The following is a 144,179-nucleotide window of genomic DNA, read 5'->3' as shown; positions in this document are numbered from 1 at the left end:
CTCGGACTCGACCCCCGCAACCTCAACTAGGTGAGTACACACACACACACACACACACACACACACACACACACACACACACACACACACACACACACATACGCACGTCGCTAGCAATTTCAGCCAGACTGGAAAAGAAAAAAAAAACTGAATATATCCAATACTTCTGCCAAAAGTGAAGCAAGTAGCTTGAACAAAAATATCTGAGAGCATTTTATTTCAGCGTGAAGTGAAGCTCATTTTGGTTTCCATGACAACCATCAAATAGTATTTAATATTTAACGTGTGACTATACCTAATAACCAGCAACTTGCACCTTACATCTCGTTCCGCAAAATACTCATCAAACTGAACAAGTAATTTTCCCATTTATATTAAATCATTTAACTGCCTCGCCTCTCTAGTGGAAAAAAAATCTATTTCAACTGAATCGTTAAAATAAATAAATATAATGGTAGAACAAATCAAGTGTTTTTCTTTATATGCGTTTTCTGATCACACATACAGAGGAGCTATGAATCAACCCCTGCAACCAAAAACAAGCGAGTAGACGCACACATACACACTACGAGCTACAACTCGACCCCTGCAACCACAAACAAGCGAGTACACGCACGCATACACACTACGAGCTACAACTCGACCCCTGCAACCAAAAAATTAGCGAGTACACGCACACATACACACTACGAGCTACAACTCGACCCTTGCAACCACAAACAAGCGAGTACACGCACACATACACACTACGAGCTACAACTCAACCCCTGCAACCAAAAACAAGCGAGTACACGCACACACACACACTACGAGCTACAACTCAACCCCTGCAACCAAAAACAAGCGAGTACACGCACACATACACACTACGAGCTACAACTCAACCCCTGCAACCAAAAACAAGCGAGTACACGCACACACACACACTACGAGCTACAACTCAACCCCTGCAACCACAAACAAGCGAGTACTATCGTCGCTCAGTTGTCACAGCAAGGAAAAAAATATCCAATCAAAATTTTAATGAAGTGTGTGTGTGTGAACCCTCACTTCTGTACTCCATTAACACTTCTTTCCATCTTCAGTGTACACTTAGATTGTCTGAAATATATGATTTTCAGTTCCCCTGTTTAGACGCAAATACATTGAGGTGGTGCTACAGTACAATAGTAGGAGTAGAAGAAGTAATATTACAATCAGAACGAAGCGTTAACTCTCATAAGGTTACAGTATTAGTATCATTGGGAAGCGCTAAAGTCGTGAAGGTCAAAACAGCACTTGGGTAATGGAAGGCACTCGGGTTTGATTCGAGAAAGGAAACGGTAGCTTTATTTACCTATCAAGGCACATGAAAAACGGTCTACGCAGAGTGAAAAATGGCTTGTTAAAGTTCTACACAGAGTGAAACGTGGCTTCTTAAAGTTCTATACACTCAGACGTGGCTTGTCAAAGCTCTACACAGTAAAACGTGGCTAAGCTCTGCACACAGTGAAAAGTGGCTTGTTAAAGTTCTATATAGTCAAACGTGGCTTGTTAAAGCTCTACACAATGTAAGTTTCCCTATAGAAGCTTCTTTTGCATCTTTGTAATAGGATATAGTCCCTGCATCTGGCCTAGTTCCTGCACCAGGCCTAGTTCCTGCACCTGGCCTAGTTCCTGCACCAGGCCTAGTTCCTGCACCTGGCCTAGTTCCTGCACCTGGCCTAGTTCCTGCACCAGGCCTAGTTCCTGCACCTGGCCTAGTTCCTGCACCTGGCCTAGTTCCTGCACCTGACCTAGTCCCTGCATCTGGCCTAGTTCCTGCACCTGGCCTAGTTCCTGCACCTGGCCTAGTTCCTGCACCTGGCCTAGTTCCTGCACCTGGCCTAGTTCCTGCACCTGGCCTAGTTCCTGCACCTGGCCTAGTTCCTGCACCTGGCCTAGTTCCTGCACCTGGCCTAGTTCCTGCACCTGACCTAGTCCCTGCATCTGGCCTAGTTCCTGCACCTGGCCTAGTTCCTGCACCTGGCCTAGTTCCTGCACCTGACCCAGTTTCCTGCACCTGATCCAGTTTCCAGTAGCTGACCTAGTTCCTGCACATGACCTAGTTCCTGCACCTGGCCTAGTTCCTGCACCTGACCTAGTTTCCTGCACCTGACCTAGTTCCTGCACCTGACCTAGTCCCTTCATCTGGCCTAGTTCCTGCACCTGGCCTAGTTCCTGCACCTGGCCTAGTTCCTGCACCTGGCCTAGTTCCTGCACCTGGCCTAGTTCCTGCACCTGACCCAGTTTCCTGCACCTGATCCAGTTTCCTGTAGCTGACCTAGTTTCTTGTAGCTGACCTAGTTCCTGCACATGACCTACTTTTCTGCACCTGACCTAGTTCCTGCACCTGGCCTAGTCCCTGCACCTGGCCTAGTTCTTGCACCTGATCTAGTTCCTGCACCTGACCTAGTTTCCTTCACCTGACCTAGTTTCCTGCCCCTGACCTAGTTCATGTACCTGACCTAGTTTCCCGCACTTGACCTAATTTCCTGCACCTAACCTAGTTCCTGCACCTGACCTAGTTCCTGCATCTGACCTAGTTCCTGAACCTCAGTTTACTGCACGCGACCTTATTCGTGTGATTTCTGCATATGAGATGCATTCCAGAATCCAGATCCCTTCAGAGGCATTAATTTATTCCCTTGCAGGGCCTTCAATCGTGCACCACAATTATATATCTCAGTCATTCTACTCCCATGAGAATGCAGGTTCACGGCTCTCCCTTCATAGGGATGATTCTTGTTTCAGTCTTTCATCCCTTTTCATGTTTTTATTTGCATTTATACCCTTCAAAATGTAGTTATGTCCTTTCTAACAAATATATGTGCTTTCCAATAAATTTACGTCCTTTCCAATAAAATTGTCATTTTCAATAAATTTGTCCTTTTTTTTCAATAAATTTATGCCGTATCAATAAATTTATGTCCTTTCTCAAATACGGAGATTAGAAGTGTAATGCACAGTTTACAAGAGACCTTATCAACAACATAATAGTATGGTTTTAGGATTTGTGATACTTATACTTCTTGATATAAATGAAAGCAGTCTATTAGCCTAATTACAAACACTCCAGAACTGCTGTCTTGGCCTCACATTCTATCTAACCATGACTCAAGTTATCTTCACTGGGATAAGGCGCTATATTGTCCTGTACAAGAGCTACTGATAACCTAAATTATACATGTAACATTAGCAAAGATACGTGTATTATCGGTGGACGCTTTGCATTAACGGTATATAATATCGACAAGGTGATAAGACACGTGTACAACACCTGGATATCTTTATTGACGTTCCGCCTGCCCAGCAGGCTTCTTGAAACAAATACAGAGGCGACTCTTGAACTGGAGAGAGCGGAACAACTGGAGAGGAACTTTTGAAGTTGTACAGTTCTGAACTGAATACCTGTAATTACTGTATAGGTGCACGGTTTTGAACATCTGAAATTATTGTACAGGTGTACAGTTCTAAACTGAACACATGAAATTTATTGTACAGATGCACAATTCTGAACTGAACATCTGTAATTTTTTTCCACTGTCTGCAGAAATATAGGCTGCTTCTGTACTAGTTTGAAAATGCCTGTTGTGCAGGTGAGACGTCGCCCAGTGAAGATACCCTGCTGTGGCTCAGTGAAGATACCCTGCTGTGGCCCAGTGAAGATATCCTGCTGTGGCCCAGTGAAGATACCCTGCTGTGGCCCAGTGAAGATATCCTGCTGTGGCCCAGTGAAGATACCCTGCTGTCGCCCAGTGAAGATACCCTGATGTGGCCCAGTGAAGATACCCTGCTGTGGCCCAGTGAAGATACCCTGCTGTGGCTCAGTGAAGATATCCTGCTGTGGCCCAGTGAAGATACCCTGCTGTGGCTCAGTGAAGATATCCTGCTGTGGCCCAGTGAAGATACCCTGCTGTGGCTCAGTGAAGATATCCTGCTGTGGCCCAGTGAAGATACCCTGCTGTGGCTCAGTGAAGATATCCTGCTGTGGCCCAGTGAAGATACCCTGCTGTGGCCCAGTGAAGATACCCTGCTGTCGCCCAGTGAAGATACCCTGCTGTGGCCCAGTGAAGATACCCTGCTGTCGCCCAGTGAAGATACCCTGCTGTGGCCCAGTGAAGATACCCTGCTGTCGCCCAGTGAAGATACCCTGCTGTGGCCCAGTGAAGATACCCTGCTGTGGCTCAGTGAAGATACCCAGCTGTGGCCCAGTGAAGATACCCTGCAATGGCCCAGCGAAGATATCCTGCTGTGGTCCAGTGAAGATACCCTGCTGTGGCCCAATGAAGATACCCTGCTGTGCCCCAGTGAAGATACCCTGCTGTGGCCCAGTGAAGATACCCTGCTGTGGCCCAGTGAAGATACCCTGCTGTGGCCCAGCGAAGATACCCTGCTGTGGCCCAGTGAAGATACCCTGCTGTGGCCCAGTGAAGATACCCTGCTGTGGCCCAGTGAAGATACCCTGCTGTGGTCCAGCGAAGATACCCTGCTGTGGCCCAGTGAAGATACCCTGCTGTGGCCCAGTGAAGATACAGTGCTGTGGCCCAGTGAAGATACCTTGCTGTTACCCAGTGAAGATACCCTGCTGTCGCCCAGTGAAGATACCTTGCTGTTACCCAGTGAAGATACCCTGCTGTCGCCCAGTGAAGATACCCTGCTGTTACCCAGTGAAGATACCCTGCTGTCGCCCAGTGAAGATACCCTGCTGTCACCCAGTGAAGATACCCTGCTGTGGCCCAGTGAAGATACCCTGCTGTGACCCAGCGAAGATACCCTGCTGTGGCCCAGTGAAGATACCCTGCTGTGGCCCATTGAAGATACCCTGCTGTGGTCCAGTGAAGATACAGTGCTGTGGCCCAGTGAAAATACCCTGCTGTGACCCAGTGAAGATACCCTGCTGTGGCCCAGTGAAGATACCCTGCTGTCGCCCAGTGAAGATACCCTGCTGTCGCCCAGTGAAGATACCCTGCTGTCGCCCAGTGAAGATACCCTGCTGCTACCCAGTGAAGATACCCTGCTGTGGCCCAGTGAAGATACCCTGCTGTCGCCCAGTGAAGATATCCTGCTGTCGCCCAGTGAAGATACCCTGCTGTGGCCCAGTAAAGATACCCTGCTGTCGCCCAGTGAAGATACCCTTCTGTGGTCCAGTGAAGATACCCTGCTGTTGCCCAGTGAAGATATCCTGCTGCCGCCCAGTGAAGATACCCTGCCGTCGCCCAGTGAAGATACCCTGCCGTCGCCCAGTGAAGATACCCTGCTGTCGTCCAGGACGATACCCTGCTGTCGCCCAGTGAAGATACCCTGCTGTCGCCCAGTGAAGATACCCTGCTGTCGTCCAGGAAGATACCCTGCTGTCACACAGTGAAGATACCCTGCTGTTGCCCAGTGACAGTACCCTGCTGTCACAGTGAAGATACCCAGCTGTCACCCAGTGAAGATACCCAGCTGTCACCCAGTGAAGATACCCAGCTGTCACCCGGTGAAGATACCCAGCTGTCACCCGGTGAAGATACCCAGCTGTCACCCGGTGAAGATACCCAGCTGTCACCCGGTGAAGATACCCAGCTGTCACCCGGTGAAGATACCCAGCTGTCACCCGATGAAGATACCCAGCTGTCACCCAGTGAAGATACCCTGCTGTCACCCGGTGAAGATACCCAGCTGTCGCCCGGTGAAGATACCCTGCTGTCACCCGGTGAAGATACCCTGCTGTCACCCGGTGAAGATACCCAGCTGTCGCCCGGTGAAGATACCCAGCTGTCACCCGGTGAAGATACCCAGCTGTCACCCGGTGAAGATACCCAGCTGTCACCCGGTGAAGATACCCAGCTGTCACCCGGTGAAGATACCCAGCTGTCACCCGGTGAAGATACCCAGCTGTCACCCAGTGAAGATACCCTGCTGTCACCCGGTGAAGATACCCAGCTGTCGCCCGGTGAAGATACCCAGCTGTCACCCAGTGAAGATACCCTGCTGTCACCCGGTGAAGATACCCAGCTGTCGCCCGGTGAAGATAACCTGCTGTCACCCAGTGAAGATACCCAGCTGTCGCCCTGTGCAAACTTATTAATGCATATAAATTCAGGAATAAAATCTCGTTACAAATTAAGCAAAGATTTTCCATTAAATTAATATTACTAAAAATTACGGAATAGACACACTCTCAACTCATTATAGAACTTAAGTACTAATTTTTGCCTTATCGTTTTAATATAATAATATTCAGTGAGTGTGGAGAAATTTAATCTGCTCGGGAGAGCAAAAAAATTGCCTAGTGAAAATAAGAACTAAAATACTCAGCATAACTCAGAATTTTCATTAGTATTTTGCGGATTATGTTTTTTTTTTATCTTCCAAACGCATATGAAATAGTACATATCTGCAAACCTGGAGAAATATTATATGTATATTGCGTTCTACACCATATTAAAAAAAAGGCATAAAAGTTACTTTTTTTAGTTTTAGGAATTCAACAAACCCCCTATTTTCAATTTATAACGCATCAACATGGAATTTTTTGGTCTCTGTTTTACCGCAGACAGATGCGTTTCTTCTGTTACAAGAGCGTACTCTCACAGAGACTGAGCCGTATGAATGCAAAAGTCACGATGAAAGTACTTACGAGGATGTGGAGAAGCGAGCAGTACACCCTAGATCACGGCTGAGCGGTGACTGCCGCCTCTCTCTCTAACACTTACCTACACAACCTTCGCTTTCCCGCCAAAAATTGCGTCTGCGCACCTGAACTTCCGGCAGCGGCATGTACTGAAGAGTAAGTCATGATTAGCTATCCCCTGAGGGATATCTTTAAGTGCTTGCAGGAATTAGGTATCTCCTAAGGGGTACTTGTAAATGCTTGCAATAATTAGATATCTCCAAAGGGTTACCTTCAAGTGCTTGCAAGAATCACGTATCCCCTAAGCCCTAAGGGATATAGATAGCTCCTAAGGGATTCCTTTAAGTTCTTGTAATAATCAGGTATCCCCGAAAGGGTGGGGGCAGCAGACCTTCAAGCGATTGCCAGATTTCTTTTTCCTTCCTCTGCCATAATTTCGTTTTTATTTGGTTCATAATTCGAGAAGGCTTCATCGGCTTTAAATTTTCAGCGCTTACATCCGGTAACCGGGACAAAAAAAAAATCCTTGAACAATTGGCGTGTTCAGGTGTCCTATGGCCAAAGTTGCATAACCCAGTCCAAGATTCCTGCAACAACTCCTATAGCTTCCATTAAAAACTTTGCAGCCTAGCTTCAAACGTTCGGAAACGTTGCTTTTTAATTCGACAACAGCGTCGATCTAGCAGGGTTCCCCGGAGTGGTCAATATCCACACCTAAGAGTCGATGGGACTATCGGAGGGGTCGATCAGTAAGTTTATTTAGGTACACATACAGTTACACAGATTATCATACATAGCAGCATATGTGTAGATTACATAGCATAACCCAAAAAAAGATCAGACAAAATGATTTACGTCCATAGGGGTCCTTGTGATAAGTATTATTTATATATAAAAGTTAAAACAGGTAAGTAATTTAACTGTTTAGTTATAATATAAAAGGTGATATACTAGGGGTAAGGTAAATTAAGTTATTTACATTATTAAAGATAGAATCAGATCACAGTACATGTATGTTATATAAGAAATCACTCTCTTATAAGTGGCAGGGGGTCAAAACGGGTTAGTATTTGGTTGCAGTTGGTTTTAGCCATGCAAATGAGATTCCAATTAAGCAGAGGATTATTATTATTATAATTATCACAGGGAGCGCTAACCCCGTAGGGATTATACAGCGCCTGTGTGGAGGGGGTGGAAGACGTTTTGGCTCAATTCAGGGAACAGGAGCACAGATCCAGAATGAAATGTAAGAGGATGGTGACCTATGACTATAACTCACCAGACATCAACCATATATCAGTGTCCTTGAACATTAAAATGGTATAAAATACAGACAAGTTGTTAGGTAAGACACATATGCAACAGTTAGGTATCTTTATTTCGAAACGTTTCGCCTACACAGTAGGCTTCTTTAGTCGAGTACAGAGAAGTTGATAGAAGCAGAAGAGACTTGAAGACGATGTAATCAGTCCCTCCCCCTTAAAGTTTTGAGGTGGTCAGTCCCTCAGTCTGGAGAAGAGCATTGTTCCAAAGTCATATTGTTTCAGACTTTGGAACAATGCTCTTCTCCAGACTGAGGGACTGACCACCTCAAAACTTTAAGGGTGATGGACTGATTACATCGTCTTCAAGTCTCTTCTGCTTCTATCAACTTTTCTGTACTCGACTAAAGAAGCCTACTGTGTAGGCGAAACGTTTCGAAATAAAGATACCTAACTGTTGCATATGTGTCTTACCTAACATCAGTGTCCTTGTTGACGCTCGTCACATCCTTCCCATGAATAATATCAACAATTTCAGTATTGTAAGAAATTGTGAGGGGATTTTTTACGATTACACAATCTCGAATTAACTTTCCACCCACACACTGGAGTCTACCTGGAGGTTATTCCGGGGGTCAACGCCCCCGCGGCCCGGTCCACGACCAGGCCTCCCTGTGGATCAGGGCCTGATCAACCAGGCTGTTACTGCTGGCCGTACGTAGTCCACTGGGGAGAACTCTCGACACAAAAATTATAACTTATTGATGTTACTGTATCTTGGAGACTAGTGCGACTTTAGGGACACTGGACTTTAGGGACACTGGACTTTAGGGACACTGGACTTTAGGGACACTGGTCGCTAACAACGTCCCTCTTTCAATGCCTACCGTCTCAGCTCCCCAAATTAACATCGGGACCCTGGATTAGGATCATATGATTCCAGTATATTATGAAAATTTACGCCAATAAATATGGCGAATATAGTGGACTGTAATGATAAAGACGTTATTTGGGCTTGATTTCAAGTATTTTTTTAAGCTACTTATTTTCAAATTATTCAAACAATTTCAGATAACAAATTAATACTTACCTATTTAAAACATTGGTTGCATATCCTAACGCCTCCCGACAGAAAGGCAACCTAATACTGGCCAATACCTAACTACCTTACCTGTTGTGTGTGGGGGTTAATACATACTGGGAGGAGTACAGTTGTTATTATTATAATCAAAAAGAGGATTATTATTATAATCAAGGGGGAGTACTAAACCCGTAGGATTGTGTAGCGCCTGTGGGGAATATGTGGAAGGTATTCAGGCTTAATTCAGGGAACTGGAGCACAGATCCAATTCCCTAGATCAAGAGCCCCTCACCAGCATCAAGGAATCTTCTTTGAGGGGAAAAGAGGAGAAGTACAGTAATTATTGGATGATACATGTGGTAGGCAATGTGGCATCTCCAGTTACGCTTCCCGTTTTTTATCCATATCATCCTTTATGATTACTTTTCATTATATATCTGTGCCCTTCCAGATGTAATTCCTCTTTATTTATCTTGTATGGAAATAATTCCGCCGATAATATTTCCATTGGCCATGATTACACTAAAATATTCACTAACTCACCGACCTGTTCTCCCCCTACGCTATCTTTGTTTCTTCTCCGTAACGTTTACTTTGTACATATATATTTATTTAAATTTAGTGATATTTCTAGGTGTGTAATACATTTTCCTTATCAGAATATTATTTTTTCAATGTTGCAATAATTACATTTTAATTAACTGATACAATAAATAAGGAAATATAGGGAACATATTGGTTCCCCCTGCGACTTATCACCTTTCAAAAGTTACATAAACATTGCACACCTTCATAATTACATTACCATCACTTCCCTATCAAATACTACACACACATATCTTTGGAAAATTATCAAAATTTTCAGTTATGTTAAATCTTATATTTGTCATAATTTAAATATCGCATTTTTATGAAATTATCTATTATTTTTATTCGTAGTACCATTAAAATACTATTTATTAAAGTATTTTCATATGTCTGGGGGTCGATGAACAATCTGAAACTTCATGAAGGAGTTGATGGGCTGAAGACTGAGAGTGAGAGTCAAGTATGTGGGAACACATCTGCCTAATTTGTGTGTAAAATACTGACTTTTTCGTTTTATTCCCTTTAAATCACATTTCATACATCTGAACCTATCTCTCCCGAATGATTTCGGTATTTAATGTCCGAGGAATGGTGCAGCCTGGAGAGTACCCAATAAATTTTGTTTGTGCGCAGGTAAGTTTGTCAATATATCAAATTAATTAAAAAAGTTTTGACTTCAAAACTGTTTTTTTTTTTTTAATAAATGGGAGGTTTGAATTAGATTTCGTTTGTGTTTGTCCTAATTTGCCATTTTTCTTAAATTGTGATATTAAGTTGCACCTTGTGAATGTCTCTTCTGATTCACTGTCGCTATCAACTTATGCCGCACTCTGCACTATTCCAATAGCGTGCATTGAGATACAGGAGAATGTGAATGTTATGCAATACAGGTTTAACTTTCTCTGGTCGTACAACGACTGTAACACATCAAGTTCGCTTGTATCTTCCTCTCTGAAAAGAGAGAATAATTAAGTCAAATTTATCCCGTTTTTGGGAGTTTTATCAGAGACCTAGTTCATTAACTGATATGGGCCGCCTTTTTTCAGAATTTTAGTTCTCTCTTCTAGGCAGATGCCTTTCAGATTACCCTTAGATGATAATTATTATTATTATTATTATTATTATTATTATTATTATTATTATTATTATTATTATTATTATTATTATTATTATTATTATTATTATTATTTAGCAGTAATTTTATATTCCGTGTTGCTGTTCCTATGTAATAATGCTTCTGGTCAGCTTTAAGTTTTCACTGGTAAACTGTTCTCGTTTTCATTTTATTAAACAAATTATGGTTTCATAAAATTGGAGAATCATTTATTTTATGAATCATAAGTCAGTGTTTGACTTGGATGGGTTATGCTAGGTTAAAAATCTACAGAAAAATTCCATTATGTATCTGTGATATCCACTATTCCTTCTTGGCGTGCATTGAGGTAGAGCAGGTTGAGCTTGTCAAGTACAGGGATAAGTTTTTCGAATCGCACAGCGACCGTAATACATCTAGAAAAATAAAGAGGCACAATACCTTGAATGGAGCAATACACAAATACACATAGAAACCACGACGTTTCTCCCCGACTTGGGCTATTAATCAGTCACATCGTGTGACTAGCTAATGGTCCATTTCCGACCGTAACGTCGAAATGAATCTAGTTATAACTGTGTTCACACAGTAAGTTCCTATGGTGACAATCAGGTGTACGTTACCTAGAACATCCTGGTTTCTCGTGAATTGTAACAAATGAACCTCTCAGTGTTTCGATGACTTTGTACATTCCTAGGAAAATAAAGAGAGGAAATATTAATAACTGGAATATGTAATCCTTTGGAAAATCAAAATAGACAAAAAAAATAAAAAGATTACTCAAACATAAAATGCACGAATATGAATTATCGCTTAATTGAATCAAATAATGAAAAAAAAGTAAAACAAATTGAAAATGTGAATCAAAGATACGACATAAACAATGCAAAGGTTTCTCCAGGTATGAGGCAGCCCGTGCCACCGTAGTCTGGCTGTGGCCACCTGGGGTCCACCGTAGTCTGGCTGTGGCCACCTGGGGTCCACCGTAGTCTGGCTGTGGCCACCTGGGGTCCACCGTAGTCTGGCTGTGGCCACCTGGGGTCCACCGTAGTCTGGCTGTGGCCACCTGGGGTCCACCGTAGTCTGGCTGTGGCCACCTGGGGTCCACCGTAGTCTGACTGTGGCCACCTGGGGTCCAAAGTGATGGAAGATTTGCTGGAATTTTTAATCCGGAGTGTTAGCCACCCAGGGATAACCCAGAAAAGTCAGTGCATTACTGGAGACTGTCTTGTTTCCATTGGGGTCCTTCAATTTTGTCCCCCAAGATGCACCCCACAATAGTGGTCTAATACCCAGGTATTGATGTAGAGGTGAAGATTGAGGCAGCTCACTCTAAGACTGAGATCGTGACACCGGTGGTAAAATAAGCATGAACCCTAGTGAGGAATGCACATCAACACACTGGGCAGTGTAGTAGAACACTAATGCTGAACTGAGTGAACAGTTATGAGACGGTGAACCCAGCTCGTCAGAGATCCAGGAGATGCAAGGATTCGACGGGCCGACAGAGCAGAAAAGCAAACCTACCAGAATGTCAGACTCACACATGTGGCGTTGATTGTCACAGTTGAACATAAAGTGGGGTAGAATATATCACTCAAGACTTTCTGCCAAAGTTTAAGTAGCCCGTCCAGTCCTTCCAGGTTCCACCGACCCACTGAAAACACTCGACCTGTGGCAGAAAAAATACACACAGCAGCAGTTACCGCCTCGACAGTCTACTTCCCTCACTCAGTAAGCTATTTAAAGACGGATGTGAGAAAATAAATTATAACTTTCTTAAAACTTGGAACACAGAATCAAGACAGGTAACAACTGAAAAAATGAGTAATATAGTAAACAATCATAGGAATGAATACTCACACTCGTCAGAGCCAGGGGAAAAGCTCCATTATGTAAAATGTTATTACCGCTCATTAGAGTTTTCTCGACTTGTTGACAGGAGGAGGGAACGAAAGATACGACTTGACTTGTGTTGGTATGATGGGTGGAGGTGGTGTGATGGGTGGTGGTGGTGTGATGGGTGGAGGTGGTGTGATGGGTGGAGGTGGTGTGATGGGTGGTGGTGGTGTGATGGGTGGTGGTGGTGTGATGGGTGGAGGTGGTGTGATAGGTAGAGGTGGTGTGATGGGTGGTGGTGGTGTGATGGGTGGAGGTGGTGTGATGGGTGGTGGTGGTGTGATGGGTGGAGGTGGTGTGATGGGTGGTGGTGGTGTGATGGGTGGAGGTGGTGTGATGGGTGGTGGTGGTGTGATGGGTGGAGGTGGTGTGATAGGTGGAGGTGGTGTGATGGGTGGTGGTGGTGTGATGGGTGGTGGTGGTGTGATGGGTGGTGGTGGTGTGATGGGTGGTGGTGGTGTGATGGGTGGTGGTGGTGTGATGGGTGGTGGTGGTGTGATAGGTGGTGGTGGTGTGATGGGTGGAGGTGGTGTGATGGGTGGAGGTGGTGTGATGGGTGGTGGTGGTGTGCTGGGTGGTGGTGGTGTGATGGGTGGTGGTGGTGTGATGGGTGGTGGTGGTGTGATGGGTGGTGGTGGTGTGATGGGTGGTGGTGGTGTGATAGGTGGTGGTGGTGTGATGGGTGGAGGTGGTGTGATGGGTGGTGGTGGTGTGATGGGTGGTGGTGGTGTGATGGGTGGAGGTGGTGTGATGGGTGGTGGTGGTGTGATGGGTGGTGGTGGTGTGATGGGTGGTGGTGGTGTGATGGGTGGTGGTGGTGTGATAGGTGGTGGTGGTGTGATGGGTGGAGGTGGTGTGATGGGTGGAGGTGGTGTGATGGGTGGTGGTGGTGTGATGGGTGGTGGTTGTGTGATGGGTGGTGGTGGTGTGATGGGTGGTGGTGGTGTGATGGGTGGTGGTGGTGTGATGGGTGGTGGTGGTGTGATAGGTGGTGGTGGTGTGATGGGTGGAGGTGGTGTGATGGGTGGAGGTGGTGTGATGGGTGGTGGTGGTGTGATGGGTGGTGGTTGTGTGATGGGTGGTGGTGGTGTGATGGGTGGTGGTGGTGTGATGGGTGGTGGTGGTGTGATGGGTGGTGGTGGTGTGATGGGTGGTGGTGGTGTGATGGGTGGTGGTGGTGTGATGGGTGGTGGTGGTGTGATGGGTGGTGGTGGTGTGATGGGTGGTGGTGGTGTGATGGGTGGTGGTGGTGTGATGGGTGGAGGTGGTGTGATGGGTGGTGGTGGTGTGATGGGTGGTGGTGGTGTGATGGGTGGTGGTGGTGTGATGGGTGGTGGTGGTGTGATGGGTGGAGGTGGTGTGATGGGTGGTGGTGGTGTGATGGATGGAGGTGGTGTGATGGGTGGAGGTGGTGTGATGGGTGGAGGTGGTGTGATGGGTGGAGGTGGTGTGATGGGTGGTGGTGGTGTGATGGGTGGTGGTGGTGTGATGGATGGAGGTGGTGTGATGGGTGGAGGTGGTGTGATGAGTGAAGGTGGTGTGATGGGTGGTGGTGGTGTGATGGATGGAGGTGGTGTGATGGGTGGAGGTGGTGTGATGGGTGGAGGTGGTGTGATGGGTGGTGGTGGTGTGATGGGTGGTGGTGGTGTGATGGGTGGTGGTGGTGTGATGGGTGGTGGTGGTGTGATGGGTGGAGGTGGGATTATGGGTGGAGGTGGTGTGATGGGTGGAGGTGGTGTGATGGGTGGAGGTGGTGTGATGGGTGGAGGTGGTGTGATGGGTGGTGGTGGTGTGATGGGTGGAGGTGGGATTATGGGTGGAGGTGGTGTGATGGGTGGAGGTGGTGTGATGGGTGGAGGTGGTGTGATGGGTGGAGGTGGTGTGATGGGTGGTGGTGGTGTGATGGGTGGAGGTGGGATTATGGGTGGAGGTGGTGTGATGGGTGGAGGTGGTGTGATGGGTGGAGGTGGTGTGATGGGTGGAGGTGGTGTGATGGGTGGTGGTGGTGTGATGGGTGGAGGTGGGATTATGTGTGGAGGTGGTGTGATGGGTGGAGGTTGGGTTATGAGTGAAGGTGGTGTGATGGGTGAGGGTGGTGTGAACCAGGTTGCTGGCCAACCTAGTTCACAAGCCATGTTTCTCCCGGTAGTGTAATCGAGTCCTGCTGACTGTGATCTTTATATATATGTCGTGCTGAATAGGTAAAAATTGGTCAGTTAGCAAGAACTCATTTAAAATTAAGTCCTTTCTAAAATTTTCTCATATACGCTTAAAAATATATTTTTTTCATCTTGTTAATGTAAACATTAATAATGTTGTACCAAAATAACCTTAAATAACTTACCTAACCTTATAACAATCGCAATTTAATTTAGCCTGATCCAACTAAATATATTTTAGATAAGCTTACAATAATTTAATAATAAACAAACACAAGGAAATATATTTTTTCGTTAGGTTCAAAATGACTTTTGGGAAATTATTGCATTCACAAATTTTTGCTTGCCTTATTCGGCAAGAAGATCGTTGCTATTTAAGCCCAAATCGCAAGATTTACCTCTTCGACACGACACACACACACGCACACACACACACACACACACACTCATTAGGAGGAAGACAACAGTCAAGGACCAGGTGATAAGGCTGAGGAAAGAAGGTGGAGAACTCACAAGAAACGTTCAAGAGGTATATGAGGAGCTCAACATGAGATTTAAGGAAGTATTTACAGTGGAGACAGGAAGGCCTCTGGAGGGACAGACCAGATGGGGACACCAGCAAGGAATACACCAACAAGTGTTGGACGACATACATACAGATGAGGAGGAGGTGAAGAAACTGCTAAGGGACATCGATACCTCAAAGGCTGTGGAAAATTGCATTTATCTGAATGTAACTCATTATGTACATAACAGTAAATGATAACAAAGATAATTATTACTTATCAGAGCTACATAGACAAGTAGGAATTTGGGACACCTAGGTCACAAAAATGTCCCCCTTCGATACCTACAACTGTCATATCCACAAGTTGCTCTAGACCTATTAATTACAAATGAAATATACATCATCAGGAATTCTGGTAAATATATAAATTTGTGGACTGTATATTAAAATTAATAAATGATTATATATATATATATATATATATATATATATATATATATATATATATATATATATATATATATATATATATATATATATATATATATATATACAATTTACATAACAGAAGGAGAATATATCTTAATATCACTCACCAATTTGACTGGAGATTAATGTGTATCATACTCGGAAAACCTCACTGTCTATCTATGAAAATAACACTGGCCAGAGTTACAACATAAGACTTATCTGAGGTTCCTGGAGCTGTCTTGTCCAGTCGCCTGATATCTCAAGTTATGCAGGAATGCACATCCAACAATTTCGGCTCCTATTTGAGAGGTGTCAGCCCAATTTTAACCTCTAGAGCACGAAAATTCTTCTTATTTCACTACCGTTTATGTTGACCAGTTCAAACACAATGGCGAGTCTCGTCTGCGCAGGCGCAGGCTTCCCATTTTTTATAACATAAATTTTATTAAATACAGTATGGCCATCTATTTACGTATAACTACTGTATTTCTGGAAAATATATACAGTATTTTCCACAAAGGCAATGGGACCAGACAACATCTCCCCGTGGGTCCTTAGAGAGGGAGCGGATATGCTGTGAGTGCCACTTACCACAATCTTCGATATGTCCCTGGAAACTGGGCAACTACCTGAGGTATGGAAGATGGCAAATGTAGTTCCCATTTTTAAAAAAGGAGACAGAAAAGAGGCACTAAACTATACACCCGTGTCATTGACGTATATAGTATGCAAAGTTATGGAGAAGATTATCAGGAGGAGAGTGGTGGAGCACCTGGAACGGAACAGGAGTATAAATGCCAACCAGCACGGATTCACGGAAGGCAAATCCTGTGTCACAAACCTTCTGGAGTTTTATGATAAAATAACAGAAGTAAGACACGAGAGAGAGGGGTGGGTTGATTGCATCTTCTTGGACTGCAAGAAGGCCTTTGACACAGTTCCTCACAAGAGATTAGTGCAGAAGCTAGAGCATCAGGCGCATATAACAGGAAGGGCACTGCAATGGATCAGAGAATACCTGACAGGGAGGCAACAACGAGTCATGGTACGTAATGATGTATCACAGTGGGCACCTGTGACGAGCGGGGTCCCACAGGGGTCGGTCCTAGGACCAGTGCTATTTTTGGTATATGTGAACGACATGACGGAAGGGTTAGACTCAGAAGTGTCCCTGTTTGCAGATGATGTGAAGTTAATGAGGAGAATTAAATCTGATGAGGACCAGGCAGGACTTCAAAGAGACCTGGACAGACTGGACACCTGGTCCAGCAAATGGCTTCTCGAATTTAATCCTGCCAAATGCAAAGTCATGAAGATAGGGGAAGGGCACAGAAGACCACAGACAGAGTATAGGCTAGGTGGCCAAAGACTGCAAACCTCACTCAAGGAGAAAGATCTTGGGGTGAGTATAACACCGAGCATGTCTCCGGAAGCACACATCAATCAGATAACTGCTGCAGCATATGGGCGCCTGGCAAACCTGAGAACAGCATTCCGATACCTTAGTAAGGAATCATTCAAGACACTGTACACCGTGTATGTCAGGCCCATACTGGAGTATGCAGCACCTGTTTGGAACCCGCACTTGATAAAGCACGTCAAGAAAATAGAGAAAGTACAAAGGTTTGCGACAAGGTTAGTTCCAGAGCTAAGGGGAATGTCCTATGAAGAAAGATTAAGGGAAATCGGCCTGACGACACTGGAGGACAGGAGGGTCAGGGGAGACATGATAACGACATATAAAATGCTGCGTGGAATAGACAAGGTGGACAAAGACAGGATGTTCCAGGGAGGGGACACAGAAACAAGAGGCCACAATTGGAAGTTGAAGACACAAATGAGTCAGAGAGATAGTAGGAAGTATTTCTTCAGTCATAGAGTTGTAAGGCAGTGGAATAGCCTAGAAAATGACGTAGTGGAGGCAGGAACCATACACAGTTTTAAGACGAGGTTTGATAAAGCTCATGGAGCGGGGAGAGAGAGGGCCCAGTAGCAACCGGTGAAGAGGCGGGGCCAGGAGCTAGGACTCGACCCCTGCAACCACAAATAGGTGAGTACAAATAGGTGAGTACACACACACACAGTACAGGGGGAGGAGGGGTCGCACTGCTCATAAAAAAACCGATGGGGATTTGAGGAAATGGAAGGCATGAACGTGATTGGAGAAAGAGACTACACAGTAGGTACAATTCAGTCTGGAGAACATAAAGTAGTCATTGGAGTGATGTATAACCCACCACAGAACTGCAGGAGGCCTAGAGAGGAGTACGAAGAAAACAACAGAGCGATGGTGGACACACTGGCTGAGGTGGCAAGAAGAGCTCACTCGAGCAGAGCAAAGTTACTGGTAATGGGCGATTTCAACCACAGGGAGATAGACTGGGAAAACCTGGAGCCACATGGGAGTCCCGAAACATGGAGAGCCAAGATGATGGACGTGGTACTTGAAAACCTCATGCATCAACATGTCAGGGACACTACCAGAGAGAGAGGGGAGGATGAGCCAGCAAGACTGGATCTTGTATTCACCCTGAGCAGTTCAGACATTGAGGACATCACTTACGAGAGGCCCCTTGGAGCTAGCGATCACGTGGTTCTGAGTTTTGATTTTATAGTAGAGTTACAAGTGGAGAAGGTAACAGGAATTGAATGGGAAAAGCCAAACTATAAAAGGTGGAACTACACAGGTATGAGGAACTTCCTGCAAGTGGTTCAGTGGGACAGAAAAATGGTAGGAAAATCAGTAAACCAGATGATAGAATATGTAGCAACAAAGTGCAAGGAGGCAGAGGAAAGGTTTGTTCCCAAGGGAAACAGAAATAATAGGAAGACCAAAGCGAGTCCTTGGTTTACCCGAAAGTGTAGGGAGGCAAAAACTAAGTGCACCAGAGAATAGAAAAGGTACAGGAGGCAAAGGACCCAGGAAAATAAGGAGATTAGTAGAAGAGCCAGAAACGAGTATGCACAGATAAGGAGGGAGGCCCAGCGACAATACGAAAACGACATAGCATCGAAAGTCAATGAGGAGAATTAAATCAGATGAGGATCAGCACGGATTCATAGAAGGCAAATCCTGTGTCACAAACCTTCTGGAGTTTTGTGATAATGTAACAGAAGTAAGACACGAGAGAGAGGGGTGGGTTGATTGCATTTTCTTGGACTGCAAGAAGGCTTTCGACACAGTTCCTCACAAGAGACTAGTGCAGAAACTAGAGGATCAGGCGCGTATAACAGGAAGGGCACTGCAATAGATCAGAGAATATCTGACAGGGAGGCAACAACTAGTCATGGTACGGGATGAGGTATCACAGTGGGCACCTGTGACGAGCGGGGTCCCACAGGGGTCCGTCCCAGGACCAGTGCTATTTCTCGTATATGTGATAAGATAAGATTTCGTTCGGATTTTTAACCCCGGAGGGTTAGCCACCCAGGATAACCCAAGAAAGTCAGTGCGTCATCGAGGACTGTCTAACTTATTATCATTGGGGTCCTTAATCTTGTCCCCCAGGATGCGACCCACACCAGTCGACTAACACCCAGGTACCTATTTGCTGCTAGGTGAACAGGACAACAGGTGTAAGGAAACGTGTCAAAATGTTTCCACCCGCCGGGAATCGAACCCGGGTCCTCCGTGTGTGAAGCGGGAGCTTTAGCCACCAGGCCACCGGGTCATGTGAATGACATGATGGAAGGGATAGACTCAGAGGTGTCCCTGTTTGCAGATGATGTGAAGTTAATGAGGAGAATTAAATCAGATGAGGACCAGACAGGACTTCAAAGAGACCTGGACAGGTTGGACATGTGGTCCAGCAACTGGCTTCTTGAATTCAACCCTGCCAAATGCAAAGTCATGAAGATCGGAGAAGGGCAAAGAAGACCGCAGACAGAGTACAGACTAGTTGGCCAAGGACTGCAAACCTCGCTCAAGGAGAAAGATCTTGGGGTGACCATAACACCGAGCATGTCTCCGGAGGCACACATCAACCAGATAACTGCTGCAGCATACTGGCGCCTGGCAAACCTGAGAATAGAGTTCCGATACATTAGTAAGGAATCGTTCAAGACACTGTACGCTGTGAACATCAGGCCCATACTGGAGTATGCAGCTCCAGTTTGGAACCCACACCTGGGCAAACACGTCATGAAATTAGAGAAAGTGCAAAGGTTTGCAACAAGGCTAGTTCCGGAGCTCAGGGGTATGTCCTACGAAGAAAGGTTGAGGGAAATCGGACTGACGACATTGGAGGACAGGCGGGTCAGGGGAGACGTGATAACGACATACAAAATACTGCGTGGAATAGATAAGGTAGGGAGAGACAGGTTGTTCCAGAGAGGGGACACAGAAACAAGGGGTCACAATTGGAAGCTGAAGACTCAGACGAGTCAGAGGGACGTTAGGAAGTATTTCTTCAGTCACAGAGTCGTCAGGAAGTGGAATAGCCTAACAAGTGATGTAGTGGAGACAGGAACCATACATAGCTTTAAGACGAGGTATGACAAAGCTCTGGAAGCAGAGAGAGAGAGGACCTAGTAGCGACCAGTGAAGAGGCGGGGCCAGGAGCTGTGTCTCGACCCCTGCAACCAAAATTAGGTGAGTACAATTAGGTGAGTACACGCACACACACACACAACATGCCACAACAGCAGAAAACAAGATAAAGAGATTAGAAGAGGAGCTGAGACATCTGAAACAGCATAGAGACAAAGATATTACAGAAGTAGCATCGGCAATAGCTACATCAGACACAAACAACGGGTCTGAAGGGAGCATGGAAACTAAACTGTATGCAGAGGTCCTGTCAAACCCACATGGGGCCAAAACAAAGACAGGGAGCACACTAGGACAAAATGTGAGGTTGGAAGACATTGAAGGAACTAGGACATGTGCAGGGACCTCACCAGACACCTGTGGGGGCCAGGAACAGGTGAGCAGGAAGGAGAAACCAAGGAGCATAGGGGCCATAGCTAGGGAAGGGACTGAAGGAAGGAACACTCCACGGAAAGGAACTAAAACACATCAGAGGATGCAATGGGAGTCACAGTGGGAGGTGGAAAGGGAGAGATCAATGTTTGTCTATGGGCTAGACGAAGCTAAAGGGGAAACTTATGATGAAAGAAAGCAGGAGGAGAAAAAAGCGATTGAAGGTATCATGAAGGTGATAGGCGAGGGGGAAATGACCCAGGTGGCAAATTTTCGGAGAATCGGGTGGTTCACAAAGAAAAGGAATCGGCCTCTCAAAGTAATTTTCAAGGCAGAATCAACCCGAACCATGATCCTGCAGGAGAAAGCACGGCTGAGAGGCAGACAGGAGTTCATGAGTGTGTACCTCGATCGAGACAGGACACAGGAGGAAAGGAAGACGATGAAAGAGAGAGTTCAGAAACGAAAGGAGAAATGGGAGGAAATGAAAAAGGAGAGCAGAATAACCCAGGAACAAGTGGAAGGACAAGCCCCCCCCCTAGAAGCACCTGCAGAAGGACCCCAGCCACGACACCCCCAAGGCAACTGAACAATCCAAACCAACCATCACACACTGATCCCTCTGTTCCCACCCCCCGCACCACAGTTACAGTATTAGAACAGAAGTTGAAGGTTTGGTACACAAATGCAGATGGATTAACGAATAAACATGAGGAATGGCAAGAAAGAATCAATGAGAAGTCCCCAGACATCATAGCAGTTACAGAAACAAAACTCATGGGGACAATAACAGATGCAATCTTCCCACCAGGATACCAGATCATGAGGAAAGATAGAAGGGGCAGAGGGGGAGGTGGGGTTGCTCTGCTAGTAAAAAACAGATGGAAATTCGAGAAAATGGAAGACATAGATGAGATGGGAGAAAGAGACTACATAGTAGGTACACTTCAGTCTGGGGAACACAAGGTGGTCATTGCAGTGATGTATAATCCACCACAGAACTGCAGGAGGCCAAGAGAGGAATATGAAGAGAGCAACAGAGCAATGGTGGACACACTTGCTGAGGTGGCAAGAAGAGCTCACTCCAGCAGAGCAAAGTTGCTGGTTATGGGGGATTTCAACCACAGGGAGAGTGACTGGGAAAACCTGGAGCCACATGGGGGTCCCGAAACATGGAGAGCCAAGATGATGGACGTGGTGCTGGAAAAACCTCATGCACCAACATGTTAAGGACACTACCAGAGTGAGAGGGGAGGATGAACCAGCAAGATTGGACCTTGTGTTCACCCTGGGCAGTTCAGACATTGAGGACATCACGTATGAGAGTCCCCTAGGAGCTAGCGACCACGTGGTTCTGTGCTTTGAATATATAGTAGAGCTGCAAGTGGAGAGAGTAACAGGAGTTGAATGGGAAAAGCCTGACTATAAAAGAGGGGAGTACATAGGGTTGAGGAACTTCCTGCAGGAGGTCCCGTGGGACAGAGAAATGGCAGGAAAGCCAGTAAATGAAATGATGGAATATGTAACAACAAAATGCAAGGAGGCAGTGGAAAGGTTTATTCCCAAGGGCAACAGAAACAACGGGAAGACCAGAACGAGCCCCTGGTTTACCCGACGGTGTAAGGAGGCAAAAACAAAGTGCAATAGAGAATGGAAAAAGTACAGAAGGCAGAGAACACACGAAAATAGGGAGATCAGTCGCAGAGCCAGGAACGAGTACGCACAGGTAAGGAGGGAGGCCCAGCGACAGTATGAAAATGACATAGCATCGAAAATCAAGACTGACCCGAAACTGTTGTATAGCCACATCAGGAGGAAGACAACAGTCAAAGACCAGGTGATCAGATTAAGGACAGAAGGGGGAGAACTCACAAGAAATGACCAAGAGGTATGTGAGGAGCTAAACAGGAGATTTAAGGAAGTTTTTACAGTAGAGACAGGAAGGGCTGTGGGAAGTGAGCACGGAAGGGAACATCAAGAGGGAATATACCACCAAGTGTTGGATGACATATGAACAACCGAGGAGGAGGTGAAGAAGCTGCTAAGTGACCTTGATACCTCAAAGGCGATGGGACTGGACATCTCCCCATGGGTCCTTAGAGAAGGAGCAGAGATGCTGTGCGTGCCTCTAACCACAATCTTCAACACATCCCTTGAAACTGAGCAACTACCTGAGAAATGGAAGACAGCAAATATAGTCCCCATATTTAAGAAAGGAAACAGAAACGAGGTGCTAAACTATGGACCTGTGTCTCTGACATGTATTGTGTGCAAAGTCATGGAGAAGATTATCAGGAGGAGAGTGGTCGAACACCTGGAAAGGAACAAGATTATAAATGAAAACCAGCATGGGTTTATGGAAGGCAAATCTTGTATCACAAACCTCCTGGAGTTTTATGACAAGGTAACGGAAGTAAGACACGAGAGAGAGAGGGGTGGGTTGATTGCATTTTCCTAGACTGCAGGGAGACCTTTGACACAGTTCCCCACAAGAGATTAGTGCAGAAGCTGGAGGATCAGGCGCATGTAACAGGGAGGGTACTGCAATGGATCAGGGAATACCTGACGGGGAGGCAGCAACGAGTCATGGTGCGTGAAGAGGTATCACAGTGGGCGCCTGTGACGAGCGGGGTCCCACAGGGGTCAGTTCTAGGGCCAGTGCTATTTTTGATATATGCGAACGACATGATGGAAGGAATAGACTCTGAAGTGTCCCTATTTGCCGATGATGTGAAGTTGATGAGAAGAATTAAATCGGATGAGGATGAGGCAGGACTGCAAAGAGACCTGGACAGGCTGGACATGTGGTCCAGAAACTGGCTTCTCGAATTCAATCCTGCCAAATGCAAAGTCATGAAGATTGGGGAGGGGCAAAAAAGACCGCAGACAAAGTATAGGCTAGGTGGACAAAGACTACAGACCTCACTCAGGGAGAAAGACCTCGGGGTGACCATAACACCGAGCACGTCACCGGAGGCACACATCAACCAAATAACTGCTGCAGCATACGGATGTCTGGCAAACCTGAGAATAGCGTTCCGATACATTAATAAGGAATCGTTCAAGACATTGTACACTGTGTATGTTAGGCCCATACTGGAGTATGCAGCACCAGTCTGGAACCCACACCTGGTCAAGCACGTCAAGAAGTTAGAGAAAGTAAAAAGGTTTGCAACAAGGCTAGTCCCAGAGCTCAGGGGGATGTCGTACGAGGAAAGGTTGAGGGAAATCGGACTGACGACACTGGAGGACAGAAGGGTCAGGGGAGACATGATAACGACATACAAGATACTGCGGGGAATAGACAAGGTGGACAGAGATAGGATGTTCCAAAGAGGGGACACAGGAACAAGGGGTCACAACTGGAAGCTGAAGACTCAGACGAGTCACAGGGACGTTAGGAAGTATTTCTTCAGTCATAGAGTCGTCAGGAAGTGGAATAGCCTGGCAAGTGAAGTAGTGGAGGCAGGAACCATACATAGTTTTAAGAAGAGGTATGATAAAGCTCAGGAAGCAGAGAGAGAGAGGACCTAGTAGCAATCAGTGAAGAGGCGGGGCCAGGAGCTGAGTCTCGACCCCTGCAACCACAATTAGGTGAGTACCTTTATTAATATGCACCGAAGTGGTTGGGTCACTTACTTCACCCCCCACTTATCCCTTTACCACACTGCATTCTTACCTATCCTTCTCCCCGTGAAGGTTCTCTGTACATTTTCTAGGTCAGCAATTTCACCTGCCTTGAAAGGTGCTGTTAGTGTGCAGCAATATTCCAGCCTAGATAGAACAAGCGAGCTGAAGAGTGTCATCATGGGCTTGGCATCCCTAGCTTTGAAGGTTCTCATTATCCATCCTGTCATTTTTCTAGCAGATGCGATTGATACAATGTTATGGTCCTTGAAGTCAATATTTGCACCAATAACTCATTACAGTTGTGACCGGGTGTGGAAGTGTAAATTGTTCATTACACTATAATTTGTTCATGATTGTAGCCATGTATAAACGTAAGTAACCATTCTTACAGTATTCATTACCTTTGTAACTTGTGAGTTCATTACCTTGTACCTAGTTCAGCCATCCAAACTTTGGGGCCCAGTCCCTGGATCCATTACGTACCTCTGTAATCTGTAAATACCTTTGTAACTTGTCATGATTGTGACTAGACCTACCCGGAGTTCATTACCTTTGTAATTTGTGAGTTCATTACCTTTGTAAATTGTGAATTCATTACCTCTGTAACTTGCTCAGCTATCAAAACTTTGGAGTCCAGTCCCTGGACCAATTATGTACCTCTGTAATCTTTTGACTACCGCCCACAGGATGGGTATGGGGTGCATAATAAACATATTAAACCTTGAAGTTGAGATCCTCCGACATGATCACTCCCAGGTCTTTGAAGTTGGTTTCTCGCTCTATTTTGTGGCCGGAATTTGTTTTGTACTCTGATGAAGTTTTAATTTCCTCGTGTTTACCATATCTGAGTAATTAAAATTTCTCATCGGTGAACTTCATATTGTTTTCTGCAGCCCATTGAAAGATTTGGTTGATGGCCGCCTGGAGCCTTGCAGTGTCTGCAATGGAAAACATAGGTTATTATACTGTCTATCTTATCTCCCTGATACATCCCATCAACTAACTACACGAATACCACCTGGTGGTTCACACTTACACTCACTCACCCATTTGACCATAAACAGAAATATTAATCTCAATCTTAAAATAATGAATCCTATGATACTCCAATACTGAAACTATGTACTGTGCCAAAACAAAAGCATTCACATTGCTAAACTCACAAACTAGTATTTAGTCACTTAGCCATAATACCAACTTACCTCATAATTTGTAATATTTTAAAATAAAGAATTAAACTAAGTCTGCCCGAAATGCCTAGCCATGCTAGGCGTTCTAGTGGTACACTCTGTAATCATTATTTAACTACATGTAAACCACACAACAACCAAATTCTGTAAATTCAACATTGTAATCTTTATAGAAAATAAACTTTGAATTTGAATTTGAATTTGAATCTCTGTTAACTTAACACTAGACAGGTGAAGAGTGGTAAATTTTAGTTATACATTATTTTTCATATTACAATAGTGAGGTAGCTAAAGTTTTACAGTAATAAAATTTGTAGTTGTGGTGTAGCATACAAAAATAACAGTATTACAATTAAGCACTATTTAAAGTAATACAGTTGTGCAGTTTTACGTATTTATTATACTATTGTCTGGGAAATGGAAAGTAACCTGGTTTGATCTTGGAAAGGAGAGGGTTAACTACAAATCCTCAGATCAAGAGCACTTCGTCAGCATCTAGGCACCTCCATGAAAGGTATAATCAGGGTCTATACATAATTTTAAGAATAAGTATAATAGAGCTCATAAAGTTAATTAAGTAAGTTTATTCAGGTATACACAAATACAGTTACATAGATTATCATACATAGCAGCATATGTGTAGGGAACCTTGGATAACCCAAAAAAGTCAAAGTGACTTATTTCCATTGGGATCCTTAGGATAGAGTGAACTCAGTAAAGACCAGTTAAAGACGAGCCAGAGATGAAACAACCTCTTTAAACACAAATAGGTGAAAACTGAGTACAAATATTTAAGTACTGAATATAAATGGGCAAGTACCGAGTAAAAATAGGCGAGTATCTATAACCCCCAGAAGGGTTTAAAGAGCGAGCGGTGTGACGTCAGACGTCAGGCTGGTGGTGGAGGTGGTGTTCCCCACCAGTCACCACCAAAACCCCCACAAACAAACGCTCATACTCGCTTTTATCTCCCCTTTGTCCTCCACCCCGCACATTTTATCTGTGTCTCCCATGCGTAGAGATACTGGGGGAGGGCGGGGGTCATGGCTGGCTGTGTGATATAGGTTTTACATGACAGAGTACTGTGCTGGTATCATATACGTGAGTGGCTGTGGGGTAGAGCTCTTAGTGCCATAGAGCTAGTGTTGACTTTGCTACTGATAATATTCATGTGTCAGCGGGTCCTGTGGTGCGTCATGGGTGTATTAACACTGTGCATAGCATGATAAAGCCACCCCTAGAGACAGGCTTGGTGTATCAGGTACAGAATGGGTGATATTGGGATGGGTCAACTCGGGCAGTGTTGGAGGGAGGAGACACCCCAAGACACTGCAGGGCAGCTTCTCTACGTGTCCTAGTCCGGTATACAGGGGCAGGATGTGGGCATGGTGGGTGCTGGTGGCTGTGCCCCTGTGGGTGCCTGCAGCCACCATGGACTTCTCATCAGAAAGGTCCTGCAATCGGTCTCGGCGGGTCCTGACAGGGTCCTGGGGCATCATCACTGATGGTCCTGAAAAATACCCTGAAGCCTCACATTGTCAATGGCTTATAAGAGGTTAGTAATTCACAAATGTTTCTTTAGTTCTTATGGATAAGTTTCTGTATATTTCTATTGATTTTGCAGTGAAGGTGGAAGCCATGTACTGATAAGTTCAGTATGTAAAAGCAATTTTTTAACACTTGTATTATATTGCTTATAGTTTTGTAAACATTAGTAACTTTATATTATATACATCAGTACAATTATCATACCTAATAATGTGTAAATTACCTAAAATGTTGCTATATAACTTTATTTGTGTGTGTGTGTGTGTGTGTGTGTTAGGTTAGGTTAGGTTAGGTTAGGTAAGATTTGTCAAAAAAACGACAAGTGATACGTCTTAAATTAGGATATCCCTACACTTCAAAAAAATTATTCCACATATTACACAGTACAATACAGAATTTATCTTGAAATAAAATTATTATTATTATTATAAATCTGCATGCATATCACATGGGTTGGTATTCATCATATCTTTTACTTTATTGTCTCTAAATGGGTTTGTATCATTGACATTGTTTATCACAGTTTTGTGATTACACAATATATGCATTATATACACATATGACTTAATTTTGAATTTGAAAATCTACAATGCTGTGAGTGTAACAACTTGGAAAAAATGAAATTGTAGGGAGCTCAAATTTGTGGATTTGCACTTGCCAGAGTTACCAATCCACAGGAATCATAATTCACTTATTATACCTTGCATTCTAAAGCCAGTACAAACTGAAAATTCATATGTACTATATATTTACGAATGGAACGTGGACGAAACGGAGTCGTAGAAAGTCAAACTTTATTTTTTGTTGACTGGTGCTTGCCAGACACAAACATCCAATAGGACCTTGACAGTTCAAAACAGCTTGCATAGAGTGTGTTCATCCTGTTTTAAATAGCCATAACACTGAGTTTGCTTAGAACTTTTATTATGCATCATTTATCAGTTACCCCTAATTACCTGTCTAATTCAAGCTTTTATAAACTTTATAAGGTCATATACGATTAATGATTAGAGGTTACTTAAGATTTTACCAAGGTCATGTTTGCAGCCTGCTTGAACTAGCATACTGTAATATTCATCATATTCATTTTGGTTCTTCAGTAAATAAATAATCTTTATTTCTACAAGTACATGTACAAGGTATACAGGCCTAGCTGACATCTGTGAGATACTACTATATAGAAAACTCCTTGTTATGCAGAGCATTTTGGGCAGATTAGGTCAATTTTGTCCCAGGATGTGACCCACACCAGTCAACTATCACCCAGGTACCTATTTTACTGATAGGTGAACATGGACAGCAGGTGTCCTAAGGAATCGTAATAATGTTTCCATCCGTACTGGGGCTTGGCCCCCAGACCTCAGTGTGTGAGCTGAGTGTGCTAGCAATGAATTAATGATAAAAATTATTTTGTAATGGTATACTCTACCCTGTAAGCTATACCACAGTTTGGTTTTACATCCCATGGAATACAGTATCATAAAACTGGAGAGCAGAAACCATATTAATGAATAGGTATCCTTAACCTTCTGTGCCCAATTCTCCTTTTTGTGTAAAAAAAAAAAAATATTAAATTGTATCTCATAAGAATTACCCCAGTAGCTTAGTGCTAGATCTTCCTAACATGTATTTAATTTGTTTCAGCTTCTTCACCTGAGCAATACATAACACTCAATGTTACAATCATAGAAACTGAATGCTCCTATGACCACTTGTATGTGTATGATGGAGAGACATACAATGCACCTATGCTTGGAGTGTTTTCAGGAAAGACCAAACCCCCTCAGGTCACTGCAAGTTCAGGTGCCATGCTGATTCTTTTATATTCTGACACTAACTATGCTCTGGATGGATTTGTGGCTGAATACTCTATTACCGGTAAGGTTTCTTATATTAAAGAATGTCTTGTAATTACAGTACATTATAAACATCTTAATTGTATTTGATACATTTTATACCAGTTCATTGAAAATTCCATCCTTGTGAATGACAAGGAAATGTATGATATTTACCTGTACTTTGACATGAAAATATTGAAAGACATTTTTTCTCACCATTACACTATCTACACTATAAATTAATTTTTACTATTCATAATAAAGAATTTCTTTGAATAAACCAGAGTGTGCTTTCATTGTAGCTTAAGAGTTTATTGGGTATCCCCAAAGATACAATAAATACATTACATTTGTGTCAAGTATTTATTGTAAACCAATATTTTAAATTAAATTCTGAGTTGCTTAATTTCTAATGGATATAAATGTTTTTGGTGTTGAGCAACTTTTTGTTAATTTCTGTTATTTACTAAAACTTAGCATTCATAGCACTTTGCACTTCATTGGCGTGTAGTCTTGATTTTTATTCATGTTGGTACCCCACAGATTGCCCTCTCAACTGTTCGTCGCATGGACTCTGTGAAAATTACAAATGCATCTGTGATGAACTGTACACTGGTGATGGCTGTCAGCGTCAGCACTGTCCAGAAAATTGTGGAATGGCGCACAACCGTGGACACTGTTATAAACCTTTGCCAACCCTTTGGGAGATTAAACCTGCACCGTATTGTCTCTGTAATGAGGGATATTTTGGTGATGGTTGCTCTCTAAGTGCATATGACTCAGAAGGAGGTACATGGCATTGGCTTTGGCGAGGAGGACCGCCACTAAATGACAGAACAAGTCATGCTAGTGTATACTTGCCTCATTTAGATCGCTTGTATGTTTATGGAGGGTATAACCTAAATAATATTTTGGGGGATCTGCTCATCTATGACTTTGGCACAAGTGTTTGGGTCAATGTAAGTGACCCAGCCAGCCAGAGTCATCTCAGCAGACGTCTGAACTCCCAACGCACTGCACGACTAAAAGGAATAACGGAGTATCAGGTGATGAACAGTTCTCTACTAAGAAACTTAACTTTCTCGGTCAACAGCAACAACACTGTTAGTGTCAAACGCAAGAGCCTTGCTGGGGAGGCTCCAAGAACTCGTCGCATGATCAGACCCAGTGAAGAGATAAGTTCCATCCCAGCTAACCATAACACCCGGGCAGTAAATCCAGGTCCCAGATATGGCCATGTTATGGAGAAATATGACCAACATTTTGTTCTCTTTGGTGGAAGGCTAATTTCAGGTAATGATAAATAAAAGTGGACTTTGGTGGGGTCCTGTGTTGTTTTGTGTGACAGAGGGTAAATAGATGAAAGATAGAAATCTTATTGAGCGAAGGAAGTCTATAGTAGCTTTATCATGGGTGTGTAGTTCATTTCATGATTTCTTCACTACTTGGTATGCAGAGAGAGAGAGAGAGAGAGAGAGAGTAGATTGAAAAATAACAAACATTTCTAGGGTATTCATGGGGCTTTGCAAAAAAAAAAAAAAAAAAAAAAAAATTGATAAAATTGTGAATGTAAAAGGAGCTAAGTGAATGTAGTGCAGGTATGAAATACATAATATTAAAGGTAGGTATTAACATGCATTTAGAATTTTCTAGAGAGAAAGTGAGAGAGGGAAAGTGAGAAGAGATAGATTATGAGTGTGTGTGCATGTACATGTGTACGAGCTTGCCTATATGTGGTTGCAGGGGCTGATTCTCAGATCCTGGCCTTTTCTCTTAACTTACCAATTTTAAGATTCATTCCCTCTTAGCCATGTGGGCCCTATCATACCTGTTCTTAAAACTATGTATGGAGCTTGTCTCCACCACTTCCTTACCAAGATCATTCAATTTTCTGACCACTCAGAGACTGGAGAAATACTGCCTAACATCCCTTTGGTTCATCTGTGCTTTTAACTTCAAACTGCGCTCCTGAGTTCCCATTTCTTGCCTCTCAAACAGCATATCTCTAACTTACCAATTCCCCTGAGTATTTTGTATGCTGTTATCATGCTTCCCATGGTTCTTCTGTCCTCAAAATGTCATTAAGGCCAATTCTGATAGTTTCTCATACCTCTTAGCTCAGAACAAATCTTGTTGCATACTTCTGCACTTTTTCCAGTTTCTTAACATTTTTTTTTTTTCAAGTGAAGCTTCCATACTAGTGCTGCATACTCCACTATGGAATATGCAGCATACTCTACTATGGAGTAAAAGGAAAGGAAATGGCAGGTCTTTACTTTTCATAATTATTGCTTTTATAGGCCCCTCAAGGGAGGTTCCTTGATGCTGGTGAGGGGCTCTTGATCCAGGGAATTGGATCTGCACTCCAGTTCTCTGAATTGAGCCTGAATGCCTCCCATCGCCCCCCTCATGCGCTGTATAATCCTACGGGTTTAGTGCTCCCCCATGATTATAATAATTATTATAGTGCTTTTATAGGCCAAAGCAAATTAGTACATTTATGAGATCCTTGCCCAAACTTGAAGTGAAATGAAGGTTTTTATAGTTTAAATTCTAAAGTCACAGTAAACCTTATGTAATAGCCATTACATTTACTTATATTATTATTGCTTTTACATTTGCAGGAGAAGTAAGTAATGAACTCTGGCTTTACAACACAACTTTGGATGAATGGCAACTTATAGAAGGCAAAGAACAAAGTGGCAGTGAGGAGAACCAAGCTAAACATGACAACACTCCCCATGGCTTGATGTATGCAACTCTGACTCTTGTTGATAATGATTGGCTCTACCTGTTTGGTGGAAGTCTTCAACATGGAGAGTTTTCAAACTGCATGTACAGAATAAATCTGGGAGGAAACAAAACTTGGGAGAAGGTAAGGGGGTTAATATTTGTTTGTTCCTATTTCTAGCTCAAGATTAAGTCTTATTCTCTATCCTAGAAAATGTTTTATATTTTTGTAATGTTAAATTTGTTTATGTAGGATTGTTTAGTGTCTATACTGTATTAACAGTTAAAATTCAGCACAGGATGCAGCAACAAAATTAATAAATAAATGTAAAAGAAGGAAATTGAAAGTGAACATAGGTAAGAGTAAGGTGATTCAGGTATCAAACAAGTTAGGTAAGGAAAGATTGGATATCAGATTAAAGGGATTATGAAGAAGTCCTTCCAAATTGCAAATATCACAAACCCCTCTAGAGTGTAGGCATTGTACTTTTCCACCTCCAGGATTCAGGTCTGGCTAACCGGTTTCCCTGAATCTGTGCGCAAAATAATACCTTGCTCACACTCCAGCAGCTCATCAGGTCCCAGAAACCATTTGTCTCCATTCACTCCTATCTAATGCACTCACACATGCCTGCTGTATATCCAAGCCCCTTGCACACAAAACCTCCATTACCCTCTACCTTCATCCTTTCCCAGGACAACCCCTGCCTTCCCTTCACCACAGATTTATACTCGTGCCAAGTTATCCTATTTTGCTCCATCCTCTCTAAATGACCATACCACTTGAACAATCCCTCATCAGCCCTCTGGATAATACTTTTAGTAACTCTACTCCACCTCCTAATCTCCAAACTATGAATTCTTTTAATAATATTTACACCTCACATTGCCCTCAGACATGACATCTCCACTGCCTCCTGTCTCCTCCTCACTGCAACATGCACTACCCTTGCTTCACATTCATATAAGAGTATTGGTTCTACTATACACTCGTTTCCTTCTTTGCCTCCATGGATAATGTTCTTTGTCTCCACAGATACTTCAGTGCACCACCCACCTTTTCTCCTTCATCAATTTACCTTATTTTTCATATACCCATCTGCCAACATGCCCACCCCCAAATATCAGAGCACTTTCACTTCCTCCATACTCCCTCCAATATGATATCCAATCTTTCATTACCTAACTTGTTTGTTACCCCCTCATTGCCTTACTCTTATTTATGTTCACTTTCAACTTCCTTTTACACATTATTTCTGTTGATTATTTTTCATGAAACCAGCTAGATCCCACCGAGGCAGGGTGACCTAAAAAGAAAAAGGAAAGTTTCTCTTTTTAACTTTAGTAATGTATGCAAGAGAAGAGGTTACTAACCCCTTACTCCTGACATGTTAGTCGCCTCTCACAACACACATGGTTTACAGAGGAAGAATTCTGTTCCACTTTTCTATGGAGAAAAGAGGAAATAAACAAGAACAAGAACTAGTAAGAAAATAGAAGAAAACCCCAGAGGGGTGTGTATATATGTGCTTGTACACGCATGTGTAGTGTGACCTAAGTGTAAGTAGAAGTAGCAAGACATACCTGAAATCTTGGATGTTCATATATTTATTTGTTTGTTTGTTTTTACATTTGTATACAGAGAGAATTTTTTTCCAGGTTACAGTGCGAGGAGGTAATCAGTTGGAAGTTCGTGTCGTTGGTCATTCAATGGTTTTTCATGCTTCATCTAGATCTTTGCTTGTATATGGTGGAATTAGAGTGGATATAGCAAGGTAGGCCACATAATTACTGTTGTAGTATTTTTTGTTGATATTTTATATCTCTTTCTTTCAACACACCGGCCATATCCCACCGAGGTGGGGTGGCCCAAAAGGAAAAACGAAAGTTTCTCCTTTTACGTTTAGTAATATATACAGGAGAAGGTGTTACTAGCCCCTTGCTCCCGGCATTTTAGTCGCCTCTTACAACACGCATGGCTTACGGAGGAAGAATTCTGTTCCACTTCCCCATGGAAGTAAGAGGAAATAAACAAGAACAAGAACTAGTAAGAAAATAGAAGAAAACCCAGTGGGGTGTGTATATATATGCTTGTACATGTATGTGTAGTGTGACCTAAGTGTAAGTAGAAGTAGCAAGAGGTACCTGAAACCTTGCATGTTTGAGACAGAAAAATGGACACCAGCAATCCTACCATCATGTAAAACAATTACAGGCTTTCGTTTTACACTCACTTGGCAGGACGGTAGTACCTCCCTGGGCGGTTGCTGTCTACCAACCTACTACCTAGGATATTTTATATCTATATATATATTTTTAAACTGTTTGTTTACTTGTATGCGTACAAAAAATTTTTAGCCTGTTTCTTTTTAACCTTTAGATTCACACGTATAGATACAGTGGAACCTCAAAAATCGAACTTAATCCGTTCCAGGAGCTAGTTCTAAATTCGAAAAGTCTGAAATTCGAAGCAATATTTCCCATAAGAAATAATGGAAATACAATTAATCCGTTCCAGAAACCCAAAAATATTCACACAAAAAATACATTTTATAGAGATTAATTACAGTTTTACATACAACAAATACTATAGTTTTTAATTATGTATAGTAATACATATAAAATAACATTTTTACTTACCTTTATTGAAGATTGGCGATGGCATCTGGAAGTTAGGGAAGAGGAGAGAGGGAGTTGGGGTTAGTGTTTGGAAGGAGAATCCCCCTCCATGAGGACTTCAGGTAAAGCCCTCTCTGGGGTTACTTCTCTTCTCTGTCTTTTAATGCTACTAGGACCAGCTTGAGAGTCACTGGACCCCTGTCTCACAAAATAACTGTCCACAGTCCTCTGTTTCTGGCACCTCTTTAACATTTCCCTAAAATGGGACATGGTTCTGTCATTGAACTTGTTGCAAAGATGGCTTGTTTCAGCTTGCTCAGGGTGGTACTTCTGCACAAACATTTGGACATTATTCCACTTGGCACAAATCTCCTTAATCTTTGAAGAAGGCACCTCATCCACTCACTATATTAACACCTTTCGCAACATCAGCTTCCTTGATTTGTTCCTTCTTTGACAGGATAGAACCGATGGTCGACTTGTTTTTCCCATACATCCTGGCAAGCTCAACAAGTCTCACACCACTCTCATACTTCTGTATTATTTCCTTCTTCACATCTATGGTGTTTCTCACTTTCTTTACCACAGGGGTACCACTAGCAAGTTTCTTTGGGCCCTTGGTAGCTTATTTCACAGTCCCACAAGGATTAAACACAACGAAATAATCGTAAAATGCGTGAATGAGAGTGCAGGTTAGTGTTCACTCAAGCATAAACAAAGCTAGACTGCTCACGGCGCCTGCGCGGGGATGCAGACAGAGCGGGCAGGCAGACAGGTCCCGTACCCGGCGGTCCGAAAATAGGGGCGCGTTCGATAATAGGGACACTGTCCGAAAAAATGGTCCTATTTTCAAAACGTTCGATATGTGATACGTTCGATTTTTGAGGTTCCACTGTATTTGTGTTTTGTAAATTTGGCATAGTATGTATTCTACTTTTATTATAATCACTTTACAGTAGTGAAAATTTCTATTAGTGGCCTTTCAGACTTTTGTCTTTAATTGTAGCCCATATTTTTGTTACCGAATTGCTTCTGTAGATGTAAACATTGAATCCATCAGATCCTTCACTTTCTCCAATATTTTATAAGTGATTATCTTAAATAGTAGTGTTTAACTTCCTTTGGCACTTTTACCCATTGAGCTAACTAGCAAAAATGCAATTACCTCCTCCCATTTATAAATACTGCACTAATAATAATAATAATAATAATAATAATAATAATATTAATAATAATATTAATAGCAGTAATAATAATGTAAGCTTTATTAAAGAGTGCTGCCATTAGTTAGTCTCTGTGAAAGACAAAATTACCCCTTGGGTCATTTCCTAAGTTAAACACCACTGATCTAAGGCACAGTATTAGGGTGAATATTGTTAGATGTTTACATACGTAGTTTTGACCCTGAGGGGTATATACTTTCAGGTTCTCCAAACTTTCTGATCGTCTCTTGGTTTTTGATATTGACCAGCACTACTGGTCACAGATTCATTATCCCCGACCTCACAATACCCAACCGCTGCACATTCCTTTGGAACGTGCATTTCACTCTGCTGTTATTGCTGGTAAGTGAAACCCAAAATTAGAGAGTTTTCATTGATGGTGCTGTACATTTAGTCAAATACAGTATAACTGTTATAGCTGTCTGGTCACTAATATCTGCTCTGCATTGAAGAAATTTGCAAAAAAAAAATTAATTATTGTAATAATAAGGATAACTGGCAAATTTATTGGACACTTATTTAAACACTATAAAAATGAACTGTTGTGTGGTGAAATTTGTACAGAAATTTCTAAGGTGTGTAAACATAGAAGTTGTATGAAATACATGCTAATAAAGAGGGAGTGTTGTGTATACACAAAACACTAGGTATGACATACTAAACCAGAGTGCAATAAATAATTCTGTGATTACCCCATTTGTAACAACAGGAACAGAACTAAGCTTGTGGTGACCTGCCTTCAGTATTTAGTCTGTTGGAAAATTTCTTAAGCTTCCACTGGCTATGGCAGTGAGGTGGGCAGTGAACTCAGAGTTACTAACTTACCATTTACGTTGTTTATTTTTTGTTACTTATATATGAGATTGCTTACTCGTTTTTACTTATTGGTGTTTTTCCAGAATAATTTTAAATCAGAGGTTATGTATATGGGTGGTAGCTGTTTTAATAGATATGTTCAATAAAAAATCATTAACTGTTATTTGATGATCTAATCAGGTTTTTCCTTTGAAGTACTCTATTAAATAACGCATTTAAAAATGATGTACAGTACGTTATTAATTTTTTTGATGAACAAATAATTTAGATTTTTGTCAAATTGAAAAATACTACATAATGCTACAGTATTCATTGCTGAAGCATCATATTTAAGAGTAACATATAAATTAAAATGTCTATACATTCTTGCAAAACAATTGAAATGTGAGCAACTTTGTTTTAAGGATGTAAAGCCAGGTCACAATTAGTGCAAATAATGAATCCTGTAGAGTGGTCGCATTATTCAAATTTACACTGTTCAGATTATGTGTAGTTTTTGTGCACAATTTGAATATTTTTTTGGGGGGGGGAACTAGCATAAATAATTTCACACTAAATGAAAATTTGCACTATTCAAACTCGAGAAATGGCTGTATTTCAGTAAAAGTTAATTTGTAAGTTAGCTCTTTGTTTCTGAATAAACAATGTTTTCTGTAAGTTAACTCTCTTAATTTCTGAATGAACGGCTGTTTCCTTCATGCTTGGGTTACTAATTAGCTCACTGATGGGAGATACTGAGTAGATTTAAATGGGAAAGTATAAGAGTAGTTGAACATAACAGGTGGAGTTCCTCAGGGCTTGGCTCTCAGCTCAGATATTAATAATTGAGAATGGAGGCTAATATCTAAAGTTGCAAAGTTTGAAAACACTTTGAGATTAGGGAAATATGCATCATATATGATAGACTAGATATTTCAAGAAACTTGGACTGGCTTGCATGGTAGTCAGAGACATGAATGATATGTTTAACTTTGAACAAATGCAAAGCATTTTTGGTATAACATTGCTGAATATGATTTTAGAATTCATTAAAACCTATTTGCTGAGACAAAAAAAAGATCATAGTTTATTTATTAGCTGTGAACAGTGAAGCCAACAGAATGCTAGGTTTCACAGCTAGAAATTTCAGGTAGAAAACACCCAGAGCATCATTAACATTATATGCTAGTGATGGGACAATATCAAAATCATTTAGGGTACTGATACTCAATTTTAGGCTGATAAAGATACCATCAAAATTAACCAATACCCACCGATGGTGATAATTTGGCACACCCCTTCTTTATATCCCACTTCTTAGACTCCAATTTACTGTTTAATTTTGGTTTTTGCATTACATAAAATATTAAAAACTAGAGAGAGTTCAGAAAGTGACAACAAAACTCATGTTTTCAATAAAAAATAAATTGTGCAACCAAGACTTTGAGGAGACCTCATTTAGGGTATTAAATGCATTAAATGTACAGTGGACCCCCGGTTATCGGTCATAATCCGTTCCTGAAGGTCAGCCAATAACCGAAATGGCCAATAACTGAATTAATAAAAAATAATTAATTCGTTCCAAACAAAAATATTCACAAAAAAAAAAATTTTTACAGTTATGTAAGTATTACATACCTTTATTGAAGGCTAATGCTGGCTTCTGGAAGTTAGGGAGGAGGAAAGAGGGAGGAGTTAGTGTTTGGAAGGGGAATCCCACTCCATGAAGACTTCAGGTAGCAATTCCTTCTCTGGGGTTACTTCTCTTCTATGTCTTTTAATGCCACTAGGACCAGCTTGAGAGTCACTGGACCCCTGTCTCACAAAATAACTGTCCAGAGTGCTCTGTTTCTGGCATCTCTTTAAGATTTCCCTGAAGTAGACAGGGTTTTGTCACTAAACATGTTGCAGATATGGCTTGTTTCAGCTTTGTCAGGGTGGTGTTTCTCTACAAAAGCTTGCACCCTGGTCCACATTGCACACACCTCTTTAATCTCTGAAGAAGGCACCTCCTTCACTCCCTTTTTTTCCTTAATCCACAATAATAATAACTTTTCCATCTCTTCCATTATCGGTGTCGTTTGTTTAGTTAGAAAAGTTACTCCTTTTGCAACATTAGCATCTTTGATTTGCTCTTTCTTTGCCAGGATGGATGTAATTGTTGATTTATTCTTGCTGTACATCCTGGCAAGTTCCACCACTTTTATACCAATCTCAAACTTTTCTATCACTTCATGCTTAAATTCCATGGTATTTCTCACTTTCTTTACCACAGGAACTTTACTAGGAACTTTCTTTGGAGCCATGGTTACTTATTTCACAGTTGCACTGCAAGAAAAACCACTAAAAACAATAGTAAACAAGCAAAATGTTTGGATGTATAAGCAGAAGCTTCCTCAGCCACCAAGAGACAAAGCCAAACTGAAGCGCAAGCTGCCCCACCTGGCGGATGGACGCGTCTAAAACGGCCGATAACTGAGCGTATGGCCGATAACCGAGTGCCAAAAACCCCACCGATAACCGAGTTGGCCAATAACCAAACCAGCCAATAACCCAGCGCCAAAAACCCCACTGATAACCGAGTTGGTCGATAACCAAACCGGCCGATAACCGGGGGTCCTCTGTATTTTGCATATGCTCAAGAAGGAAGACATGCATGAAGTGCAGATTGATAAAATAACATTAAACCAACTAAATCCCAAGGCAAGAACTTTAAGATAAATGTTTGTAAAGGCTTTCTTGTAAACAGTTATAGAACACTGGAATTGACTTTCCTCCGAAGATATACGAGCTTAAACAGTTCAGTCATTTAAGGACCATTTGCATAAGCATTTGCTAATAATATGCAGTACATGGGCTGACTAGGTGAAATACTCTGGCTGAATAGATAGTGCTGTGGCTGTAATGTACAGGAACTATTTATTATATTACGTATTATTACAGCCTCTCCTCACTTAACGATGGAGTTCCGTTCCTAAGATCATGTCGGTAAATGAATTCGTTGCTAAGTGAGGAGCATAACATTTCTGGTATATTTTTAAATGTTTATACAGTAGTGTACTGTATATTGTATGAAATAGAATAGAGGAAATCAGCTCTAATATACATTATTAAGGCATACATACTAGTCAGAGAGCCCATCGTAAGTCCGAGTCATCAGTAAACGATGACTCTGTAAGTGAGGAGAGGCTGCAATTAAAATATAGGATTTAAGTAGCTGTATTGATATCGAGAGCATCCAATATATATTAGCATGGCTGCCAAGTCTCTGTGGCCTTGTTTGTTAACATTTATAATGTAATTTTGATATTTTGATAGCAGTAATAGGGGATATAAAATTATTCTGAAGATCAGAGAAGGTTGCTTGAGTATATTGGTGACTGTAATTTTATGAGATTTTAGGTTTTTTTTAATAAGGAGTGTGTAAGTTTTTTCAGGAAAAGAGTAACTATAATTTTCTTTAGCTGTTTTTCAGAGTTGTAGCAGTTTTGATAGAATACTCATATACCAGTAGGGTTCTCTGATGCTTAAAGTATGGTGCTGAATTCAGTTAAGATTTTGATATGGTAGAGTAAAAGATATATACATACATGTATATTTACGATTTTTGTATTGCGGGTATAAACTTTTTAGGCTGAAAATATATTTTATTATTTTTACAAGTTTAGTTTATCTTTATATATATATTAAAGATGCCAGAAAATGTTCTTGTTATTTTGTCAGTGTTTAGTAACTAGCTGGATTAGCATTATTTATAAATTTTGTATTGGTTAGGATGTGTGGGAGGAGATTAAAAGTGTAGCAGATACTTTTTTTTTTGAGTCAGTACTGCTTGAGGCATCCTAGGGATTGGTCATGGCTCACCACACTCTGGTTTGAACATCTTTATCTCAGCCTGGGATGGAGTTAAGATGATAAGTGTGAGCCCTGGAGATATGTAAAGGGCAGGTGAACATCTGGTAAAAAAGATGAGTGTGTTACTGATGCTGCAAGGCAGGGTAAAGGGATGTATAAAGTAAATATGGATGCTTTCAGTATTGTGGTGTGGCAGTATCATATTTAAACATGGGTGTAATGTACCAGGGGTAGGAAATATTGATGTAAATAATTTAGTATAGCTGGTTTAGGTATTTGTAACTGACCATGTTGTAATTTTTAATACAAGATAAAATAGAGGAAGTTACTAGTATACGTATATTGTAAACTTTATTGCTGGGATGACGCTAAAAAGCTGGAAACCTCATTAAAGCTTTGGAACTATTTCAGGACATCTGTGTGACCATACACTACCCAGGGCACAATATTTCATGGTAGATTAGTAATAGTAGTAGTGGTGGTGGTGGTAGTAGTAATTGTAATTTATATCTATTTCTATCTTTTCTATATATACAGTGGTACCTTGAGTTTCGGCCATAATTCGTTCCAGAAGGCTGTTCGTGTGCTGTTACCAAATGAATTTGTTACCATAAGGAATAATGTAAATTTGATTAGTCCGTTTCAGACCCCCCAAAAATACACTTAGAAAAATACTTACAATAATACACTTACATAATTGTTCAAGTTGGGAGTTGTATGAAACTCGGGGTACCACTGTGATGTCCATGCTAGTTTTGACATACGTACTTATATTTCAACGCCTGCCTTTCCCATCATTCCCTACACTTTTTTTCAGTGGCATTATGACAAGAAAGTGTTGAAGGTGGGGGAAAGAGCCTTCTGCTTTACTACCCTTGCATCACATAGTTATTCATGATATTGTGAGTTGTATTAATGTTGGTAGAATTACCGAGAATGTGTTAAGTAAAAGGACGCAAATGCAAGTAATGTGACATTTTATTGTGGCAATGTTTTGCTCTCCAGGAGCTTTATCAAGCCGTTAACTGCTTGACAAAGCTCCTGGAGAGCAAAATGTCGCCACAATAAAATGTCACATTAGTTGCACTTGTGTCCTTTTACTTAACATATTGTGAGTCACCTAGAAGTCTCTGGAATGCAGGTAGTTCTTCCAGTAGATATCTTCAAACAAACTTATTCATATAACTTACACTCACTGGTGTCTGTTCCATTCTCTTTATTATATTTGTCATTTGGTATGTATTTACCAAGTTTATTTCACGCTTAATGGCTCTCATCGCTGAGTAAGCATTTCTCAGTGTGTTTTGAAATTTAACAAAGTAGGAACTTGAGGATTTATGGTATTAATTAAATATATTAGACATGATGTGTTAAATAATATCAGGCAGTTTCAAAGGGTAACACATGCTTTCTTTTTACTACAGGTAATTATATGGTTATATTTGGTGGCTATATGCACAAACATAAAGAGGAGGAGACATGTTACGATAACAAGATCTACCTCTACCACCTGGGCTGCCATGTATGGATGTCACACCAACTAACACCAACAGGTCATGCTGGTGAGTGATGTGTGTGTTATCACAGTGACATTTATATGCCTTGTTCTGTGGTTTACAAAATTAGCTAGATCATTACACTTGCTGAAGGAGGAGTATGGAAGAAGTGAATGTTTTCAGATATTTGGAAGTTGATGTGTCAGCAGATGGATTTATGAAGGATGAGGTTAACCATAGAATTGATGAAGGAAAAAAGGTGAGTGGTGCATTGAGGTATATGTGGAGACAAAAAACATTATCTATGGAGGCAAAGAAGGGAATGTATGAAAGTATAGTGGTACCAACACTCTTATATGGGTGTGAAGCTTGGGTTGTAAATGCTGCGGCAAGGAGGCGGTTGGAGGTGGTGGAGATGTCCTGTCTAAGAGCAGTGTGTGGTGTAAATATTATGCAGAAAATTCGGAGTGTGGAAATTAGGAGAAGGTGTGGAGTTAATAAGAGGGCTGAAGAGGGGTTGTTGAGGTGGTTTGGTCATTTAGAGAGAATGGATCAAAGTAGAATGACATGGAGAGCATATAAATCTGTAGGGGAAGGAAGGTTGGAGGGAGGGGGTAAAGGAGGTTTTGTGGGTGAGGGGCTTGGACTTCCAGCGAGCATGCGTGAATGTGTTAGATAGGAGTGAATGGAGACGAGTGGTATTTGGGACCTGACAAACCTTTGGAGTGTGAGCAGGGTAATATTTAGTGAAGGGATTCAGGGAAACCGGTTATTTTTATATAGACGGGCTTGAGAACTGGAAATGGGAAGTACAATGCCTGCACTTCAAAGGAGGGGTTGGGATATTGGCAGTTTGGAGGGATATGTTGTATATCTTTATACGTATATGCTTCTAAACTGTTGTGTTCTGGGCACCTCTGCAAAAACAGTGATTATGTATGAGTGAGGTGAAAGTTTTGAATGATGATGAAAGTATTTTCTTTTTGGGGATTTTCTTTCTTTTTGGGTCACCCTGCCTCGGTGGGAGATGGCCGACTTGTTGGAAAAAAAAAAAATTAGACTTGCCACATGGATGGGGAACAACTAGAATCAGAGGAAGAGACTTGAAAGTAAACATTGTAAGAGACCTCTTTCCCAAATTGTACCTAAGCAAAATAACATCTTTGGATAATAAGCTAGGCAGATAAGCAAGGATGGGCTTCTTAAGAAAACTATAAACTTTTCCAGGTGTGTTAGTTCATCTACATGCAGCAAAGTAAGATTACCCCTTAACAGTTAAAATTAAATATCAGCCTTACCAGGAGCAAGGGGCTAGTAACCCCTTCTCTGTAAATTACTAAATTTGAAAAGAAAAACTTCCATTTTTCTTCTGGGTAAATTACTGAATTTCTTTTTAGGTCTCCCTGCCTCGGTGGGATATGGCCAGTTCATTAAAAGAAAAAACATACATGCATACATACATATAAATAAATGACTGGCTATAATATTTTAGTGTTTATTAATTTTAAAGAAAATCTTCCTTCAAAATGCAAATTATTTTCAGGCATATACCCTAAAATTCAAGGTGTTTATGGACATAGTGTATTTCTGCGTGGCGGTAATACGATGGTCATAGTCGGAGGCTTTCATGGCATTGTAAACAGTCATGTGTTGGCATATGTTTTACCATCTACTTTGGTGTCTCCTGAAGGCCGCGAATTTGATATGGATGAGGCATGCCGAAGACATAGCACCCAGGTACGTACACCTTGAAGTCCATTTGTCTATCATTATTTTTTTTTTGCTCTGTCCCTTCAAGTTAGGTGCCTTGATGCTAGTGAAGGGCTCTTAATATTATAGCATAATCTAAGTGTTCTTTTCCCCCCGTAACTTGTGATTCTTTCTGCTTCATGTGCATTTGTTTAATATTCATGTAAGCTATTTTATTGTGGAAATCATTATTGTTTTATTTAATCCTTCTAGATGTAAGTCAGCTTTAAGCTTGCCCAAAATGCTCTGCATAACTATGGGGCTTTCCATGTGTGAGATGTAATGTCATCCAATTTTGTACAAATGATGTATCATGTGGAAATAAATTGATAGATTGATACTTTTTTTTTTTTTTTTTTTTATCCTCCCATTTCCCAGGCACTGTATGACTTGTGTGAATTTAACCTTTTCCACTTACTCTAACAATAATAGCATTTACATCCAGTGTGATTTAACATGAATAAAGTAGGATCTTCCATATGCTTGTATGACCTTCCAGATGCTTGTATGATCTTCCAGATGCTTGTATGATCTTCCAGATGCTTGTATGATCTTCCAGATGCTTGTATGATCTTCCAGATGCTTGTATGATCTTCCAGATGCTTGTATGATCTTCCAGATGCTTGTATGATCTTCCAGATGCTTGTATGATCTTCCAGATGCTTGTATGATCTTCCAGATGCTTGTATGATCTTCCAGATGTTTGTATGATCTTCCAGATGCTTATATGATCTTCCAGATGCTTTTATGATCTTCCAGATGCTTGTATGATCTTCCAGATACTTGTATGATCTTCCAGATGCTTGTATGATTTTCCAGATGCTTGTATGATGTTCCAGATGATTTAATGATCTACCAGATGCTTATGTGATTGTATAGATATATGTATGATATACCTCCATAATAACCCCGTCTCCTGTATATATTACTAAATGTAAAAGGAGAAACTTTCGTTTTTCCTTTTGGGCTACCCCGCCTCGGTGGGATACGGCCGGTGTGTTGAAAGAAAGAAAGATACCTCCATAAGCATACATGATCTTTCTCTAGATGTTGGTATGATCTTCTTCCAGATGTGTTTGAGCTAAAGTCTTAAAACTATATTCAGTGTGCTAAACCTACTCATGTACAATGTGCCATCTACCATTATGAACATCGCTTTTGTATCATTCTCAAGCCACAGTCTTCAATATATTTATTAATTAGAAATATACCTCTGTAATTTTTTCCAGTGTAAGATTTAGGGATCATGTTGTCTTCTGAGGGCAAGTGGCTCAGAGTTCTGGCCTCCCTCCACTAGGAGCCAAAATCTACTGTACAAATGAGGTGACCTCCCACAAAGCAAATACAGTATTTGATATACAGTATAATAGCATATGAGTTAGCATATGAGAAGTTTTTACAAAGAAGTGATACAAGGAGGGAAGAGTATATGGAGAAAAAGAGAGAGGTTAAGAGAGTGGTGAAGTAATGTAAAAAGAGAGCAAATGAGAGAGTGGGTGAGATGTTATCAACAAATTTTGTTGAAAATAAGAAAAAGTTTTGGAGTGAGATTAACACGTTAAGGAAGCCTAGAGAACAAATGGATTTGTCAGTTAAAAATAGGAGAGGAGAGTTATTAAATGGAGAGTTAGAGGTATTGGGAAGATGTAGGGAATATTTTGAGGAATTGTTAAATGTTGATGAAGATAGGGAAGCTGTGATTTCGTGTATAGGGCAAGGAGGAATAACATCTTGTAGGAGTGAGGAAGAGCCAGTTGTGAGTGTGGGGGAAGTTCGTGAAGCAGTAGGTAAAATGAAAGGGGGTAAGGCAGCCGGGATTGATGGGATAAAGATAGAAATGTTAAAAGCAGGTGGGGATATAGTTTTGGAGTGGTGGGTGCAATTATTTAATAAATGTATGGAAGAGGGTAAGGTACCTAGGGATTGGCAGAGAGCATGCATAGTTCCTTTGTATAAAGGCAAAGGGGACAAAAGAGAGTGCAAAATTTATAGGGGGATAAGTCTGTGATGAATGTTGCAGCGAGGAGAAGACAGGAGGCAGTGGAGATGTCATGTCTGAGAGCAATGTGTGGTGTGAATATAATGGAGAGAATTCGTAGTTTGGAAGTTAGGAGGAGGTGCGGGATTACCAAAACTGTTGTCCAGAGGGCTGAGGAAGGGTTGTTGAGGTGGTTCGGACATGTGGAGAGAATGGAGCGAAACAGAATAACTTCAAGAGTGTATCAGTCTGTAGTGGAAGGAAGGCGGGGTAGGGGTCGGCCTAGGAAAGGTTGGAGGGAGGGGGTAAAGGAGGTTTTGTGTGCGAGGGGCTTGGACTTCCAGCAGGCATGCGTGAGCGTGTTTGATAGGAGTGAATGGAGATAATTGTTTTTTAATACTTGACGTGCTGTTGGAGTGTGAGCAAAGTAACATTTATGAAGGGGTTCAGGGAAACCGGCAGGCCGGACTTGAGTCCTGGAGATGGGAAGTACAGTGCCTGCACTCTGAAGGAGGGGTGTTAATGTTGCAGTTTAAAAACTGTTGTGTAAAGCACCCTTCTGGCAAGACAGTGATGGAGTGAATGATGGTGAAAGTTTTTCTTTTTCGGGCCACCCTGCCTTGGTGGGAATCGGCCAGTGTGATAAAAAAATAATAATAATAAGTCTGTTGAGTATACCTGGTAAAGTGTATGGTAGAGTTATTATTGAAAGAATTAAGAGTAAGATGGAGAATAGGATACCTGATGAACAAGGAGGCTTTAGGGAAGGTAGAGGGTGTGTGGACCAGGTGTTTACAGTGTAACATATAAGTGAACAGTATTTAGATAAGGCTAAAGAGGTCTTTGTGGCATTTATGGATTTGGAAAAGGCGTATGACAGGGTGGATAGAGGGGGCAATGTGGCAGATGTTGCAGGTGTATGGTGTAGGAGGTAGGTTACTGAAAGCGGTGAAGAATTTTTACGAGGATAGTGAGGCTCAAGTTAGAGTATGTAGGAAAGAGGGAAATTATTTCCCAGTAAAAGTAGGCCTTAGACAAGGATGTGTGATGTCACCGTGGTTGTTTAATATATTTATAGATGGGGTTGTAAGAGAAGTAAATGCGGGGGTCTTGGCAAGAGGTGTGGAGTTCAAAGATGAAGAATCACACATAAAGTGGGAGTTGTCACAGTTGCTCTTTGCTGATGACACTGTGCTCTTGGGAGATTCTGAAGAGAAGTTGCAGAGCTTGGTGGATGAATTTGGTAGGGTGTGCAAAAGAAGAAAATTAAAAGTGAATACAGGAAAGAGTAAGGTTATGAGGATAAAAAGATTAGGTGATGAAAGATTGGATATCAGATTGGAGGGAGAGAGTATGGAGGAGGTGAATGTATTCAGATATTTGGGAGTGGACGTGTCAGTGGATGGGTCTATGAAAGATGAGGTGAATCATAGAATTGATGAGGGGAAAAGGGTGAGTGGTGCACTTTGGAGTCTGTGGAGACAAAGAACTTTGTCCTTGGAGGCAAAGAGGGGAATGTATGAGAGTATAGTTTTACCAACGCTCTTATATGGGTGTGAAGCATGGGTGATGAATGTTGCAGTGAGGAGAAGGCTGGAGGCAGTGGAGATGTCATGTCTGAGGGCAATGTGTGGTGTGAATATAATGCAGAGAATTCGTAGTTTGGAAGTTAGGAGGAGGTGCAGGATTACCAAAACTGTTGTCCAGAGGGCTGAGGAAGGGTTGTTGAGGGGGTTCGGATATGTAGAGAGAATGGAGCGAAACAGAGTGACTTCAAGAGTGTATCAGTCTGTAGTGGAAGGAAGGCGGGGTAGGGGTCGGCCTAGGAAAGGTTGGAGGGAGGGGGTAAAGGAGGTTTTGTGTGCGAGGGGCTTGGACTTCCAGCAGGCATGCGTGAGCGTGTTTGATAGGAGTGAATGGAGATAATTGTTTTTTAATACTTGACGTGCTGTTGGAGTGTGAACAAAGTAACATTTATGAAGGGGTTCAGGGAAACCGGCAGGCCGGACTTGAGTCCTGGAGATGGGAAGTACAGTGCCTGCACTCTGAAGGAGGGGTGTTAATGTTGCAGTTCAAAAACTGTAAGTGTAAAGCACCCTTCTGGCAAGACAGTGATGGAGTGAATGATGGTGAAAGTTTTTCTTTTACGGGCCACCCTGCCTTGGTGGGAATCGGCCAGTGTGATAATAAAAAAAATAATAAAAAAAAAATATATTAGTTACTCACAAAATCGTAATAACATGATTGCAAACAAACCATGGACCGAGTGGGGTTTAAACCCATGGCAAGTGAGTGGTAAAACTCCAGGCCAGTGCATAAGTCACTGGACCAGCTGACTACCATAAGATTCATCCAACTGGGTGTATTTATACACCATAGGGAAGTTATTATGGGCCCCACTGTGGTCACAGTGGAGCCATGGGTTCAAACCCCACCCGTAATGTGCTTTGTTTCAATATAATAGTTAATGGCGCGAGCAAATTTGCTCAAAGCCAGGGAGACTTACCATTGTCTAGAATTTTTGTCAGTTCTCTTCTACAAAGTACTAGTTACCATGTATCATGTTTGAGTAGGAGATACTACAGCATTTCTTCATTGATTCTTTATATGTATAATGGCTGATACAGTGGACCCCAGTTAATGATATTTTTTCACTCCAGAAGTATGTTCAGGTGCCAGTACTGACCGAATTTGTTCCCATAAGGAATATTGTGAAGTAGATTAGTCCATTTCAGACCCCCAAACATACACGTACAAACGCACCTACATAAATGCACTTACATAATTGGTCGCATTCGGAGGTGATCGTTATGCGGGGGTCCACTGTAGTTTTGTAAATGGCTAATGTTTTTCAAAACTTAGTTATATTAGTTTGTTGCCTATATAATTCTTCCCAGTCACTACACTTCCTTTTAATATCATTTAATTTCTCTTGTTTTGTCATTTCATTGTTTTGAATCATTTTTATTAAGATAAGTTATTTTGGTTTATTCATAAGTGATTTCTGTTACAGGCATCATGCGTGTCCAACCTGGAATGTGGTTGGTGCCCATCTGATTTGAGCTGCTATGAGAGGTCACGTGGTGCTAACTGTACCAATAACCTACAAACATCACAGTGTCCTGGTGTATGTGCATCCCTACATTCATGCCAGTCATGTGCTATTCATGGTAGATATTCCCATGGTCGACCATGTGCCTGGTGCGTCCAGACAGCCAAGTGCCATGAACGAGATGAACCTAGTGGTGGGTTGGGCCGGTGTGGATCTCCCGATGATAATCCCTTGGGTCTGGAGGGATGGTGGGGTCCTCATGGTAATGACCTAGTTTCTCCTGAAGAGTGTCAGGAGTATGACATGAGACCTGGCATAACTGTCATACGCTATCGTCACCCAGTTGATCTTACTAAGCCTGATCATGTTACTATTGCAAATACCACAATTCAGGAGCTACGAGATACTCAAGAGTTTCGTGGGGCTCGAGAACTACATACAGGAGGGAGTACCTTGGCCCAATTTATTGGGTTTATTCATCCCCTGGGAGTAAAACCAGTCAAAGGAGACAAAAACCTAATGATGTTTGTCCAGGCTTCACATGTGAATGCCTCACTTTGGGTCTCTCTTGATGATACTGAAGAAAAATTAGAATTGGTTGCAAGCATTGATGCAAAAAAAGAAATGCGAGAAGCAGCACGGCGACCCAGAGAAGAGGCTATCTTTTTGGACTTGTCTCGTGGTTATCGATATCTTACAAAGCTGCAGGTTAGCCAGCCTGTCCAACCCTCTCCACAAAATGGAGTTGTGAGCATAGTGTGGAACGCTCACACTCACACCCGCCGTGTAATATCTCTTGAATATCTTGAGCCATATAGCTCTGGAGGCTCAGCATGTACTGCTCACACAACTTGTCTAGCCTGTCTCACAGATGCCAAGTGTGGTTGGTGTAGCCAGACATTCTCTTGTGTTGCCAGACATAATGAACATTCTACTTGTTCATTAACTTCAGCAGAGGGCACCAAAAATATCTATTTTCTCACCTTGGTACCTGAGCAGTGCATAACTTGTGAACAGTATATCTATTGCACTGACTGTGTAGGGTCTGGGAGCTGTGAATGGTTGCCAGATGAGGCACATTGCTCCAGGAAAGGAAGATTTCAAGGGGCAGTAATAGAGGTTGGTAAATGCCCTGCACCATGTCATAAGCGTAAGTCCTGCGCCACGTGTCTTGGGGACCCAGGACGTTGTGCTTGGTGTCAAGAATCAAGTGTAAGTTTTGATTATATTTATGGAAACAATGTTTTCATATTCTTTGCTATTAAATAGATTGGAACACCTGAGTTTGATATAAGACATTTTATATTAATTGAATAATAAACATTTTTTAAATTGCTTGCAGGAATGTTTCCTTTTCTCGGTGTATACATCAGTGTATCAGTATGGTTCTTGTCGTGTGTGGCTAGATGAAGACCACACTAATATGTCTTCTACTCTTCCTTCTACATTATCTAGCCCTCTTGAGAATGTAGAGCATGTAGGTACAACTTTGCCCTACCTCTCCACAGTCTCCTCCATTGAAGCCAGTACACCTATGTAAGTAGATACAGTATTACAGTTTTCTGCATGATCTCCCATCTTCAAGCACTCCCTATTTTTTGTTTTCTATCTGTTTATTAAACACTATTCAAACTTTTGACAGTGCTAGACCTTTAAGAAAGATAATGAAAGAGTAAAGTTAAGGGTTCACCCTTTTAAGGTCCAGACCCCTAATCTGAAAATTGCTCACAGGGTTCAGGAATTAAAAAAAAAAATATCTTATGAAATGATGAGACTTTTTCTGGGGGTAATGAGAGCAAAGTAGAAATTTGATGGACAACTTGCAGAATTACACTCTTGCAAAGTTAGCAGTCTCAGCGATATTTACATAGTAGCGATTTTGCCCAATGTGAGTAATATTTTAGGCCAATTCCAGTGTTCCAGTCAAGCAGACTCTTAGCTATTTCGCTAGTATGCCTTCCATTCTGTTGATCGAGTACAAAAGAATCGCCCATTTAACTATTTCAACTACCCAGTAAAGTTATTAGAAATCAGTAATTTGGCCAATTTCACACAAAACTAAAAAATTACCAATTTAAAAATAAGGTACAGAATAAACAATGTAAACAATCCTGGCACTAAAGCAACATTTCCTCTGTTCATTAGTTACATCCCCAGGCCTCTCCTGTATTACACTTGCTTTCCATTTTGAATTTTTATTAACACAAAAAATAAAAAGACCCTACTGTTATGTGGACTGCTGTATTATTGTAATAATTGCATAAATGTCAGTACATTTGTGAACACATATTAAGACCGACCAGCTCGACATGTATTGGATGAGTGACATAATTTATGTCCTATAGAATGTTGGCAGAAATCAAACATTTATACTACTTGAAGCTCAGTTTCAAGCTACTTCTAGTTCTGGAACAAATTGAAAGCATCTCTATTTCAATAGTATATCTTCCATTCTCTCATTTGATACCAAGAAACTGAGAGTAAAACCATAGAAACCATTTGAAAATACACCTCAAATTTGCTATTTTAAACCAAAAACACAGTCACTAGTTTTTTCCCCATGCACTGCATGAGGCAGGACTTTTTTTTATATGTGGTGCCTACTCTCCACATAAGCCAATTCTCTCATATCTAGGCCAAAGTTTACCACTCACAGCTTACTGAGTGAGATGAGCTCATCACGTCGATTTACAGCATGGACCCAGAGTTCAAATTCATAGTAAGATAAGATAAGATTTCGTTCGGATTTTTAACCCCGGAGGGTTAGCCACCCAGGATAACCCAAGAAAGTCAGTGCGTCATCGAGGACTGTCTAACTTATTTCCATTGGGGTCCTTAACCCCTTCAGGGTCCAAGGCCCAAATCTGAAGTGGTGCCCCAGTGTCCAAGAATTTTCAAAAAAAAATTTATTATTTTTTCTTATGAAATGGTAGAGAATCTTTTTGCGAAGGTAATAAAACAAAAAGTACGAAATTTGATGGAAAATTGACGAAATTATGCTCTCGCAAATTTTGATGTGTCAGCGATATTTACGAATCGGCGATTTTGCCGACTTTGACTCCCATCTTAGGCCAATTACATTATTCCAGTCAACCAAATTCTTAGCTATTTCACTAGTATTACTTCTACTCTATCGATTGAGCACAAGAAATCGGCAAGTCAACTGTTTCAACTACAAATTAAAGTGATCGGAAATTGTTAATTTGGCCAATTTAACACAAAGTTCAAAATATTCCAATTTCAAAATAGGGTCCAGAATAAACAATGTAGGTATTCCTGGAACTAAACTAACATTTCCTCTGTTCATTAGTTACGTTTTGAGGCTTTACAAATAAATTCCATTTTGATTTTTTATTCACATAATGAATTTTTATTCACACCAAAAAATAGAAGATTTACTGTTATGCAATACTGTAATAATTGTATAAATATCATCACCATATTTGTGAATGCATATTAGACCCACCAGCTGGCGTGTATTAGACGTGTGAGGTCGTTTGTTTACTCTTGAATATCGGCAAAAATTTAACGTTTCTGCTACTTTGAGCTCAGTTTCAAGCCATTTACAGTGCTAAAACCAATCAAAGTTATCTCTATTTCTGTAATATGTCTTCCATTCTATCAAATGAGACCAAGAAATCGCAAATAGAACTATAAAAAACATACGAAAAAACACTGCAAAGTCGCTGTTTTAATCGAAAAATCATGATTTCAGTTTTTTTCTCTCATTATACACAGCGTGCTGCAGGATCTGTTTTATGTGGTGCACACATACCACATAGATGTATTCTCTCATATCTAGGCCCAAATGTACCACTCACAGTTTATCAGAGTGAGCTGAGATCATGACGTAGATCTACGGTTTGGACCCTGAACGTAAAGCCGTAGATCTACGGGACGGACCCTCAAAGGGTTAATCTTGTCCCCCAGGATGCGACCCACACCAGTCGACTAGCACCCAGGTACCTATTTGCTGCTAGGTGAACAGGACAACAGGTGTAAGGAAACATGTCGAAATGTTTCCACCCGCCGGGAATCGAACCCGGGCCCTCCGTGTGTGAAGCGGGAGCTTTAGCCACCAGGCCACTGACCTTGAAGGATTAAGAACCAACATCTTGCTCAGGAAAATTTGAGGGTGTCTTTTAGGATAGGTCTCATGATGTGAAATTTAATGTTTAAAGAGGGTTTCTTATAATTTTTATTGTCATAGGCACCATGTAGAAAAAAATTTTGAGCTAGATACAGGTTTTACATGTCTTACAAAACAGACTTTTGCTTATTGTACTTTTTTTTTTTTTTTTTTTTTTTTTTTTTACACAAGTCGGCCGTCTCCCACCAAGGCAGGGTGACCCAAAAAGAAAGAAAATCTCAAAAAGAAAATACTTTCATCATCATTCAACACTTTCACCTCACTCACACATAATCACTGTTTTTGCAGAGGTGCTCAGAATACAACAGTTTAGAAGCATATATGTATAAAGATACACAACATATCCCTCCAAACTGCAAATATCCCAAACCCCTCCTTTAAAGTGCAGGCATTGTACTTCCCATTTCCAGGACTCGAGTCCGGCTATATAAAAATAACCGGTTTACCTGAATCATTTCACTAAATATTACCCTGCTCACACTCCAACAGCTCGTCAGGTCCCAAATACCATTTGTCTCCATTCACTCCTATCTAACACGCTCACGCACGCTTGCTGGAAATCCAAGCCCCTAGCCCACAAAACCTCGTTTAGCCCCTCCCTCCAACCTTTTGGAGGATGACACGTACCTCGCCTTCCTTTCCCTACAGATTTATACACTCTCCATGTCATTCTACTTTGATCCATTCTCTCTAAATGACCAAACCACCTCAACAAACCCTCTTCAGCCCTCTTACTAATACTTTTATTAACTCCACACCTAATTTCCACACTCCAAATTTTCTTCATAATATATACACCACACATTGCCCTTAGACAGGACATCTCCACTGCCTCCAACCACCTCCTGCTGCATTCACAACCCAAGCTTCACACCCATGTAAGAGTGTTGGTAGTACTATGCTTTCATACATTCCCTTCTTTGCCTCCATTGATAATGTTTTTTGTCTCCACATATACCTCAATGCACCACTCACCTTTTTTCCCTCATCAATTCTATGATTAACCTCATCCTTCATAAATCCATCCGCCGACATGTCAACTCCCAAGTATCTGAAAACATTCACTTCTTCCATACTCCTCCCCAATTTGATATCCAATTTTTCTTTATCTAAATCATTTGATACCCTCATCACCTTACTCTTTTCTATGTTCACTTTCAACTTTCTACCTTTACACACACTCCCAAACTTGTCCACTAACCTTTGCAATTTTTCTTTAGAATCTCCCATAAGCACAGTATCATCAGCAAAAAGTAACTGTGTCAATTCCCATATTTTATTTGATTCCCCATAATTTAATCCCACCCCTCTCCCATCCCCATCTACATGTGATAATAAATATCCTAATAACATGGCCAAAATTATCTTTGCCATTCTTTCCCTATTACAGTGTATTTTGCAGAACATTGGTTGACAGTCTCAGAACTGCTTGCTACTCTGTTCAGTGTCAGTAATGCTAATGATTTACACAGCTGGCAAAGTACTCTACCCAGGACTTTACCCATCTGGCAAAGTAGGCCTTACAGACAAGCAGCATACTCTGAATGTTCAGCAACATGGGTATAAAGGGGGGTGGGGTATGGCCCTTTTTCCCCAGAAATTGCCTTAGGTGATTATTCTCTGTGCAGTTGGTGTGTTACTCAGGGTGGCACATGCTTTAACTGTTTGCTCACAATTTTGGTCAGTCAGTCTTTGTTGTGGTTTTTGCAATTACAAGATACCTGTTGGTACCTTGGACATTTAATACAATTTTTTTTAATATATTTATTGTGAGTAATGGTATTTATTATTTTATTGCTGTTGGGATTGCATGTGCAAGCTGTTTTGTTGTTTCCCGTGTCTCTGGCTGATATAGATACTTATCTGGTAGCAACTTCGGTACAATTAGCTATTGACAGTGTTTCCCATTGGACCTCGGTACAGGGCTTTAGATTCTCTGTACTAAATACATTCTCTATACTAAATACATTTTTATAAGGTGCACTTTCTTTCCTCATTGCCAACTCACTCTCTATGGATCCCTATTACAACTTGACAGGCCTCAAAATTCCTCAACCCAAGTTTGATTATTTCCTAAAACATGCCTCCTTGTTTCAGCAAGTTATTCTCTGCCCTTGATTCATTTTGGATTCCCTTTTTTGCTTTACTATACTATTTTTTCTCACTCCCACCTTGGAAAATACTTGTTCCCCATATTTGCCCTTCCTTCCTTGCCTTCTTGACCCTTACACTTTTGTGACCCTGAAATTAAATTCCTGTCAGTGTTACATTTTTTTTTTTAAATTATCTTCTGAAATAGTAGAAAATCTTTTTCTAAAGGTAATGACACCAAAAAGGCAGAATTTTATGTAAAACTTATAAAATTATGGCCTAATTTATTCCAATTTCATTGCTAAAACTTACTCGCTTCTTGGCTATTTTGCTATTATGCCTTATGTCCTATCAATTGAGTACAAGAAACTGCCCATTGAGTTATCAGAACTACCCTATAAAGTACCCAGAAGTCCTTAATTTGGCCACTTTTACACAAAATTCAACAAATTCCAATTTTAAAACTCACTCCAAGTTAACCCTTTCACTGTCAATCAAAATCTGCTGGGCCATTTAATTTGGAAACAATGGACAAGATCCACTGGGTACAGAATTTTCTGTTATGATGATCACAGCAAAACAGACACATCTCAGTCCACCACAGTCACCATTACTGACCACTTGCTATCCCTTTTTAGGCTTTTAGATTGAGAGCTAACTGTACTGTGATTTAATTAAACTTCATACCTGCTTAGTCAAAAGGCACTTGGTATCCTTGTATATGCAGGTTGAAGCATAAGTCACTTTACTGTATTAAAATAATTGTTGCCAAGTCAATGCAGTCAAATATTACGATAATTATTCTCTGTAAAGTGACTTGTGTCATGTTCTGTACAGTAGCTGGTATGTGATGTGGGTAAACTACCTAGCATTCACTTCAGTTTATAAATTAAGAGGCAATACTGTGGGGTACTGCTGCTGTCATTTCACATTCAGAAATACCTTTTTTTTTTTTTTTTTTTTTTTTCAACAAGTCGGCCGTGTCCCACCGAGGCAGGGTGACCCAAAAAAGAAAGAAAATCCCCAAAAAGAAAATACTTTCATCATCATTCAACACTTTCACCACACTCGCACATTATCACTGTTTTTGCAGAGGTGCTCAGAATACAACAGTCTAGAAGCATACACATATAAAGATACACAACATATCCCTCCAAACTGCCAATATCCCAAACCCCTCCTTTAAAGTGCAGGCATTGTACTTCCCATTTCCAGGACTCAAGTCCGACTATATGAAAATAACCGGTTTCCCTGAATCCCTTCACTAAATATTACCCTGCTCACACTCCAACAGATCGTCAGGTCCCAAGTACCATTCGTCTCCATTCACTCCTATCTAACACGCTCACGCACGCTTGCTGGAAGTCCAAGCCCCTTACCCACAAAACCTCCTTTACCCCCTCTCTCCAACCCTTTCAAGGACGACCCCTACCCCGCCTTCCTTCCCCTATAGATTTATATGCTTTCCATGTCATTCTACTTTGATCCATTCTCTCTAAATGACCAAACCACCTCAACAACCCCTCTTCTGCCCTCTGACTAATACTTTTATTAACTCCACACCTTCTCCTAATTTCCACACTCCGAATTTTCTGCATAATATTTACACCACACATTGCCCTTAAGGGCAGAAATACCTGCTTGCAAATAATAAAAATGAACTACAGTAAACTTCATGAGGAAGTGAAGAAGAATCCTTCCTCCGTAAGCCATTAGTGTTGTAAAAGGCAATTAAAATGCCAGAAGGAAGGGGCTAATAACCTCTTCTCCTGTATAAATTACTAAATGTAAAAAGAGGAAAAATTTTCTAGTTTTCCTCTTTGGTTCACCCTGCCTCAATGAGAGACAACTCGTTACATTAAAAAAATTATTGTTACAATGTTGAAATATTGAGGGCCCATATGATGCTGTCTCCCACATTTTTATATTAATATTTTATGTATGTTCATTGGTGTTGTGGCCCCCTACCAAACTAGCGGTTACATAAATAACCCGCACATAAAAGAGAGAAGCTTACGACGACGTTTCGGTCCGACTTGGACCATTGACAAAGTGACTTTGTCAATGGTCCAAGTCGGACCGAAACGTCGTCGTAAGCTTCTCTCTTTTATGTGCGGGTTATTTGTGTATCGTTCCAGTCACGGTATTGTGCCTTTTTGTTATTTATAAACTAGCGGTTAAATGGTTAACCTGCCGGCCGGCAGTACCACTGGGTACGTCATCAAACCCATTGTGGGGACTGCTGAGCCGGCCTTAGAGCAGTACGTACCTGAACACCTCACGGTACACATCTACTGGCTTTAGAAGCAGTAAGTACCTGAACACCTCACGGTACGCATCTAAGCAGTAGGTACCTGAACACCTCATGGTACACATCTACTGGCTTTAGAAGCAGTAAGTACCTGAACACCTCATGGTACATATCTACTGGCTTTAGAAGCAGTATGTACCTGAACACCTCATGGTATGCACCGCAGCAGTAATTACCAGAACACCTCATGGTATAGATCTACTAGTAATTCATCGGACCACCTTGCGGTGTGTCAATTGGTCTTGAAGGCGGTAGATAGTACTCACCAGACCATCTTATGGTGTACTTCTACCGGCCTTAGAGAGTATTTACAGGACTACCGGTGATGTCTGCGGACTCACCGCCTACGCTGGTCAACTGTGGGCCGGAGTCATCTGATGCTGTTTTTGTTGAGAAATGGAATTACCAGCTAAGCTTATACCATTCGTATAGGGAAAACTTAACTTAGAAAGACAGCTCATCGCCTGCACAGCCGCCCCTGCAGACGAGGTCTTGAGAAGCTGTCGAAGTCATTCCTCAACAGGCTGAAATGAGTTATAATTTGTAAACAATAAATTACCCCTATGGGGTGTTATGTCAGCATATTTCATTCACTGATGGCTGACAAACTTACTTGTGTGGACTCAAAAGTCCGCACCTAACTGCCGACTATAGGTTGATTACAAACTCCTTGCGACTCAAGAACTGCGCAGTCCCCCGTACTACAAGAAATTCGTAACCTACCTTGCTCTTGTAACGTGAGCTATGGTGTTCTTCACACCTTCGACAGGTATCGGTGACTTGATAGAAGCTGAAGTGTCCTTGGATGTCCACGTCTTCCATAGTCTAGGAATACGCACACTGGTACACTATGTTCCACAAGATTTGTCTTTATTGTTCACAATCTTATCACTAAAGAAGCTGATCACACTTCTCTGTAAGTGTTTATTGTGTTTTGTGAGACACTTTGTTCACACTAATGCACAGCGTCAGTGTCACTCTCAGTAGAGTCAAAAGTAATCTGAAGACGCCACAATGCTCCACGCCGTCACTGCCCCCAGCACAAAGGAAAAGCTGACCTAGTACTTTTGCTTCCTTGCCACTTCCCCGATGAAGCAAAGCAGAATGTTTAAATCTTGTGTCTTAAGCATAGACAACAATGTCCACTATCTTTACTATGGTAATAAAGTAGGAGCAGGATTTTCCTTAATTGTCCTGCTAAGGTAAGAGATGTACTGTCTCTTATTAAAATACACTCTGCAACACTGGACTGCAAGGAGCGGCGGTCGCTTGACCACAGGCCGTATACTGGTACTGCATCTGGGATCAATTACTCGCTGTAGCAGTAAACAAGATATTTGCCCCTTCTGAGAGGGCTGGGCCCCTCAGGGCTGAAAGGGGCTGAAGGGGGCTGATGGGGGCTGATACCCCCCTCCTGGAGAAAATTTCTCCACAGTTTTAGTGGGACATTACATGAAGAAAAGGTTGGAGTGTTACACTGACCTGGGCTAGGACCATAGTGTGACACTTAAGCAAGTATGGAGTGGAACACTGAGATATGCTACAGGACCGTAGTGGAACACTGAGAAGAAAAGGGTGTCGTGTGACACTGAAGATGGTCAGGTTGTAGTGTTCATTGAATAGTATCATGTGACTGGCCTCGAGAAAGACGCTGTGGGTGATAGTGTGCGATGCAGAGACAAGGGTGTCAAGAGTGACAGTAGAGATATTGTGTATGACACAGAGAAAAGGGTGTCGTGTGACACGGAGAGTAGGAGTGTCGTGTGACACAGAAAAGGGTGTCTAGTGGACACGGTTGAGCAGGAGCGTCATTACACGGAAGAAAGGGTGTCAAGTGACACAGTTGAGAGGGAGCGTCACAACACACCACGGATGAGTGTCGTGAGAGACACTGGAGCGTCATAAGGAGTTGATTGTAATTTATTACTGTAAATGTTACGTATAATTTATTATTTTAGCATAGATATATATATATAGTGACACAGGAGTGTCAAGGAAGTTGTACCCTGTGTAGGGTTACGAATTATTTATTATTTTAGTAAAATGCTAATTATAATTTATTATTGTAACATGTATATATATTTTAAATACCTCTAGACCAAAGATTGATTTTTATATTATATTAAAGATTAATTGATTTTAATGTTGTATTTATGTATCCCGAACTCTTTATTAAAAAATGAGTAAACTTACCATCTTAAAAATCACTTTTTTTGTAATAATTAGATATACATGTGACTTTTATATTTACATGTACCAAGTGTTTATCTGGAGTTTATCTGGAGAGAGTTCCGGGGGTCAACGCCCCCGCGGCCCGGTCTGTGACCAGGCCTCCTTAGGTCAGTGTCCCAGGATGCGACCCACACCAGTCGACTAACACCCAGGTACCCATTTTACTGATGGGGAACATAGACAACAGGTGAAAGAAACACGTCCAATGTTTCTACTCTGGCTGGGAATCGAACCCAGGCCCTCACCGTGTGTAGCGAGAGCGTTAACCACCAGGCCACCAGATAAACCTTGGTGCATCCACCCTTTCCCAGTAGAACCATGTTAACCCTCCTTACACTCTTAACCTCTTGAGGGTCCAGACCCTAAATCTGAAGTGTCCACAGGGTCCAAAAATTTAAAAAAAAAAATTTTTATTTTTTCTTATGAAATGGTAGAGAATCTTTTTCTGAAGATAATAAAACAAAAAGTACAAAATTTGACGAAATTATACCTTCATGAATTTTGCTGTGTCAGTAATGTTTAAGCATCAGTGATTTTGCCCAATTTGACTCCTATTTTAGGTCAATTACATTGTTCCAGTTGACCAAATTCTTAGCTATTTCGCTAGTATGCCTTCTATTTTATCAAATGAGCACAAGAAACTGCCCAGTCAACTATTTCAACTACCCAATAAGGTGATCATAAATTGGTAATTTGGCCAGTTTCACACAAATTTCAAAATATTGTATTTTCAAAATAGGGTTCAGAATAAACAATGCAGGCATTCCTGGCACTAAAATAACATTTCTTCTGTTCATTAGTTATGTTTCCAGGCTTAACATGTGAATTCCATTTTGATTTTTTTTTATTCACAAAAGGAGCTTTTAGTCAAAAAAATAGAAGATTTACTGTTATGCAATATTGCAATAATTGTATGAAGAATATCAATGCATTCATGAACGCACATTAGACCCACCGGTTGACGTGTATTGGACATGAGATGTGATTTGTTTGCTCTTAAACATCAGCAAAAAATTGAACAATTCCACTACTTTGAGCTCAATTTCATGATAATTTTTGTTCCAAAACCCAATCAGAATCATCTCTATTTCTGTAATATGTCTTCCATTCTATCAAGTGAGACTAAGAAACTGCAAATACAACCATAAAAACCACACAAAAATGCACTGCAACGTCGCTGTTTTAATCCAAAAACACGGTCAGTTTTTTCTCATTATGCACTGTGTGCTGCAGGATTTTTTTTGTATGGTGCAAACTTACCACATAGACCCATTTTCTCATATCTAGGCCCAGATTTACCACTCACAGCTTATCTGAGTGAACTGAGCTAATGATGCAGTACTATGGCACTGACCCTGGCTTCAAAGCCATAGAACTACAGCACAGACCCTCAAGGGGTTGAAAATGCTTAAGTAGTGACTGACAATTAAGGTAAGGTAAACTGTAGTAATTTCTGCCTAGTAGAATATTTTTTTTTTTTTTTTTTTTTTTTTTTTAACACGTTGGCCATTTCCCACCAAGGCAAGGTGACCCAAAAAGAAAGAAAAAACTTTCAGCATCATTCAACACTTTCACCATCACTCATACATAATCACTGTCTTTGCAGAGGCCCTCAGATATGACAGTTTAGATGTCCCTCCAAACTTCCAATATCCCAAACTACTCCTTTAAAGTGCAGGCATTGTACTTCCCATTTCCAGGACTCAAGTCCGGCTAACTGGTTTCCCTGAATCCCTTCAAAAAATATTACCTTGCTCACACTCCAACAGCTTGTCAGGTCCCAAAAACTATTCGTCTCCATTCACTCCTGTCTAACACATTCATTTTTTTTTTATTTTTGGCAAATTTGGCAGTACGGTATCTGAAATACAGTGGACCCTCGATTAACGATATTTTTTCATTCCAGAAGTATGTTCAGGTGCCAGTACTGACCGAATTTGTTCCCATAAGGAATATTGTGAAGTAGATTAGTCCATTTCAGACCCCCACACATACACGTATAAACGCATTTATATAAATAGACTTACATAATTGGTCGCATTGGGAGGTGATCGTTAAGCGGGGGTCCACTGTATAGCCCTTTTTTTCCAAACATGTTCTTCACTTCATAAAGCTAATTTTCATAGGTTACCGATTTTCAGTAACATATTTTGTGCATTATGAGAGGGTTTGCTGTATTATATATTTATTGCATTTACAATCTGAGCAATGTTAAAATCTAAATTGGTGCATTCACAGTTATTCTCCTTGTTTTGGAATAGATATTTAGTGACATGTTCAACAGGATGAAGTTGGTTGTTATATAAATAAATCATACAAATAGGCTCGCACTTTTATCTAACTTGTATGTATCCAAATAACCAGGTCACATCCCTACTTGGTGTCATTATGAGGATCAATATGCAATCTAGACATTTTCATATTGCTTAGAATTATGTCTTTCTAGGTTTGGGAATATGACAGGATATGGATACAGAAGAGAGACGACTGCAAACCAGTAAAAATATTGGCACATCTTTACAATAATTGGAATACACATGGCATGGGTGACAAGCATAACTAACCCATAATTTGAAAATAAAACTAATGTTTGTCTTGGTCCATTGTTAAATTCAGAATGAACCTTTTATGGCCCAGTTTGTGCATTAGTTGTGAAGTGCTTCAACTACAACATTATGACTATTTACTCTTCATAGATAATATTGCAGCATTCATGCAGACAAGTGTGTAAATTTTTTGTAACAAATTTTCAATATTTTCCAGGATGAATCTAGACGCTACTGAATGTCAAGTTTGTGAAAATCTTCTGTCCTGTGATGCTTGCCTGGAATCTCTCAGCTGTGGTTGGTGCTACAATGTGTTCAATCCTACCATTGGTATTTGCACTGCTGGTGATTTTTCACAACCAAATAAAGGTAAAAATGTTCAAGCAGTATTTGAATTTAATTTATATCATATTTATGCCTTGCACAACATCTGTCACTATTCCTCTGCAGGGTTACAGTAAAATTTTCTCCACACTTCTGCCTCCGCATCTTTTAGAACAGGTTTGTGCAATTGGTTCAGAGAGCTACATTTATGAAAGTCCTGCATATAATATAATTTTTTTTTTTTGACACATTAGCTGTCTCCCACCAAGGCAGGGTGACCCAAAAAGAAACAAACACTTTCACCATCATTCAAAAAGAAAGAAACACTCACTATTTTATTTTTTTCAACAAGTCGGCCGTCCTAGGTAGTAGGTTGGTAGACAGCAACCACCCAGGGAGGTACTACCATCCTGCCAAGTGAGTGTAAAACGAAAGCCTGTAATTGTTTTACATGATGGTAGGATTGCTGGCGTCCTTTTTTCTGTCTCATGAACATGCAAGATTTCAGGTACGTCTTGCTACTTCTACTTACACTTAGGTCACACTACACATACATTTTTTTTTTTTTCCTCAACAAGTCGGCCGTCTCCCACTGAGGCAGGGTGACCCAAAAAGAAAATCCCCAAAAACAAAATACTTTCATCATTATTCAACACTTTCACCTCGCTCACACATAATACACAAGCATATATATACACACACCCCTCTGGGTTTTCTTCTATTTTCTTTCTAGTTCTTATTCTTGTTTATTTCCTCTTATCTCCATGGGAAAGTGGAACAGAATTCTTCCTCCATAAGCCATGCGTGTTGTAAGAGGCGACTAAAATGCCGGGAGCAAGGGGCTAATAACCCCTTCTCCTGTATAAATTACTAAATTTAAAAAGAGAAACTTTTGTTTTTCTTTTTGGGCCACCCTGCCTCGGTGGGATATGGCCAGTTTGTTGAAAGAAGAAGTCGGCTGTCTTTCACCAAGGCAGGGTGACCCAAAAAGAAAATACTTTCATCATCATTCAACACTTTTCACCTCACTCACACATAATCATTGTCCTTACAGAGTCACCCAGATACAACAGTCTAGAAGCATATGTAAAGATATATAACATACCCCTCCAAACTGCCAATATCCCGAACCTCTTCTTTAAAATGCAGGCATTGTACTTCCCATTTCCAGTACTCAAGTCCGGCTATATAAAGATAACCGGTTTCCTTGAATCCCTTCACTAAATATTACTTTCACTATTTTTCACACATAATCAGTCTTTGCAGAGGTGCCTAGATAAAAATAAAAATTTAGGCATACTTTGTGTTTCAGAAGTCATATCTCTTTAAATATTGCTCTAATATGGTTAATACTGACATTCATAAGAAAGATTGACCAGAAAAAAAACTTTTATGATTAATTTTCAATTTAGCAGTGATGTGCTAAGCTCCCTAGAAAGTACTGACACCTTGAAACCATCAAAAATAAATAAATTTATTCCTGAGCTGCTCCAAAGATAAAGTTTTGGATAATCAAACTCTGCTAATTAGAAACCTTAATTTGGAAGTTTACTATAGTTAGTTCATAAACATAACACAATAGCATTTATCTTTCATGTCTTAATACTGATTAGTAATCACTTTTCTTAGAACTGTATGCATGGATAGTTAACCCTTTCAGGGTCAGCAGGCCCTCTCCTAAACTTGTTCCCAGGGTCGGAAATTTTTTGAAAAAAAAAAATTATTTTTTCTTGTGGAATGATAGAGAATCTTTTCCCGATCATAATGACACCAAAAGTATGAAATTTGATGGAAAACTTGCGGAATTATGCTCTCGCAAAGTTAGCGGTCTTGATGATGTTTACGCATCGGCAATTTTGCCCACTTTGAGCCCTATTTTTGGCAAATTCCAATGTACCAGTCAACAAAAATTGTAACTATTTCCGTAGAACTCCATTTTTTCTATTGAATGAGTACAAGAAACCACCAATTTACCAATTTCAACCATCCAATAAAGTGGTCAGAAATTGGCAATTTTGCCAATTTCACACAAATTTCAAAAGATGCCAGTTTCCAAATAGGGTCCAGAATAAACAAGACAGACATTCCTGGCACTAAAATAACATTTCCTTTGTTCATTAGTCATGTCCCAAGGCCTCTGTTACATTTCCTTTGCTTTCCACTTTGAATTTTTATTCTCAAAAAAAAAAAAATACATTTACTGTTATGCAGACTACTGCATTAGTATAGAAATGGTATAAATAATATCAGCGCACTCGTGAAAGAATATTAGACTCACCAGTTGACGTTTATTGGAAGCATGGCATGTCTTGTTTACTTTTGAACTTTGGCAAAAATCAAACATTTCTGCTACTTTGAGTTCAATTTCAAGGTACTTTTCATTGTGAAACCAATCAAAATCATCCCAATTTCTGTAATATGTCTTCCATTCTATAAAATGAGACCAGGAAAGCTAGAATGCAATCGTAAATAGCATATGAAAATACACTGCAAAGATGCTGTTTTAAACCAAAAACACGGTCAGTTTTTTTTTTCTCGTTATGCACTGTGTGCTGCAGAATTTTTTTTATACTGCGCACACTGACCACATAGATCCATTCTCTCATATGTAGGCCTACCAGCTTTCTCTTGCTAGATTTGAAGGCGCTAGAATTTATGCATACTAGTATGGCACCAACCCTGGCGTGCAAGCTGTACTAGTACGGCACCAACCCTGAAAGGGTTAAACAACTTGCAGTTGTTAGCTTAATTCAATGCTAAGGCTGTGCCTAAGTTAGCCTGTATTATCTATGAGTTGCCCAAACTGTGTATCAAAGAGTCACTATGTTGTTCGGTTAGAAATGCAACTAGCAGTCTAGGAAACAGTATGTAAATGAAGCACTATATGGGTTAAGATGAGTATATTGAGGCCTCTTTACATTTGAAAGACAATTGTCAGGCTTTGGTAATCCTAGATAGAGTAATTGGTATTGGCATTAATTATATCCTTAGAAGATGCACCAAATAATTCCATTGAACCTGCAGATTTGCCTGAGTTAAAGTCTATATACTGAGTCTCTTGCACAAATTTTAAGGCTGTGAGTTTTGTACTATTGGTTTAAGGTAATGTGATAAGAAGAGGCTGAGAGAATATGTTAAGTACTGATTTACTTTTTTTTTTTTTTTTTTTTTTTTTTTTTTTTTTTGCAGGAGATTGTGGCAGCCTTATTAGCCCCCTGTTACTAGCTGCCAGTGAGAATACATCAGTTTTTGTGGACCTACAAGTTTCACAAAGCAATTGGGCTTATGCAATGTGCCCAGATGTAGATGAGTGCAAACTGTCACTTCATGATTGCCATCCTAATGCAACATGCTCTAATACCCACCCAGGATTTAACTGCACCTGCAGTAGAGGCTTTCGTGGAAATGGACATGACACGTGTGAAAGAACGTATGTGTGTAATATGCTTCTTTTATATATTACAGTTATATTGAGATTTAGTTCTTTAATGGAAATTTTAGTTAATAATTGTCTCTTGATTTTTTTTATTTTTATCATAATTAAAGGTTTGCAGAATTGGGTAATAGTTGTATTTCCACTGTTTTATGATGCTATTCTCTATGAATCACAATTTTGTATGTATGTATTCTATTGTAATCTGCTTTAGCAGATACTCTTATAAACAGTCTCTATATTACATTTGCTATGAAATTTCACTATATTTCAGATGCTATGAAAGTTGCATCCATGGGTACTGTTCTGGCCATCCTGAGTATAAGTGTGTCTGCAACCTAGGCTGGATGGGGCCAGACTGTGCCACAAACTGTGGCTGTAACAACCACTCAACGTGTCACAAAGGGGTTGGCATCTGCGATCAATGCCGAGACGGGACTGATGGGCAGTACTGTCACCTCTGTCAGTGAGTATTTTTACTTTTTATCTAAGTTAAATATAAATATTGTCCCCCAAACTGCATTATTTGTAATACAGTACCAATCAGTAATACACATAACTATTTTTTAATTAAAGGGTATGTCAAAGAAATTAGGTTTGCTAACTTTTATCACCTAAAAGGTATTCATGAAAATGTATCAGAAATATAATCCAAAATTGGAACATATATATCAAGCTTAAGCTGTGTACATAAGTTTTTTGCATGAGACATGAATTGGTATACTGAGTGAATGTGTTCAGGAAATTTTATTTTTAACCTGATCAGCTATTTTGCACTATGGCAGGGTCGCCCAGAGAAGAAAACATTCACCATCACTTATTAATTAGCTGTCTTGCCAGAAATGTGTAAGCATCACAACACAGGTGGACCTCTGAACTGAGCACCCCAACCCATCCTTGAGACTGCAGACATATTGCAGAATATATTAGAAATATTACAGAAATAGATACGATTTTGATTGCTTTCATGACTAAAAATGCCTTGAAATTGAGCTCAACCTAGGAGAAATGGTCCATTGCTTGGCTGTCTCAGAGTAAACAAATGACGTCACTGTCCATTTCAATATGCAGTTGTGAATGGGTTGACATATTTATACAATTATTACAATAAGGAATAACAGTAAATCTTATATTTTTTGTGTGAATAAAAATTACAGATAATTTATATAATAATAATGATAATAATATGTATAGTAATAATATGAATAATAATATGAATAATAATAATATGAATAATAATAATATGAATAATAACAATACATATATTATAATAATAATAGTATAATACAATAATAATAATAATAATAATATAATATGTATAATAATACATATATAATAATAATAATGTACTGCATATAATAATTTTAATAATAGACGGCTTCAAAAGGCCGTCACTAGATGGCAGTGTTTACCACAACAAAGAGGGAGCGGTTGTGGCCTCCTCAACCTGTTACATAATGACATATTTTATTCATTCTAGAGTATATATCGTGTTTCTATGTTATTTATATTGTATGTTATGTCATATTAGATGAACTGTGATATATAAATAAGCCGTATAGATGGTATTAGCGAAATTATTCATGAAGTATTTTGCCCGGTCTCCAGACAAACTCTCCTCCACCGCCCATACCACTACATGAATGACATTTTATTAATTTTAGAGTATATATCAGGTTTTTATGTTATTTATGTTGTTTATTATGTCATATTAGATGAAGTGAGATAGGTAAATAAGCCGTAGAGTTGATATTAGCGAAATTATTGAAGTACAGAATTCTACTAGAATGGATTAATTGCATTTCAATTAATTTAAATGAGGAAAATTGACTCTGCAAACGAGCAAATCCAGTTGCAAGCAAGGTCATGGAACGGATTAAACTCGCAGGTAGAGGTTCCACTGTACTATACTTTTTCTGTTTGTTCATATTGTTAGCACTTGTACTGAAATTACAGTAGGGTGGCAGTAATGCGATTGGAAAGCTGTAATTAAATTTAAAAATAAGTTCTTACTGTAAGACTACATATGAATTCTTTTTTTCTTTTTTCTATTTTTTACAGGGCAGGAAACTTTGGTAATGCTACAACTATCGGGTGTCAGATGTGTAAATGCAATGATCACTGGGATGAAACCCTTGGACAGTGTAATCAGACTACTGGAGAGTGCTTCTGTATCCATAATACCGATGGACATAACTGTCACAAATGCTTGCCAGGTTTGTTTCTTCGTTTTCTCGAGTGCTACTGTGAATTTTGACAAGTACTCATTGATTGAGATGTAATGTGTGTTTTGTTAAGTGAATGACAAGGTTTCTTAATTGCTTTCCATCACTATGCACTTGGGAGAATCTTGCAAAATTGTCTTTATTCTGCGTACTATAGTTATGAGCACCAATATAATTTAAATTAGTGGGTGACTTTACATGTATATTCCAAGGAAAATTCACAAGAAAAAATATGACTGTTGCAATTTCATAATTTTTTTTTATTAGGATTTTATGGTGATCCAAGTAACGGCGGACGTTGCTTTAGAGAATGCAGTGCTCGGAATATTTTGTATGAAGCAACAAAAGGCTACTTGGGAGCACAGACAACTGGATTGGAGCCATCTGCAACTTGTATGTGGATAATTACTGCTGGTGACACTTTAGAGCCCCTTACCGCCCTCCAAACTGGGTAAGTTATGCTCTTGTGTGTGTATGTCTTTATTAGTTTACATAGATTTCAACTAAACTCTAGCCTTCACATAATTCATGTGCTACCAATACAGTGGTCCCCCGGTTAACGATATTTTTTCACTCCATAAGTATGTTCAGGTGCCAGTACTGACCGAATTTATTCCCATAAGGAATATTATGAAGTAGATTAGTCCATTTCAGACCCCCAAACATACACGTACAAACGCACTTACATAAATACACTTACATAATTGGTCGCATTCGGAGGTAATCGTTATGCGGGGGTCCACTGTACATGGAAAAATTATTCTCATTACCACTGGATTGTGCCTGTATTTATAGTATATATGAAAGCTTAGCACAGTTTAATATTGCACTTAATAATAGCTGAGGGGACAAAGAGTGTAAAAATTATAGGGAAATAAGCCTGAGTCCTAGGTAGTAGGTTGGTAGACAGCAACCACCAAGGGAGGTACTACCGTCCTTCCAAGTGAGCGTACAACGGAAGCGTGTAATTGTTTTACATGATGGTAGGATTGCTGGTGTCATTTTTTTGTCTCATAAACATGCAAGATTTCAGGTATGCCTTGCTACTTCTACTTACACTTAGGTTACACTACACTTGCATGTACAAGCATATATGTATATATACACACCCCTCTGGGTTTTCTTCTGTTTTCTTGCTAGTTCTTATTGTTGTTTATTTCCTCTTTTCTCCATGAGGAAATAGAACAGAATTCTTCCTCCATAAGCCATGCATGTCATAAGAGTACCGGGAGCAAGGGGTTAGTTAGCCCTTCTGTATACATTACTAAAGTTAAAAGATAAACTTTTGCTCTTCTTTTTAGGTCACCCTGCCTTGGTGGGATATGGCCAGTTTGATGGAAATAAAAGGCCTGTTGAGTGTACCTGGTAAGGTGTATGGTAGAGTTATTATTGAAAGAATTATGAGTAAGATGGAGAGCAGGATTGCAGATGAACAAGGAGGCTTTAGGAAGGGTACGGGGTGTGTAGACCAAGTGTTTACAGGGAAACATATAGGTGAACAGTATTTAGATATGGGTAAAAAGGTTTTTGTGGCACTTACGGATTCAGAAAAGTCATATGATAGGGTGGATAGGGGGGCAGTGTGGCAGATGTTGCAGATGTACAGAATAGGAGATAGGTTACTGAAAGCAGTGAAGAGTTTTTATGAGGATAGTGAGGCTCAGGTTAGAGTATGTAGAAGAGAGGGAGATGATTTTCCAGTAAAAGTAGGCCTTAGACAGGGATGTGTTATGCCACCATGGTTGTTCAATATATCTATAGAGGGACTTGTAAGAAAAGTGAATGCTCAGGTGTTGGCAGGAGATGTGGGATTAAAAGATAAAGAATCTAACACAAAGTGGGAGTTGTCACAGTTGCTCTTTGCTGATGATACTGTTTTTGGGAGATTCTGAAGAGAAGTTGCAGAGGTTGGTGGACAAGTTTTGTAGAGTATGTAAAAGAAGGAAATTAAAAGTGAACATAGGATAGAGGAAGGTGATAAGAATAACATTAAAACTAGGTAATGAAAGATTTTACATGAAATTGAAGGGAGGGAATATGGAGGAAGTCATTGTATTCAGATATATGGGAATGGACTTGTCAGCAGATGGGTCTATGAAGGATGAGATGAATCATGGAATTGATGATTGAAGAAAGGTGAGTGGTGCACCAAGGGGTGTGCAGAGACAGAACATTATCCATGGAAACAAAGAGGGGAATGTATGAGAGTATAGTTATACCAACACACTTATATGGGTGTGAAGCATGCATGGTGAATGTTGCAACAAGAAGGCTGGAGGCAGTGGAAATGATGTCTGAGGGCAATATGTGGTGTGAATATAATGCAGAAAATCCATAGTTTGGAAATTAGGGGGTGTGGGGTTACTAAAAGTTTTATCCAGAGGGCTGAGGAGGGTTGTTGAGGTTGTTCAAATATTCAGAGAGGTTGGAACAAAATAGAATGACTTGGAGAGTGTATAAATCTGTAATGGAAGGAAGGCAGGGTGGGAGTCAGCCTAGGAATGGTTGGAGGGAGGGGGTAAAGGAGGTTTTGTTTGCAAGGAACTTGGACTTCCAGCAAGCATGCATGAGAATGTTAAATAGGAGTGAGTGGAGACAAATGGTTTTATATAACTTGACTAGGTAGTAGGTTGGTAGACAGCAACCACCCAGGGAAGTACTACCGTCCTGCCAGATGACTGTGAAACAAAAACCTGTAATTATTTTGCATGATGGTAGGATTGCTGGTTTCTTTTTCTGTCTCATAAACACGCTAAGATAACAGGGATATCTTGCTACTCCTACTAACACTTTGGTCACACTTCACAGACACGCACATGCATATATATATATACATACATCTAGGTTTTTCTCCTTTTTCTAAATAGCTCTTGTTCTTTTTTATTTCTTCTATTGTCCATGGGGAAGTGGAAAAGAATCTTTCCTCCGTAAGCCATGCGTGTCGTATGAGGCGACTAAAATGCCGGGAGCAATGGGCTAGTAACCCCTTCTCCTGTATACAATTACTAAAAAAAAAAAAAAAAAAAAAAAAAAAAAAAAAAAAAAAAAAAGAGAAGAAGAAAAACTTTATAAAACTGGGTTGCTTAAATGTGCGTGGATGTAGTGCGGATGACAAGAAACAGATGATTGCTGATGTTATGAATGAAAAGAAGTTGGATGTCCTGGCCCTAAGCGAAACAAAGCTGAAGGGGGTAGGAGAGTTTCAGTGGGGGGAAATAAATGGGATTAAATCTGGAGTATCTGAGAGAGTTAGAGCAAAGGAAGGGGTAGCAGTAATGTTAAATGATCAGTTATGGAAGGAGAAAAGAGAATATGAATGTGTAAATTCAAGAATTATGTGGATTAAAGTAAAGGTTGGATGCGAGAAGTGGGTCATAATAAGCGTGTATGCACCTGGAGAAGAGAGGAATGCAGAGGAGAGAGAGAGATTTTGGGAGATGTTAAGTGAATGTATAGGAGCCTTTGAACCAAGTGAGAGAGTAATTGTGGTAGGGGACTTGAATGCTAAAGTAGGAGAAACTTTTAGAGAGGGTGTGGTAGGTAAGTTTGGGGTGCCAGGTGTAAATGATAATGGGAGCCCTTTGATTGAACTTTGTATAGAAAGGGGTTTAGTTATAGGTAATACATATTTTAAGAAAAAGAGGATAAATAAGTATACACGATATGATGTAGGGCGAAATGACAGTAGTTTGTTGGATTATGTATTGGTAGATAAAAGACTGTTGAGTAGACTTCAGGATGTACATGTTTATAGAGGGGCCACAGATATATCAGATCACTTTCTAGTTGTAGCTACACTGAGAGTAAAAGGTAGATGGGATACAAGGAGAATAGAAGCATCAGGGAAGAGAGAGGTGAAGGTTTATAAACTAAAAGAGGAGGCAGTTAGGGTAAGATATAAACAGCTATTGGAGGATAGATGGGCTAATGAGAGCATAGGCAATGGGGTCGAAGAGGTATGGGGTAGGTTTAAAAATGTAGTGTTAGAGTGTTCAGCAGAAGTTTGTGGTTACAGGAAAGTGGGTGCAGGAGGGAAGAGGAGCGATTGGTGGAATGATGATGTAAAGAGAGTAGTAAGGGAGAAAAAGTTAGCATATGAGAAGTTTTTACAAAGTAGAAGTGATGCAAGGAGGGAAGAGTATATGGAGAAAAAGAGAGAGGTTAAGAGAGTGGTGAAGCAATGTAAAAAGAGAGCAAATGAGAGAGTGGGTGAGATGTTATCAACAAATTTTGTTGAAAATAAGAAAAAGTTTTGGAGTGAGATTAACAAGTTAAGAAAGCCTAGAGAACAAATGGATTTGTCAGTTAAAAATAGGAGAGGAGAGTTATTAAATGGAGAGTTAGAGGTATTGGGAAGATGGAAGGAATATTTTGAGGAATTGTTAAATGTTGATGAAGATAGGGAAGCTGTGATTTCGTGTATAGGGCAAGGAGGAATAACATCTTGTAGGAGTGAGGAAGAGCCAGTTGTGAGTGTGGGGGAAGTTCGTGAGGCAGTAGGTAAAATGAAAGGGGGTAAGGCAGCCGGGATTGATGGGATAAAGATAGAAATGTTAAAAGCAGGTGGGGATATAGTTTTGGAGTGGTTGGTGCAATTGTTTAATAAATGTATGGAAGAGGGTAAGGTACCTAGGGATTGGCAGAGAGCATGCATAGTTCCTTTGTATAAAGGCAAAGGGGATAAAAGAGAGTGCAAAAATTATAGGGGGATAAGTCTGTTGAGTGTACCTGGTAAAGTGTATGGTAGAGTTATAATTGAAAGAATTAAGAGTAAGACGGAGAATAGGATAGCAGATGAACAAGGAGGCTTTAGGAAAGGTAGGGGGTGTGTGGACCAGGTGTTTACAGTGAAACATATAAGTGAACAGTATTTAGATAAGGCTAAAGAGGTCTTTGTGGCATTTATGGATTTGGAAAAGGCGTATGACAGGGTGGATAGGGGGGCAATGTGGCAGATGTTGCAAGTGTATGGTGTAGGAGGTAGGTTACTGAAAGCAGTGAAGAGTTTTTACGAGGATAGTGAGGCTCAAGATAGAGTATGTAGGACAGAGGGAAATTTTTTCCCAGTAAAAGTAGGCCTTAGACAAGGATGTGTGATGTCACCGTGGTTGTTTAATATATTTATAGATGGGGTTGTAAGAGAAGTAAATGCGAGGGTCTTGGCAAGAGGCGTGGAGTTAAAAGATAAAGAATCACACACAAAGTGGGAGTTGTCACAGCTGCTCTTTGCTGATGACACTGTGCTCTTGGGAGATTCTGAAGAGAAGTTGCAGAGATTGGTGGATGAATTTGGTAGGGTGTGCAAAAGAAGAAAATTAAAGGTGAATACAGGAAAGAGTAAGGTTATGAGGATAACAAAAAGATTAGGTGATGAAAGATTGAATATCAGATTGGAGGGAGAGAGTATGGAGGAGGTGAACGTATTCAGATATTTGGGAGTGGACGTGTCAGCGGATGGGTCTATGAAAGATGAGGTGAATCATAGAATTGATGAGGGAAAAAGAGTGAGTGGTGCACTTAGGAGTCTGTGGAGACAAAGAACTTTGTCCTTGGAGGCAAAGAGGGGAATGTATGAGAGTATAGTTTTACCAACGCTCTTATATGGGTGTGAAGCGTGGGTGATGAATGTTGCAGCGAGGAGAAGGCTGGAGGCAGTGGAGATGTCATGTCTGAGGGCAATGTGTGGTGTGAATATAATGCAGAGAATTCGTAGTTTGGAAGTTAGGAGGAGGTGCGGGATTACCAAAACTGTTGTCCAGAGGGCTGAGGAAGGGTTGTTGAGGTGGTTCGGACATGTAGAGAGAATGGAGCGAAACAGAATGACTTCAAGAGTGTATCAGTCTGTAGTGGAAGGAAGGCGGGGTAGGGGTCGGCCTAGGAAGGGTTGGAGGGAGGGGGTAAAGGAGGTTTTGTGTGCGAGGGGCTTGGACTTCCAGCAGGCATGCTTGAGCGTGTTTGATAGGAGTGAATGGAGACAAATGGTTTTTAATACTTGACGTGCTGTTGGAGTGTGAGCAAAGTAACATTTATGAAGGGATTCAGGGAAACCGGCAGGCCGGACTTGAGTCCTGGAGATGGGAAGTACAGTGCCTGCACTCTGAAGGAGGGGTGTTAATGTTGCAGTTTAAAAACTGTAGTGTAAAGCACCCTTCTGGCAAGACAGTGATGGAGTGAATGATGGTGAAAGTTTTTCTTTTTCGGGCCACCCTGCCTTGGTGGGAATCGGCCGGTGTGATAATAAAAAAAAAAAAAAAATAACTTGACGTGCTGTTGAAGTGTGAGCAAGGTAACATTTATGAAGGGATTCATGGAAATTGGCAAGCCAGATTTGGGATTTGAGTGCCTGCGCTCAGAAAAAGGGGTGTTGATATGTGGTAAGACAGTGATGGATTAAAGTGTTTTTTTCTCTTTTGGGTCATCCTGCCTTGGTGGGAAATGGCTGATGTAATAATAAAAAAAATTATGGTTGTTTGAGCAGCAAAATTATAAACTGATTTTCTGACTTGGTATATAACTGTGGAAGGGAGAGTAGACAGGATACTGTGTTTTCTACCTGTAACTGCAAAAAAAAAAAAAAATTGTAGTTTGTTGAAATGTGTGTGCATGTGTGTAGTACAGTGTACACCAATTTAACAGTGAGGATGCATTCCAAAGAAATTGTTTAAGTGAATATTTTGTTCAACCAGTTTCATTATTCCATAGACACTCAGTAGCAGAGTTAATAAGACTTACTCTTTCCTTTTGAGCAAATTGATTTCTCTTCCTGTGTGGAAATTCTGAAGCGTATATAAGCACTCTTCCAAAAACAATGATGACCCATGGCCACATTCTCGGCTCGCTCTTCATTTTTTATTTATATCAATGAGCTACCATATGTTGGCCAACTACTTGTACAAATTCTCTCTCCTGATGACACTGTACTTTTATCCTCTGAGATATTGACTCTACTGTCTTAAACAACATAGTGAAGCATTATTTTTAATGAGGTTCACATTTGGATGAAAACCAATACACTTCAAAATAAATCTACAGATCTGCATACTATTTGAAAATATGCCAATCAACCCCAGGAATTGTTAATATCGAGTCAAAATGTATTAAAATTTGCAGTTTGTTGCCATATTTTTAATTAATTCCTATAATTCTTTTTAAATTTGTTGTAATAAAATTGTTTTCACATCAGTTTTACAGCCAAGACTTCCACCATATGTAGTGTTTGATTTTTTTTTTTTTCCTTGCTGATTTTTAATTATGCACTATGATTTATTTTTTTCCAATAGGTTCAGAGGCCACATTAAATCTTTCTGTAGTTTCTCTCGTAGTTTTGTATTTCATTTCTAGTCTACTATTTCTCCAAATTGTATGAGCTTTCACTTGTTCATATTGAATATCAGATGCTGTGTGTTGAACCACCTCTGCAACTTTCCTGGGCACTACATGGTACAGGACATTGAACACTACTAGGGTCATATAGTAGATACACATGTAGTTCATTTGTTTATATTAAACCAGTTATTCAGTGTACCACCAACTGATACACATACTGTTATCGCCACATACCTCCTTGGTTCTCATCATGGTTCCTTGAAATTCACCTTATCCTATCCTTTCTCCAGATCCTTAATGGCTATGTATCTTTAAGCCTTTTTAACATGCTTTCATTATTTACTATCTCTGCCAATATCTAAACAACTCTATTTGCTATGAAGTTATGCAAACTGGTATTTTTTCAGATCCTATATCATTCAGATAACAATAGAAGAAATTAACATAGAATGTGGAACAGGAATCCTCTATGTGTATGATGGACTCCCAAATTTCGTTTCGGGCAATGTACGTTGGGACCGACAAAATCACATCATTGTGGGAGCATTCTGTGCAAGTCAGGCATCTTATCCTGTGACTGTACAGGCTCTCTCTGGGCTTATGACTGTATTCTATGAAAAAAATGATCCTGCACAAGGATTCAATGCCAGTTATGAGGTGTTGCATTGTGTGAAAAATGCAGGGCACAACCGAATATGCACCAATAACAAGCTTGTCTGTGATGAAAAGTGGTCTGGGGTCCATTGTGACATTCCCATCTGCCCCAACAAATGCTCAGAAGCAGAAGGACGAGGCAAATGTCACTCCGGTTATGGGCGCTGCATCTGCACACTAGGATTTGTTGGAGACGATTGTAGCATTGTTCAGCGTGAGCATCAGGTAATGCTAGTTTGACTTGTTTATCTTGAATAGATTTATTCAAATGAGTGATCATTTGTTAATACTCTTTTATTATTCTTATTGGCTGGGTTTATTGGAAATATCATTGAGTATCAGGTTTGGTGTGCCATTTAAAACAGTCTCTTTTCACTTACTTATTGGAATATACATGTATAGCATTTTTTGCAGTGCCTTTCAGTAGTGTGACAATCAGTAACTGTTAGTATGTTAAGAGCCACCTTTAGCAGAATGAATTATTTTTAGCAGAGAACTAACATAAGATCCATAGCATCCTAATTTAGTATAAGTGAAAAGCTACATTAATATAAGCAAAAGAACAAAGTAACTTAAGATCAAGAAACTGTTACTGTAGTCATAATTGAAGGAATAAGGTAACCTAAGATCAAGAAAAATTTTTTTTAGCATAAATGAAGACACAAGGTAACTTAAGATTTAGAAGCAGAGGTGATGCATCACCAAGAAAAGCTAGATAAGAAAAATGTAAATACTTAAATAAAATAATGAAGAGTATTTTGTCATAGAGGATAAAGTTTGAAGGTGTAAGATTTAAAATAGCTGAGATACAAGGGAAAAAGAACAAATTAAGCAATAAAGAATGCAGAAATAGTAATTTTAGAGGTATTTATAAATAAAAAAAAAAAAAAGTTATTACTTTCTGAGTAGTTTCAGGGAATATGAACATAAAAAAATTACAGAGGCCAAGTGTGATGATTATAATTCAACGCTGAAAATATCCAATAAAAGTACTTGGTTAGTCATACAGTTGAAAGTGTAGGTGAACAGTTTAGTGATAGTGCTTGAGAAAATCTTCTGTGACCTACTTTTGCATATATTGTGCATTACAAGACTGCTTCCTGCAATAAAATCTTTATTATCAGTTTGGCACTGCTTATGCACTCACCATCATTTGTTGGAGAAGAATTAAAAGTTCTTAACTGATAAACAGAGCAATTCATTTTATTATTGCATTTCTTCTTGACAAGAGAAATGATCCATTTAGATTAATTATGGGTTTAAAGACAGTATCCAGAGCAGGCTTTTATTGGGAGCACGTTATGCTCAGGGTTGAGTTTTATCAACAGGAAGCATTTTTATACACTTGCACACAATCACTTACTTTTTATTTATTTACTTTTAAACACAACAGCCGTCTCCTGCCAAGGCATGGTAACATTACCAACATTCACTAAATTGCTGTCTTTCTAGAAATGTGCCAACATCAGTCAGATTACTTCTCTGACCACAGCATCCCTACCCCTTCTTCAGAGTGCAGGTGTGGGGGGAAAAAACGTATCCTATGTATGACTTGATAAAGCTCAATCCAAAGGCGAATTTGGACCCATTAGCACTTGCTCTGCAGGTAGTCTTTATATATGTATCTGTAGGTATTGTGCCTCTACATTCTAGATATTGTTTCCTGTTAAAAATCATTGGGCTAGTTCCTCAATTCATTGTGGACTTCATAATAAAGATGCCAAATAACATTAGTATTTAAAATTATTTAAGATATGGTTAGAACTCCTCGCATAACATGCGAGTTACATTCCTGAAATTAGCGCTGTATAATTTTAAGCTGTGTAATACATATATTGTATGGAAAAACAAGGTTACATTCACAGCATCTTCAAAAAATCCAGACTGGTGTATACACACATCTTAAATGAAAACTTGCTAAACAAACAATGGAAGCTTGTACTCGCCTAATTGTATTTACAGGGGTCGAGTCTCAGCTCCTCGCCTTGTGTTCAATGCAGGTGTTTGACGCAGTATATCATCTATTACTTCCAAAGAAAATGGGCATAGCACTGTCCAGAGAGAACAAAGATGGCTAATACATGACCAGTGACTATTATAAATATATACAATCTTATCAGTATAAAATATGCTTAAAAAGTTATAAAAGAGAGTTGTACCCTACCTTAAATCCTTTGTTTCTCTTGCTTATTAATATAGAAGTGTTCAGAGATGGTCATATAGCTCACTGCACAGTAGAAGGCTATGATTCATACATTTTATCACATGACACTTATCGTGTGGTTTACTATGTAATTTTCTTTGTTTATAATAGTAACAAGGAAGAATTTCATCATATCTTAAATTGATTGTTTTATTGCTTGTTGATAAAGCAGCATGTGAAAGTGTTAATGTTAGCGAATGGTATATGCCTTAGACGTACTTGTTTTATCAGCCGATTCAACTTGTACATGGTTATTAGATGATATCAAGCATCTTGATATCATCTAATGTAATGACATGGAAGCATTTTATCACTTTAAATTCCTTGTTTTATTACTTATTGATGAAGAAGTGTTTGAAGATGTTTGTGACTAGTGAGCAGTAGACGGCTATGAGCCATCTGTTTGTTTAATTAGCTAACAACTGTGAGCCAGACATCTGTTCAAGTTAAAAGGGCCAATATAGCATACTCCATGTTGAGCCAGAGTCAGCAGCCAGCTCTCCACAGGCCTTATAAATCTCTAAACAGAAATGTTTTCATGCCTGAAGCATTTTTTTAAATGGCATTTAAACCTAATTTTTTATTATACATAATATGAATACATTTCTATTAAAGACACGCTGTGTTAGAGCACACTAAGATCAGTCTGCCTGTATTTTCATAAGGCTCTCAGAGAGTTTACTTATGTTAAATGATGAGTAAAATACAACGTGAAAGTTAGTTCTTCCATGCAGAATGCATTCACATTTGGTAGTATCATTAGTAAAGAAGTTATGGTTGCTTCTTTACATGAGTCAGCAATAGTATTATAATACTGGACATTAGATAAAGCAATGGGCCTAATGTTGAACCCTGCAGGATCTTGAAGTTAATAGCTTTTTCATCAGAATATGATTACTGTTGATAATTTGCATGGTGCTTTTGCTTAGTTAACTAGTCAATCACTTTGTCTGCCCCCACAAATTCCAAACATATTGTTACACTGATTGTTAGGGACAAATTCTAGACCTGGATAGATTTTGGTGAGATTAGCTTGCATAATCTTGATAATGAGCTAAGTAAAATATCTCTAACTTATCTATGCAGGCCTGTTCAAATTTCACTCTTATTCTGTCATGAATTATTGTCCATCTGATTAACCCTTTCAGGGTCCGTCCCGTAGATCTACGGCTTTACGTTCAGGGTCCAAACCGTAGATCTACGCCATGAGCTCAGCTCACTCTGATAAACTGTGAGTGGTACATTTGGGCCTAGATATGAGAGAATACATCTATGTGGTATGTGTGCACCACATAAAACAGATCCTGCAGCACACTGTATAATGAGAGAAAAAAAATGAAATCATGATTTTTCGATTAAAACAGCAACTTTGCAGTGTTTTTTCGTATGTTTTTTATAGTTGTATTTGCGATTTCTTGGTCTCATTTGATAGAATGGAAGACATATTACAGAAATAGAGATGATTTTGATTGGTTTTAGCATTGGAAATGGCTTGAAACTGAGCTCAAAGTAGCGGAAATGTTAAATTTTTGCCGATATTCAAGAGTAAACAAGCAACCTCACACGTCTAATACAAGTCAGCTGGTGGGTCTAATATACATTCACAAATATGGTGATGATATTTATACAATTATTACAGTATTGCATAACAGTAAATCTTCTATTGTTTGGTGTGAATAAAAATTCATTATGTGAATAAAAAATCAAAATGGAATTTATTTGTAAAGCCTCAAAACATAACTAATGAACAGAGGAAATGTTAGTTTAGTGCCAGGAATGCCTACATTGTTCATTCTGGACCCTATTTTGAAATTGGAATATTTTGAACTTTGTGTTAAATTGGCCAAATTAACAATTTCCGATCACTTTATTTTGTAGTTGAAACAGTTGACTTGGCGATTTCTTGTGCTCAATCGATAGAATAGAAGTAATACTAGTGAAATAGCTAAGAATTTGGTTGATTGGAATAATGTAATTGGCCTAAAATGGGAGTCAAAGTCGGCAAAATCGCCGATTCGTAAATATCGCTGACACATCAAAATTCGCGAGAGCATAATTTCGTCAATTTTCCACCAAATTTCGTACTTTTTGTTTTATTACCTTCACAAAAAGATTCTCTACGATTTCATAAGAAAAAATAACAATTTTTTTTTTTTTAAATTCTTGGACACTGGTGCGTGACTCCAGATTTGGGCCTTGGACCCTGAAAGGGTTAATATTTCACTGAGTTGTTAAGAATCTAATTTTCTAAAATATTTTATTGGTCTTGCATAAGGAAATTCACTTGTCATGTTATCATCCAAGACTAATTCTAAACTTGTTAGTTTACAAAAAAAAAAAATTAAAGATATAAAAGAAATAATTATTTGCTTTTTAAAATTGTGTAATAACTTGTGTGCTTGCAGGTGGTGGTAACGCAGCTGTTTGCACCAGAGAAGATTGCATCCTCTCTTTCCCACCTAGCAACTGTTCTGCCACGCATGGGACAGTCTCTTATAGTGGATCATCGTGGTTCACTGTGGGTGTTTGGTGGTTATTCATTATCAAGAGGTCCACTTAATGACATTCAGCAGTTTGACACGCACAACAATAGTAACATTTGGCAGCAAGTTACTGTTAATGTACAGCCTGGACGGCAGCCTCCTCCAAGTAGATATTTCCATGCAGCTGCATATGTTTCAAATCAGAGGGAGATGTATGTTTATGGGGGGTTGAATGAGACCACTTTTTTAAATGATTTTTGGAAATTTAATATTGAATCGGGAAGTTGGAAGGAGTTGAAACCTCATCCTGATTTACCACGCCTGGCTGGTCATTCTCTAACATATCGCAGTGATGCTGAGTCACAATCATTAGTGTTGATTGGAGGAGCCTCATCAGATTATGGATTTTTGGAATGTGTCTGGGAATACAACTTAGCTAGTGGCCAGTGGAGCAAAGTGGAGACAGGTGGTGCCATACCAGTTGGCATATATGCTCACAGTACAGTCTATCATGAGGGGACAAAAACATTTTATGTGTATGGTGGGTATTCCTTTAAGGTAGATAAAGTTGACCATTTTCCAGATCTTTATGCACTTGACTACACCCGCAAAAAGTGGTCAGTGCTTCCACCTGATCGTAGGACAAACCTTAATCCAGCATCTCTTCCTGCTCCAAGAACCTTTCATTCGGCAGTCACAACACAAGATTATATGGTCATAATTGGAGGTGACATTACTGATCATTTAGACTCAAACCAGGGGCTCTTAGTGTACTCTTATAAGTGCAACATGTGGATTCCTCTCAATGATAAGTTTATCACACTTGTTGGTCATGAGATAACCCCTCAAATTGGAGCCAGTTCAGCTATATATGGTTCAACAATATACTTATTTGGAGGCTATTATGGAACTCTTCAAGGATCATTGGTTGAAATAAAAATTCCACCTGATCTCTGTACTCTTAATACAAACCAAACCCAGTGTCGTGATGTCATTGGATGTGCCAACTGTGTGGTACATGAAAGTTCCGGTACTAACATATCTTATTGTTACTCTAATACTGGAGAGGAGCCTAGCACCTGCCGGAATCCTCGTTATGGAAAGAGTAGTGTGGTGGGTGTGCGTTGTGATGCAAGATTACTGGAAGACCATGATTGTTACCAGCACACCTCCTGCACAGAATGTTTAGCTGAATGGCCTGCTCACCCACATTCAGAACAACGTTGCCAGTGGTGTCTCAACTGCTCCAAGGGTAAGTGCATACCTCGTGATAGCGATTGTGCACAAGAAAATCTTTGCGATTCTCAAGCAAGAGATGATAGTGGGTCTGGACGTTATATAATTACAGAGTCTGATAAATGCCACGGGGGTACCTGTGTTGCTTCTGATTGCGACAAATGTGGAAGTCTCCGTAAGTGTATTTGGACACAACAAGTTCTTCGTTCTTCAGAGTTGGGTTACACCCTTCATGCTATGCAAATTTATAACTGGAATTGTGTTAAAAGTATGATTCAGCGGCACTCATCACATGTTGTGGAATCTTCCCCTCCCAATCAGTGTCCTGTTCGATGCCATTTTCATACCAGTTGTTATGACTGTTTAAGTGCTAAGGGAGCTGAAGGTGGCTGGCAGCAATGCAACTGGTCACCATCACTAAAAGAATGCCTTGGACCCAGCTATATAGCTTTGCGCTGCTTAGGTGGAACTTGTGGTCGTATTTTGACAGGTGGAGAAGAAAAATGCCCACGTCCATGTGAAAACTTTACACAGTGTTCTCATTGTTTGAGTCAACCACACTGTGGATGGTGTGCCATAGAAACAGAGGTGGGAGGATTAGGTAAGTGTGTTGAAGGCTTGCTAGAAGGCCCTGACATTGGCACCTGCCATGACCTTGACTATTCTGATATTCTCTCCAATGCCTCTGTCACTGATCTTCATCGCCTTCGCCAACATGCTCGATTATATCCTGATGCAAGTAGGAATGTTTTGCCGTCTCTCTCTTGGCATTATGATACTTGCCCTCCAGAGGATGAGTGTAGAAATATGCATCACACCTGTGATGACAGAAGTCAGTCATGTGTAGATCGTTTTAAGGGATATGCGTGTGAATGTGCTCCTGGGTACAACATGACGGAAAATGGAGATTGTGTTCCACTTTGCTCCCAGGGATGTGTTTTTGGGGTTTGCATCGAACCTCATAATTGCACATGTAATTTTGGCTACGTAGGCACCAACTGCTCAATTAAATGTAATTGCAATGGTCATGCAAATTGTGAAGGTCCAGATAAATTAGAAGTATGCTTGGAATGTTTTAATAACACGATGGGTAATCAATGTGAAAAATGTAAGCCCTTCTTTGTGGGTGATCCTCGGAACAGTGGGCAGTGTATAAGTTGTTTTGAATATTGTAACATGCATGCCAATAGTTGCATCCCTCGAGAAGTGGTGGCTAAATACAACTTGACACTTCCTTTAGTTGCAATGTCAGACATGATAAATGTATTAAAAATAACAGAAGGTGCCAGAACTGATGCAGTATGTGTTGCCTGTGCCAACAATACTACAGGTTCAAAGTGTGATAGCTGTTTATCAGGCTATTTTCGAGGTGTAGAAGATATGCGTCATCCATGCCGCCCTTGTCAGTGTAATGGCCATGGTACAATCTGTAACCCTGTTTGGGGTACAGAATGTGAATGTGGTAATAATACAGACACTCAGTGTACAGGCAGTGGCAAGACAAGAGGAGTCAGTACTGAGAAGGAAGAGGATAAATATTGTTGGCAACAACAGTGTGCTAAATGTAAAGAATCTTATTTGGGGAATCCTAGTAATGGTCATCAGTGTTACAGGCAAATGACTGTAGAAAAAGAATATTGTCTAGATCCTCGTGATCAGACTGGTTGCGACACAAAACCTGGTACCCTTAGCCAAGGCCAAACAGTGTTTTTTGCTGTTCAGCCAAAGTTCATGAATGTGAATATTAGATTAATTCTAGATGTAACAAAAGGTGGTGCAGATGTTTACTTCAGCACCAGGGAAGACACATTTGTTGTCACAGTTAACCAAACTACAGGCCGACAACAGGTAGAAATTGACATTAACTATCCAATAGTTGAAGAAACAGGACCCATTATGTATGCTACACCTCTGAAGAGGAATTTTGTGGGTAGTGGTTTTGATCTATATGATATTAGCAGCTATGCTATGTCCCCAATAAAGGAATCGGTTGCAAATACAACACAGCCACCACTTTCAGAATATCATCTTATTAAAAAAGTTGCTGAAGGACTGAAAACATTTGCAACAGTATCAAGATCTAATGATATATTAATTGTGAGAAATGTGACTAACAGATTAGTAATCACACTTCCTCAGCATCAGCATGATTTGCGATCTGCAAAATTTTATGTCATTGTATATGGTATTGGAAATGAAAAGGTGACAGATACCTTTGGTTCTATCTTTTTCCGCCAAGATCAGCCAAGAATTGATCTGTTTGTCTTCTTTTCTGTGTTTTTTTCTTGCTTTTTCTTGTTTCTTGCTGTATGTGTTGTAGTTTGGAAAATCAAACAGGGTGTAGACTTAAGACGGGCCAGAAGACGTCACGTAGTGGAGATGTTACACATGGCAAAGCGGCCATTTGCAATCACAACATTAGTGCTGCATGCAGAAGATGAATTTAACCAGGATGCCCTGGATATGCCACCAGACCCTACTCCTTGGTCTCCAGGTAGGCGGAAACGTGCAACCAAAAAGGATCGGTTTGGAGATGGCTTTGATGTTGGCCCTCTAGCAGTTGAGCCAACGGATGATGGAGTAGCAGCAGTACTAACTGTAATGGTTCAGTTGCCTGGTGGAGGCATTGGCAGTACTATGTGCCAGGGAGATGGACCAACTCATCGTTTGGCTTTGGGTTCTGCTTTGTGCTTAATGTCTCGCATCTACCCTCCTGCCTCCAGACCTTTCCATCTCCGTCGACGTACCTCTCATATGGTAGCATGAATCTTTTAAGAAAAGCTAATTTCTTTAGTGAAGGTTTGATAATTGCCAAGATAGTTATCAATTAACAGTTCATAAAATTTCACTCATATATACAGGTGTCCCTCATTTTATGCATTCTAGGCCTATGGCAGTTATACTAAGCTCAGTCTGGCCATCAACACTTAATTCTGAATTGTAAGACTAATGATGATGATTTTTTTTTTGGGGGGGGGGGGGAAGCAGGGGGGTTACTGTGCCTCAGTGGGAGATGACTGATGTGCTAAAAAAAAAAAAAAATCTTTAATGCCTTTTTTTACCTACATTGTTCATATGTGGCAAATGCATATACAGAACTGCTGATACAAATGGGATATTGCATAACCAGATTCTCATAAGGTGAATTCATATTAAGTGAGGGTGACCTGTACAGCACTGTATCAGAGGTGATTACCTTCAAATTGAGAGCTGGACTAATTGCTTATAATAATTTATTTACCACAAAAATATTAATTTTTGCTCTTATTTCTGACTTTCCTACTGCTCATAAATGCATATTGTACATTTTTCACTTGAATATTTATGCTTCTGTTTTGTTTTTGTTTTGAAGAAAATGCCACATACTGGAACTTTTGAGGCTTAGTAGAAATATATTCAGATTCCATTGGTGGCATTGTGATTTTAGATTGTTGTAATTTGCTGTGATATTATTGTCTAATCTTGGAGTGTAAGTATTTTAATAAGAAAACATGGTAGCTAAGAAATACCATATAATACTCTTTACTCTCCATATTAATCATATTTAGGCAAACTTAGGCTGCTACTATTAATGAATCATAATACATCTTTGGTAGGTTGCAGAATTCTTTTAATTTTAAACTAATAGTTGCTGTACCAAAAAATTCAGATGAATATGAATTGTAACATTAATGCATTTTTTTTTTTACTGACCTAATCATTGCAGATAGCAGGATTGTTTGGAGAATATAAATAAGGCTCTTAGTAATTGTGAGCATATTTATATATTCCTTCATAAGTTAGCACTTATTTAGTTTGATCACCCCAGTTTAAATAAGATAATATTTTCCTGAAGCTTCTGAAGAAGAGGGATTCAAAAGTAATGATGGTGGTATTTATTTTGACATAAACTGAGCTTAATAATTTCTCGAGCATTAGGAAATAGCATACATCACATGAGTAAGTACAGTACATATACCCAGTAATAGGTTTTTATCTCCAAAAGAGGGATGAAGGAATAAAGTCTCGTACCCAATCATAAATTGTTCACTATCTTAGTAACTTATTAATAACAGGTCATTTATTGTAAAACCATGCAGAAAGGCTGCCTCAATAGTAAGACACTTTCATTTATATACTGTGTAGGCTTGTTTATTCACTCATTTTCTATAGTTTTCATTCAAAATTATCACTTCTGTACCTCATTATGCCAACCACGATCACATACTTTTGGCTTCATTGTTGTGAGTTCTGATTGGATGACTAACTTTACACTATTAACCTGTTCTGTAAACGTTGATGAAACATCTGCACACAGTGCTACCCATTTAACTGCTGTAATGGTTTAGGTCATGTGGCATAGTAAATGGTTTGAGGAGCAACCCAAATATACCCAGCATACTACATGTGTGAAGCATGCAACATAGGCTGGGTCATATGCTGCCATAGTTGAGGCAGGACATCTCATACCTACATACTGTACTATACGTATATGTCAGATTGACACTTTGAAGTTATTAGTTTGACATATGAAGTATGGTTTGTAGGTTTGAAATGCCCTGCCTCAACCATCACTTGAACCAAGCAATGGCAACTGCAACTCAGATACCATACTGTGTATGTCATTACTTTACAACCATATTTAAAAGTGATGTTCAATTCAAGTATTTCATTCAGATATTCACTTTGTTATATTTTTTTGCAGTACTGTATCTCTACAAAAAGTCTAATACTGCAACAGCCTTTCCTTAGCTTATTTCACTGATGACTTACTATAAAACATTTATTTGGCAGTTTATATTTTGATTGGCTCTCCAACTGTATCTTACTTTTTATCAATCTTATTTTAGTATCACCTCTTACTGAACACAACTCGATCCAGGTACCATTGGTGGTGTTACTAGCTACAATTTACTCTACACAGAAGTATTAAATTGAAAAATCCATTACTGCATTATCCCTGAACTTTGATTTGGTGCTGTTATACTGTATTTCCTTATTGTTTAGTGTAATACAGTAGTTTCTAAAAGATAACAAAAATTCAGAAGAGAATATATGTTTTAATAGTAGTGAAACTATTAAAAATGTTAATATTGTAGCATAAGATACAATTTAAAAGAAAAATTATTCATAACCTTGTACAGTATATTGTTAAAAGGTATCACTATTTTTATTAAATGATAGTTTTTGAGATTTTAGCAAGCTTTTATCTTTCCTGTTGCAGTTATGTTGCAAGGCATTAAGCACACTTTCTCTTCAAATGTACCTTATAATCAGGCTTGCTTTGAAGACAAGCATATGAAAATAAGTTCCAAGGCACAATTAGAATATTTTTTTTTTTTTTTACTTTAGATGAATTGTACATGTCTATATAATTGAATCTCTGAATTATTGAATTCATGCACAGAAGACTTATACATCTACTGAAAACTAGAATATCTCACTAGGATTATGAATAAAGCATTTTGACTTAATTTCAGAGCATATCATAATTATAATAGAGGTTTATTAGTGCTGCACAGCCCAGTTTCTTGTGCTAACCAATGAAAATTTGTATTGTGCATCATTTTTCTTAGTGTGAGGAGGTATGGTAATTTTTTTCCATCTTTCCATTGCTCATCATGACCACAGCTCAAATTCTGAGAAGATTAATAATTATTTTTTGTTATTATTATTACTATTACAGTTGAGAATCCTCTATCCGATATGCCTGGGTCTGGAAGTTTTTCAAGTTTTGGAATATGTGAATAGTATTTGCATCTTTAAAATGGGATATCTTGAGGATGGGACCCAAGTCTAAGCATGTATTGTACATGTATTGTGCCCAAAAAAACTTGATCGCTGCTTCCAAAAAGAAGATAAAGGCAGTCCCAGACATTACAATAAAGCAACATATGCTCACTCTGACACTGACCAGTCCACTCCATCAATTCATGATTGATCCAAATCTTTTTTCCATATATGCAGCATTTTTTCTATTTTTCATTAACTTCTGTTCATCACTTTCAGCATAGAACTTCAACAATTTATGCTTCTGTTTCTTTAGGGTGTGGATAGTGGTTGTTCCAACACCAGACTCCTCAGTCAGATGCTGTCAAATTTTTCCAACTTGACTTTCCGTGATATAGATAATAATAATATCTTTATTTACTGCAAGTACATGTACAAGGTATACAAGCCTAGCTGATATCATTGACATAATACTATATAGAAAGCCCCTTGTTATGCAGAGCATTTTGGGCAAATTAGGTCAGTTTTGTCCAAGGATGCAACCCACACCCATAGGCCTTTTTGACATTTTCACCAATATCTTCACACCACAGAACACAAAACATGTTGTAATCAGTGAGTAATTTTTGCTTACAACAAACTGAATGATTTATTTGTGGCACATAATGTCAACACTCAAAAACTTTCAGATTTTGGAATTTCGGATAAAGGAATCTCTACTATATTATAATAATGCCTTTATGTGAATTGCTAAATCAGTGTGTGTCATTCAGTGCAGGGAGCGGTGAAGGCTTGATCCTCCATCTTAATTGAATCAAATACGCTACCTAGTTGTACTCTCAGAGAAATCAAATTGTCGCTAGATGTTTAGCTCAGTACTGGGGTATTACCTTATAGTTTTGATGTTTTCCCATATTCATAATGTGGTAGTATACACCAGGTTGCTCAGACTGGTTAGTTGCAGATATTCAAAATATAACAAAGTGGTCTAAGCATTTGCAAATCAACTGTTTTGGTTGCATATAAATTCAGAACATCACAGTTCTGTTTATTTGATATTTCCATAAATAATGTTGGAAATGATGAAGGTTAAGTTAAGACACATATATTCATTTAGAAAAGTAAGTGTAGGGAAATAATTCAAGATAGACTGGATTAGAAAGGTATGATGTGGGTGATTATGAAATGAGAAAATATCAGTTTGGTAATAAGTTTTGCAAGGGGTATATGGGTCTGAAAAGCCATTAACCTCATAGCTCAACTTGAATAGAAGAAATATTTATGAAACATTGTGTTATGCTCCTGCAAGTATACTTACTGTACTTGTCTAATAACTCTGGGTTAGTAGAAAAGCTGTTGTGTACAGAATATTACTTAAGAAAATTTATTTTTGGTGATTAGTTAGTCCTTATTCCTCTATTATTTCCCCCCCCCAAAAAAAAAAAATTAACACTGGCCATCTCCCACCAAGGAAGGGTAACACAACAAAGAAAACACTTTCATTGTCACTCATTCAATCTGTGATGTCAGCTCCAGAAGGGCTCTGACATCACAATTTAGATGGTAATAAAGTTGGTATAATTACCGACAATATGTAATGGCTTGATAAAGCTCCTGGAGAGCGAAACGTTGCCACAATAAATGTCACATTAGTTGCACTTGTGTCCTTTTACTTTACAATTTAGATGACTCTCCAAACTGCAACATCCCAAAAATATGTACAATATACATGTATCCTATTTACTCTGGGCATTTTTAAGTTTAGACTACAATTAAATTATCCAGTTAATAACATATTCTATATATTAAATACATGTATAGTTGTTCAAAATTGCATGCTGAAGCAAGGAAGAACCAAAATTAAGTAAATTGAGAAGGCACACAAATATACATTAGTTTTTGAAAGTACCAAATGTGTATGCAGCATTATTGGCTCAAGGTGTTGGTAACTATAGTCGATAATAGTTGTGGTAGCAAATACAGAATGTATACAGAATGTGGGATGCTTATTGGAATGTTTTGTTTATTACTACTTAAAGGGATTTTATTCTCATATTTAGTGCTAATATTTCACTTGTGAAGAGCTCAATATAGTTTTATTCTCTGATTGGTGGTTGAAGTAGTTATCACTTAAAAATATTTCAATATTGTAATTTAGTTGATAAATTGGTATGGAACTGCAAATAAAGACCTCAAGGCTGAAGGAAAGAGCTCCTTAAGAGATGTAACTTGATGCTGATGAAAGGCTCTTGATCCAATAAATGGGATCTGTCATCCCCTTGTATCATTCTTGATACAGAAATGAACTCTTAAAATATAAGAGAATGATGATGAACTTGATTCCTTATGTTAGAAATGTTTATGAGAATAGGCTGAAAACACTGAATTTGCATTCTTTGGAAAGACATAGAATCAGGAGAGATTTTATTGAAGTATACAAATGGAAAACAGGAATAAAGGGGATATACATAACTTGTTGAAAATATCTAAGCAAGACAGAATTTGCAGCAATGAATTCAAATCTGAGAAATCTAGATTTAGAAAGGATATTGGGAAGTACTGGTTGGGCAATAGAGTTGTAGATGAATGGAAGAACTTTGGGTAGCTTTAAATATAGTTTGGATGGGTACATGAGTGGGTGTGAACTGGACCTGTCTAGCATGGGCCAGTAGGCTTGCTGCATGTTTCTTTGTTCTTTTATCCCACTCCCCAGGCACTGTATGATCCATTTGTGTTTAGCATTTCTCCACAGATATTACAACATTGAAGGAAAGTCGAAGCATTTACCATGCTCTCACACACGTGGCCTCTTGCTTTTCTCTTAAAATTACTGTGTGATATTCTTTGAATTAGTAGAGATGTGGTGTGATTTGGTTGTCATTTAGTTTTTAGTTGTCTTTAAGATAGTGAATATACACCTCTGCATCTATATGATAATAATATGGCTTAAATTATATATGTAACACAAGTACTGTATATATATCCAAAAACCTAGAAGAGGTTAGCTTATAGACCTAATATGAAGGTAATTAGGTGTGCTGAGAAGATAGACTTAAACCTTTGTTAGTAGTAAAACAAAAATATGTTTTAAGATTCATTTATAGTGGGTACAGTGGTGGGTTTTGTGGGAGAGAGATTACCAGATAGGTACCAGGACTCCATATACAATTTTCTACTCTTAGGGTATTGTGGAATTCTCATTTTATTAATGGTATGTTACTTTTATACTTAAAATTTCACTACTGTACTTAGCATTTATTTATGTATTTAGTATAAATTTCTAAGCTCAAATTCAGCAATAGACTGTAAGCAACCTATATGTACATAAATGTGTGAAAGGATTGGTATATGATAATGGCATGTTTTCCTCCTCATGTATAATTGACTGTTTAGAAATACCACTCTGAGTTTGCAGGGGAAAGGTTAACTAGAACTCGTGCCTATTAACTTTCAAATGACATGAGTTAAACCTGTCAAATCTATTTTTAACCTCTGTATGGAGTTTACTTCTGCTATGTCATTGCTCAGACTATTCCAATTAACACTCGGATGTTGAAGAAATGTTTCCTGTACTCTGTGATTTCAAACCATGCCTCATTTTTTATCATATCCACTCTTGTTCTTCATTCCTCCAATGACATATGGTCTAGGTCTCAAGTTCTTTCTTTTTAGCTGCTTCACCTCAATCCATGACCAAATCTTGATGCACATTGTACTTTCTCAAGTTTTATCTAATATTTTATTAGGTAATAGTTCCACATCAATGCTGTATACTCAACAATGGGTTACTAGGTTTTAAATGAGTCTGTGTGTAAAGTTTCTGAATGCCACTTATAGTTGCAAACTGCCTGCTTGAGGTATTGGTTATTTTGGTGTATTTTCTACATTTATTTCTGTGTGTGTGTGTATTTTATGTATTCGAGTCCTGCCTCTTAATTTGCATGCATCTCATAAGAATTACAGTACATTTGCCATGTCTGTTTTTAATTAACCCTTGTTTGGAGTCCACTTCCACTGTGCTATTTTCTGTATTCTATTTTACCCATCTTATTGCAAAGATGGTTTACTAATATCCCTGTAGTTCATTTGGTCATTTGATTTTAAAACAGCCCATCTTGTTTCACCCATGGGAAAGCCTGTCCTTTTCTACCCTGTCTAGGCTCTAATATTAATTTTGTAAGCTGTAATCGTATCCCCTCTTGTAAACACTTCCAGTGACAGAAGGCCCAGCTTATGCATATTTTGTTAACAGCTTATTTTCCTTAGCTCAAGCATCATTCTGGATACATTTTTTATAACTAGTTTTCACATTCTGTTTTACTAGTGAGGGTTCCACACTAGTGCAGTATACTAAAAAATGGGTTGCACATTTAAGATGAGTGTGTTTTGAATTGCTCTCCTTAGATGTAAATTTGTTTAACACATCGGCTGTTTCCCACCGAAGGCAGGGTGACCCAAAAAGAAAGAAAAAAAAAAGCTTTTATCATAATTCAACATTTTCACCATCGCTTATACGTAATCACTGTCTGTGCAAGGGTGCTCAGATACAACAGTTTAGGTGTCCCTCCAAACTGCCAATATCTCAAACCCCTCCTTTAAAGTGCAGGCATTATACTTCCCATTTCCAGGACTCAAGTCTGGCTATCTGGTTTCCCTGAATCCCTTCACAAAATATTACCCTGCTCACATTCCAACAGCTTGTCAGGTCCCAAAAACCATTCAACTCCATTCACTATCTAACACACTTGCTGGAAGTCCAAGCTCCTTGCACACATAACCCTCGTTTACCCCCTCCTTCCAACTTTTTCCAGGATGACCCCTACCTCGCCTTCCTTCTCTACAGATTTATACGCTCTCCAAGTCATTCTACTTTGTTCCATTCTCTCTAAATAACCAGACCACTTCAACAACCCCTCTGACAAATACTTTTAGTACTCCACATCTAATTTCCACACTACGAATTCTCTGCATAATATTTATTCCACACATTGCCCTTAGACATGACATCTCCACTGCCTCTTGCCTCAGTTGTGGATGATGAATACAAAAGCAGTAATTGGAAACATTATTCAAGCAACTTTTTGCTTGCACAGTAGGCTTAATCTCTCTTTAGGTTCTTGAATGCCACTCTGGTTGCATGCTTAGCTGTGATGTGTGTGTGTGTGTGCGAGTGCATGTGTGTACTTTGGAATGATATTGTTTGAATAATAATAATGATTTTTTTTTTTTTTTTGCCATTTTAATATATATAGTAGCGATTTTTGCTGTACATAACTGTTTCATTGGTATTCTATAGTGTACATTGTTAATGTTTTAACTCTGGAAGTTCATGTGTTTTAGTCCTAGTTCATATGTAAACAAGACCATTCATGCTTGGGCCACTATAGCTCATTCTTCAATAGCACTTATCCTTTGGCCTACCAGGCCCAGGTTTAGTTGTACATCCACGCAAATTTAAAATGTCATTGCATGCGATACATGCACTGTTGTTCATTGTCATGTTAGGCCCTCATATGAAGCTGATTATTCTGACCTGGGGTTTAGTACTTTAGGAAACCGAATGAAAAAATAATTGTAGCTCTTCTTTTCATTAATATTAATGACCAGTAATTTGGCTGTAAATAGTAGACTTAAGAATTTATCATTATTCATGGCCTCATTACTTCATTCTCCTCATAACTTACCTTTGATTCCTCTACCATAATGTTTTACATAATACACATTTCTTCATACTTTCATGTTCTTGTTGAATTTCTCTATATCTTCTTGAATCAGTGTTTGATTTTTCATTGTATGTTCCCTTAGTCATCTGTTTTATGCTTCTCTATTTTCCTCTTCAGTACCATTTGCATTTGCTCTTAATGTATTTACCTTCATCATTTCTTCATTTTCTTTTTTTGTAAATTTTAATTTGTTTAGTCATCCATGCTCTCAAAGTTTATTTGCGTCCAAGTCAGCATATCAGGTTAGTATAACTATATAATAAATGTGATTAGTGATAATGAAACAAAATGGTTGCTATTTACTGTCAGTTTTACTTTATGCTGTTGAATATAAATATTTAAAGCATTATATAGTTGAGAATGAACTTCCATTCCGCCCATCTGTAATATAGGCACTCAAAAAGTAGCCTCCCAATATGGTATACTGTAAATAAAATGAAATACTGTGCCTAGTTTTTTGACTAAGATGTGTTTACATCATATTTCCTGGGAAAACTACAAATACTGATAAAAATTGCACTTGGCATCCTTTATTATAATGACAATGGGAAACTACTTTTTTAGGTCTGTGCTATTCTCGTTGCATATTATAAGTTTATCCACATTCCCCTTTCATTTCCTAGAATGAGAAATAAGCCTATTTATGTAGTGCATGAACATGAAGTAAGCCCTCTACCCTGTAAGGAGGGTGCCTCAATGAAAGTTTTATTCTTATTGGCATGGTCCATAAAGGTACAAAGAGTAATAGATGTGAAGGAAAAAATAATATGTAATAGTATTTTCTATTTAAAATGCTCATAAATGAAATATGTTAATGTTCTTAATTTATTCACATTTTTGATATATGATGCAGAATATTGCAACGAGATAATGTTTGTATATGCGCATTTTAAAAACCATCACAAAAACTTGACTGTCAAAGTATTATGCTAAATCTCTGTAAATTATCAATTGTATGTTATTTAATGTTTTTGTATTTTACTGAAAAGATCTCTAGGAATCCATGCTCTTTTTTTTTCAAAAGGTATTCTCTTCGGCTATTTGTATATAGCAGTTTGCTGTGGATATCCATAACCATAAGAAACATTTGAACAACTTCTCTTGTTAAGATTTTTTTCTTCACAAATTCAGTTACTGTAGTTTCAAAACTTTATTTTCTCTGATCTGCCTCTATTTTTGTTTCCCTTAAAGTTTTATACGATTTCATAGTTTTGACAATATCCGAAGAAGATGGCATCTTTATTCCTTCACTAATTATACCCCTGACATAGTGCATGTGTTTCTTAAACAATTATAGTAATTCTGCCAATTCCAGAATACTCTTTTTACAAGATTTACTGGAAAGTACATTTGGTTAAGAATATCCCTCAAAACGTTATATGCAGTACAATTTAGATTTCAATAGCTGGAATGTGACTGATGTAGTAAACATTTTCGGCACTCCAGTAATCCAAGGATCTTCAAACAATCACCTCTTCAAGGGGGGCTCCTTGGCGTGGTGAAGAGGCTCTTGGTCTGAGGAATTAGACCTATCGGTCTTCTTCCTCAGACCGAACCTAATTACCCCCCAATCTCCCCTCCCCTATCCCATCCTCCCCATCCTCCCCTTTTTCCTTTCCTCCTCCTCCTCCCCACTCCTCCCTTTTGCCCTTCCTCTTTTTGTCCTTTGGGATTTCTCCCACAGGCACGCTAGTTCCTAGGTAGAGGAAAGGACACCGGGGTCGATCCCATTCCGTTGAGGTTTCTTGGCGGTGGCGTAGTTTGCCGTGGAATCTGGATTGCCTAGGGATGTCCCGATCCCTCTCCGGTATCCCGGAGTAGCTTTGGGTGTCTTTTGGGCGACGGGTGTATCTCTGGAAGCCACCTTTCGGATTCCGGGGGTGGTGGCTGAAGGAGGTATGCTTTGTGGCGGATATCCGGCCGCCCTCTCTTTTGTCCACCGAGGTAGCTCGGCAGATGTGAGGTTGCTATCCCAGATTGCTGGTTTACTGGCATGAAGGGTAGGGTATGGCACGGGTTCCATGCTGCATCTGCGCTACTAGCGGTGTCGAGTCCTCTTGGGCGCGGAGGGAGATTTCTGGCCCTTTCATTCCTCCTAGGAACTATCCCTCCCCGGTCCCCCCTTTTTTTTTCTTTTTTTTTTTTTTTTATTTTTATTTTCTTTTCTTCTTTCTTTTTTTTTCTTAAAAACAAAAAGAAAGAAGTAACCTAACCATGGCAGCCCTAGTCCATGAACCTGGTACCCCCGGGCCCCTTCTTGATACCGCACCCCGTTCTGACCCCGCCTCGTCTTTGGACCACTCTTCAGACATTCCTCATGCCTCTGTACCTATTGCCGGTGCTGTTTCCTCACCTGCTTCAGGTACTGAGGCCTCGACTGACTCCTTCGATTTATCAGACCTTCGCTCTCCTCTGACTATGCTTCCGGCCTCTCCCTCTACGGTGCGGCAATTTTCAAATCGCCGACCCGTTCCACGTCGGACCAACTCTGGTCCCACGCCTAAACGTCAACGACAATTACCCGCTGATGATACTTCTCCACCTTCACCTTCTCGTTCTTCTCAGAAAAGATCGACACGTCCTTCACTACCTTTCCACGCTCAGTTTCAGACTGAACAGTGGACTAAATTCTTCACTTTACGACCAACTTCCTCTACTGCCTATCTTTCTGACCATAGTATTGGCAAGGCACTCCTACGCCATGTTGGTAAAGATATTTCTTTTCATGCTCTTAAGAGCGGTACGCGCATCATTACCGTACAGAATGCTACCCAGGCTCGTGAGCTCTCTCGTCTTTCCCATATAGATACTGTTCCTGTCACCCTTGAAAAACATCATTCCCTCAATTCTTGTAGTGGTACCGTTATTCTGCCCCATACCATAGTTCAACAAAATTTCCAGACATGTGGCACCGACATTCTAGAACAGCTGGAACTCCAAGATCTCCCAATCCTCAAGGTAGACACTTACGTTCTTCCTGCCCGTGGGCGGAGACGATACCCTAGCAATGTGGCTCGTTTAACTTTTGACAGCCGAGAACTCCCATCCTCAGTTTATATAGCAGGACATCGGTTACAAGTTCGAAAGGTGATCCCTACACCACAACAGTGTAGAAATTGCTGGCGATTTGGCCATCCAGCGAAATATTGCAGATCTATCGCCGAATGCCCAGTCTGTGGTGCCGATGACCATTCTAATACGTCTTGCAATCGATCTCCCTCTTGCCTTAACTGTCATGAGGCTCACCCTTCGTACTCTCGCCGTTGTCAGGTCTATTTAAACGAGCGGGAAATCCGTTACCTCAAAGAGACAGAAGGTCTCCCTTATGCCATGGCAGTTTCTCATCTCCGCCTCCAAGGGAGACTCCCACGTGTTTCTTATTCCCGTGTTTCAAAACGTCCCCCCACTTCTGGTATCCCATCTTCTACACCCACCTCTGTGGTTACCTCTCCCATAATCACTCCTGTATCTAATCCTTTTGCTGTCCTCGGCTCAGACGTCCCTACTTCAACGCCTCAGTCTAATCTCGCTTCTTCGAGTTCTCTCTTACAAGCCTCAGTATCGACGAGACCTCGTACGACACCTCTTCCCAATCGTCCCTCTACTTCTCAAAAGTCAAAAAAAGGTCCGGTAACACCTCCTACCCATCTTCCACCTCCTCATTTTACCCTCCCTGTCTCTGTCCCTAGTTCTTCCCCTCTCACTGGCTCAGTTACAAGTGCAGAGGTTCACCCTCCTCCTCGTAATGTACCTTCCTCCCCTGTTCCCTCCCAAGTTTCTTCCTCTTCTGCCACCTCCCAGGTTCCTGTCTCTTCTGTCCCCTGCCACGCTTCTCCAGTTCCCTCCACCCTTTCGCCCCCCCCTACCTTGGTACAGTCCAATACAGTTCCAATCTTTACTCATCCTCCCCCTACCATTCCCAATATTGTCTCCCATACGACATCTCTGAATTCTGAAACACTTGAAGCAATCTCTGAATATATTGCAGAGACCAAACCATCAATGGACACTGATCCACCTTCCGCTCTTTCTCTCTCCTCTGCTCCATCTGCGCAACTCCTTTCTTCACAGCGCACCGTTCCTTCGCTGCTTGAACATTTTCCACTGCCTCCGCATGTGGACTTTTCTAACCCTCCTAGTCCGTAGGAACCCTTACCTGCGGATTTCAAGTATCCTTATCATTGCCATTCATGGCCTTTTTACAGTGGAATATACGTGGCCTCAGGGGTAATCGGGGTGAGCTTCAGATGTTACTCTCCCAGTTTGCCCCTGTTGGTGTTTGCTTACAGGAACCAAAATTACACTCTGCTGTTATTTCTCACATCTCAGGCTATAATTTATTGTATTCTTCAGATCCTTTTCCTGATGGGACCTTTAATGAAAGTGCCCTTCTTCTCCGCACTGATATTCCGTACCATCAGCTATTTGTTCATACTTCGCTGCATTACACAGCAGCCCGTATCCACTTACATAGGTGGTATACGCTCTGTTCTTTATATCTCTCTCCTTCTCGGGCATTATCTATTCCGGATTTTGCCTTCCTTGTTTCGTCATTACCGCCACCAATTCTGTTACTTGGTGATTTTAATGCCCACCATTTCCTCTGGGGAGGGTCTCACTGTGATTCCCGTGGAATTCAGTTAGAGGCTTTTCTTGCCACCCACCCCCTCCATGTTTTAAATACAGGTACTCACACCCATTTTGATCCTCGGACTCATGCTCTCTCTTGCATCGATCTCTCAGTTTGCTCTTCCTCCGCCGCATTAGACTTTACTTGGTCTGTTCTCCCGGACTTACATGACAGTGATCATTTCCCAATCATTCTTACTTCCCCTTCATATTCGTCACCTCTTCGCACCCCACGCTGGCAATTTAATCGGGCAAATTGGAACCTTTACTCACACCTGACTGTTTTTAAAGAGGTTCCTTCTTCGTCCTCCATCGATGAGCTTTTACACCTCTTCTCATCCTCCGTTTTCACCGCAGCTTCTCATTCTATACCCCAAACTTCGAGCAGGCATTCTCAGAAATGCGTGCCTTGGTGGTCTCCTGCTTGTGCTCGTGCAGTACGTTTGAAACGCGCTGCATGGGGCAGGTACCGGTACAATAGAACCACAGAGCGACTCCTTGATTTTAAACAGAAGCGTGCGATCGCTCGCCGTGTCATCCGTGACGCTAAACGCACTTGCTGGCGAGATTATGTCTCCACCATCACCTCTGCTTCCTCTATGAGTGCAGTCTGGAAAAAAGTACGAAAACTGAGTGGTAAATATTCTCCTGACCCGGCTCCTGTTCTGCGGGTTGCCGGTGTTGATATAGCAAACCCACTAGATGTTGCCAATGAAATTGGCAATCATCTGGTCCGTATTTCTCAGGGACTCCATCTATGCCCCTCATTTCTTTCCTCAAAGTCTGCCAGAGAGTTAGCACCCTTGGACTTTTCTTCTCTCAGAGAAGAACAGTATAATGTGCCTTTTACACTTCAAGAACTGGAGGCAACACTCTCAGCTTGTCGATCATCGGCAGCTGGGCCCGACGACATTCATATTCGTATGCTACAACATTTACATCAGTCAGCCCTTGCAGTCCTATTACGCCTTTACAATCTTATTTGGTCACAAGGAGTTCTTCCACAGCTGTGGAAATCCGCCATTGTTCTCCCTTTCCGCAAACCAGGCACTACGGGACATGAAACCTCCCACTATCGTCCCATTGCTCTTACCAGTGCAGTTTGCAAAGTAATGGAACGTCTAGTAAATAGACGTTTAGTGTGGTATTTAGAGACACACAACAGTCTCTCCACTCGTCAATATGGCTTTCGTAAGGGACGTTCTACCATAGACCCCTTACTGCGCTTGGATACGTATGTTCGTAATGCCTTTGCGAATAACCACTCAGTTATTGCCATATTTTTTGATCTTGAGAAGGCATATGACACAACTTGGAGGTATAATATTTTAGCCCAAGCCCACTCCTTAGGCCTTCGAGGCAATCTACCATCCTTCCTTAAGAACTTTTTAACTGACAGGCATTTCCGTGTTCGGGTTAATAATGTGCTCTCCCCGGACTTTGTCCAAGCTGAAGGTGTCCCCCAGGGATGTGTTCTGAGCACAACACTTTTTCTCCTTGCTATTAATGATTTGGCCTCTAGTCTTCCATCAAATATTTGGTCATCACTCTATGTTGATGACTTCGCTATTGCCTGTGCAGGCGCTGACTGTCACCTCCTTACAGTTTCTCTCCAGCATGCAGTCGACCGTGTTTCCAATTGGGCCACCACACATGGGTTTAAATTTTCCAGCACTAAAACCCACCAAATCACTTTCACTAGACGCTCTGTCATCTCTGATCATCCTTTGTACCTCTATGGCTCACGTATCCCTGAACGTGATACAGTCAAGTTTCTGGGCCTCCTCTTTGATCGTAGGTTATCCTGGAAACCTCACATTACCTCTCTGAAGGCAACTTGTCACAGCCGGCTGAACCTTCTTAAAACCCTTGCTCATCTTTCGTGGGGAGCTGATCGTCGAACCCTCCTTCACCTACATTCCACCCTTATTTTATCGAAACTTGATTATGGTGACCAGATCTATTCAGCGGCATCTCCTGCTACTCTCTCTAGCCTTAACCCCATTCATCACCAAGGATTACGTTTATGCCTTGGTGCTTTTCGCTCTTCCCCTGTCGAAAGCCTCTATGCAGAAGCGAACGTTCCATCCTTATCCGATCGCCGTGATGCCCATTGCCTGCGCTACTATGTACGCTCTCATGATCTCCGCAATCCTTCCATTTATAGAATGGTCACTGATATTAGTAGACATTCTTTATTTGTTCGCCGCCCCTGCTTACTCCGTCCCTTCTCTCTTCGCCTTCATTCGCTCTTGTCTTCTCTTCAACTACCACCTTTCTATGTACATGTAGCATCACACTTTTCCCTACCCCCCTGGGAAGTTCCAGCTGTTCGAGTCTGTTCTTTCTCCCTCCCTTGCTCGAAAGCCCAAATGTCTACGGTCGCTTCCCGCTCTCTTTTTCTTGACCACTTTCACTCTCATTCTCATGCCATTGCTGTGTACACAGATGGCTCTAAGTCTTCTGACGGCGTAGGATTCGCAGCAGTGTTTCCGGACAGCGTCGTACAAGGGCATTTACTATCTTCAGCTAGTATTTTTACTGCTGAATTATATGCCATCCTTACAGCACTTATCCGTATTGCATCTATGCCTGTGTCATCATTTGTGGTTGTCTCAGACTCCCTTAGTGCTTTACAGGCTATACAAAAATTTGATACACCTCACCCCTTAGTCCTCCGTATCCAACTTTGGCTACGCCGCATCTTTACTAAGCATAAAGATATTGTTTTTTGTTGGGTCCCTGGTCATGTTGACGTACAGGGCAATGAACAGGCAGACACTGCTGCGCGGTCAGCAGTACATGACCTACCAGTTTCTTATAGAGGTATTCCATGTACGGACTATTTTGCTGTAATATCTTCCCACCTTCACACCCGTTGGCAACAACGTTGGTCTACTATGCTCGGCAACAAACTTCAGTCTATTAAACCGAGTATAGGTTACTGGCCGTCTTCTTATCACCAGTGTCGAGGTTGGGAGACTACTCTCTCCCGTCTTCGCATTGGCCATACTCGTCTTACTCATGGATATCTCATGGAGAGGCGTCTTGCTCCTCTCTGTGAGAATTGCCAAGCTCCATTATCAGTCAGCCACATTCTGTTGGACTGCCCACTTTATCAACGAGCACGCAGAATTTACCTCTGTCGTCGTCTTCGCCCCGCTGCTCTCTCTTTACCTTCCCTTCTCGCTGATGGACCCACCTTTCATCCGGACTCTCTCATTGACTTTTTGACAACGACTGACTTACTCCACAAATTTTGATACTTTCAGCCCTTTCTACTTGTATCTCTTGCTACCCTCTACCCCCGTACTATCCCCTGCCCCGCTGTTTTCTGTAACCTGCTGATCATCCCCCCTCCCTTCTGCCATCCAATTCCCTTGCTTCCTTCCCTACCCTGCAGCGCTGTATAGCCCTTGTGGCTTAGCGCTTCTTTTTGATTATAATAATAATAATAATTCAAACAATCATATTTTTTATAAGACTCTAGCATCTTGTTGAGATATAATGACAGTTGTAACATCCACTAAAATATTAAGTAAATGCCTTGGAATATTGGACATTGTTCAAAAAAAAAGTTGGCCATATTTCAGATTTCTTTCAGCCCATTTTTAAGGTTTACTTGCACCTTACATTTATATTATAGTTATAATCATAACTAAGTGCTAAACCCACAAGGGTCATACAGCACTGTACATTGATAGAAGCAAATATTATCCATTTCTGTTGAGACTTCATTTGTTAGTGTGAAATATCTTGGACCCAGGCCACGTAAATCTGGGGCTCCATATTGCTGCTTTCTTTAAATTATTACATTGTACAGGTAGCCCACTTTAATATATCACACTTTTGCACAAATGCAGATCTGATAAAAAAAAATATATATATATATATAGTATATAAATAATGTGTATAGCATTATTTTTGTGTAAATGAATTTGCATTTACTCTTTATTTAAATCCTGATGGATTTACAACATGAAAAGTTAATTACAGTATTATTTTTTTTAATGTTGGTTGACAATAAATGTTACTGTAAAGAATATTTTTGTTCTTAACCTTAATAGGACCAGTGCACTTAGAAGCCAAGAATTTTTGACCATGCTAGACACCTTAATAAACATTGATTTAGCACCTAGCGATTATTATCATCAAGACAGTACATGTCTGATAATACCACTGCAGTAATTTGTGCTAATTTTTTTTTGTAACATGTTGGCCTTATCCCACCAAGGCAGGGTGACCCCAAAAAAGAAACACTTTCACCATCTTTGCAGAGGTGCAGATATAATAGTTTAGATTTCACTCCAAACCCCTCCTTTAAAGTGTAGGCATTGTACTTCCTACCTCCAGGACTCAAGTCTGGCTAACCAGTTTCCCTTCACAAAATATTACCCTGCTCACAGCTCCCAAAAACCATTCACCCCTAACATGCATGCCTTTATACCACATATTGCCTTTAGACAAGACATATTACTGCCTCCAGCATTTATAACCCATGCTTCACACTCGTTAGAGTTTTGGTACTGCTATACTCTCTTCTTTGCTTCCACAGATACCTCAGTGCACCACTCTCCTTTCTTCCTTCATAAACCCATCCACTAATAAGTCTACTCCCAAATATCTGAACACATTCACTTCCATACTCCCTCCCTCCAATGTGATATCAAATTTTTCTTTACCTAATTCATTTGATACCCTCATCACCTTATTCTTATCTACATTCATTCACTTTCAACTTTATACACCCTCCCAAACTTGTCCACTAACCTTTGCATTATTATTATTATAATCAAGGGGAAGCGCTAAACCCGGAGGATTATACAGCGCCTGGGGGGGGGGGGATGTGGAAGGCATTCAGGCTTAATTCGGGGAACTGGTGCACAGATCCAATTCCCTAAATCAAGAGCCCCTCACCAACATCAAGGAACCTTCCTTGAGGGGACTAACCTTTGTAACTTCTTTATTTTTATATATTAATGCAAAACCCATAGGGGTCATGTAGCACCTGGGAATTAGAAGGCAATTAGGTTCAATCCAAGAGAAGACTGGTCCAATTCTTTGGCTCAAGAGGCCGTTGCCTTCATGAAGGAAACTTCTTTGAGGGATTATTTGACACACTTCATATATAGCTATATTTATTTATTACAGTTTCAACTTAATTTTAATTTTTCATCAGTTGCACTGATTTTTTTTATGATAATTTTATAAACGTATTAGGCTTACATTTCCTTGGTAAAGATTAGTTATGACTAGGAATATTGCAATAATTACTTTTTTAAACTGATAGGATGCATGAATGATTCATATATTTCATAAAAACCAATCAGAACTTTTATTTATAATTTCAATATTAAGTCCTTTTTTAATCAATTGCATTTGTTTCATTTATAGAGTTGCAGCTCTTACTTGTCTACTACTTCATATATCCATAATTCCAAAAGTAGTCTATATACATATTTTAACCACATTTCTCTTTCATATAATTTTTTGTATAACATTAGAGGCAGTAATATATCAACCCTATATATTATGTCATAGTTAATTTTTTTTATTTTTAGATCATGTTATTGAAAACTTAACACCCTTACTCCCATTTTAATCACACCACATAATTAAAGTGGAAGTGCTTAACCAATAGGGGGGGGGGGGAGTCACACCACCTGAGGGAATGGGATTATTATTATTATTATAATCAAAAAGAAGCGCTAAGCCACAAGGGCTATACAGCGCTGAGGGAATGGGAGACAATCAGGTTTAATCCAAGAAGAGAATATGTCCAGTTCCTTTCACCAGCATGATCACTCCAAGCCAGATCCTTTATATATATAATGTTAAGATACATTCTAGTTTTTCCAAGAGCATAACGAGTTTAAAAACATTAAAATTTACCTATAAGATTCCACATAATTAAATATGTACAAAATGGTGCACATAAAATTCCTTAGAACATTAAGTGTAATATTGGAGATGGCACTGTGTACATAATAGTAACAAACTGAGCACTAAACCCAAGAGGGTCATACAGCACTGTAGGGTGGAATTTGATGAAGGAGGACTTTTCGGAGGGCAGAGACTAGTGTAGGGCAGAAGTGGAGTGTGTTAAAGGTTAAATATAATCAAAGTTGGTTCAGTAAGTTAATTTGTTAACAGTCAAATTGAGGCTGCATTAAAGGTGGGACTTTCATCAAGGTGGTCTGGTAGAGTAAGTGCATTGAGGCAGTTGGAGATGTCAGAAGTGAATTTTGCATGCCTACTGACAATGTAACTTGTCACCCCCATGTGAGGATTGTCAAACATTTTTCCATGAGACACCCATGAGTTTGACAAGTCACATGTAACATTCAAGAGCAGTGGTGGACTGAATTTTGGAGGCCCCAGGACAAGCAAATTGTAGGGAAGGGGGTCCCTGTCACTTGAACTTCATTATCAAATTACATTCTGGCCTTAATATATAGCATATATAACCTGTCAACAAGCCTGCTGTTGGCTTTCTCTACAGATATGAACTTAAGTGCAGTTATTTGATTTTTTTTTTTTTTTTTGTGCCCAGAACCCTGCTTTTGTTGTGGCCTCTTTTGGGTAGGGAACCCAGAGCATAGCTCCCCAGTTGCCCTGCGCAAGAGAAGTTTCTTTATGTATACAGGAGTGAGAGAATCTGATAATGGATCTCGGACAACCTACAAACCAAAATTAATTCAGGTTTGGGGCAGGAAAGCTTCAGATATGATAAGGGTGCATGATAAGTCTTGTGGCAATGGACACTTGGTGACTTCCTGTTGTTGATAGCGCTGGTAAGAACAGAACCACACCTGTAAGCCCCTGGTGTCTTGTATGATCGACAACACTGGAAGAACATTATTCCACACCTGTGAAGAAATGTCTTGTTAATTAAGACCTGAACATAAGTTGTAATTCATACACACTAAAAATTAATTTTAAACTGCAGTCACACAAACTAGACACTGACCAAGGTAGTATTAAACGAGATAAAATAACTGAGCACCTCAAAACAATCAGCTTGGATTTAGATAATACAAATCTTGTCTCCCATATCTCCTCAAACTGGGTAAACAGTAATACTCAGTGAACAGAACACACGGGTAATGGTAAGAAAAATGATAGGAGAGTGGGTACAGGTGACTAAGTGGAATTGCACAAGAAACAGTAGACTCTTGCTGCCCCTGATATACATAAATGATGTCACAGGAAATTAAATCCTATGTATAATTATGGATACGAAATTTATAAGGATGATAATCAGAGGATATGTTAAGGCTCCAAAAGTACTTTAGCAGACTTTCTCATGTAAGTCAGGAAGGCTGCTACTTAAATTCAATTCTGATATGAGTACAAAGTAATGAAAATAAGAAGAAATGATAAATGGAATACAATCTGAGAGGAGACAATGAAGACAACATGAAGCCTACTGAAGATAAGGCTGTCATTGGTAACAAATTTTATAACTATAGCAGAAGAGGCAAAAAGTAGCCAACCATAAAACTGATTTCAAGAACCTGAACAATTACTCACTGGGGACATTATACATAATATATGTTGGAACCATTTTGGTGTGTACAGCATCACCAAGAATCATGCAGAAACTATTAAATGTACAAATGCACTTTTTGTATATTTTGATGTTCATATCAGCCTTGATGTGTATGCATTGATAGCAACAATGTATGTTCACTTGGAGGGATTTATATCTCAATATTTTAGAATTTATTGTGATCCTATAGTCACAAAAGTACCCAATTAGTGGTGAACAAGTTACTGGCAGCCTTAAGATCCAGACATCATTGTTGCGTATTTATATTTTATGTACCAATTTTTAATGGTACAGTGGGGAAAATATTAAATTTGTAATTAACAATAGATTTTTACTGTCTTACACTTGATGCCAAATAACATGGGAATGAAAAGACTAACTAATGATTTATTAATATTTTTATTTAATCATAACAGTCTTATGTATTTTGGAACGAACAATACCAATATTAAGTTGTCTACGTAGACTACTGCATTTTAAAAAGACAGTATAAAATCCAGAGTTAACTGTAGTGATACTACTCCTGTGGGGAGCAGCAACAGGATAATACTGCACCACCTCTCGGGGTCCTTAACAACAACAGTTTGGTGTGTCATGGGTGCCAACACATGGTGTGTGATTCTCTTCTTTTACATCAATATATTAGTGATGCAGATTACATGGTGAGTTTAAATATGTGGCCTGTTGTTATAACTTTTCTCTTGACATATGCAAGACATCACCATCCCTGTAGAAGCAGTTATTAGATGTACTAGTCATTATATTTTGTTGTTGCAGAAGTACTATGAAGATTCTATATTCAATAAAGCCTAGAGATAAGGCCTGTGTTTCTATCACAACAATTTATTGAACATAGAATCCTGGGCTACCTGGTGGTGATCCTGCGCTAGACTACATCACAACATGGAGCGTTTACTGAAACCTGAGAGGCTAGACTGTGACCCCAGCTTATCAACGGCTGCTCAGAAATGGAAGCACTGGTTTAAGACTTTCGAAAACTTCTTGGGAGCCCTTCCTAAAAAAGATCTAGATAAACTAAGTCTGCTTATCAATTTTGTGTCACCTAAGATATATGAGGCTATTTCTGAGTGTAATACCTATGAAGATGCTATCAAAATCCTCAAGTCTCAGTATATTAAACCTACAAATGAAATCTTTGCACGCTATCGCCTTGCAACTCGCCGCCAGCAGACTGATGAATCCTTAGAGGAATACCTTCAAGCACTGAAAATTTTAGGTAAGGACTGTCACTTCCAAGCAGTGACAGCTGCTCAGTATTGTGAAGAGTCCATCAGGGATGCTTTTATCAGTGGCCTGCAATCACCAATAATAAGGCAGCGTTTATTGGAGAATAAAACTCTCGACTTAGCCACTGCCTTCGACCAGGCAAGAGCTCTAGATTCAGCCCGGAAGAATTCTGCAGTATACAGTACCACTCAGCCTTCTCGAGTTGTAAGTGCTGCAATTCCTGACCAAGACTCTTGCAATGAAGTTACGGTGGAACCTGCCTCAGTGACAGCAGCAGCAGGTACGGTGTGTTTCTTTTGTGGTTTTTCAAGACATCCACGTCCAAAGTGTCCTGCTCGTGAAGCAATGTGCCATAAATGCCACAAGAAAGGTCACTTTGCTAAAGGATGTCGTGCTAATGCATCAACAAGAGCTAGTGCCTCCACACATTCCAGTGATCATGCGACTCTAGCAACAGTGACTTCTGCAGCTACTCCAAATTCACTGTCAAAGGCAGTTGTGAAAGTATTCATCAAAGGAACAGAAGTAAATGGTCTTATTGGTAGTGGCAGCTCAGAGAGTTTCATCAACCTTGACTGTACATCACTCATCAGGTACCGTTTCCATGGCATCAACATCTTTCTCTATTCAGACCTTAGGGTTTTGTAAGGTAAATCTCAGAGTTAATGGAAAGGATTATCAAGATGTACATTTAGCTATTCTGCCACAACTGTGCTCTGATGTTATCCTTGGTCAGGACTTTCAGAAGCTGCATGATAGTGTCACCTTAACATATGGAGGTGAACTACCTCCTCTTGTTGTCTGTGGACTTAGCACTTTAAGGGTAGACCCACCAAAGCTCTTTGCAAATCTTACCGCGGATTGCCATCCTATATCAGCTAAGTCACGCCGCTATTCTTATGAGGATCGGATGTTCATTGAGAAGGAAACTCAGAGGCTGCTGAATGAGGGTATTATAGAACCGAGTAATTCCCCTTGGCGTGCACAGGTTGTTGTTGTTGTTAAGGATGATTATAGGAAACGGAGACTGGCTATCGATTACTCTGAGACAATCAACAAATTTACGCTTCTTGATGGGTACCCTCTACCTCGAATTGATGATACAGTGAACAAAATTGCTCAGTACTATGTGTTTAGCACAATTGATCTACAGAGTGCCTATCATCAAGTCCCTATAAGGAATGAAGATAAACCATACACAGCGTTTCAGGCTAGTGATGGCCTGTATCAGTTTACCAGAGTCCCTTTTGGAGTCACCAATGGGGTAGCCTGCTTCCAACGAATTATGGATTCACTCATTCAGGAAGAGCAACTCATGGGAACTTATGCGCATTTAGATAATGTTACCATTTGTGGCAAGACCCAGGAGGAACATGATGCAAACCTTGATAAGTTTTTGGAAGCCGCCAAGAAGAAAAATATCAGTTACAATGAGGAAAAGTGCACTTTTTCAACTAAAAGGCTTAGCATCCTTGGTTATGTAGTGGAAGGAGGTTCAATATTCCCAGACCCTGAACGACTACGACCTCTACGGGAACTTCCAATGCCTCAAGACAAAAAGTCACTCCGAAGAACTCTTGGTCTCTTTGCTTATTACTCACAATGGATCTACAACTATTCAAGTAAAGTCCGCCCATTGAGTGCTACCACATTTCCTGTGACAAAGGAAGCAGAAGCCGCTTTCCATACTCTTAAACAGGACATCGAAAACTCAGTAGTTCAAGCCATTGATGAGTCCCTACCATTCGAAGTGGAAACAGATGCATCTGACATTGCCATTGCTGCAGTCTTATCTCAGGCAGGACGACCAGTAGCCTTCTTTTCGAGAACTTTTCAAGGATCAGAGAAGTGTTATGCTGTTGTAGAAAAGGAAGCTCAGGCCATAATAGAAGCAGTTCGCCACTGGAGGCATTATTTAACTGGTAGACATTTCACCATAAGGACTGACCAACGGTCCGTGATGTATATGTTCGACAAGAAGCACAAAAGTAGGATAAAGAATGACAAGATATTACGCTGGAGGATGGAACTATCGTGTTATGACTTTGATATTCTGTACCGACCGGGTCAAGAGAACATCTCGCCTGATGCATTCTCTAGGTCCCACTGTGGAGCAGCATGTCATGATTTGCAATCACTCTCAGCGCTCCACAAGGCTTTGTGTCACCCAGGAGTTACACGCCTGTACCATTTTGTCAAATCAAAGAACATGCCCTACTCAGTGGAAGATGTGTGACAAGTGATCAGAGCATGCAGAGTATGTGCAGAGTGCAAGCCAAACTTTCATCAGCCAGAGAAGACTCATCTCATAAAATCCACCCAGCCTTTCGAGAGACTGAATATAGATTTCAAAGGACCTCTACCAAGCACAAATCAGAATAGATATTTCCTTACCATAGTAGATGAATATTCAAGGTTTCCCTTTGTGTTCCCCTGTGCAAATATGACTGCTTCAACTGTTATTAGTTGTCTTTCACAGTTGTTCTCTATTTTTGGTATGCCAGCTTATATCCATTCAGACAGGGGATCCTCGTTCATGAGTAACGAACTTCAGGAGTTTTTGGCTAGCAAGGGTATTGCCTGCAGCAGAACAACAAGCTACAACCCTCAAGGCAATGGTCAAGTGGAGCGGTTCAATGGTACTATATGGAAGGCAGTTACAATGACATTGAAGTCGCGCAATCTACCTGTTGAACACTGGCAAACTGTCCTACCTGATGCTCTTCACTCTATTAGATCATTGCTGTGCACAGCTACTAATGCAACCCCTCATGAAAGACTCCTCAACTATTCACGTCATTCCTCTACGGGAGCCTCCGTGCCCACTTGGTTATGTCATCCTGGACCCGTTCTCCTGAAGAGTCACCGTAGGATGAACAAGACGGATCCTTTAGTGGAAGAGGTAGAGCTCCTGCAAGCTAATCCACATTACGCCCATATTCGCTACCAAAATGGTGAAGAGACTACAGTATCTATAAGACATTTAGCCCCAGTTGAAATCCCCATTAGTGTGGAATCTCAAGATACACCAATAGATGTGAAAGATGCTTCGTTTTCTCCTGGAAAGCCCCTTGAGACTACCCCTACAGAAATAGAGGATTCTGCTCCAGCAGTTAGTCAAACCCCGCTGGAAAATATTGAACCTGGTGAAGAGGCTCAGGGGCTACGAAGGTCGGGACGTGTACGTCGCCCACCTAACAGTTTGGGAGATTACTGTCTCTGATATTTTAGAAGGGGGAGATTGTAGTGATACTGCTCCTGTGGGGAGCAGCAACAGGATAATACTGCACCACCTCTCGGGGTCCTTAACAACAACAACAGTTTGGTGTGTGTCATGGGCGCCAACACATGGTGTGTGATTCTCTTCTTTTACATCAATATATTAGTGATGCAGATTACATGGTGAGTTTAAATATGTGGCCTGTAGTTATAACTTTTCTCTTGACATATGCAAGACATCACCATCCCTGTAGAAGCAGTTATTAGATGTACTAGTCATTATATTTTGTTGTTGCAGAAGTACTATGAAGATTCTATGTTCAATAAAGCCTAGAGATAAGGCCTGTGTTTCTGTCACAACATTAACATCATGCATCATGTTGAGGATAAAACTGATTTATGATGGGTCTCATTCACTCATACCAACTTTTTTTTTTTTTTTTTTTTCAACAAATCGGCCGTCTCCCAATGAGAGTTCAATCTGCAACTTCTTGTCTTGGATGAGACTGTTACAGACAGCATAGAACAAAATATTAAGTTTAATACTGTATATTGTGAATTATTATGTGAATAAATCACCTGCAGGAGACTTACAGGGCATTACCTGAATTATTACCTGCAAGTAATTTGGGTAAGTGGAACTTAGGTCACAATAGGTCACCAAACTGTAACTCCCTCAATGCTCACTTCTTCACCACTCTCACAAAAAGCTAGACCTGACATTAAATTAATAATTATGATACTAAAACCAGCTACTCTGGTAAATTATAGTTGTGAACTGTATATGATTAGGCTTGCTGGGTACATAAAATATAATTGGTATTAACACTTACTATTTAATTACTGGAAGACACTTAATGCTGATGGAACACACCCAAACGTGACCTCAACAGCTAGGATTTATGATGGCCAATGCAAAAACTACTGTACATTATGGGTAAGCGTCACTTAGCTGTGTTGTTGGGAAGGATTCATTAAAGTCCTCTATTTTTCCGTCCTGGTTGCCAAACTGTAAGAGCTTTCCACACTATTTACCTGGCGTTTATCTGGAGAGAGTTCTGGGGGTCAATGCCCCTGCGGCCCGGTCTGTGACCAGGCCTCCTGGTGGATCAGAGCTTGATCAACCAGGCTGTTACTGCTGGCTGCACGCAATCCAACGTACGAGCCACAGCTCGGCTGGTCAGGTACCAACTTTAGGTGCTTGTCCAGTGCCTCCCAATTCTTCTGCAGGAACCTGTCAGCAATTTCTAAGTTACGGACTGAGGTCGATATACACCAACTGACCTTCGAGAATGCCTGATTACACTGCACAATTCAGTTCAATGTTCACACATTAAATTCAATATGGCGTCACTCTGCAGCTCTACACCCCCTTCACTCCAAATTTCTCGAAAGGGTCAAATCAGCATCATATTTTATTACACAATTATATTATTCATTTATATGTTTTACATTTAGGAAATTATGTAAAAAAAATTCCACACTGTATGTGCATATTCATTTTTGGTACTGATAAATAATATAAAGTGATTAATATGAAATAACAGAAATTCATGCAAATGGTAAACATTATTATTATAATCAAAAAGAAGAGCTAAGCCACAAGGGCTATACAGCGCTGCAGGGTAGGGAAGGAAGCGAGGGTATTGGGCAGCAGAAGGGAGGAGGGATGATCAGCAGGTTACAGAAAACAGCGGGGCAGGGGATAGTACGGGGGTAGAGGGTAGCAAGAGATTGAGGTAGAAAGGGCTGAAGGTATCAGAATATGTGAAGTCAGTCAGTTGTTGTCAAAAAGTCAATGAGAGAGCCCGGATGAAAGGTGGGTCCATCAGCGAGAAGGGAAGGTAAAGAGAGAGCAGCAGAGCGAAGACAACGACGGAGGTAAATTCTGCGTGCTCGTTGATAAAGTGAGCAGTCCAACAGAATGTGGCTGACTGATAATGGAGCCTGGCAATTTTCACAGAGAGGAGCAGGGCGCCTCTCCATGAGATATCCATGAGTAAGACGAGTATGGCCAATGTGAAGGCGGGAGAGAGTAGTCTCCCAACCTCGACACTGGTGATAAGAAGACGGCCAGTAACCTATACTTGGTTTAATGGATTGAAGTTTGTTACCGAGCATAGTAGACCAACGTTGTTGCCAACGGGTGTGAAGGTGGGAAGATAAATGGAATACCTCTATATGAAACTGGTAGGTCATGTACTGCTGACTGCACAGCAGTGTCTGCCTGTTCATTGCCCTGTACGTCAACATGACCAGGGACCCAACAAAAAACAATATCTTTATGCTTGGGTAAAGATGCGGCGTAGCCAAAGTTGGATACGGAGGACTAAGGGGTGAGGTGTATCAAATTTCTGTATAGCCTGTAAAGCACTAAGGGAGTCTGAGACAACCACAAATGATGACACAGGCATAGATACAATACGGATAAGTGCTGCAAGGATGGCATACAATGCAGCAGTAAAAATACTAGCCAAAGATAGTAAATGCCCTCGTACGACGCTGTCCAGAAACACTGCTGCAAATCCTACGCCGTCAGAAGACTTAGAGCCATCTGTGTACACAGCAATGGCATGAGAATGAGAGTGGAAGTGGTCAAGAAAAAGAGAGCGGGAAGCGACCGTAGACAGTTGGGCTTTCGCGCAAGGGAGAAAGAACAGACTCGAACAGCTGGAATTTCCCAGGGGGGTAGGGAAAAGTGAGATGCTACATGAACATAGAAAGGTGGTAATTGAAGAGAAGACAAGAGCAAATGAAGGCGAAGAGAGAAGGGACAGAGTAAACAGGGGCGGTGAACAAATAAAGAATGTCTACTAATATTAGTGACCATTCTATAAATGGAAGGATTGCGGAGATCATGAGAGCGTACATAGTAGCGAACAGTGGTATATTACAGACCATTCTGGAGAAATACCCTGACTTTGCTAGCTGTAAATAGTGCATTACCATGTGTATATGTGTGTGTGTGTGTGTGTACTCACCTATTTCTCACCTATTTGTGGTTGCAGGGGTCGAGTCACAGCTCCCGGCCCCGCCTCTTCGCTGATTGCTACTAGGTCCTCTCTCTCCCTGCCCCATGAGCTCTATCATACCTCGCCTTAAAACTATGTATGGTTCCCGCCTCCACTACGTCACTTTCTAGGCTATTCCATGGCCTGACTACTCTATGACTGAAGAAATACTTCCTAACATCCCTTTGATTCATCTGAGTCTTCAACTTCCAATTGTGACCTCTTGTGTCTGTGTCCCTTCTCTGGAACATCCCGTCTTTGTCCACTGAGGTATCGGAACGCTATCCGTAGGTTTGCCAGGCGCCCGTATGCTGCAGCAGTTATCTGATTGATGTGCGCCTCAGGAGATATGCTCGGTTTTATACTCACCCCCAGGTCTTTTTCCTTGAGTGAGGTTTGCAGTCTTTGGCCATCTAAACTATATTGTGCCTGCGGTCTTCTTTGCCCTTCCCCAATCTTCATGACTTTGCATTTGGCAGGGTTAAATTCAAGGAGCCAGTTGCTGGACCAGGCTTGTAGCCTGTCCAAGTCTCTTTGTATTATTATTATAATCAAAAAAGAAGCGCTAAGCCACAAGGGCTATACAGCAAGTCTCTTTGTAGTCCTGCCTGATCCTCATCCGATTTGATTCTTCTCATTAACTTCGCATCGTCTGCAAACAAGGACACTTCTGAGTCTATCCCTTCCGTTATGTCGTTCACATATACCAAGAACAGCACAGGCCCTAGGGCTGACCCCTGTGGAACCCCGCTTGTCACAGGCGCCCACTCTGACACCTCGTCACGTACCATGACTTGTTGTTGCCTCCCTGTCAGGTATTCTCTGATCCATTGCAGTGCCTTTCCTGTTATGTGTGCCTGATCCTCTAGCTTTTGCAGTAACCTCTTGTGAGGAACTGTGTCGAAGGCCTTCTTGCAGTCCAAAAATATGCAGTCGATCCACCCCTCTCTCTCTTGTCTTACTTCTGTCACCTTGTCATAAAACTCTAGTAGGTTTGTGACACAGGATTTTCCTTCCCTGAAACCGTGCTGGTTGTCAATTATACACTTGTTTCTTTCCAGGTGCCCCACCACTCTCCTCCTGATGATCTTCTCCATGACCTTGCATACTATACACGTTAGTGATACAGGTCTGTAGTTTAGTGCCTCATGTCTGTCTCCCTTTTTAAAAATTGGGACTACATTTGCCATTTTCCATACCTCAGGGAGTTGCCCAGTTTCAAATGATGTGTTGAAGATCTTTGTTAATGGCTCACACAATATCTCTGCTCCCTCTTTAAGGACCCATGGAGAGATGTTGTCTGGTCCCACCGCATTTGAGGTGTCAAGTTCGCATAGCAGCTTCTTCACCTCCTCCTTGGTTATATGTACCTCATCCAGCACTTGCTGGTGTGCCCCCCTGTTCTGATTTCTTGGAGTCCTACTGGTTTCCACTGTAAATACCTCTTTAAATCTTGTGTTGAGCTCCTGACATACCTCTCGGTCGTTTCTTGTGAATTCCCCATCACCCTTCCTCAGTCTGATTACCTGGTCCTTGACTGTTGTTTTCCTCCTGATGTGGCTGTACAACAGCTTCGGGTCAGTCTTTACTTTTGATGCTATGTCATTTTCATATTGTCTCTGAGCCTCCCTTCTTATCTGTGCATATTCGTTTCTGGCTCTTCGGCTGATTTCTTTATTTTCCTGAGTTCTCTGTCTTCTGTACCTTTTCCATTCTCTAGTACACCTAGTTTTTGCCTCCCTACACCTTTGGGTGAACCAAGGACTCGTTCTGTTCTTCCCATTATTTCTGTTTCCCTTAGGAACAAACCTCTCCTCTACCTCCTTGCATTTTGTTGCTACATAGTCCATCATTTCTTGTACTGGTTTTCCTGTCAGTTCCCTCTCCCACTGAATGTCTTGAAGGAAGTTCCTCATGCCTGAGTAGTTCCCCCTTTTGTAGTTTGTTTTTTCCCAGCCTATTCCTGCTACTCTCTCCACTTGGAGCTCAACTATGTAGTCGAAGCACAGAACCACATGATCACTAGCTCCCAGGGGCCTTTCATACATGATACCCTCGATGTCCGAACTACTCATGGTGAATACAAGGTCCAACCTTGCTGGTTCGTCCTCTCCTCTCTCTGGTAGTGTCTCTAACATGTTGATGCATGAGGTTCTCCAGTACCACATCCCTCATCTTGGCTCTCCATGTTTCGGGACCCCCATGGGGCTCCAGGTTTTCCCAGTCAATCTCCTTGTGATTGAAATCAGCCATAACTAGTAACTTTGCTCCCCCCATGTGTGCTCTCCTGGCCACCTCGGCTAGTGTGTCGATCATTGCTCTGTTGCTCTCATCTTATTCTTCTCTTGGCCTCCTGCAGTTCTGTGGTGGGTTGTACATTACTGCAATTATCACCTTATGTCCCTCAGACTGGATTGTTCCTACTAAGTAGTCCCTTTCGCCCATGCCATCCATTCCTTCCATTTTCTCAAAACCCCACTGGTTTTTAATGAGCAGTGCAACTCCTCCTCCCCCTCTCCTCCCTCTGTCTTTCCTGAGGATTTGATATCCGGATGGAAAGATTGAATCTGTTATTATTCTGGTGAGTTTTGTTTCTGTGAGTGCTATTATGTCTGGGGATGTCTCTGATTCTTTCGTGCCACTCCTCATACTTGTTTGTTATTCCATCTGCATTTGTATACCACACCTTCAACTTCTTTTCTAAGACTGTGGTCTGGGAAGTATATTGGGGTTGGGGAAGTGGGAGACCTGGTAAGGAACTATGTGTTGTTGCTGTGGGGGTGAAGTTTGTAATGTAGTGGGTCGGGGCATTGGATGTGGCATGGGTGTTTTGATTTAGAGTGTTTGGTTGCACTGGGGTTGACCTGGTTGGGAGGCTTCTATAGGAAGTTGTGAGGGAGGCTGTATTTGATCATCTTCCTGGGTCTGGGATCTCCTGTCTGTCTTCTCCATCCCCTCTCTTTCCTCCTTTCGCCTTTGTACCATCTCTCTCAGTTTCTTCCTTTCTTCTTGTGTTCTGTCGCGGTCGAGATACACCTTCCTGTATGCCGTCATGTCCCTTAATCGTGCTTTCTCCTGTGTGTGTGTGTGTGTGTGTGTGTGTGTGTGTGTGTGTGTGTGTGTGTGTGTGTGTGTGTGTGTGTGTGTGCGTGCACGCGCGAGCTAGTGTGGGTGTATGATCCACTTAATATTTGTATTTATAGCTCATTACAATTGTGACCAGGTGTGGACGTATCAGTGGTTCATTACTTTGTAATTTGTTCATGACTGTAACCATGTATAGGAGTGAGGCTGATTCATTATCTTTGTAACTTGCCATGATTGTGACCAGATCTACCTGGAGTTCATTACCTTTGTAACTAGTTCAGCTATCATAACTTTGGGGTCCAGTCCCGGACCCATTATGTACCTTTGTAATCTTTTGACTACCGCCCACAGGATGGGTATGGGGTGCATAATAAAGATATTAAACTAACTAACTAAAAAGGCAATGGGCATCACGGCGATCGGATAAGGATGGAACGTTCGCTTCTGCATAGAGGCTCTCAACAGGGAAAGAGCGAAAAGCACCGAGGCATAAACGTAATCCTTGGTGATGAATGGGGTTAAGGCTAGAGAGAGTAGCAGGAGATGCCGCTGAATAGATCTGGTCACCATAATCAAGTTTCGATAAAATGAGGGTGGAATGTAGGCGAAGGAGGGTTCGACGATCAGCTCCCCATGAAAGATGAGCAAGGGTTTTACAAAGGTTCAGCCGGCTGTGACAAGTTGTCTTTAGAGAGGTAATGTGAGGTTTCCAAGGTAACCTACAGTCAAAGAGGAGGCCCAGAAACTTGACTATCACGTTCAGGGATACGGGAGCCATAGAGGTACAAAGGATGATCGGAGATGACAGAGCGTCTAGTGAAAGTAATTTGGTGGGTTTTAGTGCTGGAAAATTTAAACCCATGTGTGGTGGCCCAACTGGAAACACGGTCGACCGCATGCTGGAGAGAAACTGTAATGAGGTGACAGTCAGCGCCTGCACAAGCAATAGCGAAGTCATCAACATAGAGTGATGACCAAATATTTGATGGAAGACTAGAGGCCAAATCATTAATAGCAAGGAGAAAAAGTGTTGTGCTCAGAACACATCCCTGGGGGGCACCTTCAGCTTGGACAAAGTCCAGGGAGAGCACATTATTAACCCGAACACAGAAATGTCTATCAGTTAAAAAGTTCTTAAGGAAGGATGGTAGATTGCCTCGGAGGCCTAAGGAGTGGGGTTGGGCCAAAATATTATACCTCCAAGTTGTGTCATATGCCTTTTAAGGTCAAAAAATATGGCAATAACTGAGTGGTTATTTGCAAAGGCATTACGAACATACGTATTCAAGCATAGTAAGGGGTCTATGGTAGAACGTCCCTTACGAAAGCCATATTGACGAGTGGAGAGACTGTTGTGTGTCTCTAAATACCACACTAAACGTCTATTTACCAGGTGTTCCATCACTGCAAACTGCACTGGTAAGAGCAATGGGACGATAGTGGGAGGCTTCATGTCCTGTAGTGCCTGGTTTGCGGAAAGGGAGAACAATGGCAGATTTCCACAGCTGTGGAAGAACTCCTTGTGACCAAATAAGATTGAAAAGGCGTAATAGGACTGCAAGGGCTGACTGATGTAAATGTTGTAGCATACGAATATGAATGTCGTCGGGCCCAGCTGCCGATGATCGGCAAGCTGAGAGTGTTGCCTCCAGTTCTTGAAGTGTAAAAGGCACATTATACTGTTCTTCTCTGAGAGAAGAAAAGTCCAAGGGTGCTAAAACTCTGGCAGACTTTGAGGAAAGAAACGAGGGGCATAGATGGAGCCCCTGAGAAATATGGACCAGATGATTGCCAATTTCATTGGCAACATCTAGTGAGTTTGCTATATCAACACCGGCAACCCGCAGAACAGGAGCCGGGTCAGGAGAATATTTACCACTCAGTTTTCGTACTTTTTTCCACACTGCACTCATAGAGAAAGGAGAGGTGATGGTGGAGACATAATCTCGCCAGCAAGTGCGTTTAGCATCGTGGATGACACGGTGAGTGATCGCACACTTCTGCTTAAAATCAAGAAGTCTCTCCGTGGTTCTATTGTACCAGTACCTGCCCCATGCAGCGCATTTCAAACGTACTGCACGAGCACAAGCAGGAGACCACCAAGCCACACATTTCTGAGAATGCCTGCCCGAAGTTTGGGGTATAGAATGAGAAGCTGCGGTTAAAACGGAGGACGAGAAGAGGTGTAAAAGCTCATCAATGGAGGACGAAGAAGGAACCTCACTAAAAACAGTTAGTTGTTTGCCTGGAGTTTACCTGGAGAGAGTTCCGGGGGTCAACACCCCCGCGGCCCGGTCTGTGACCAGGCCTCCTGGTGGATCAGAGCCTGATCAACCAGGCTGTTGCTGCTGGCTGCACGCAAACCAACATACGAGCCACAGCCCGGCTGGTCAGGAACCGACTTTAGGTGCTTGTCCAGTGCCAGCTTGAAGACTGCCAGGGGTCTGTTGGTAATCCCCCTTATGTATTCTGGGAGGCAGTTGAGCAGTCTCGGGCCCCTGACACTTATTGTATGGTCTCTTAACGTGCTAGTGACCCCTGCTTTTCATTGGGGGGATGTTGCATCGTCTGCCAAGTCTTTTGCTTTCGTAGCGAGTGATTTTCGTGTGCAAGTTCGGTACTAGTCCCTCTAGGATGTTCCAGGTGTATATAATCATATCTCTCTCCCACCTGCGTTCCAGGGAATACAGTTTTAGGAACCTCAAGCGCTCCCAGTAATTGAGGTGTTTTATCTCCGTTATGCGCGCCGTGAAGGTTCTCTGTACATTTTCTAGGTCAGCAATTTCACCTGCCTTGAAAGGTGCTGTTAGTGTGCAGCAATATTCCAGCCTAGATAGAACAAGTGACCTGAAGAGTGTCATCATGGGCTTGGCCTCCCTCGTTTTGAAGGTTCTCATTATCCATCCTGTCATTTTTCTAGCAGATGCGATTGATACAATGTTATGGTCCTTGAAGGTGAGATCCTCCGACATGATCACTCCCAGGTCTTTAACGTTGGTGTTTCGCTCTATTTTGTGGCCAGAATTTGTTTTGTACTCTGATGAAGATTTAATTTCCTCGTGTTTACCATATCTGAGTAATTGAAATTTCTCATCGTTGAACTTCATACTGTTTTCTGCAACCCACTGAAAGATTCGGTTGATGTCTGCCTGAAGCCTTGCAGTGTCTGCAATGGAAGACACTGTCATGCAGATTTGGGTGTCATCTGCAAAGGAAGACACGGTGCTGTGGCTGACATCCTTGTCTATGTCGGATATGAGGATGAGGAACAAGATGGGAGCGAGTACTGTGCCTTGTGGAACAGAGCTTTTCACCGTAGCTGCCTCGGACTTTACTCTGTTGACGACTACTCTCTGTGTTCTGTTAGTGAGGAAATTATAGATCCATCGACCGACTTTTCCTGTTATTCCTTTAGCACGTATTTTGTGCGCTATTACGCCATGGTCACACTTGTCGAAGGCTTTTGCAAAGTCTGTATATATTACATCTGCATTCTTTTTATCTTCTAGTGCATTTAGGACCTTGTTGTAGTGATCCAATAGTTGAGACAGACAGGAGCGACCTGTTCTAAACCCATGTTGCCCTGGGTTGTGTAACTGATGGGTTTCTAGATGGGTGGTGATCTTGCTTCTTAGGACCCTTTCAAAGATTTTTATGATATGGGATGTTAGTGCTATCGGTCTGTAGTTCTTTGCTGTTGCTTTACTGCCCCCTTTGTGGAGTGGGGCTATGTCTGTTGTTTTTAGTAACTGTGGGACGACCCCCGTGTCCATGCTCCCTCTCCATAGGATGGTAAAGGCTCGTGATAGGGGCTTCTTGCAGTTCTTGATGAACATGGAGTTCCATGAGTCTGGCCCTGGGGCAGAGTGCATGGGCATGTCATTTATCGCCTGTTCGAAGTCATTTGGCGTCAGGATAACATTGGATAGGCTTGTGTTAACCAAATTTTGTGGCTCTCTCATAAAAAATTCATTTTGATCTTCGACTCTGTCTGGTTAGTGGCTTGCTAAAAACTGAGTCATATTGGGACTTGAGTAGCTCACTCATTTCCTTGCTGTCATCTGTGTAGGACCCATCTTGTTTAAGTAGGGGCCCAATACTGGACGTTGTTCTCGACTTTGATTTGGCATAGGAGAAGAAATACTTTGGGTTTCTTTCGATTTCATTTATGGCTTTTAGTTCTTCCCACGATTCCTGACTCCTATAAGATTCCTTTAGCTTGAGTTCGATGCTTGCTATTTCTCTGACCAGTGTCTCCCTACGCATTTCAGATACATTGACCTCTTTTAGCCGCTCTGTTATTCTTTTCCGTCGCCTGTAAAGAGAGCGCCTGTCTCTTTCTATTTTACATCTACTCCTCCTTTTTCTTAGAGGAATAAGCCTTGTGCATACATCGAGTGCCACCAAGTTAATCTGTTCTAGGCATAAGTTGGGGTCTGTGTTGCTTAGTATATCTTCCCAGCTTATATCGGTTAGGACTTGGTTTACTTGGTCCCACTTTATGTTTTTGTTATTGAAGTTGAATTTGGTGAATGCTCCCTCGTGACTAGTCTCATTATGGTGGTCTGGGGCTCCACGCATACATGTCTGAACCTCAATTATGTTGTGATCTGAGTATATTGTTTTTGATATGGTGACATTTCATATCAGATCATCATTGTTAGTGAAGATGAGGTCTAGTGTATTCTCCAGTCTAGTAGGCTCTATTATTTGTGAGTAAAGGTTCCAATTTGCCCGATCAAATTGCCAGTGTGGGATACGAAGAGGTGGTGAATATGAAGGGGAAGTAAGAATGATTGGGAAATGATCACTGTCATGTAAATCCGGGAGAACAGACCAGGTGAAGTCTAATGCGGCGGAGGAAGAGCAGACTGAGAGATCGATGCAAGAGAGAGTGTGAGTCTGAGGTTCAAAATGGGTGTGAGTACCTGTATTTAAAACATGGAGGGGGTGGGTGGCAAGAAAAGCTTCTAACTGAATGCCACGGGAATCACAGTGAGACCCCCCAGAGGAAATGATGGGCATTAAAATCGCCAAGTAATAGAATCGGTGGTGGTAATGACGAAACAAGAAAGGCAATATCCAGAATAGATAATGCCCGAGAAGGAGAGAGAGATAAAGAACATAGCGTATACCACCTATGCAAGTGGATACGGGCTGCTGTGTAATGCAGTGAAGTACGAACAAATAGCTAATGGTATGGAATATCAGTGTGTAGAAGGGCACTTTCATTAAAGGTCTCATCAGGAAAAGGATCTGAAGAATACAATTATAGCCTGAGATGGGAAAGATAACAGCAGAGTGTAATTTTGGTTCCTGTAAGCAAACACCAACAGGGGAAAACTGGGAGAGTAACATCTGAAGCTCACCCCGATTACCCCTGAGGCCGCGTATATTCCATTGTAAATAGGCCATGATTGGCAATGATAAAGATACTTGAAATCCGCAGGTAAGGGTTCCTATGGACTAGAGGGGTTAGAAAAGTCCACATGTGGAGGCAGCGGAAAACGTTCAAGCAGCGAAGGAACGGTGTGCTGTGAAGAAAGGAGTTGCGCAGATGGAGGAGAGGAGAGAGAAGGAACAGAGGGTGGATCAGTGTCCATTGATGGTTTGGTCTCTGCAATATATTCAGAGATTGCTTCAAGTGTTTCGGAATTCAGAGACGTCATATGGGAGACAATATTGGAGATGGTAGGGGGAGGATGAGTAAAGATTGGAACTGTAATAGACTGTACCAAGGTAGTGGGGGGGGGCGAAAGGGTGGAGGGAACTGGAGAAGAAGCGTGGAAGGGGACAGAAGAGGCAGAAACCTGGGAGGTGGCAGAAGAGGAAGAAACTTGGGAGGGAACAGGGGAGGTAGATTTAGTACGAGGAGGAGGGTGAACCTCTACACTTGTTACAGAGCTAGTGAGAGGGGAAGAACCCGGTACAGAGACAGGGAAGGTAAAATGAGGAGGTGGAAAAAGGGAAGGAGGGGTTAAAGGACCTTCTTTTGACTTCAGAGAAGTAGAGGGATGATTGGGAGGAGGTGTCGCACGAGGTCTCGTCGATATTGAGGCTTGTGAGGGAGAACACAAAGAAGCGAGAACAGACTGAGGCGTTGAAGTAGGGACGTCTGAGCCTAGGACAGCAAAAGAATTAGATACAGGAGTGACTATGGGAGAGGTAACCACAGAGGAGGTTGCAGAAGATGGGACCCCAGAAGTGGGGGGAAGTTTTGAAACATGGGAATAAGAAACACGAGGTAGTCTCCCTTGGAGGTGGAGATGAGAAACTGCCATGGCATAAGGGAGACCTTCTGCCTCTTTGAGGTAACGGATTTCCCGCTCATTTAAGTAGGCTTGGCAATGGCGAGAGTACGAAGAGTGAGCCTCATGACAATTAAGGCAAGAGGGAGGTCGATTGCAAGATGTATTAGAATGGTCATCGGCACCACAGACTGGGCATTCGGCTATGGATCTGCAATATTTCGCTGGATGGCCAAATCGCCAGCAATTTCTACACTGTTGTGGTGTAGGGATCACCTTTCGAACTTGTAACCGATGTCCTGCTACATAAACTGAGGATGGGAGTTCACGGCTGTCAAAAGTTAAATGAGCCACATTGCTAGGGTATCGTCTCCGCCCGCAGGCAGGAAGAACATAAGTGTCTACCTTGAGGATTGGGAGATCTTGGAGTTCCAGCTGTTCAAGAATGTCATTGCCACATGTCTGGAAATTTTGTTGAACTATGGTATGGGGCAGAATGATGGTAACACTACAAGAATTGAGGGAATGATGTTTTTCAATAGTGACAGGAACAGTATCTATATGGGAAAGAAGAGAAAGATCATGAGCTTGGGTAGCATTCTGTACCGTGATGATGCGCATACCGCTCTTAAGAGCATGAAAAGAAATATCTTTACCAACATGGCGTAGGAGTGCCTTGCCAATACTGTGGTCGGAAAGATAAGCGGTAGAGGAAGTCGGTCATAAAGTGAAGAATTTAGTACATTGTGCAGTCTGAAACTAAGCGTGGAAAGGGAGTGCAGGACGTGTCGATCTTTTCTGAGAAGAACGAGAAGGTGGAGAAGTATCATCAGCAGGTAATTGTCGTTGGCGTTTAGGCGTGGGACCAGAGTTGGTCCGACGTGGAATGAGCCGGCAATTCAAAAATTGCCGCACCATAGAAGGAGAGGCCGGAAGCATAGTCAAAGGAGAGCGGAGGTCAGGTAAATCAAAGGAGCCAGTCGAGACCTCAGTACCTGAAGCGGGTGAGGAAACAGCACCGGCAAGAGGTACAGAGGCATGAGGAGTGTCTGAAGAGCGGTCCAAAGACGAGGCAGGGTCAGAACGGGGTGCGGTATCAAGAAGGGGCCCGGGGGTACCAGGTTCATGGATTGGGTTCTCCATGCTTAGGTTACTTCTTTCTTTTTGTTTTTAAGAAAAAAAAAGAAAGAAGAAAATAAAAATAAAAAAAGAATAAAAAAAGGGGAGACCATGGAGGGATAGTTCCTAGGAGGAATGTAAGGGCCAGAAATCTCCCTCCGTGCCCAAGAGGACCTCAGCACCGCAAGTAGCGTAGATGCAGCATGGAACCCGTGCCGAATATAGCAAATAATATTGTTGCAGTAATAACACCAGGAGGCAGCTCTGATGAAAACTCACACTCACACGAGCTTTTAAATCTCTGCACAAAATTCAATTTAAACCAGCAAATAATAGAGCCTACTAGACTGGAGAATACACTAGACCTCATCTTCACTAACAATGATGATCTCACCCACTGACTATAAACCCAGAAATACTAATCTTAATCTTAAAATAATAAATCCTAACTAGTCATAAGTTTGTCTATGATACTCCAATATAGACACCTTGTATTGTGCCAAAACAAAAGCATTCACATTGCTAAACTCACAAATTATGATGTAGTCACTTAGCCTTAATACCATAATCTGTAAGGATTTAATGTTAAGAATTAATCTAAGTCTGCTCGAAATGCCTAGCCATGCTAGGTGTCCTAGTGGCCCCCTCTGTAATTAGTATTTTATAACATGTAAACCACACAATAACCCAAAACCTGTAAACCCCACATTGTAACCCTTATAGAGAATAAACTTGGATTGAATTGAATTGAACTGAATTAAATATGTCATCACTCACACAGGGAAGCACACCATTAGTCCTTCCATTTAGATTTCTTGCTGGCCAGTGTAGGATTCTATTTATGCAGGCATTGTGGTGTGATCCATCTACAGTAATTAAATAAGTGGTAATATGAATTTTTCTAATAACACCATTATAATTTATGTACAATAATTATATTCTGTGTATCCAGCAAGTCAAATTATATAGTCCACATTATTTAACAATTTACCATTATTGGTATTAATGTTTAATATTGTAATTATTAATTTAATATTAGGTCTAGCTTTTTGTGAGTGGAGATGTAGTGGGCACCGAGGGAGTGACAGTTCTGCGACACAGTCACTAAATCCCACTTACCTCGCCCAGATTACTTGCATGTAATAATTCAGGTAATACCCTGTAAACCTCAGGCAGGTAATTTCCTACACTTTTGTCTAAATCGAGGGAGATTTTAAATGAAAATTTTAGGTGTGGGGGTCATAGACAAATTTTCTATTATACTAGTTAAAACATTACCTGTCCTCAACTTGACTTATTGTTCTGATCAATATGTTATCTAAATTTAAAGAAAATTTTTAAGTTTACCTAGATGCAACTCTTACAACACTTGACTGAAGGTTAAAATCACAGCTGAGTGCGGAAAAAAATATACAAGCTCAAATTATCACTAATTAAAGGAGCTCCATCAGAAAAAGAAAACATCGGAGAATTTTATCACTATCACGGCTAAATGCAGTTCCATATACTAGAACAATTTTTACTTAAGAACTACAAAATTCATATTCTTTGAAGCATTCATACGATAAGTGGTTTTCTTATCCTTTGCTAATTAACGCCGTTGGTTTACTTAGAAACTAGAATATCCGAGCGATAAGTCATATAAGATAATCTTACCTGTGACAGCAGGAGTCCAGCAGAGGTGAGTGACTGCAGTGTGATGGCGCATTTGATACATGGAAGAATCTATTCTTTCAGATTTCCCTTTATCATATTTGAGTTATCAGCTGCACTACTTTGGTTATTAAGATGATACTGAGCAACCGAATTACATATCATTGTAACTAATTAACTTAAACTATAGTTCAGATTATATATTTTCTTATCACTCAAGACCAACTACAATATGTAAATGACATCCCAATACTTACTGAGGAGCTTTGCGCATGAAGCATTAAGCACCTTCGGGCCAACACAAGTGCAGAAGTGAAGTATTATCTTTGATATTAAATTTTGTACCGTGTTCTTGTGTTTGTCCACAAAATCTCTTAACACAATGAATGGGAATAAAATAAATGAAGACAATGAAAAGTGAATTATGAGATAGACAGGAACTCGACGGTTCTGGGGTGAAAAATATAAATTTCCCTTTTGTGGTGGTAAATCTTGCTATATATCATCTGTATATCAACACAAGAGGATAATAATAAATTTATATTTCCTAATATTTATTGCCAGACATACAACTGTTGATAATTTAGTTTCCTGGTACGTTTATCTACTCTTATTTCATATATCATCGATATTAGTGATTCCTGCGCAAGTTTAAAGATTTTAAAAATATTGATGAAACTTTAATATGATGTTCCTTGGATTAGGATACGATCTTTAAATAAATTTCCATTTTTACTATACCCAATAGTGGTAATTGTGATAGATTTAGACTACGTTACTTTTGAAGTGTTTGGAACTAGGCTATATTTCAAAACAATTAACTTCATGTTTTATTCTCTAATCCACTTATCGTGCTCATGTTTTTTTTATTAAAAAATTTATTATTGTATCAGACCACCATTGTGGCCTACTGGCGAGCATAATAAATGCAAAAAAAAAAAAAAAATCTCCAAGTTACTAATGAAATTGATGTATTAAAAATTTATTAGTCATTGTTAAAAAGAATATGAATATCCAGGGATATTAGCAATTTAACATGACCAAGTTTTTAAAAATCAATGTTTGGTGAGAACAACTATGTCCCATCAATTATCATGGAAGACTGCTTCGTTAACCTTAAATTTAATTTATCGCAATCTTTGTATGCAAACATATACTAAGTTCGTCGTGATGGACAACTACCGAGCATGTGAATCGGTGTACAAACTATCTTAATATCCAACAAAATATTATCAAAGATAATACATTTCTCTCATTAGCCAAAAAGAAAAAAAATCAAATATAATTCTGAGTAAAACATTTCAGCATTGCAATCTCTTACAACAAATGAGGAATCAAAAAAAAATTTTTACGTCATCAGGCCCATTTAAGTACAGTATATAGGAGTCTAGCAAGGTATTTGATTAGCTAATGAAAATGCAAACAAGGCAGGAGTGAAATTTTAGCGTCGAAAATGGATGTTAGAGTAGATTTTAGCATCTACTGGCGCGGGGGGTAGACGTAGTAGTTGAACATACTTTCGAAGTGTTCGTAGCGAGCAGAATGGAGCTCGGGTTCTCCATTCTTACGCACGAAGTCTTCGCAGTCCTCCAACGTGGCTGTGTTCCTCTCCACGCGCTCTCCGAATCCAGATTTGTAAGAAGAATAACGCTGTGGGGGGACGAAATTAAATCAGTCTTATTCCTCACCGTTAAATGCCAAGGTATGAGTGTTGAAAGATGTGAAAAACAATGAATTATAATGTTACTGTTTTGTTTTAGGACACTTAAAAAATATATTTATAGTACAATAGATAAATTTATATAAAAGATTGCTATCAGACAAACTACAGCCTCTCCTCACTTAGCGGCGTACTCGTTTACCGACTCCTCGAACTTACGATGGGCTCTCTGACCAGTATGCATGTCTAAATAATGTACACAAGCTGATTTTTTCTCTTCTATTTATTACAATATACAGTACACTACTGCATAACATTTAAAAATATACCAGAAATGTTATAAGTGGTGCAAAGGTGACATTAAAACGATATCAAAGATAGTTGACACAAACCCACTACCATTATAGTATGTTCCTCACTTAGCGACGAATTCGCTTACCGACGTGGTCTTAGGATTGGAACTCTGTCGTCAAGTGAGGAGAGGTTGTATAATCCTCGTGTTGCGCGTACAAAATTTTAACGATCCAAATATATATTCCATTATTTATTTTTCAAATAATTTAAGATAACGCAAAATGATTAATATAACAGTCTAATTTGCCCCAAGTATTAAAAAATAATATTCATATTGGCATATTTCTTTTAAATATTTTGCTTATAGTATACCACACAAGTTAACACAGGACATATACACACCGAGAGGTGTACATCTCAGTGCATATATCGTGCTGAGTTTACTTTAAAAAGGGAACAAACACTTTAATTTACCCAGACATTTGTCCAAAACTGTCGCTAAAAAGTATGAAAATTCAGTGCCAAGATCAAACTTTGTAATTTTGATTAGACAAATAAATTAGGTAGCTCATGGATTCGTGGTAACGCCTTCATCTTACAAATGAAGGGTTTGGGTCAATTCCTCGTTCGAGTCGAAGCATCAGAGAAATTCCTCTTATTGTCCCTCGTTGCTTAGCAGTAAACAAGTACTTAGGTTTTAGTTAGCTGTTCCAAGTCGTATCCTGGGAGTCGGTAATATATCTTAAATAGGGATGGATTTGAAATAGCTGTCGTAAAATAAAATATAAGCTTTATAATCTAGTAAGCAGACATTCGAGAAATTAGTACGTATATAGATGTTAATATCATTCAATAAAAACAAATTCGTTAACTTACTTTTGATATAGCCAAGCTTAGAAATCAACTAAACTGTGTAGGATAATGAGTTAATTTGTCACAGACCTACTGAGAATCTTAATCATGTAGAACCTAAGGTTTTCAAGAGCAAGGGAACAGGCAGAGATACTAAACAGCACTCACATGCTGAAGGGAACGAGCAAAGCAGCCGTCAGAAATCATGCGAGCAGCGTTCTTGAGTGCTCGGGCGAAGGTGTCCATGGCCAGGATGTGACCGTGGAACAGGTCGCGGGGCTCCACGGACTCGCGACGAACCCGACCTCCAAGAGTGAACCCGCCATGTTGCAGACCGCCCTGAAAAACCAACATATCACCCTCTCCCTCAACCAGTTACAAACTATGACTACTTTGTTATGTAAGGGCAGGGTGCACATGGGTTAATAACTAACCCCCATTTTGGAAAGGAAACTTATATTTCAGACCTCCTGGATCACTGTCAAATCTCTTGACAATGTGATGAATAAAACATGTGCAACACATAGGTTTCTTTGCCAAAACATTTCACCTACGCAGCGCTTCCTCAGGCGAATACAGGCAAATGTAACAATGGAGACAGAAGGAACTGACCACCTGCGCCTGATGCGCAGACATATTTAGCCAATAAAGGTATCCAGGTGTTGCACGTGCGTCTTATTCATCAACCTATCGGAACTGTATACCATCAAAATTATGAGCTCTTGAAAATAGCCCAGAACTGACCAAAACGTCGCCTATAGCTGGCTATCCAAATTGTAGGGTGGCTGAGAGTTGTTCCAGCCTCGGTATTTTGACTATTCTGAGAACAGATTGTACGAGTACACTCACCTGCTCCAGCACGCACTTCATGACGTAGGTAGCGTCGCAGACGTCACGAGCACAGATGTCCGAGGTAGCTTTCAACTCTGGAAAGCTGTCGGAGGCATCGACAGAACCGAGCATGTTGTAAGCAGCGGCTATGTAGACATCGTGCTCGTAGGGACGCCCCGTGAGGCGGGAGAAGGCAGGCTTGATGTACAACTTATACTGCTTCTCCAGACCGAAGTGTCGGAGCATGTGCATGGTAGCCATGGCGTCTGCCTCATACTGGTGACGGCGAGGGTCGGATGGCTTGGGCTGGATCAGCAGCTGACCCTTGTAGCTGATCTTGTCCTTGTACTGCGCAGCCATGCGATACAGCTGTGCCATATGAGACATGTCCCGGAAGAATTGGCGCTGCAGAACGCTCTGGTAACCGTCGCGAGGGTTGAAGAACACGAAGTTCTCAGCGCCCAGGCGCTTGGCCGCCTCCAGACTGCGCTTTACTTGTGCACATGCATAGGCGAACACGTGAGCGTCGGGGTTGGCACCTGCGCCGTTCATGTAGCGAGGGTGAGTAAAGAGGTCAGCACTATAGTAGAGTGGCTTAATCCCAGTTTGCTTCTGGAGTTCAGCCGCCAGGGTCACCATCTCCTCGAGGTAACTGTTGGTCTCATCGAAGTTGTCACCTTCAGGGGCCATGTCGCGATCACTTACCTGTCACATGCACAATACCTGATATAGATTACACAGATCTACATATCACCACTTCCATCCTATGTATCCGTATTAAGTTCAGTGAGAAAGCTAAAGCTTAGAGACCACCTACCGAGTAGTACCTGACCGTCAACTTGTGGAGAAGCTCGAAAGCTGCGATCATGCGACGCTTGTAGTTATCCAAAGAGTGTGAGGCGTCCTCCCACGCCCTCTGGTGAGCTCGCTCTCCATAGTGGTTGTCTGAACCCAAGTACCTGTTAAGACAATACCTGCATTTCCACCTGTTAGTAAGAAATCTGTACCCCACGCCTGCTGACAAGGCAACATCTGTAGTATTGTAATACTGGAATTAATGCACACATGAATGCACAGATAAATTTTAGAATAAAAAGGCACTAAGTGTCTAGAACAATTTACAAATATCCCGCGAATAGAAGAATGAAACTTACGACGATATTTCGAAGGGTGTAACTGACACCCTTCCCTTCACATTTCGGTGTAATTACTTAATGGTCCAATTTGGACCGAAACGTCGCTATAAGTTTCATTCTATGTGCAGGTTGTGCGTGTAGATAAAATTTAACTATACAAGTAATTAAGTAACATGTCCAGGAATCTCTTTCACTCTCTATAAGTAAATTAAATGCATAAATCAATATCAACGAAATCGAGAAGACAGACAAGTTACATCTGTTTTTAAAAATTAAAAGACTAGGAAAAACTATCACGTAATTACGTACTAAAAAAACTAAATTATCGAACAGGTCCTATACTTCAGTGCTGCAATATTAAAGACTTTCTTGGGAAGAGCCTCGACTCCGGTGAGGGTTCTTGAACCATGGAACTGGAGTAAAACAAGCTCTGCAGGGGTCAGTTAGAGCCGTCTAAAAAAACTGGATGTTTGTTGTCCGCTGTATAATCCTATAGAAACCTCTCCAATGTCCCATAACCCATGACCTTCGCCTTTCCCTTTTACATCAAAACCCTCAAGAGGCACAGCAACTGCAGCAGAACTCCGTCAAAAGATCTAGATATAGCAAGCCTCCCATGAGGTCCAGCTGAAAATCAACACTTTCAAAAGGCCCAGGAACTTTAGCTCAACACATTCCACTAGCACCAACAATTAAACACCTTTACATGATCCAGGAGCTGCAGGGTAATACCCTTTAAAGGCTTAACAGATTTACATCAACACCCAGTAGTAATCCTGGAGCTAGAACTCAATCAGGTAAAGGTCAAAAGATAGGGTTAAACAAAACTAGGCTTGCTTGTCCTTAGTTTGGCTTTTCTCACATTAAATTCATGAGGGGGAGAGCTAAACCCATAGGAATAATACAGCACCCATGGATGAATGGGAGGCAATCAGGTTCGATCAAAGGGGAAGATAGGTCCAATTCCTTGGATCAAAATCCCCCTCACCGGCATCCTGGAGTTTACCTGGAGAGAGTTCCGGGGGTCAACGCCCCCGCGGCCCGGTCTGAGACCAGGCCTCCTGGTGGATCAGAGCCTGATCAACCAGGCTGTTGCTGCTGGCTGCACGCAAACCAACATACGAGCCACAGCCCGGCTGATCCGGAACTGACTTTAGGTGCTTGTCCAGTGCCAGCTTGAAGACTGCCAGGGGTCTGTTGGTAATCCCCCTTATGTGTGCTGGGAGGCAGTTGAACAGTCTCGGGCCCCTGACACTTATTGTATGGTCTCTTAACGTGCTAGTGACACCCCTGCTTTTCATTGGGGGGATGGTGCATCGTCTGCCAAGTCTTTTGCTTTCGTAGTGGGTGATTTTCGTGTGCAAGTTCGGTACTAGTCCCTCTAGGATTTTCCAGGTGTATATAATCATGTATCTCTCCCTCCTGCGTTCCAGGGAATACAGGTTTAGGAACCTCAAGCGCTCCCAATAATTGAGGTGTTTTATCTCCGTTATGCGCGCCGTGAAAGTTCTCTGTACATTTTCTAGGTCGGCAATTTCACCTGCCTTGAAAGGTGCTGTTAGTGTGCAGCAATATTCCAGCCTAGATAGAACAAGTGACCTGAAGAGTGTCATCATGGGCTTGGCCTCCCTAGTTTTGAAGGTTCTCATTATCCATCCTGTCATTTTTCTAGCAGATGCGATTGATACAGTGTTATGGTCCTTGAAGGTGAGATCCTCCGACATGATCACTCCCAGGTCTTTGACGTTGGTGTTTCGCTCTATTTTGTGGCCAGAATTTGTTTTGTACTCTGATGAAGATTTAATTTCCTCATGTTTACCATATCTGAGTAATTGAAATTTCTCATCGTTGAACTTCATATTGTTTTCTGCAGCCCACTGAAAGATTTGGTTGATGTCTGCCTGGAGCTTTGCAGTGTCTGCAATGGAAGACACTGTCATGCAGATTCGGGTGTCATCTGCAAAGGAAGACACGGTGCTGTGGCTGACATCCTTGTCTATGTCAGATATGAGGATGAGGAACAAGATGGGAGCGAGTACTGTGCCTTGTGGAACAGAGCTTTTCACCGTGCCTGCCTCGGACTTTACTCTGTTGACGACTACTCTCTGTGTTCTGTTAGTGAGGAAATTATAGATCCATCGACCGACTTTTCCTGTTATTCCTTTAGCACGCATTTTGTGCGCTATTACGCCATGGTCACACTTGTCGAAGGCTTTTGCAAAGTCTGTATATATTACATCTGCATTCTTTTTGTCTTTAGTGCATTTAGGACCTTGTCGTAGTGGTCCAATAGTTGAGACAGACAGGAGCGACCTGTTCTAAACCCATCAAGAAGTGTTACACTGAGTTTTGGTTAGTCATGCTACAATTATTATTATTATTATAAAAAAGAAGCGCTAAACCACAAGGGATTGCTGCAATATTATGGAAGCCAATAGACTGTGTTATTAAATTCAGAATGTTTTATGTAAGATACATTGTAAAATACAAGTCTGAATAAGCACATTTTTCTGATATAAAATGAAAATATGTAAACGGCTAAAAGGAATAGCATAATAAATTGTCTGATTAAACTGGCATATTTTTTTTCAGCTTGATACCACAATTCTTTATTCCTCTAAAGGGAAAACAATACTTTTTTCAATAAAATTGGCACCTAAAAAGCCCACTAAAAATCGAAGTTTTAGTTAAGAGGCTTCCTCGAATTATGACACGGAGACGGATCTCAACTCTGTTAAAACAATATATGGGCAAAATAGCACTTACTCAGCCCAATAACACTGTGAATGTCCTTTAAGGAAAATGTACAAACTTTGAAAGTTTGAAGATAATCAGATTAAGGGATTCTCCAGTTATCATATGGAAAACAATACTCCATTTTTTCTCAAATTTTATTATACAACTAGAAAATTTATATGTACACAGCCTAAGGCTGCAGTAAAGTTTTCTTTCGGTTTGATATGTATCAAAAGAGATGCTAAAGTTGTCAAAGTGAAAGTGGAGCACATTTTTTAACAACATTGACAAATTAGCACCTACAGTCTAACAACAATCAAAGCTTTCTAAGGAGGTTAATCTAGTGCTGAAAGTTTGAAGCCAATTATGGAAGAGGCATGACTCAAGAAATCGTAATGACACGATTGCAAACAAACCATACCCCCGGCCGGGATTGAACCCGCATTTTCGAATGCTCCAAAGTAAATAGCTGCCGTATTTTCATTCATAATATTAGCAAACTGATACCTGCACAGCCCAATAAGAATCCGAGCCTTTAAGTATGATGCACCAATGCTGAAAGTTTAAACGACAATAAAAATGACATTCAAGTCACCGCACAGAAAATTTAGAGTGGAAAAAAATCCATCAACTGTTATAATAACCAAACTAACCACACCAGCCACTCAGTCGAGAGTAAGTATAAATAACCTATGTGGCATGTCAAGATATCTTATTAATGAAAATAAGATACCAGATATACTAAGCAAATTTCCTAAATTTGCTTGTAACAGATAAGTGAACTGTAGATATAAATCCAGATATACTCCTGTTAACCCGTTTGGGGCCTAGTTCCTAGGCCTTTTGTGTATCCACATGCTCTTGCGCTACCGTCCACAGGATGGATATGGGATGCACAATAAACTAGCCACTTCGGTGGGAAATCTAATAATCCAGAGTTAAATACAAACTTTCTGCACTCCCTCTCCACATCCCCAGCCTGCTGTAAGGAACCCAGATTACAAGTAGGTTCTCATCCGTCCTCCCAATGCCCCTTAATTAATAATAATCTTATAGTTTTATTTCTGCAAGTACATGTACAAGGTATACAGACCATAGATGACATCAGTGACATACTACTATATAGAAAGCCTTATGTTATGCAGAGCATTTCGGGCAAATTAGGCCAATTTTGTCCCAGGATGTGGCCCACACCAGTCGACTAATACACAGGTACTTATTTTACCGACAGGTGAACATGGACAGCAGGTGTTAAGAAAACACGCCCTAGCGTTTCCACCCGTACCAGGGATCGACCCCTGGACCTCGATGTGCGAGGCAAGTGTGCTAGCAATCGAGCTACAGGACTTCTTAATTATCGAGCCTCACAATGCTCCCCTCTTAACTTTCCTTCCTTCCTCCCTTCTCTCTCGCCCTTTCCTATTTCCAACCTCCCATCCTACCATTTCATTATTATTCCTCCTCCGCTCTTCCCTTCCCTCCTTTTCCAGTTATTTGCTTGCCCATATTTCACTCCCTCTTATCTTTCTTTTCTCTTTCCAGTCTTCTCTCCTGCCGCCTTTCGAAGATGAAGCGTACCTCGTGGTACCAATGATTCAACATGTAACAAAATCACACAGATTAAGCTCAGAAAAGTGATAACAGATGTCAACTTATCAAGATTGCCTCGTTGTGACACGTGACTAGAGATCCAAGGGCATAGTGATCACATACTGCAGGGACTTCGATGACAACACATCAATACTCGCCAGGAGCTCTACAATATTTGCAGCAATTTTGTACAACTTGCCGCCTCTAATACACAAGACTCAGACTGAGGTACAAGGAAAACAAGATATGAATATCATCACAGGGGTAGCTGTGGCAGCAAGTAGGACAAGTTAAGATTTTGTTCGGATTTTTAACCCCGCCGGGTTAGCCGCCCAAGATAACCCAAGAAAGGCAGCGCGTCATCGAGGACAGTCTTATTTCCATTGGGGTTCTCCTAGGACCAGTGTCAGTTCTCATAAAACTCTTAAATCATGATGGAAAAACTTATAAACTCAAGTGAAGGTAGTGTACGATTCAGCGCCAGGCTGTTTCAGCATCAAACTATTCAGCGCCAGGCTGTTTCAGCATCAAACTATTCAGCGCCAGGCTGTTTCAGCATCAAACTATTCAGCGCCAGGCTGTTTCAGCATCAAACTATTCAGCGCCAGCGCTGGTCTGTTCAGAAATGAAGTAGAGCACCTGCATGAAATTTCATCAAACTATATATCTACACAACGTTTTTTTTTTTTAATAATTCTGAATTAAATAACCAATCTCTTAAATAATTCAACACATCATTGTTCACAATAAATATTTCTTTTCCATATTTTATTTTTGTGAGTCTTAAAACTATGGTGGCGTTGAAACATCCTGGTGCTGAAACATCCTGGTGCTGAAACATCCTGGTGCTGAAACATCCTGCTGAAACATCCTGGCGCTGAAACATCCTGGCGCTGAAACATCCTGCTGAAACATCCTGGCGCTGAAACATCCTGGCGCTGAAACAGCCTGGTGCTCAAACATCCTGGTGCTGAAACATCCTGGTGCTGAAACATCCTGCTGAAACATCCTGGCGCTGAAACATCCTGGTGCTGAAACATCCTGCTGAAACATCCTGGCGCTGAAACATCCTGGTGCTGAAACATCCTGGTGCTGAAGCATCCTGGTGCTGAAACATCCTGGTGCTGAAACATCCTGGCGCTGAAACATCCTGGTGCTGAAACATCCTGGTGCTGAAACATCCTGGTGCTGAAACATCCTGGTGCTGAAACATCCTGGTGCTGAAACATCCTGGTGCTGAAACATCCTGGTGCTGAAACATCCTGGCGCTGAAACATCCTGGCGCTGAAACATCCTGGTGCTGAAACATCCTGGCGCTGAAACATCCTGGTGCTGAAACATCCTGGTGCTGAAACATCCTGGTGCTGAAACATCCTGGCGCTGAAACATCCTGGCGCTGAAACATCCTGGTGCTGAAACATCCTGGTGCTGAAACATCCTGGTGCTGAAACATCCTGGTGCTGAAACATCCTGGCGCTGAAACATCCTGGCGCTGAAACATCCTGGTGCTGAAACATCCTGGTACTGAAACATGCTGAAACATCCTGGGGCTGAAACATCCTGGCGCTGAAACATCCTGGCGCTGAAACATCCTGGCGCTGAAACATCCTGGTGCTGAAACATCCTGGTGCTGAAACATCCTGGCGCTGAAACATCCTGGCGCTGAAACATCCTGGCGCTGAAACATCCTGGCGCTGAAACATCCTGGCGCTGAAACATCCTGGCGCTGAAACATCCTGGCGCTGAAACATCCTGGCGCTGAAACATCATGGCCCTGAAACATCATGGCGCTGAAACATCATGGCGCTGAAACATCCTGGCGCTGAAACATCTTGGCGCTGAAACATCCTGGTGCTGAAACATCCTGGTGCTGAAACATCCTGGTGCTGAAACATCCTGGTGCTGAAACATCCTGGTGCTGAAACATCCTGGTGCTGAAACATCCTGGTGCTGAATTAGGCTATCCCGTCCAGTGAGGGAGTGTAGACATGGAGGGAGAATCTTCTAGACTCGACACTGAGGAATATGTTTCATCTTCTTGGTTTAATGTTAGAATCTTACTTTTTTTTAATAATGTCAGAGCTTAAACATGAACAGTTAAAATTATTATGGATTGGAGAAGACACGTAGTCAGGGAGGACGTGAATACCGTGACGTATGTATCTAGGACAGCTATGACTGGTCCAGAATGGATAGGGGATCGAAAGTGAATTTTCATAGGTCTAGGCTTGAGGTACTGAGAGGAATTCAAGGGTACAAGAAATGCAGTATATAAAGCCAGAATGCGTGAATTAAAGAAATAATATTAGGTATACTGTAAGCAGAGGTCAAGTTCGGTTAAATTAAATAGAAGGCCACCTTAGTGCTGAAGAGTTGGGACGTTACTTCGATAAAATCAGAACGTACATCCCTAACTTTTTATTTTTCATTATTTTAAGGTAACTAATGTACTGTGAAATATATCGAATCTTGTGCCTGTACATTGCATAGTCACTTATTTGCACAGAACTGCTTAATGCCTCAAATGATGTAGTGGAAGTTTTAGCAGTAAAGGTCGAGAACCAAAACCTAGTCATTGTGGTAGTCTACAAGCCTCCGGAGGCAACATCCCAGCAATTCCAGGAACAGCTGTTAAAAATTGACCACTGTCTGGAAAATCTTCCAGCTCCTGCACCCAACATCTTGCTCCTGGGGGATTTCAACTTAAGGCACCTAAAATGGAGGAATATAGCAAATATTGTTGCAGTAATAACACAAGGAGGCAGCTCTGATGAAAACTCACACTCACACGAGCTTCTAAATCTCTGCACAAAATTCAATTTAAACCAGCAAATAATAGAGCCTACTAGAATGGAGAATACACTAGACCTCATATTCACTAACAATGATGATCTGATAAGAAATGTCACCATATCAAAAACAATATACTCAGATCACAACATAATTGAGGTTCAGACATGTATGCGCGGAGCCCCAGACCGACAAAATGAGATTAGTCACGAGGGAGCATTCACCAAATTCAACTTCAATAACAAAAACATAAAGTGGGACCAAGTAAACCAAGTCCTAACCGATATAAGCTGGGAAGATATGCTAAGCAACACAGACCCCAACTTATGCCTAGAACAGATTAACTTGGTGGCACTCGATGCATGCATAAGACTTATTCCTCTAAGAAAAAGGAGGAGTAGATGTAAAATAGAAAGAGACAGGCGCTCCTTTTACAGGCGACGGAAAAGAATAACAGAGCAGCTAAAAGAGGTCAATCTATCTGAAATGCGTAGGGAGACACTGGTCAGAGAAATTGCAAACATGGAACTTAAGCTAAAGGAATCTTATAGGAGTCAGGAATCGCGGGAAGAACTAAAAGCCATAAATGAAATCGAAAGAAACCCAAAGTATTTCTTCTCCTATGCCAAATCAAAGTCGAGAACAACGTCCAGTATTGGGCCCTTACTTAAACAAGATGGGTCCTACACAGATGACAGCAAGGAAATGAGTGAGCTACTCAAGTCCCAATATGACTCAGTTTTTAGCAAGCCACTAACCAGACAGAGTCGAAGATCAAAATGAATTTTTTATGAGAGAGCCACAGAATTTGGTTAACACAAGCCTATCTGATGTTATCCTGACGCCAAATGACTTCGAACAGGCGATAAATGACATGCCCATGCACTCTGCCCCAGGGCCAGACTCATGGAACTCCGTGTTCATCAAGAACTGAGCCTTTACCATCCTATGGAGAGGGAGCATGGACACGGGGGTCGTCCCACAGTTACTAAAACCAACAGACATAGCCCCACTCCACAAAGGGGGCAGTAAAGCAACAGCAAAGAACTACAGACCGATAACACTAACATCCCATATCATAAAAATCTTTGAAAGAGTCCTAAGAAGCAAGATCACCACCCATCTAGAAACCCATCAGTTACACAACCCAGGGCAACATGGGTTTTGAACAGGTCGCTCCTGTCTCAACTATTGGATCACTACGACAAGGTCCTAGATGCACTAGAAGACAAAAAGAATGCAGATGTAATATATACAGACTTTGCAAAAGCCTTCGACAAGTGTGACCATGGCGTAATAGCGCACAAAATGCGTGCTAAAGGAATAACAGGAAAAGTCGGTCGATGGATCTATAATTTCCTCACTAACAGAACACAGAGAGTAGTCGTCAACAGAGTAAAGTCCGAGGCAGGCACGGTGAAAAGCTCTGTTCCACAAGGCACAGTACTCGCTCCCATCTTGTTCCTCATCCTCATATCTGACATAGACAAGGATGTCAGCCACAGCACCGTGTCTTCCTTTGCAGATGACACCCGAATCTGCATGACAGTCTTCCACTGCAGACACTGCAAGGCTCCAGGCGGACATCAACCAAATCTTTCAGTGGGCTGCAGAAAACAATATGAAGTTCAACGATGAGAAATTTCAATTACTCAGATATGGTAAACACGAGAAAATTAAATCTTCATCAGATTACAAAACAAATTCTGGCCACAAAATAGAGCGAAACACCAACGTCAAAGACCTGGGAGTGATCATGCCGGAGGATCTCACCTTCAAGGACCATAACACTATCAATCGCATCTGCTAGAAAAATGACAGGATGGATAATGAGAACCTTCAAAACGAGGGATGCCAAGCCCATGATGACACTCTTCAGGTCACTTGTTCTATCTAGGCTGGAATATTGCTGCTCACTAACAGCACCTTTCAAGGCAGGTGAAATTGCTGACCTTGAAAATGTACAGAGAACCTTCACGGCGCGCATAACGGAGATAAAACACCTCAATTACTGGGAGCGTTTGAGGTTCCTGAACCTGTATTCCCTGGAACGCAGGCGGGAGAGATACATGATTATATACACCTGGAAAATCCTAGAGGGACTAGTACCGAACTTGCACACGAAAATCACTCGCTACGAAAGCAAAAGACTTGGCAGACGATGCAACATCCCCCCAATGAAAAGCAGGGGTGTCACTAGCACGTTAAGAGACCATACAATAAGTGTCAGGGGCCCGAGACTGTTCAACTGCCTCCCAGCATACATAAGGGGGATTACCAACAGACCCCTGGCAGTCTTCAAGCTGGCACTGGACAAGCACCTAAAGTCGGTTCCTGATCAGCCGGGCTGTGGCTCGTACGTTGGTTTGCGTGCAGCCAGCAGTAACAGCCTGGTTGATCAGGTTCTGATCCACCATGAGGCCTGGTCACAGACCAGGCCGCGGAGGTGTTGACCCCCGGAACTCTCTCCAGGTAAACTCCAGGTAAAGATTGTGTGTTTTGTAACCTTGTCGTGGATGATGGGTATCAAGATTCATGAAGTGTGAGGGAATGATAAATAATAACGAGGAATTCCTGAAACAAACCCCCTCAAGGTATACTCGTCGATGTCGGTGGAAGAACTGCTGACAGAAGCAACTAGACCTGCCCTCAAGACTCTGGTGGGCGGAACTTTACTGTCATGTCTCACTAAGTTGCGTGTGTCCGTTGATCTAACTATTGTCGTATTGCTTCCAACAATTACACAACTGAGAAAAGCTGGGGTTGGAAAATACAATTACTGTCCAACATCAGCTGATGAAAAATTATCCCAAAGTGACCATGAATGTTAATTCTCTTCCGTAAAAATTTTGAAGCACATATGAAGACGGAAAAAATTATTTACGCTGTAATAAAATGGAATATTTTTGCTTTCATTAGTATTTTAATACCTCTAATGCACGTTTTTTCGTTATTAAACTCGAGACAGTCGACTGGGTTCATGCCAGGATCTGTCTCATTTACTTGTGCATGGTCTGAAATATACTTTAATCCTCTCCGAATAAATACGAGACCCAACGTGTCACCAACAGTCCTAGTTTAATTATACTAGATATTTTTTTAACGAAATATTATCTAGCCAATTCGATTGAGGGGGTAATTGATGACTTGTCTAGGACTTTAAACTGATAGATTATAGAGGTATGGGTGTTTGTGGGAAACAATCAGGCTGCAGTATTATTGTTGGAAACAGCAGATATTACCAGGATACCTCAGGGATATGTTTAAAAGACAATATTCAAAATAAAGTTCCTAATAAAGACAAAGCAACTGATCAACAAAGAGAGATAGTAGAGGGCAACGAGTGACTAGCTCCCTTAAGGTTTACTATACAAATAGTAGGAGTCTAAGAAATAAGATAGATGAGCTAAGATTACGTGCAAGTGTAGGTTATACTATATTATTGGTATAAGAGAGACCTGGTTCAACCTGAAAGACAGAGAAATGCCTTCTGAATGCAACATACAGGATTATAAACTATTCCACACTGACAGGGTCGACAGGAAGGGTGGAGGAGTGGCAATGTATGTCAGAGATAATTTAAATTGTTGTTAGACATGTAAGAATAGAAACATCGGACACAGAATCTGTTTGGCTACAATTTCTCGAGGGGTATGAAAAATTAATTTTGGGTGTGATATATAGGCCCCCAAACCTTGATAGTGTGTGCAGTAAGCTGCTATGGGACGAAATTCATAAGTCATCTAGATATGAAAATGTTGTTAATGGGGGATTTTAATTTTAGACAAATTGATTGGAACAATTTGACAGGAAATCTTGAGTCTAGTGACTTATTTGATACAGTTCAGGATTGTTTTTTAAAAGTTTGTGACAACCAACTAGAGGATACAATTTGCTTGACTTGGTTCTTGCCAACAAAGAATCACTAATTAATAATCTTGAGGTTAATGATGAGCTTGAGAAAAGTGATCACAAATAACTTAGCTTCAATATATTATGGAATTACCCAGTAAACTGCGATCAAGTCTCTGTCCCAGACTTTCGATTGGCTGATTTCATGGGACTGAAAAATTACCTGGGTGGGCTAAATTGGGATGGTCTGACTATGGGTCTGGTAGCTGGTGTTGGTTGCCAATATGACGTTTTTCAGAGCATAGTTCTAGCTGCTCAGTTAACTTTTGTTCCGTGTAGGAAAATTAGATCTAACAAAACTGATCCCAAATGGATGAACAATAGATTAAAACATCTCATTAGGTCAATAATGAAATAATTACTATCCTTAGTGTTAAACTGTAAGCCAAAAATGTTAAGTTGGCCCATAATGCCTAGTGTTGCACATGTGTCTAATTTATCAATGCTATTTATGACAATATTCGTTGATCTGATGGTAGAACTTAAGACTGTAAATTACTGTTAGGTAAAACAAAATACAATTTAATTTGTTTCGTTTATTCACTATGTGTAATATAGTGTTATATAAGGATGTTTACAAGCTGGTGGGACCAATGTGGAAACATCGCTATGTAACATTTACACGAACGAACCTTCCTGGATTTCTTGCTCTATTTCTGCAACACTGCAAGTCCTGATGTGTTTATTGTAACACACAAGGCCTAGAGCTATCATTCAACGCCTATGGTTATTTTGCATCTTGTGTCGCTCGTTTGCGATTACTGCATAATAATTGCGTACATGGGTGTCCCGAAGCTTGATCGCTAGCGCATTCAGCTCTCACAATGAAGTCCTGAGTTCGAATCTCCGGTACTGGTGTGGGTCGCATCCTGGGACAAAACTGACCCAATTTGCCCGAAATGTTCAGCATAACAAGCGGCTTTCTATATAGTAGTATGTCATTGACGTCAGCTAAACCTGTATACCTTGTACATGTACTTGTAGAAATAAAGACATTATTAATATATAATACCAAGAACTCTCCTCGTCTTCAAACACAATTCTCAACACCATCCCTGTCTTGACAAACGTAAGGCCTATTTTCAAATTGTTAATTTTCAGTGGCTTATATTAAGCTCATAAAGACACTTAATATAGTGTCAGAAACCAGGTCAGGTTATTTGTAAGTGATGAGATAGCCAAGGTCAGGGTAAGTCAAGTGTGTTGTGAAAATTTGTGTGGACTGCCTCCAAGTGAGTCGCCTACCCTGGCAAACTCTGTTGACACCGAGCTCTGAGGTGGGTACCTCAGCCTCACAAGTGGCTTATAGGACAGATTTTCACAAATGATTGGTATTGCAAGAAACCTCGCCTGCATGCACGTATAAAGGACTAACTTACTTGGTGTTGCAGCATATATCCTGATCTTCACTTCCCTAAGCTAGCCTTAGCCCCTTTGGACTCCCCCTCAGAAACCACGTGAAACCGGGAGCATTAATTCCTGCAACATTCAATCGTAATTAGTGTCCTGCCTGCACCTCAGAAATTCCTATATCCAAGAGGGTATGTATCCCCTAGTATAACTATGCAGACTCAGACACTAGCTTCAGACGGCTCTGAGACACTGGTACTTACTGGGCATGCTCTCTCTGTTGCACACCGGGCCCACAATTAAAACTCACTCACGATCTCCCAAGACACTGGCCAGAACCCACGGGAAAAAGTGAAGATCTTGTCTTACTGTATGGGCTGATGGTGGAGGTCATCTACGGTACATCGAGGTGCCTCTACCAGATTTCCCCAGGTCTCAAATGTGAAGACACGTGGGGCGCCGTCTGTTGTTCATGGCACATCTTGTCTTGATGGTGTCTGTCGTAAGAAGAGCAAGCTGGTCTCCCTTCCAGACCCTCCTCTCTTCGTTCAAACTAGGGCTGCCAGTTCTCCCTAGCTAACTTATCCTAGTGTTTGCCTACATTATCGGCCTATTACTACCTATGTTAAGGTCTTAGGTCTACTTTATCATTATCTACAGATGCCTTAGTAAACCTAATATTAGTGTACTACCAGTAGAACTACCTACTCCTTCCCTGAAGAGTAAATCTATAAATTAAATAAGCTTATCAACAACCGCCAACCAGAGAATGCTTTGTTTGTTTGGGAGGGTTTAAGGGCCACCCGGCTCGGCCGTCCCATACGGCCATGCTGGATCTGCTGTGGAACTTTAGGGACCAAATAAATTTCCACATGTGTACTGGGATGCGTAAGCACAAAGGAAATAAGCCACAAATATGATTCAAGGTAGAGATGTACAATTCCGCGTCAATGAATCAGCATTCATTAAAGACTTGGAGAACTTTGGAAAAGAATCAGCTTATTGAATGGGTATGATCCCTAAGACGATTCTAAAAAAGATCTGTTTCTGTGGCCAACATCGCCAGTGTTCAAACGAAGGAAAGAGGGGCAGAAAGTAGAGTAAACACTTGAAGTAAGGAAATATACGAACAAAGAAACAAGAATACTTACATATTATGCACGGTAGGGCAAGTAAAGAGCGTACGTGCCACTGTGCACAGGCTTCCTGAAGACGAAAAAATAAGTCACAGGCGATGGACATGAACATCGTGGAAAGTTTGGGGAAAATTGGATTCCTTCTCAGCTTTAAGCTTGATAGATGAAAAAAAGATTTGCAAGAACGATTTCAAAAATGTTGGGAGAATCAGTCATGTGACCAGAGAACGAATATATCATCTCCATAGTGAAGAGAGAGTTAAGAATGCACACCACGATTAGGAAGCTGAGTAATTTTAAAGGATTCTATGTAAAGATTAATAAGTAGAGGGTGAGGGACTCGACAGTAAACAACGGACCGAAATGTCGTCCACAGTTTCTTTTCCAGTTTATGGGATAGTTGACTTCTTTTAGCCACCATATTGTGACTAAGTTTTCATAACTATGTAACGGCCTCCAGTGTGATAGAAGGGAACGTTTCAAATATTTTTAGCTTCACGCCAGCGTCATGCACTACACCAGTATGAAGCATCATTAGCTTGATGAAGACGTCACTTATGTAAGGTACCACAGGCTCAGGAAACACCACTCTTGGGAAAAGTCTCTCTCACCAGGGACGGCCGCGTCTATTTGAAGGGGCCTCACTCACCTGAAGGTGTTGAAGTAGCAGACGGAGAAGCGGAGCCATTCCTCCATGGAGCGGCCGTGGACGGTCTCGGTGGCATTGTAGTGCCGGAAGACCAAAGTGTCCTCGGGGCCGGCATCCGGCCGGTACTCCACCCGCCCGATCCCCGGGAAGTACTTGTTCATGCTGACCGACGTCGTGGCGGCTTACAGGGGTTACTGACGGAAGAAAGTGGCGGCGCACGAAGGCGGCGGAAGCGGCGGATCCGTGGAGGGTGAGGGGTAGTGTGGACAACCTAGCCGAAACACGGCTGCTCCCGGGTCTTATATACCGACACACAATCCAGCCTTACCCGTGTGACACCTGAGACGTGCTCCGACACACCTCGCAGCCTAGCACCCCAGCACAACCCCCTCCCACACCCAACAACAGCTACCTGTATAACACGTACCATTATAAACATCTTAAATAGCCCCTTACAAAGTATTTATGTAAAGTAGGTATATATATTATACGTAGCCTCGTATTTAAGT

General features: G+C 40.8%; 3 protein-coding genes across 5 annotated transcripts in view; 1 reads left to right on the top strand and 2 right to left on the bottom strand.

Annotated features, from left to right (window-relative positions):
- Positions 1–6,716, bottom strand: part of Scp2 (Sarcoplasmic calcium-binding protein 2) — a 394,806-nt gene extending 388,090 nt beyond the window's left edge. The window contains exon 1 of the mRNA XM_070089823.1: positions 6,644–6,716. The gene's annotated coding sequence lies outside the window, so the exon portion shown is untranslated. The remainder of the gene's footprint in view (positions 1–6,643) is intronic.
- A 19,609-nt stretch (positions 6,717–26,325) lies between these two features.
- Positions 26,326–88,960, top strand: Megf8 (multiple EGF like domains 8). Its single transcript, XM_070089822.1, has 17 exons — positions 26,326–26,994; positions 28,632–28,865; positions 29,369–30,118; positions 31,450–31,700; positions 33,215–33,330; positions 35,600–35,739; positions 41,472–41,609; positions 43,087–43,280; positions 48,284–49,534; positions 49,665–49,858; positions 61,870–62,021; positions 65,166–65,406; positions 65,684–65,875; positions 67,471–67,625; positions 67,902–68,085; positions 75,368–75,839; positions 80,223–88,960. The coding sequence occupies exons 1-17, from the start codon at positions 26,817–26,819 to the stop codon at positions 84,300–84,302; spliced, it is 8,922 nt and encodes a 2,973-aa protein (XP_069945923.1). The 5' UTR covers positions 26,326–26,816; the 3' UTR covers positions 84,303–88,960.
- A 13,762-nt stretch (positions 88,961–102,722) lies between these two features.
- LOC128692582 (uncharacterized) lies at positions 102,723–143,959 on the bottom strand. Of its 3 annotated transcripts, none has more exons than XM_053781745.2 (7): positions 143,671–143,959; positions 129,189–129,330; positions 128,390–129,076; positions 127,709–127,879; positions 126,252–126,384; positions 123,859–123,947; positions 102,723–104,466 (listed from the first exon to the last, which is right to left on the bottom strand). In XM_053781745.2, exons 1-7 carry the CDS (start codon positions 143,829–143,831, stop codon positions 104,296–104,298), a joined length of 1,554 nt encoding a protein of 517 aa, XP_053637720.1. In that variant the 5' UTR covers positions 143,832–143,959; the 3' UTR covers positions 102,723–104,295. The 3 variants fall into 3 exon arrangements, with proteins under 3 accessions (XP_053637720.1, XP_053637722.1, XP_053637721.1); XM_053781746.2 differs by lacking the exon at positions 102,723–104,466 and adding an exon at positions 109,997–110,850; XM_053781747.2 differs by lacking the exon at positions 123,859–123,947 and having other exon boundaries at positions 104,323–104,466; positions 143,671–143,958.
- Positions 143,960–144,179: the final 220 nt, after the last annotated feature.

The sequence above is a fragment of the Cherax quadricarinatus genome, chromosome 30 (genome assembly GCF_038502225.1).
Source record: "Cherax quadricarinatus isolate ZL_2023a chromosome 30, ASM3850222v1, whole genome shotgun sequence".
In the NCBI taxonomy this organism is placed as follows: Eukaryota; Metazoa; Arthropoda; class Malacostraca; order Decapoda; family Parastacidae; genus Cherax; species Cherax quadricarinatus.
The sequence above is the reverse complement of the archived record's forward strand: the minus strand, read 5'-3'. Positions and strand labels throughout refer to the sequence as shown.

Excerpts from the sequence above, each read along its gene's own strand:
- LOC128692582 (XM_053781745.2), bottom strand. The coding sequence starts at position 143,831 with ATGAACAAGTACTTCCCGGGGATCGGGCGGGTGGAGTACCGGCCGGAT. Across the intron at positions 129,077-129,188 it reads TGACGGTCAGGTACTACTCG|GTAAGTGATCGCGACATGGC; the intron begins GTAGGTGGTCTC and ends TGCATGTGACAG. Across the intron at positions 127,880-128,389 it reads TGAAGTGCGTGCTGGAGCAG|GGCGGTCTGCAACATGGCGG; the intron begins GTGAGTGTACTC and ends TTGGTTTTTCAG.
- Megf8 (XM_070089822.1), top strand. The coding sequence starts at position 26,817 with ATGTGGGCATGGTGGGTGCTGGTGGCTGTGCCCCTGTGGGTGCCTGCA. Across the intron at positions 65,876-67,470 it reads CAGTACTGTCACCTCTGTCA|GGCAGGAAACTTTGGTAATG; the intron begins GTGAGTATTTTT and ends TATTTTTTACAG. Across the intron at positions 67,626-67,901 it reads CTGTCACAAATGCTTGCCAG|GATTTTATGGTGATCCAAGT; the intron begins GTTTGTTTCTTC and ends TTTTTTTATTAG.